Genomic DNA, 144,179 nt, shown 5'->3' with positions numbered 1-144,179 from the left:
CAGCTAGTTTTAAACACATCAGATGAAAATTAACCTTCTACTACATTTGTACTTCAAAACTGTTTTTAAATATTGTAGGAAAATGCCATGGAACTATGGCATGAAAAACTGACTGTGGCTCAGCAACCTACGAGGAACTGGAGAAAGAATTTGTTGAAGTCATGCATGACAAATCCATCTGAACAGTGGCAAAAGAGAGAAACATTGGCAGGTCCACCCTGCAGAGGTACATAAAAAAAAAAGCAGAAAAGAGAGAAAAGAGGGGGGGGGGTATTTGACATACTCAAATGTCAATGTGTGTTAAGGCTTTTTTTTCTTTTTCTACCCAGGTAGTGTGTATGTGCTTAGCTCTCAATTCAACTGTGTAGTTCAACGAATCCGTGTAGAGTCACAATGATTTCTCAAATCGTAGATCAGGGCTCTGGCTCGCCGTTTGAAGGGGGATCACACAAACAGAATCAGCATAAAAAAAACAAACGGTCAGAGTTCTCGTTAAAGAAAAACCAGTAATCAAAAGAATTGACCATTTTTTTCCCTCCGTGACAGAATTAATTGGCAAACTTGTGCTTGCATGTTCAGCTGCCATTTCGTCTGAATGATATAATCAACACACTCAACATACCGCAGAATTAACCGCCCTCTAGTGGTTAATCAATGCTGCACTAAAGATACAGGAGTTTCTTTGTGGTACTGTATATAAATCAAAAGGAGTTACAAAATAAGTTTACTATAATAAAAACATGTCAATGTACAATTCAAAGGGGTTACATCCTCCCGTACTGAACCTGCATGCATCTCTGCATGTGGTGTACCTATAAAATCATTGACCTATCAGGAGTCAGTATCCTAACCTAAGGGAATTCATCAGACTCAAGGGCTTGTGTGAATGCTTTGCTTAAACCACTTAGCAGGGATTGCATGACTAACACTAAGGGATTTCCTAATGATTTGTAGGTTAGCCTGTCAGGTTACCTACATATACGTTTACATAATCAGAATAGAGGCCCTCTGCCATTCTGTGTTTTGCCTGTGGTTTTCATTAAAATGACTGTGTAGCATATTTAAACTTTTTGAATTTGCAAGATGCTATACTAGAGCTGCTAAGTTCATTACTTCACTGCTTTTTTGCATATCATTATAGTTTTCTAGAACGTTACATTATTTGGATAATTGGAAAAATAAAATCTGTTAAATTTGAATGTTCAAGAACTGAATAAAGAATAATATATTTAATAATGTTTTAATATATTTTCTGTCCAATTTTGGTGCGTTACCTTCAATAAAAGTGGGACTGTAGTTTTTCAATTCAGATTAATTAAATTCATGACATTAATTAAAAAGTATAATATTAATACACTTTGAAATTTTGGTTTCTGCCCAGAATTTTCATTTCGGTGCATCACTAGTATTTTAATTTCTTCCAACATTCTCCTCAATCAATATTTCACTGATTCACTCATTGTCCTCTTCAATGCTCCATTCAATGTCAAGATTTTCCTCACCACCAAAAGACTAAAATGGTTGTGCATTTGGATTCAGTGTTGTCACACAGGAACTTCCTTCCACCCCCTGTGTAAGGCACGTCCTTTACAATCGTTATGGTAGGATATCGTCTATCCTCCATGATTTGGGGGAAGTAGAAATCTGGTTCTCCATCACCATCATACACAGGTTCATATACATCCTCCCTGATTGTTGGTGATTCCCTAGAACAAGTAGTTTTTTCCTTTCCCTTCACTCTGTTGTCTTCTTCACTGGAATGGGTGGGGGTTAAAAAACCACAGGGCAAGAGTAAATCTCGATGGAGGGTTCTTTCAGGTCCATCTGTAGTAAGAGGCTTTACAACATAAACTAGATAATCAGTTATTTGCTTGACTACTTGGTGGATGGTCTTGCTCCATCGGTCAGCTATCTTGTGCTTACCTCTTATGCCAACATTCTTGACAAGAACACAGTCTCCAACTTGCAAAGTGGATTCTCCCACCTTCAGATCATATCATATCTGCGAAGAGCAGTCTTCTTACTGTACTCCACAGCAAACTTGTAGCTATCTTGCAGACTGTCTTGAAGCTTTTTGATGTAATCTGCATGACTAACTCTCTTTTCCCCTTCAGGATTGATACCAAAGGCTACATCTATGGGAAGGCTTGGCTGTCTTCCAAACATTAACTGATAAGGAGAGAAACCGGTGGTGTCATTTTTCGTACAGTTATAGGCATGTAACAGTATCAGACTGTACATAATCACGCCATTTGATATTGTCTTCTTCTTGAAGCGTTCCGAGCATTTGGAGAAGAGTTTGGTTAAACTTCTCCACCGGATTTCCATGTGGGTGTTACGGAGTGGTCCTAGTCTTCTTTATACCAGTAGAAGTCAAGGTATTTGATTACGGCAGACTCAAAATCTCGACCCTGGTCGCTGTTCTGGAATGCCATAATGAATGAAGACGTTACTCCGAAGTGCCTTAGCCACTGTTCTTGCTTTTTGATCAGCTGTTGGAATTGCTACAGCATACTTTATAAAATGATCAGTGATGAATAAAATGTTCTTAGTACCCCTACCATCTGGCTCAAGAGAAAGGAAGTCCATGCAGACTAGTTCTAAAGGTCGGCTGGTCTTGATGTTAACAAGGGGAAACAACAGATTTTTTGAGAATTGCAGCTTTGTGCTTCGAAGTGTCATTGCGTTCTGTCCAACTTTGCTGCATGTCTGTCTTCCTCAGTTGTGAGCAGTAACAAAAGCTCTGCAAAGTCATGTGGCAGCTTTGCTTTAGATTCTAACTGAATGTAAGTATTAGCGAATGATCCCATCAGCCCCGTTGGAATTGTTTCAGCAATTAACGATTTGCAGGTGAGTGCTTTACACCATTTCTCCTAACAGCAGTAATAAGCAGTGTTTGCAATCTTTGTAAGTAATCAGATGCTTTCTCACCAGGATCTTGGTTTGTGTTTAGGAAACGGGCGAAGATTTCATCACCATCCTCAACTAAGCCATACGGAATCTAAGAGCTTCACATAGTCTCTAGGAGGTGCTGACGAACCAAGCTGTTTAACCACATCAGAAGCTGGTGGTAAGAGGATTTTTCATCGCTGGATATCTATGGGAAGAGAATCTTGCAACAGAAGGTCAACATGAAGACACCAGGTACAGTATCAAAGTCAGCTTCACCAGGGGGCTTAGGTACTTTTCCTGAGATATAACAGCCATTTGGAGTGTGTCTGTACAGCAAAAGCATCATTTTTGATGACATGCTCAACCACTATACGCTGTATCTCAGGAGGGTTTAAGTCTTCATTGGTAAGTGTGTTAGAGGTAGGCTTTGGCATTTTTTTCCTCATAACAGGAGTAGGCTTGATGTCTGAGCTAATGGCACGTGACTTTGATTTTGGCTTCTTATATACCTTTTTGGAATAAAGTCACTGTTGTCAGAAGATGCCTCTTCAGGATCAGCATCATCACTGTCATCACTGGACTCAATGGACAAACTTACAACATGGGGCTGCCTAGGGGGCTGTGCTAACACTTTGATGCTATCTACATACCAAGTAACTGCTGAGTTTCACACACTCTTAATTTCTAGGGGGAAATCAGACTCAAGAAGTGTGACAGGAGTGTGTGCATCAAATTCAACTAGAATGGTGGGCTGCCCTGTCTGCCCAGTAGAGGGGGCTACTCTCTCTACTTTCACAAGGACCCCATATTTCTCAAAGTTTGCAATAATGTCATCATCTGTGTGATTATCAGTAATACCTAACACACATAATGAACATCGTGCTTTGAAAATTATAAACAAAATCCTCCTGGCTGGCTCGCCACAAAAAGAGTTGAAATAATCTGGAAATAACATGAAAATAATCAAATAAGTATTCAGTGTATAATACTCAACAGTGTTTAAATAATGCCTAGGTTTGCTTTAGGAGGATTTAAAAAATAGATGTTTGGGCCAAATTATATTCAATCAATTAATATTTTATTACAATTACACAAAAAACTGTGAGTAAATAATTTCCACAATTTAAATGAATACACTATTTTCTGATTCCCACTCAACACCATGAACAATATTACTACAGAATTCATTGACAAAAGATTCTTCATACATGGAGGACGTCTTCTCTGATAAACAATATTATTATTTCTCAAATTAATCTTAAAGGCAGCACCAAACTACATCACTTACATATAAACATGTTACTTACACATCATGATAGCATGATGGTGCCGCAGATGGACGCCTCGGTGTGGAGCTCTCCAATTCTTTTGTTATTTTTGTTTGTTTGTCCAGTGTTTAGTTATCTTTTTCCAGTCAGTTTTACCAGGGACTGAACATTCAGCATTCGGCAGCACATACCAGATAATCTTTTCCCGGTTTTTGAATATTCGGACGTTTTCATAAACTGTTTTGCTGGACATTTAAGTCGGAGGCGCAGCTGCGTTGTTTAAACGTGCTACGTGACGTAGGTGAGGGAAATGAGCCGGTGCGCTGGTTAAACCCCGTCAGCGTGGCGTTCTCTTCCCAAAAAAACAGACAAACTACATCTCCTCACATGTACAAATAAGGACTTTTCAAACTCTGCTGCACTGTGCTTCACAGAAACCTGGCTGAGTGAAGCCATTCTGGACAGCGCATTACATCTGCCAGGCTTCCAGCTGTTCAGATCGCATCGCAGAGTTAAGGGGGAAATCGAGAGGCAGTGGAACATGCTTTTACATCAATGAAAGTTGGTGTACTGATGTAACAATGTTAAAGAGGATGTGCTGTCCTAATTTGGAAGGGCTCTTTATTAACTGCAAGCCGTTCTACTCGCTGCGGGAGTTTTCCTCATTTATTCTGGTGAGTGTGTATATTGCGCCAAACACGTCTGGGAACTTAGCGCTGCAACAGCTGGCTGATCAAATCACAGACACCGAACAACAATACCCGGACTCAGTTATTATTATTCTTGGGGATTTTAACTAATCAAATCTCACACGTGAACTGCCCAAATACAAACAGCACATTACATGCCCCACCAGAGACAGGAATATACTGGATCACTGCTACACAACCATAAAGGATGCATATGGCTCTGTCCCACGTGCAGCTTTGGGACTCTCTGATCACTGTCTGTTTCATCTTCTTCCGAAGTTCAGGCAGAAATTAAAATCAACAAAGGACAGTAAAGAGATGGACTAATGAAGCAGAGCTGGAACTACAAGCCTGCTTTGACTGCTCTGATTGGAGTGTTTTTGAAGCTGCATCTACAGACCTGGATGAGCTCACAGATACTGTTACATCACATGGCCAGTTTCAGGACATGTGCATCCCTACTAAAACTTATTTATCATTCAACAATGATAAACCATGGTTTACAGGAAAGCTCAGACAGCTTCGCCATGCCAAAGAGGACTCTTACAGGAGTGGGGATAAAGTCTTGTATAATCAGGCAAGGAACACACTGAACAGGGAAATCAGAGTTGCTAAAATAAGCTTCTCTGAGAAGCTGGAAAACAAGTTGTCAGCTAACGACCCTGCATCAGTGTGGAATGGCCTGAAACATTTTACTAATTACTGGACTCCTACCTCCAACCCTGTGGTGGACCAATGACTGGCTGATGACCTGAATGTGTTTTACTGTAGATTGAAACCCCACACCCGCTCTGACCTTCACTACACACAAACACCAACACCTCCTGCAATCCCCTTCACCCCCCTACTGCTACTCAACCTGCACTCAAGATCTGCGAAGATGATGTGTGGTGCGTCTTTCGGAAGCAAAAGATGAGGAAGGCTTCAGGCCCAAATGGCATCTCACCAGCGTGCCTCCGATCCTGTGCTAACCAACTGGCCCCCATCTTCACACTGATCTTCAATAGATCACTGGAGCAGTGTGAAGTCCCATGCTGCTTCAAATGCTCAGTTATTATCCCTGTCCTTTAGAAACCAAAAATGCATCATATTCTGCAACATCTGGACAGACCGGGGACACATGCAAGGATCCTTTTTGTGGACTTCAGTTCGGCTTTCAACACCATCATCCCAGCTATTCTCCGGAATAAGTTAAACCAACTCCCTGTTCCCTTGTCTATCAGTCAGTGGATCACCAGCATTCTGACTGACAGGCAGCAGCTTGTGAGACAGGGGAAATTCACTTCCAGCACCTGTACAATCAGCACTGGTGCCCTCCAGGGATGTGTGCTCTCCCCACTACTCTTCTCCCTCTACACTAATGACTGCACCACCAAGGACCCCTCTGTCAAGCTCCTGAAGTTTGCAGATGATACCACTGTCATAGGCCTCATCCAAGATGATGATGAGTCTGCATACAGAAAGGAGTTTGAACGGCTGGCTCACTGGTGCAGTCAAAGTAACCTAGAGCTGAACACACTCAAAACGGTGGAGATGATTGTGGACTTTAGGAGGAACACCCCAACGCTGATCCCCCTCACCATTCTAAACAGCACTGTGGCAGCAGAGTCATTTTGGTTCCTGGGCACTACCATCTCACAGGACCTGAAATGGGAGACCCACATTGACTGTGAAAAAGGCCCATCAGAGGATGTACTTCCTTCGCCACTTGAGGAAATTCAACCTGCCACAGGCGCTGTTGGTACAGTTCTACTCAGCAATCCTTGAGTCTGTCCTCTGCACTTCAATAACTGTCTGGTTTGGTGCAGCTACGAAATCAGACATCAGAAGACTACAAAGGACAGTTCAGACTGCTGAGCGGATTATTGGTTTCCATGAATGAAGGTGTGTTTGATAAAAACCAGCTGTATGTTTGTTAATGGGGCTGATCACAATGATGCAGTTATTATGGGTCACGGTTACAAATAGCACCACCGACTGGAAGTAGGAATTGGCACATTTAACAGACTTTGAAATGGCCCTCTTGTGTTTACATGAATTGCTTAAAAATTATTTAGAATAATGTCAAGACAGCTGATATCTTAAATACTGTTGCCATGGCAACACATTCATTGTTATTTTTCCTTCCTATATTTGGGTCTTTTTAAAGGCACTTGGCATTCTTAAAATGTCATAAAATTTTGCACACACATCAGAGTCGTTGGCTATTAGGACTGGGCAAATGTTCACACATGGGGCTCTGTCGCACCCCCTTTAATATGGGCATATAACTCTGTATCTCTGTAGCACCCCCATTTTCACTTAAAGTCACCAAACTTGGTACATATATTGTTATCATCAAGCAGAACAACTTTCATACTTGCAGTCATTAGCTCGCCCAACAGCAAGTCGGCGGTTAATTGCAAACAGATTTTTGATATTTTGAAAATTGTCGCCATGGCGAAACAAACTATTGGGAAACAGGAAGTGTCAAAATTGAGATGCAAGTTTAGTCTTAGGGGCTAATCACATGGATGTGACTATTTTGGGTCACAGTCATAGCACCACCACCTAGCAGCAGGAAGCGTGGCTCTTACAACAGACTTTAAAAAAGTCCTCTTACATTTACCTAAATTGCTTTAAAATTGTTATGAATAATGTAAAATACCAAATGCATGTGTCGACCGTGCATTGTTTTCCGAAAGCCTATTGTTATTTTGGGATGTTCTGTTTTCTCCATGTGTTTCTCTATACCTGCTTGTTTCTTTTCCATCTCATATCATGGCCCTGCCACCTTGTTTTTCTGATTTTCTGTTAACTTGCTTTACCTGCCCCTCTCGTTTGCCTGCCTGATATCTGCCTTTTTATATTTCCCTTGTGTGCTCTTCTGTGCTGGATTCTTCTTCTTGTTTCAGTCTGTTTTATTTCTAGTGTTTGGCCCTTGTTGGTTTTGCAGTTTTGCCCTCTCATGGGTAACTTTTGTTGATATTTTCTTTAATAAAGTATTTTTGAAGAGCTGACTGTCTGCAATTGGGTTCTTCCTGACACAAACCAGTCAAAAGTTTGGAAGTTTGGACGTTATTCACTATCTCCAAATCCAGAAAATAAATAATGTAAAAATGAACATTAACCAAGATAAGTGCTGAAAAAGTACTGTTCTTTGTGAGTTTATGTTAACTAATGTAATTAATTAATGTTAACCGATACTACATTATTGTTAAGTGTTACTTTTAGTGGGTTTATATTTTTTGAAACTTATTCTGAAATTATGGATCAAAAGCTTAAAGGTGTGCGTAATAATTTTTTCCAAATTATAAAGGTTTAACTCCTAAAGACATGAATTGTAATTTTGCAATATATGTAGGAAATGATGAGCACTCACATTAAAATGGAACCTTATAAAACTGTTTTATTTTACATGGAACGTGTCCACACATGGGGGCTGCCTTGTGAGAATCACATGCCTTGTGAGAATCACATGACCAGCCTAAGACTACAAGCTTAATATCAGTAACCGTCCTGTTATTTGGCACTTTCACTCATTGATTAAAGTAATCATGGCTGACTGTGATCACTACATTTCTACAATGTCATCTGAAACTGAAAACTATTGATTTTAAATTATGCTGCATCCAAGCCACTAGGTGTCAGAGTACAAGATGACACAAAGACAAATGTTACTGAGTGCACCTTTAAACATTTGTTTAAAATGTTATGCTAAAACCATTTAAAATTGATTTTTAATGTATATTCCCAAAACATTCATTGAAGTTCTGTGTGGGGTCTGAGAGACCCCAAGGCAGATTTAATATCTCAAAAAACATTCTCAACATTGAGTTGAGAATGAGAACTGAACGTAAGCAACATTTCAACATGATCAAACATGCATTAATTATTATTATTATTATTATTTGCATATGTTTATTGTTTCAACCATGTGAATTTGCTGGTGTCAGATTGATACTGGATTGATGTTGGAAACAACTGATAGTGTGTTAATATAATGACTAGCAGTCACCTTTCTGAAAAGAACATGTATGCTTATTGATACTACAGAGGGTGAAAGCTTCATTAACATGTCTACTAGGTTTTGATTAGGTCAGACTAAAAAAAGAATTAGACTGGGAAATAATCTGTTTAATTTCACCCATTAAAAATAGTAAATTTGAGCGTTCACCTACAGTATAGTTTAAACGAGAAGGACCTTTCTGCAGCCTGCAGAATGAGGAGGTGCTACATATAGGGCAGATCTACATGTGTCGCCCCACCCATAACATAGTCTCATTGGCTCAGTCATCTTTCATAGACATACATGATAGGGGATGTGGTCGTCATTGCTGGTGTGTTATCATTGTTTGAGAGATATTGAATAGTTGAGCTTATCCATTTGATTATGGTGCTTACTTGCATGTGATATTTAATCTTAAATTCCATGGATTTCATCCTATGTTAAAGTGAGGAACAAATCAGGATTTATAAAGGCTGAAATGAGCGAGGAGAGATAATCAATATCATCAGTTCATCAGCCGCTTAGCAGTGGTGGCTCAGTGGTTGAGGCTCAGGGTTACTGACCAGAAGGTTGGGGGTTCAAGCCCCAGCACCACCAAGATGCCACTGTTGGGCCCTTGAGCAAGGCCCTTAACCCTATCTGCTCCAGGGGCCCTGTATCATGGCTGACCCTGCACTCTGACCCCCAGCTTAGCTGGAATATGTGAAATCTAATACATTTCACTGTATATATGCAAAAATATAGGTATGTATAATGTGTGACCAAAATAAAGGTTTCTATTCTAATTGATGGCATAAATTAAAATGACTAAATTCCTAAAATTCGGAGTAATCAATAAATCGAGTAGATGCACATGGTGTGCTGTGGCAGGGTGGAGGGTGGGGCTGGGTCGTGATCATACACACCTGGTCCCTTATCAGGCTAATTAAGCATTGGAGAGGGATAAAGGCTAATGGCAGACGGTGGTGTGACGAGAGTGATAGTTCACGGACATGTCCGTCATGTGTGTGGTTGTGTCCTTGTTTTAAGTTTCTCATTAAAATATTATTTATATCGTCAAGCCGGTTCTCGCCTCCTCCTTTCCATTGATCACTTTACACATGTATAAACAAACTTGGTCAAAGAAAGAATCTATTATTAATCATGCAAAATAATCACTCATGATGATGAGCTGTTGGGCAGAAATCGGGAGACTAACATTGCGATTGGTAGCTGACCCACTCTACCACCTGAGCCACAGCTGATGATCTTTGCCATAGTAGGATTAGTTATTTTGCCCTCAACTTCCAACACTGATGAAACAACAACAGGCTGTTCACTCAGACTCCTACTACATCTGTTTGCAGATTGCATATCACTAAACGAGCCACAGCACTATAATAATCATTATCGGTCTCCACTATTTTAAAACGCATCTACTATCATGTAAGTACACCAACTTATTCCGTAAGCACACTGTAAGTAGACATTATTCATGCTAGCGCCATCTTTGATTTTTAATGGGAATGACAACGAGACTATGAGGGACAGACCATCTCTTCAATGGCACGAACGGCATAAAGCTGTGTAAAGCTCCTTGATCACATCTGAGTTTCCACAAATCATATTGTCAGGAGTTCATTGTATACTGTGTTCTTGTACATATATTTTATCAATGTTTTGTTCCTGGAATGATCCAAAAACTCTTTAAACTATGGTACAGCCCATTGAAGAGACTGTGTCTATCCCTCACAGCCTCGTTGTCATTCCCATTAAAAATCAAAGATGGCGCTAGCGTGAATAAGGCCAATTAGAGTAAGCTATGGGTGAGGCAACACGTGTGGCCACGCCCCCAAAGTGATGCCCGCCCCGTTCTGCAAGCTGCAGCCAAGGATACTTCGCTTTAACAGTAAATTAATGTTAGTTTTATTTTTGTAAACTGACCCACAGGCGGCGCTGTTTCGATTTTTTTTTGTCCACTAAACGCAGTGGGAGTGTTTCGTCTCAGCCGAGTGTTCTTCTCTAACACTGCCCCTTTACAAACGGAAAAAGACACAAAGAAGAAGATCATTTATGCTCACTGCATGTCAGTGCTGGATGCATATTGGTCTTCGTTGTGTGTGTGTTGGTGGAGCTCATCGGATCTCGAGCGCAGGTGGAGGATCATTTACCGCATTGTTCAGCTGAGCCGCGGAGTTCAGCATCAGCATCACATCGGTAAGACAACTGTTCATACAAATGATGCATATGAACATTTCACATGAATGCACTTCATATCTGAAACATCTCAATAGACCTTTATTTATTTATAAGCACCTGGGATGAAATCGCTTTATTCTGAACATGGGTTTTAATCCCATTTTTTTATTAAGAATAATGGTAACCGGTTTACAATTTGCAACACATTCTCTATAACCCTTGAAGAATTGGTGTTTTTGTCGTAAACACGTCATCTTGTGTTAATAATGATAACGTTTAACGTTGCTTGAATCACTCTGCAAGATGTGTAGTCAATACATGTACTATGCTGCCTATAGCACAGGGGTAAGTATCCCTGGAACATTGTGATCTACACACTGTAAATTGTGCTACAAGCCGCAGCCTGGAAAAAAAATGCTGTACAAACTGTTGAATACAAATGGGTGTATGGAAGCAGTTTAGAGGGTTGTTTTTTTCACTCACCTTTTTAGTAAAATCCGATGACGTATCTAATTGTTATTTTAACGTGGCAAATGTGAATTGAGTCGTCTAAAGTGTAAGTTGTCTAATTAAGGTGTTTAAAAATAGTGGAATTTCTTTTTTTCTTGATGACCAGTTACAGGACATGCACTCATACAGTCAATCATTTTAACCATGGATACATTATAGACTGATCACACTTAATTCTACAACTGGAGGTAGAAATATCTTTAGTTAAAACCGGTCTGTGCTTACCGAAATTCGAATCAGTGCCCCCAGTGGCCGAAGCTGGAAGTGTTGTTGCACGTGTGAGTCAAGAGTATCTGGCTGCATCCGAAAACTAGAAAATGCAGCCTACAGAGGCTGTAGGTTGAAAATAATGTGCTTATCTAACTCTTCTGAGACAGTTTCCTTAAAGGAATAGTTCACCCAAAAATGAAAATTCTCTCATTATTCACTTACCCTGGTGCCATCCCAGAAGTGTATGACTGTCTTTCTTCAGCAGGGGGCACAAATGAAGAATATAGAGCTCTGTCAGGTCCTTATAATGCAAGTACACGGGTGCCAGCACTTCGACAGCCCAAAAGTCACATTTAGGCAGCAAAAAAGTAATCCATGCAACTCCAGTTGATCAATGAATGTCTTTTGAAGTGAATCAATAGGTTTATGTAATAACAAGTAGATAATTAAAACATTTTTAACTTTAAATCATCACTTCCATCCAGGGCTCTGATGCTGTTTGAAATGGTCGAACTCTTGCGTGATATTCGTTCTACTATTTTAAATAAGCGGCTCTTCTGAATTCTCATGTGAACTCGCCGACATGCTTACGTCACATTTGACAGAAGCTTGATGCGTCAGCTGCTGGCAGGAATTTAATTATCGATTTATTTTTTTACACAAACTTGATTTGCTTCACAAGACATTCATTGATCAGCTGGAGTCGCATGGATTACTTTTATGCTGCCTAAATGTGACTTTTGAGTCGTCGAAGGGCTGGCACCCGTGTACATTCATTAAAAGGAACTTACAGAGCTCTATCTTCTTTTAAAAATCTTCATTTGAGTTCTGCTGAAGAAAAACAGTCATACACATCTGGGATGGCATCAGGGTAAGTGAATAATTAGAGAATTTCCATTTTGGGTGAACTATTCCTTTAAGAGTTCCGTTCATTCAAAAATGCTGTCAGTTAAGGCATTAACTGATGAGACAGCAAGTCAGCTGCCTATGTATTCGGATACCACGCAAGACGACAAGGAACACCCACTACACAACACGCCCACTCAAGTAACGCCCCCCTTGGATCTTAAATCGATTTTTTTGGCTAAAATATATTTTTAAATCCTATGCAATCACTGTATGATTGGCGTGATTTATTTCCCCAAACCACCTGAGCGCAAACTAAGCCATGTCATGACTAAATCCTCAGGAACATTTTCATTAGTCATCTCAATCACACATTCAACTGTGAATAGTTCAGATTCCAGAAAGATCGTGAATGGATCCGATGCCGACCAACAGTAAGGTAGTTTTCAAAAAGGGCGTGGTTTGGGGGAAAAAATCAGGCGTATTATTGATGTTGTTTTAACTTTGTAAATATAACAAAGAATAACGTTTAAAATATTTGTCACATATATTATTTAATCCAAAAATATAAATGGTGATATAAAACATTCTCTAGTCTGTTTTCTCCAGTTCGCTCACAAGCTTACCGGTTAGCATATTAGCTTAGCATATGCTAGATTCTTCTCCTCTTCATTTTCAATAATTATATAGGTAAGAATATGTCTGTATTTATGATGGCTTTGTGTTGTACTTTCTTTTAATCGTCTAATTTGTCAAATCTAACACAACAGTTTGCCGGCTTTCTGCCATTACTTACTGCGCATGCACTGAAATATTTGTAAACATTGGGATTGGTCAATGTGACATCCAACTGTTGCAAGACTTTAGCATTTCACCTGTTATTTGAAGGGGGTGTAATGTGTAGTAGGCGCGTCTTCTGTTGTAATGCAGGATGCAGACGGTCCCTTCTCGTGTGAGTTCCAGTTAAGGCGAAATGTTCAGAGTGGTGCCAAAAGCATATTTTTTTAGATGTCAATTGTGTAATACAGACAACAGGAATGCATATTTCTGGGTATGCATTGGGAATTTGGCATGCACAATTCCCAATGCGCTCTAAGTCCTCATGGTGGTGTAGTGACTCAACTCAATCAGGGGGGTGGAGGACGAATCTCAGTTGCCTCCATGTCTGAGACCGTCAATCTGCGCATTTTATCACGTGGCTTGTTGAGTGTGTTACCACGGAAACATAGCATGTGGCAGGCTCATGCTATTCTCTGCGGCATCCATGCACAACTCACCACATGCCCCACCGAGAGCGAGAACTACTTAATAGCGACTATGAGGAGGTTAACCCCGTGACTCTACCCACCCTAGGAACCGGGCCAATTGGTTGCTAAGGAAATATGACTGGAGTCACTCAACAAGCATTGGATTCGAACTTGCGACTACAGGTGCGGTAGTCAGCGTCTTTACTTTCTGAGCTACCCAGGCCCCCCAGAATGCATATTTCTTTAACCAGGCTCCCAAACCCCAACTCTAAACCTAACCATCAGTGAAGACAAATTTTGATTTTAGAGCTAAAATATAACCACTGGATTGGGCTTATCACTTTTTATGAGAATGTGATTACTTCCTGGTTTCCATGGGCAATATGCTATCAGTAGTGCCAGAGGGAAAGGGTATTCTAAAGTATTTGAGTCATAATACCTGTGTAAAGTTGCAGTATGTAAGCATACTCAGATTCTAGTATGTATCCAAACTCAGATTCCAGAATGTATGCATACTCAGTGGGATAGGGACAGGAGCAGTCACAAGGAGAGTCACACCAGAGAGAAGGAATGGCATCAGAGGTAGCAATCATAAAAACAAGGTTACCGAAAAAAAGGTCTAAAAACTAGGCCTGTTTTAGTTACTAACAGCATTACTCCCCTCCCTAAACAATGGAGTCTGGAGTATATTGTGCTCAAGCAGCGCTAGCAACCTTGTCCATGTGCTCCCAAACACTCATCGTCCATCTTGCCTTCCCTCTAGTGGTGGGTGGTTTAAAAATCAAACTTTTCCTACTTTTTCCAGGTGTAACATACCATTATTTTAAAATGAACCCTCCCCATTCTTGTACAAAATGTCACCTTAAATAAGAATTAGAGATAAAACGAGAGTTAAAACACCCATAGATACAGTAAGATACAATAAATAGGATGGATACAAATATTTGCACAACAAAAACCCAATAAATATTGAAAATGGGTGAGTAAAACAAGAAACATGTCCTATAGACACAGTAAAAACCTGTGATTGAGACTGACTCACATTCAGGTTGCAGCATCCTACTGTATATCTGCACACTCAGGCAGTGGTCTATGCTGTTGATATTGTGCCAAATTTGGGCCTGCTTCAGATTTAGCTGTCATTGGCATCATTTAAAATATACATTGAGAATGCTCTCCTATTTTTAGATCCAAAATCTTGATTAAAATGGATGACTATAATTCATTGGAAACGACAGTTTTTAGTAGGTACTGGTTGAAAAACAGAGTACATCAATTTCACTCAGACTCTCGTCTCATTGGATGGTTCAAGGTGTGTCTTTTGACTTCAGACTGGCATAGTATGGTGTTATAGATTGCTGAACATGTATTCTGTTATAATTTGGGAAAATAATAGCAGCTTTTCCACTATCGGGCCGTGCGAGCAAGGACTATCAACTGGCCAGCCTGGGCCAATAGCCTCGGACCTCAAGCCGGAAGACCAAAATCGGTCTGCGTTTCCCACCATTGGGCCAATAACCCTTGCAGCATTGCCCTACAGGGCTGTCAAATTAAAATGTGAATATTTGTCAAATTTAAGAAAATAACAAAATACTAAAACTGTGCATTCGATTTTTGGATGTATGCCAAGAACTGACAAAGTCTACAGATCGATCGCATTATTGCCCTAAAAAAGGCTAGACACAGCACAACAAATACAGTTTAACAGAAAGCAGGTGTCTCAAGATGCCGTTGCTTCTTGCTCTTTCATAAGTGTTTTTCAGACTAAGTAATTTTGTTTTTTAAGTGCTTTGTCAGGAAAGGCTTTCAACTTGGAAATGTGTGTCTCGAGATTCTCTCGTTTTGTTCCATTCTGTTGTGTTCCATCTGATTGAACAGCCCCTGGCCTGTGCTCATTGTCTGAGCCACTTCACCAGTCCAGCCGAATACCTCTGCTATCTAGGAATATTGCTACCCTACATACAACTGTAACGAATAAAAAACAATGTGCTATTTCGCTGTTATTATAGCTTGAGTCTGGGGTAGTATACTGTGGCATCAGTGCAAGTGAGAATATGGACTGACCGAAACCTTTTATTTATTTAATTTATGCACATTAGGTGAAAATGTAATGCTCCTTTTAACAGCCAGGAATGTTCTTAATAACTTAATGGTAATGTATGTTTATGTATTTATTGTGCCCACTATGTGGACTAAGAAAACAATGTCAATTTAAGAATCAGCTGACTTTAAAATTAGAATATTATGACAGCCCAATTGCCCTAAAACCCACCCATAATACGCTGCTCTGGTGCCAACTTTACACACCCCACCCATTTCACAAGCAAGAAGAAAGCTCAAGCTGAGGTATCATGTTATCTAGTAATAAGATAGATAAGTTAGACAACTCGCCAACTGTAACTGCCATGGTGTCCCGAGTGATCTCTCCACTAACATCAGGACAATGTCCCAGCACACCATATATGAAAGTTCACCAAACCATGGAAAGTAATGTCTGCATTTTTTTCCCCGAACTTGTATCGTTGTGTGCTGGATACATAACCTGGCAAATTCAGCAAAACTCCGCCTTTGACATTGAACCCGCCTCAATCCCCGGTTAGCCTTGTTTTGTCCAAGGGTAATTGGCAAGCCAAAGGCCATTGGCCCCAAGAAAACCCAGAGGATGCACAATGAAGCCCTCGAACGTGACAGTGGGAACGTAACTGGCTCTGGCACGAACTAGCACACCCTCGTTTGGCCCGATAGTGGAAACACGACTAATTATTTACTTCTCAGCGCTGACTGGAATGACTGGCAACACATAATGATGTAATTTGTCAATTTGTTCATGGAAATTACTTGGACATCCCATCACTATAGTTCACCTAAAATATAAAATGATTTCAGACAAAAATAAATCCTTTAAAGAATGTCCAGAGTTGTTTTCCCACATGCATGCTACGACTGTTATGAGACTATTTCTCTTCAGGAGTTTAGAACAGTAAAGATGCCTTTATATTCCTTTAGTCTCGAGTTCTACAAATGCAGGTATCTCCTGACACGTGCACTCTTGACTTGTACATCCACTATTGTTGTTTTTACCTTCATCACCTGATATTTAGCAGTGATTACATCCTTTTATAGCGTGACAGCATTATGGGTCAAAATGTATGTGTTGCCACTTGGTGAACCCCAAAATTAGTGCAAATAACTTAAAGCCCAAACGCATTCTGCTTGTTGAAAGATGCACGGTTAGAAAAATTGGGCTACGTGTTTTGTGCTTGCGTACTGTATGCAGACGCTCAGCGTTTGTGTCTCACCAAAGTATACTTTGGGCTTGAGGCTATCAAGCTACAAGAAGTTTTTAAAAAAGCACTCAAAGATAGCTTTGTATGAGGAACCAAAAGGTGTGAGGGACAGACCGAAATTTGACCGTAGTAGTTATTTGCTGAAAATCGTCCCCTGCACCGAACCTCTCAATTTTTTTATTCAATTAAAATATTGCGCATCATGACATGTCATGCCAGGAATAGCATAAATACAAGACACGCAAGAATTAATGCCATTTGACTTCATGATGTCAAAACTACCACCATACCTCTTGAAGCGCTATATTAGAATTGAACAAGATTCGCAAATGAGATTTGAGTACTAAGGCAGACAGGAAGACTTACAGCGAATAATGACTTAAATTTCATTCTGTTTCAGTCTATTTATTTATTTCCTTTTTGGAGCTTCATTGTATGGAAAAGAGCACTCTGAACATTCTGCATTATATCTTTTTTATATTCCATAGAAGAAAGAAAGTCATACGGTTATGGAAAATTAGACTTATGGTCTGGTCTCGTCTGGACTGCGATAAACTTCTGTATATCTGCCTGCCAATCAGATAAAAGTTATTTTCTTGCAGATTTGACAGTTCCGGAATTTACTTAATTTATGTCTTAAATTATGTCTTAATCAGCATGTTTGTGTATCACCAGTTTGCCTTGCATTCTATTAAAGAACATACAATTTGAATCATGTTGGAGTACATTTAATAGCTGAAATAATCTAATCGTGAATCGGCCATAAATTTGATAAAAATCAAGATTAAATGTTTTTGCCATATCGCTCAGCCCTAACCAAACATCCGCTGAATTCTGTGAAAATGAGCCAAGTTGCAGCATTGCTCGGCACTGTAACCAACTAAACTCTGCTTTTTGTTGTGCCAAGCAATATGTTTGTAGAATTACCCATTCTGTATTTTCGTATAACTAAGTTTCTTCGTATTCGTCTCATATAAATAAAATAAACCGGTCTTCAAACTAATTCGGTCCATCTCAAGGACTGCAAGCTTCTGATAGAGCTGTAGCTATTTTTTGGATAGCACCCAATTATGTGATCTAAGAGCAAAACAAATGATCTTTATGTTGTGATAAGCACAGGAATCTGGCTAAATTCTCAAATTCAAGACAAAACAAGAGGGTATTCCAGGACTGGTTTAATACCTAGATGGTGAGATAGCATTTTTTACTCAAGCCATCAAATTTTCTTGTAAGTATTTGACACGCTGTTAAGCCACGTGTTTGCAGTCATCACTGCAGAATGCTCCGGAGTGTCCTAATCTAATCTAGACTCCATATGATTCTCTTTAAGAGATCCTCCCATACTGAAGACCTCTCCTCTGTGCGATGGTCAGAAATTCCTTGAGTAATTGTACTTTGGCATTCGGCCTTGAGAGCTTGTGGCATTGCAGCTTTAATTCAATTTTGCCCTTTGCAGAAGAGCCGAACATACTTCAGTTTATAACATTATGCAGTATTCATTTGGGCTTGAATTTATGTGACTGATACTAAACAATGTACAATATTAAGTAGTGTTTTACCTTGGGGTATTTGGGTTACCCTAACAAACTTATCTGGCACCTTTCCTACATGGTGAGATTTATGATTTAAAAAGAATAGTTACAAGTAAGTTAAGTGAATGTGAGCTGAACCAGAAGGCTCTTTTCTGCATAATTTTCCTTCAACCTCTGAGAAAATGTGTAAAAGCACATCATTGATGTTATTTCAATCACTTTCATGAAGTGTACACTTTTTCCCTGCCTGTTCATTACAGCATGACATGTGTTTTTAAATCAGCTCCAGTGAGAGTATCTGGGAACAGGGTTAAGAGGAAGTAGTTTTTAACTTCAGACATTCATGTCTGGAGGCCGACACTATAAAAATACTCTGGAAATTAGATGAATTCAAACCTTGCCAATCAAATCAACTATAAACCGGACACCAGGCAAATTTGGTCTGCGTTGTCATGCTTTAGAAACTGTATTTCAGATCATAAGGGACATGCTAAATGGTTTACATGATTCGTATGTGCATCACGAAAATCATATCATGATTTTGAAGATGATTTTGAAGTTAAAATGGAAGACTGAAGCTTTGTTCCTAATCATAGATAGCTGCCTACATAGGCAGTATTTTAAGGCATCATAGGTCAGACTAATCTCACGGTGAAATCTGAAACAGTTTGTCTACTTCTCCTTAAATAAAATCGGTCTGTGCTAACCGAAATGAGAAACACTCCCCCAGTGGCCAAAGTGGTAAGTGTTGTAGGGCATATGGGCACTTGTGAGCTCTATATTCCAGGTGAAATGTCCACAGAGGGGTGCCAAAAGCAGTTGTGAAGCAAGTTGTTTTCAGCTGTACAGGCTGTAATACAGTGAAGAGAAAGCATATTTTATAAAACGTATCCCCCCCACCCAAACCTCAAACATAAACCTAACCAGCAGTGGAGTAAAATTTAGGGTTACAGAGGAAAATGAAACCTCAGAATGACTTTAGTCACTGATTATGCAAACGTAATTACTTCCTGGTTTCAATGCGAGATCCGAACCTGGGTCTCCCACTGATGCAATGCGCTTTTGGTTGCGACTCAGGGAAAGGTTAACCGACGCAAAAATATCTGATATCAGATGGTGCTTGTTAAGGAGTTGGCATAACGTGGCCGATCTACTGGAACTCTCAGAAACAACATGCCAACTTCTTGTGTGATCATGTTGTATAGGTGCAGTCTGCATGTGAAGTTTGTTTTAAATGATAGTCAGCATGATTATTGCCTTCTAAGAGACCTTTTTTATACCAAATTACAAGTCAACATTGTTTGAATCCTATAATGCATTGCAACAAGCTCAGTGAAAAAATCCATCCAATATGGCGGACAAAGAAATTTTGATTATAAATATAATTCATTTAATACTGAAAAGTAGCAAGTAGTGCTACAACTGAATAGTAGTTCAGACTAATGCTTTGTTTTTTGTTTGGGTGTGCTATGTATTTTTATGCATATTAGAGTATTGCATCATTAACTTAGCAACTTGCTAATACCAAACTCTGCTGAAATTAATTGTGCACTGAAATGAAAATTCTTGTCCGAAACCAAAATGTCTGGACACACTGGACTGGAAACCAAAATTATTATTTTAAAGTAGACATTGTTTGGAATAATTGAACAAATTCTTGGCAAATGTTATTATTAGGGATGCACCGAAACCACGTTTTCTATTACAAAATGTATTATAAAATAGAGTAAACAAAAAAGTTCGGTGTTCATGCCCAAAAGGGTTTTTGAGCAGGGGGATCACCAAACTAGATCGCAACCTTACAGCCCTTCTCACCTCCTGAAACACAGCAGACACCCACTTTTGAGGAAACATTTTGACCAGACATGTGTATTCGGTTTCGGTTATCAGCCCAATATGTCCAGACATTTCGGTTCCAGCCAAACATTTTCAGAAACGATGAGATCTGATGCTGTTCTCAATACATGATTTAAGTGAACTGAAAGATCAAGCATCTACATCTGAGATGGGATTAGTGTGGACGCTCACATATTGCAAACCACAGCACTGCAAACAGCAGCGTGACCAGATATTTTCTTTTTAAACGCATCCTTTGCAATTCACAAAACTACTCTATGGCTTCAAGAGACTTTGAATATAATGCATTGTCATATGGAGTACTTTAATGGTTTTGTATTTCTTTTATGTTGTAAAGGAGCTTGACAAGAATGACAATGACACACAATATCACACTTTATCGGAGCACTGGAAAACGCTCTTTATTAATGCGCTAATGACCAAGAGAACGATCACTTCACTTCTGGAGATGTGGGCTTTAATGTACAACATTCCCCCAGAATGTTTCGATTATCACATTTTAAGTGGAGTCAAATAAAATAATTCTAAATCATATAATGTTAACATTCCTTTTATTTATCACAAATATATAATAATTAAAATAATTATAAGTATAGTATACTTAATAGTTACTTGTGAGCAAATGATGGCAGAGTTATAGTGCTCTAATTGAAGAACAGTCCACCTGACCTGGAGGGCACAGTGGTTATGAAGATTGTGATGTCTTCACAAGATAAGTCTTCACAACCCAGAAATGGCAAATATTCAGGAATACCATTTATAAATATGCACAAACTGATGTTTTGAGTCATGTATGTGTTTCTGAATTCCTTTAAGAAATCACATTGTCATCATGCCTAGATCTTTGCGCAGACAGTAGTGGTTTTATTAAGCAACTGGTCAATAGTTGAAGTATCTAGGTATTTGATGTTGACTTTGCCAGTTGGCTGTAATGGCCGTGTAAGGCAGGGCTTTGTTACCTCTTTCTTTGCAGAGGGCAATAAACCCTCTACCATTGGTGCAGACATGCAAACATGTCATGCCAGACTTGGTGACATTTGTGGTCAAAGAACATCCTTTCATGCATGCTGCAAGGTGTGATGCATCAGATACATCATGCTGTATCTTTGCATTGAGTTGAAAATGCTTCTTAGATCTGCGATCTTCTGCAAACAACACAGATACCATATCACCACAGTTTTGCTAAACCTAACAGTTTTTCAAACGTGCAGTCTGTCTGTCTGTCTATCTGTCTGTTCGTCCGTCCGTCCGTCCGTCCGTCCGTCCGTCCGTCCGTCCGTCCATCCATCCATCCATCATCCATCCATCCATCCATCTACTGTGTCTATCATCCATCCATCCATCTGCTGTATCCATTCGTCCATCCATCCATCCATCTGCTCCATCCATCCATTGGGAAATAAACCCTCTACCATTGGTGCAGTAATGCAAACATGTCATGTCAGACTTGGTGACATTTGTAGTCAAAGAACAGCCTTTCATACATGCTGCTAGGTGTGATGCATCAGACACATCATGCTATATCTTTGCATCAAGTTGAGAATGCTTCTTAGATCGGCAATGCTCTGCAAACTACTCACACAGATACCATATCACTACATTTTTGCTAAACCTAACAGTTTATCAAAACGCTCCACCTGTGTTACATGTGGGTCAACTTGATGACATCACTGTTCCGCAAGCTTTGTGTGTAGCTGAAAATGGCAGGTGGAGAAAACGAAACGCTGATAGAGAAGCCCCCTGCATTTAATTTTCTATTTGCAGTCAGTTACAGCAGTGACGGTCAAAAGATGTTTACAAAACAGGCACTGTTTGCAGACATCGCTTGACATGAGTGCTGTATACTGGAAATATATGTAAATAATGCAGGTGAGGGTTTATGTAAAACATGCACGCAAGTTCTTTCTGTTTCCTTGCTCAGCTGTAATCTGTCACGAGTGTCAATAATGCGCTTTGATTCATGAGATTAAGATGCTGTTATAGTAATACATTGATACATGATTAATCATTTATGCCGACATCACCCAGGGAAAGAGACGCAGGTGAGCCGAAACTGCACACACTCCCTTCCATTTTTATGCAGGCACTCAGAAGACATGAAACAATAACTAAAGCACTTGGGGTGTTCATGTGGGATTTTCATGTATGATTAAAATACCCAAGCAGCATTACCACAACATCCCTTCTCGTATGCATTCTTATAGCAAGGTTAATCATTTTATAGTGATGTACAGCTTCCTAATGTCATGGTTTTGTAACAGTTACCGTGACCCTTAAACTGTGAAACAAACTGAACCATGAGAAATTTGAACCATTACACCCCTAGTGTCTGTCACATCCATCCATCCATCCATTTATCCATCCATCCATCTATCTGCTATATCCATCCATCCATCATCCTATCCATCCATCCATCCTGTATAATATACTGTATATCTTTCTATCTGGCTTTCTGCCAATTAATTAAATAATTTTATCCCCTTTTTCTCACCAATTTAGAATGCCCAATTCCCAATGCACTCTAAGTCCTCGTGGTGGCGTAGTGACTCACCTCAGTCTGGGTGGTGGAGGATGAATCTCAGTTGCCTTTGTGTCTGAGACCGTCAATCCTTACATCTTATCACGTGGCTTGCTGAGCGCATTACCACGGAGACATAAGCTTCACGCCATCCACTGCATCATCCACTGCATCATCCAGCACAACCGAGAGCAAACCACAGTTTAGCGACCACAAGGAGGTTACCCCATGTGACTCTACCCTCCCTAGCAACCAAGCGCCATTTTGGTTGCTTAGGAGACCTGGCTGGAGTCACTCAGCACACCCTGGGATTCAAACTCGTGACTCCAGGGGTGGTAGTCAGCATCTTTACTCACTGAGCAACCCAGGCCCCCTCTCTGCCAATTTATTAATTAATTTATTTTGCTTTCATAGTCAGGGTATAATGATTTATTAGCGATTAAAGAGGAGTAAGACAATGTAAAACGTACCCCCCGAAACAGACTTTATATAATAATTTCTCAATAATTTCTTAAAATTTCTCATGCCAAGACAGGATGCTAATGTGTATGTGCACACTGAAAATGACAGTTCAAACTTGCATGAAACTGTACTCGGTCTACCATATTATTATTATATAATTTCAATCTATCCTCATTATTTTAAAGGGAAAGCACAGCTCTGTTATGTATTTTTAAAAGCATAGGATCAGTCATGGAAGCCGGGAAATCTTATTTGTTGTTAATTTCATCTGTCTGGGAGACGTGAGATTAGCAATCAGTGGTTTTTAAAGGCTATCTGACAGTTAACGGAGACAGGCAATGAGTCTATAGAGGCCTGAAAGGATGTGATCTTGTGATCTGGATCACAAAAGAAGGTCTTGTCTAGCGGTTATCGAGAGAAAGCTTGATTACGTCAGAATGTGCTGCTGTCACAGTGGAGAGAATTTGTGTCAAGGTACTTAACTCTCTCCATAGGAAGAAGCGGGAGCCATATAACAATCCAACTTGAGTCTTTTTATTTTCACAAAAATGTGTTCCTTTTCAGCCAACACTCAAACACACACACATAGCTTTGTGCGTCTCTCTCTCTCTCTCTCTCTCCCCCGGCAGTCTAAACTGCCCTTTTAAATCCCTCTCCACTCTCACTGCAACACAAAACAGCTGTTAGAGGTGATTTCTCACAGATGTCAATCCTTACCGTACTCACTCTCTCTGCCTCGCTTTCCACAGCTGTCGCTCAGCCACACCCCTACTAGTCTGAACAGAGGGTGAAAGCACGTCCCAACAGATAGTACCGGAGGGTGATGACCACCAACTTGATGGTCAAACACTCCTTCTCGATTGTGCTGTACCTAGTTTCTCTCATTGAGAACTTGTGTATAATTTACAGCACAGGGCGCTCATCCCCTCCAAAATCTGGAACAGTACCACTCACAAACCCCTGTCTGATTAAATGGAGAGAGAAGTCAGGAGAGTGCAATAATGGCCCACTGCAATGTGCAGCTTTAACTTGTGTGAACGCCTGCTGACACGGCCTGGCCCACTGGACCGGATCTGTTGCCCCCTTTTTAGTTATATCAGTCAGCGGGCTGGTGACGGTCGAATAATTTAGCACAAACCGACGATAATAGCCAGCCAGCCCTAGGAAATGTCTCACCTCCTTTTTGGTCTTAGGTCTTGGGCAATTACTGTGGTCTTATCAATTTGGGGCCGCATCTGTCCATGACCCAAGTGAAAGCCCAGATACCGTGCTTCCACCCGTCCAATTGCACACTTCTTAGGGTTTGCCGGGAGACTTGCCCATCTCAACGACTTCAGGATAGCCCTCAAATGCTGCAGGTGCCGCGGCAAATCGTTACTGTAAATAATGATGTCATCCAGATCTGCGTCGTAAGTGGCGTGCTGTCTGAAGAATTCTGTCCATTAGCTGGTGAAATGTATCCTTGGCCCCGAGCAAGGGTGACAAATTGGTGTAAACCAAATGGTGTGGAAAATGCAGTTTTTTCACGGTACATGGGAGTTAAGGGGATCTGCCAATATCCCTTTGTTAAATCCAGTGTTGAATAAAAGTGAGCCGCACCTAGCCGATTGAGCAGTTCATCAATCTGAGGCATCGGGTACTTATCAAACCGCATTGACTTTTCTATAATCCACACAGAACCGGATCATCACTCTTCGGAACCAACACCACAGCTCACACCCAGTCTCCAAGTCACTGTGGGTTTCTTCTATTTCCCCCATGTCTATCATGACCTATAATTCTTTCCAAACTACTTTTGTTTTGTGCTCTTTGTAACCGATAGGGATGACTGCATACCACTACCCCTGGGGTCGTTTCAAAATGGAGGTCTATGAGAACATGTCAGAGAATTCTCCTTGCAACCGGGCAACCTCCCTGACTTGTGACGGTGAGAGGTGGTCTCTGCAAGTGACCAGGGGGACTCGAACGATGGCTTTTAAGTTCACCTCCAGTCCGAGTTCCTCTCCAGAACCACTGCCGCCAAAGTCACGGGGACCACTCTCTCCATAGTTTTAGGAGATTGAGGTGGAGCCCCTCATAATCAATTTCCCTGACTCGCCGTGTGACCTCAAAGCGGCCCTTGCCATTAGGCGAGTAATTTACAGCTAGATGTGGGGTGTAAGAACTTTATCTCCCAGTGCAAATTCCTGTACCCCTATTATATAGCCGTCTTTTGTTTTTGGCACCATTCTGACTGTTGTGCATAAAAATACCAGGAGATTAGCAGTTACAGAGATACTCAAACCAGCCCATCTGGCACCAACAATCATGCCATGATTGAAATCACTGAGATCAAATTTTTTCACCTGATGGTTAATGTGAATATTAACTGAAACTCCTGACCCATATATGCATGATTTTATGCATTGCACTACTGCTACATGATTAACTGATTAGATAATTGTATAAAAAAGTTGGTGTACAGGTGTTCCTAACAAAGTGCTCCATGAGTGTATATAGGTTGTGGATTCAATTGTGCACCCCCTGCCCCAACCGGCTACCATGGCAACAAACCCAATGATGGAGGAATTAAAATCCCCCTGCAACAATGGAAGCAATTGTGCTGCGTAGCGCTTTGACTATTGAGCTTCAAAAAGGGCAGCTGGATTTCAAGCTACCATTTTTACTGAGTTGCATTTCCTATGTTGTATATTGATCTCAAGTTCATGTGTTCATAGCCAGTATTCCAACATTAGCACTTTTGATTTTTTAAGACAAAAATCCAGGACTGAGAACACGAAGTCATGTCCTAATGCACTTATGTGGAACTGTGAACATGATGAGTAATTTAAAGTCTCTAGATCTCTAGATCGGTGGTTATCAGCTGGTCTGTTCTGATAGGGTCTTGGACCACATGGGAAAATAAACAATGCTAAATGCAAAAAATTAAATGCAACTAACCATATAATTATGTTTAGGGAACAACATATTTTATTGTTTATGTCAAAGGCTGTGTGTCAAATAAAAAATCTAGGGTTTTGGTGTTCAAATGTATCTGTCACATGGTAGAAGCTAACCAAATTAGGTTCTTGTCAACATGGACAGGTTGCTTGACAACCTCAAAAACAAATAAACAATTTTAGTACTGTTTTGGGTTGCAACTTTATGTCCAGTGTAAAATTGGGTCTTCAAATAAGAACCAGTTGAGAACCAAGGGGCCTATTTACACATTAGTTACTTCATGTGTTTTGATCGATCATGTTGCTGATCAGGTCTGATCGGGTATGCCCATGCCATTTAAACTTGGCCACATTAATGGGTCTCCCCAAAACAGATACAAATCTGATCTACTACTCCTGCGCTATACAGAATTATAACAAGGTTCACTTCTGTGACAATAATAATGCAGGGCAGCGAAAGTTTGCTGCACTTGATACAGCTTACAAAAACCGTACTTGGTTAGCATTACGATACGCCAAAAGCTGTAATGTGCTGCATTTTATTTGTCCTTTAGGGGCTCCCAAACTTCCATTAACGTATACTGATATAGATCCGTTGGGGAGGAGTAAAGTTTACGTATGTGTCCTTAGTTTGAGTTTTTGAGTCACATCTTATATACAGTTGAGTGATCGGATTGCTATCTGTCTCGAATGCATACTTGGTCTTCATGATTATATAGCTATTTAGTGACCAAGTGTAAATACTCATTTTCATTGGAGCTAGATTTGCAAGCATTTATCCTTCCCGGCGTTGCTTACGTAATCTGCACCAGTGTGGAAAACTCTTGTTTAGTTGGAGGATGGCGCTTACATAAATGCCTCCAGTGTGGTGGGTCCGTTGGGGTGGTTGGAGGTGGAGCTTAGATCAGGAGCGCACACGAGCCCTGGGTTGGGGCGGGAGTCAGTGATGCAATGAATGAATGCCACTTACCCACTGATCCGTAACTGAGTGAGAGACAAAGGCCTCCTGGAGAGCGGAGCACGGTCGGAGCTCAAGGCTCCTTAGTCCTGCTCACACTGGGTGGTAAATACACTAAGGCTGCATCTTGCCTCTCTGCTCAGTTCATCATTGGAGCAGCATGGTGAGTAAAGATTGGTTTGAATTCCTTTTAAAGATTGTAGTTAGTTGTTCACTTTGGGCATTGTTGCATTTGTACTGTATGTGATATGTATGTTGTATATGATTATATGAGATCAGTTATGTCTTTCTTGAAGTCACGGGCTGAATTATTTTAGGGTTTAGTGTTATTAATCTAACGAAGTTGCTAGTCTGTTTTAGTTGTTATTGGCGTGTTAATAGTCTCTAGTGTTGTGTTCAACTAGTGGGTCGTGACCCAAAAATGGTGCAGGTCTTTGCTGATAGACCCCTCGACTGTATGACAGCAGTGAAAAAAAGGCTAAATGTGAATATCAAGAAAAGTATAGTTAATACTCTAATTTCAGATTGAATGAGCAGCGTTTAGAAGCCATAGTAAAATAACAATAGCCTAAATGCACCTATAAACCTGTGACTGCACATTCTATGTAAATGCACCAAGCTGCTACGTTTAAAAAATTTCCCTTTTGAAATGTCAAACTCTTTGATATTCTGCCAAACTTTTTTTTTATTTTTTATTAATTAATTAAATTATATTATAGTATATGTGTCACAAATGTCCACATGTTTTTAGACTTCTTAAAAGCAAGAAATAATCTTTGAAATGAAAATGTAATGTACAGTTGAATGAAAATTGACAGTACAACTCAATTCTTGGTTCATTTCACCATCTTGAACATATTCTGGTGATTGGTCATGTTCAGCCACATTATTATAATCTAATTGTGGGCTGCAGTCTTGTGCCTTTAAAGGTGATTAATGGTCAAGCCCAGCATGTGGTGGATCCAGTTCATCTTGAAATAATCTCACATCCTGTCCACTCTTAGATCTTCTATTGATTAGTCCAAGATGAAGAGACTGTGTTGAAACCAGACACTGTCACATCAATGAAGAAATCAAAGGAGATAAAAATACATGGATAATTTTAGCAGCGGAAGACAGCACACAGAGAGCCGCTCTGTTCCAGTGCTCATTTCCATACAGATTTGGCTCACGCATTTTAGTTCTGATCGTCTGTTCTCAGCACAGGATGTACCTCTTAGCTGCATTTGTCTGCCACCTTTTCTACAGTCATATGAATAACACATTTTAAAATAGTTAGAATAGGACATCTTGTATTGAAATTCTCTTGAAATAATGTTCATTTCATTAAGATATGAAGTTTAAAGGGTCAGCTCTTCCAAAAATTACAGTTAATTCATCAATTACTCTCCTTTATATACATGGTATTGGCTAATACACTTCAACCCTTAAACTCGGATTTGCCTGCTGGCGAGCCCACGAGACGTAAAAATAATTGTCAAAATATTAATAACTACAGCCTTGACCAATGCAAAATAGGTATCATTTGAAGCTTAGAAGCTGTACTTTACAATGCAAGTAGGCATTATGACCAAGACTGAACAAGTTCTTCGAAATTTGCAGAGAAGTCAGAAGTGTTCCGTTTTGATAATTTATATTAAAAAAATTACACTGTACAAATTATTGCAATCGATAAAAACATCTAACTCATCAAATAGCAATGTGTCATATGTTGTTGAAAAGCTCTCAAAGAGTAGAATACATCCAGCCTATTTGTTTTACTCATGGAAAACAATATATTGAGGAATAGATAAGTAAATGTCTTTGACCATTATGTTGGTGATGCTTATATGCTGCGTTTTCACTTATAACTTCTCGAGAAATAAAGGGACATAAAATATACCCACACACATCGTAATCGGATGCATAGATCATTAGATAATAAACACAAAGCACAATGTTACATATGGCCACCAGGATCATCACTCAATGATGACTCAAATGGCACAGAATGATACTCATTCAGTGAAATCTCATGACTGAAATAATTTCTGTACGCTATGTATACCTTTAGTCATTGTTATGTTTGCATGTGAAATTAGTTCCTATGTACAATTATTATGTGTTATTTGTTTGGAGAGGCTTTTGGACACATGGAGACATTTTTGTAAACTAGGATAAATTATGTTTGTAATGTTAGAACTTTTGATTGCTTTGTCATATCAACACAAATTGTTGATCACATGCAGTTGACATGATTGGGAACAAAACAAAAGCAGTTTTTCAGAGCCACTTTATTTACACCCAGAGATATATTAATGTCACATCAGAAAAATAAGATGAAAAGTACATATTTGGCTAAATGTTTCTTAGGCTGTCTCAGAATTTATCATAAATTATATAATAATTTTTTTTCTATACAATGATAACAAACACTTGACCCTCCTTGTTTTTTCTCTCTCAAGTTATTAGACTTTAATTTTGGCATGCCACTAAAACAGGAAATCTCTAAAAACACCTTCAGAGCTTAAAGGGTTAATTACAGCAATTATATATGTACGTATATATGCTGAAATTGAATAAACACCTTTTTTTACATTATTAACGAAAATACTTGGAAACAAACAACTTAGAATTTGATCTGAGCACGAAAGTTACATTTCAAGCAGAATACTCATTGGGGTATCTGTATTAACTGAGCTTCAGATGTAAAATAAACAGATGCTGAGGTGCACTTTGGCGATCTATATAGTGACTAAGTGGTCATATTTCATTCCTTGAGAATGAGAACTTGTTGCATTTCCTTTCTAGGTTACATTTTAGTTAACCAATGCACCTCTTCAATAGAGATTTGCCATGCTGTGAGAAAATGCCAATGTTCCCCTAATTTTTATGTTTGTCAGGTGTTCACTGCACCTGCTTTTGATTGTAAGCATTTCAAGTGTGTTCTAGTTTATAAATGGATTGTTAATTGTGTAATAAGTGTTCAGCTTAAGGAAAGTGGCCTGTGTTTAGTGGTAAAATTATACCCAGCCGGCTCTTTAATGCTATGGAGCGATTTATTGGCTGGAGCCGGGGACTCTTGACACTAATTACTTTAACAAACCACCATTAGAGTTTCCAACCTTTGTACCCCCTCATCTAGATGTCAAACAGTAAACATACCTCTGGGATTGGAAACATTGTACAGCTGTTAGCATCAGTTTAAACTCATCACCAAGAACAAGCCACACACAGCCTCACTGGACATCCTGTCCTTAGTTTCCAGAAGGTGGAAAGCCATTTATGTCGGGATTTAGAAAATGGAGTGTTGTTTCCCGCTAATATGTGCATATGTGGGTCTCACAGGCAATTTCAGGTAAATTATCTGCAAAAGGATCTATCTATGTTGAAATGATCTAACAGAATCTTCCTGTGTCCTGCAGGTGTGAGTGTTTATTCAGTGTAGTGAGCCGTATAGAAGCTTCCTGTCTGGATCTCTGCCACCCCTCAACCCCCGCTGTTCTCTGCCACTGTTCAGCACCTCAGGCTGAATAACTCCACCATTATCACAGATTGCACCCTTGAGACCAGCCAGCTCAGATCAAGATCCTTCAGGAACTAAGACTCAGTGAGCACTTGTGCCCCGTCCAACCCCCCAGAGCGCCTCTGGGCACACTGGCACAGCCGAACTGTAGGACTGACTGCTAGTCATGAGTGAATTCTGGTTGTGCTTCAACTGCTGTATCGCCGAGCAGCCGCAGCCGGTAAGAACTATGATTGTGCTCATGACCTTCAGAGCTACATGAACCGGGGAAAAATTTTGGGGTCTGTTCTAAAACCTAGTGAGTTGCCTCCTTCCTGCATAGGCAGCTGTCTAAGACCACACCCACACAAATCCATTTTTGATTAGCAATTGATTTCTGTACGTTTACTCCTCTCGTCCTTCTTAGATCGGCAATTTCCTTCACCAAAAAAAAATGCCCTCCATTACCGCATACTTTGAAAAACAAAATGACATTAGGAAAGTCAAAAAAGGTATAAGTGTGGATTCAGGATCTTAAACAACAAGGAACCCCATAAGTGACTGATTTTGAATGCTCTACATAGATCAAATAGTTTCAACTCACATAAAGCGCTCAAGAGTTTCGACTCATAATTGATTTCAAGATACACAAATTTTGGGTATAATATTGAGTATTCTGTTGTTTTGAAATATTTTTATCAATGCCTTTGAGTGTTAAATGAATAATAAGTATATTTATAATCAAAAGTTCTCTTAATTTGTCTGCCATCTTGGATTTATTTTTAAACCAAGCCTTCTCTGTGATGTGATGCTGTCCCAAGTCGGCAATATATGTCTAGCGAAATCATAGAAAGGACGTCTGTGACATTTAGAACTAAATCTGTACATAAATAAGCCTTTTTTGAGTTTGTTTCAGTGGTTCGAAACAGCTAGCTAAATTTGTGCTTGTTGTTAAACACCTTCTTACTGCCATTGGCTCACTCAATGGCTGAGCATGACCCGGAGCTCCACATACTTTGACGCCAGCGTCTTGTGCCGGTTGATTTCTTCCACAGTGGAGTGCAGATTTGCAAACATTTACACCCATTTTTGCAGTAGTATTGATGTCTTTGTTAGAAAGCAATTATAAAAACCTTTTTCGTGATCTTACATGGATTATATTCACAAAATTAATAATAAAATACAATAACAAATTGTAATATTGCATATTATTAGCACATATCCCAAATTATAATTTGCAGCAAATTTGCCGCTCGTTATTTTCACATGCAAATAAGCATTTGATTCATGGCAGAACCAGTGGCAAACCTTTGGCATCAATGGACAATTTGCCGTAAGTTTTCTGAAAAGCTCATTTGCATGTGAAATGTATCAGTGCAGAATTAGCGGCAAGATTTTCGTAAGGGATAGCATATTAGCATTAGAATTTGTGCCATTTTAATCCAGAATGTAAACGTATTAAAATCTTCATAATTTGGCTTTATGTGAGGTATCTTATGAGGTTGCATAATTTAGTTATTAAACTTTTGGAACAAACTTTGCATTGGAAGTGCCTCTGATGCCTTAAAATGCTGCCTCCAGAGGCAGCTCACTAGGTTTTTGGAACAGAACCATTGTGTTGTTCTATCCTTGTTACCTGTCTGCTTATAATATTGGTTAAGGTTTTAAGCTTTCTCACTCTTAGGCCCAAAACATACTCAACATATGCAAGTATGTGAACTCAAATGCTTATATCTTACATAAGCTTGATTTTGTGAGTTGTTGCATTCTAAAATATGTCTGATCGCAGTTTAATACACAACGCAAGTACCCTTAATGAAAAAACTATAGAAATTCGAATGGTTTCCACTAGGGATGTCCTGATACCGATATTGGTATCAGAAATGGGGTCAGATACACGTACTGTACGTGTAAAAATGCTTAAATACCAAAAACCAATAACATCTGACGTACAAATGTCATTCCATAAACATTCAGCACATCAATTAAAATCGCATTATGTCCTAGTGTAATTATTAAACCGCAAAGGTTGTGATTTAATGAGATAAGTATATAGTTTGCATGTGCTGCACGCTTCAAAGTGAATATGTGGAGCTGGTGTTATGCTGACACCAACTGCTCATACCTTTTGGAGCTCTTTGGGTCATACGCAGAAAACACCATCTTGAGCACTGCATGCTCTGTTTGTAACAGATGACAGCAAGCAGAGCACTAATTCACATTGTAGCGCGAGGCACACTGGGTCACGCAGCGACTTGCTTTTCCGGAGGTGAGAAGCTACCCTCAAAAACACAGAAACAGAAAGGGCTTCACTCCACAACAAAAGCTTCTGCCAAAATGAAAGCTCAATTTAAATGGAAAAAAGTACGACAGAAATAAATCACTACTATGTAGTTATGTAATGTTCACTTTACTGCAACTACTACTAATAATAATAATACAAATAATCATCATAATAAATCAATACTAATTGTATTATATTTAAGCAATTTTGCACATCTATGATGCTCTTTATTTGACCAAATGTGACAGAATTTTGGGTTGTGATGTGAGGGTCCTGTATAAAATCACTTAATTGTAAATACATTATTATGTTGAAAATGATTGCTCTATGCCCTGCGATGGACTGGCGACCTGTCCAGGGTGTCCCCCGCCTTTCGCCCAATGTTAGCTGGGATAGGCTCCAGCCCCCCGCGACCCTGTACACAGGATAAGCGGTTGACGATGGATGGATGGATGGATGGATGATTGCTCTATTTTCTTTTGATTATATGACACCATTCATTTGATATTTAGAATATTGAATATTAATTTGATATTTAGACACCATTTTGATTAAAACGTGTAATGTTGATATGTAAATCACAAAAACGAATCAAAACGTATAGCTGCAAGCAACAATTACTGGGCCAAGCACCAGCATGGCAACCACTGCACATTCCAAAGACCACATTGTCCAACCCATGACTTTCCATTTCATAATTTACTGTGCACTGCACCACACACTGCATTCAGTAAGCTCAATACAAAAATCTCAAACACATTTCTAATGCATGATTACTTAGGTGAGTATCAAACCAGGAACCTTCCGTTTGACATTTTATGGTTATAAACACTGCTCCACTGGGCTGACAGCCACCAAAAGGAACATACTATTCAGCAAGCACATTACAAAAATCAATATAACTACAATACTTTTTACAGAATTACATTCAACTGTTTGGAGTTGAACCCACAACCCTTGAAACAATAAACCAGTGCTTCAACACTGAGCCACACACATGTCCACTGCATGGCAAAGAGACATCCTGAGGTTAGAGTCAGCACAAAACTGTAGGTTATCTTTTGAACTATAGGTGGTGCTATCTCCAAACTGCTTGTTCATCATCAGGACTTGATGATGCATACCAATTTTCTTTGAAATCCGACAATGTATTTAAAAGATATATCATTTTTATTAAGTGGTGGAGAGGCAGTATGGCCGATATGGAAAACTGGTATTGTTGAAATCTGCATGACCTAAGGAATGCACAGACACCAACCCCATGATTTTAGGACATACAGTTAAAAAGTTAAGGGCAAAAAAGCAATTTTTCACATTTCTTGACCCATAGGTGGCGCTGTCGAGAACAATCTGTATGTGCCTTCAGACCATGGCCCTCATGAAGCATACCAAGTTTAGTTTCAATTGGACAAAGCATTCCCAAGATACAGCCTCAAATCTGATTTCAGAGCCACCTTAACTATTTGTTTGCATAACTTTTCAACAATGACAAATATTAAACTTCTGTATAATTAATTCTATGTGGCTCAGTCTGGAGATTATTTTGAGCGATTTTGTACACAAACCAGGCAAAGTTTGAAGGAGCAGAAGTAAAAAAAATTATAAATAGCATAATCCAAGATGGAGGCCACTGTAATGGGTGTAGTTTTAATATAAGGGGTCCTTTGGAATCACCAAGGAAGGGTAATCAGACAAAAATACAATTTTGTCTCTTGGACAAACAGTAAAAAGATATGCACATAAGAATAGTAAAGATTTAACATGTTAGTGGTGCTACAGAGAATGTTCTAGAGACCCCAAATTTGTTATGGGGGCTATTCATGACCACCCCTATCAGTGTGCCAGATTTCATAATTTACCTATCTACGGTTCTATGGGCTGCCATAGACTCCCACTGGGAAGGAATAATAAAAATACTAACAGATAAAATAGGTGCCACAGCACCTTCTATGCTTGGCCCCTAAAACAGGTATTGGTATCAGCGATTAGTAAATTAGTAAACCGAAAATAAAGTATCTGTACTCATACTTGTTCTCAAAAACAAAATGGTATCAGGACATACCTAGTTACATTACAAATATCATTATGAGTGTAGTGTGTTTTGGCCATATTCCATAAGGATTTGGTTTGTATTGGTTTCCATTACTGAAATATATTGGTCTCTATCCACTAAACATAACATTCCACTGTAACAAAGTTTGTGATGGGGTGCAAGGAGGAAGCGGGTGTCAGCAAGATCCAACAGAAAAGGTATTTTGTTTTAACACAAAACTAGCTTTTTCAGCACTTCACTCTTTAAACAGGCACACAAGTCGCTCTCGGCACGTGGTAGCTCTCTCTCCCTCACTGGCGTCTGGTTTGCTTTTAAATCCGTCTCCCAACTCTCACTGCAATGACAAACAGCTTTTATAGACAATCATTGCCAGGTGATGATCCTTACCATTCTCATCTCCTGATCTCGCTCTCTATTCACAAGCAGACGCTCAACCATGCCCCGGCCAGGGAAACATCCAGCCACCCAGATATCAACGGGTGATCCACGTGGAGTGGGGCGTGATCCAAACAGGGTGAAAGCCCTTCCCAAGAGGTGATACCGAAGGATGAGGACCATCCACTTGATGGCCAAACACCTTCTCAACGGTGCTGTACCTCGCCTCTCTCACCAAAAGCTTTCGGCTGATTTTTGAGGTTTGTACGATTGGGAAGGGGCGAGAACACATCCATTAATTCTCTTTGCAACCGTCACGTCTGTTATTTGCAACGGTGAGAAGTAGCCTCCGCAAGTGCCCGGAGTGCCTTGATTAGCTTTTAAGTTCACCTCTGGCCTGAGCTCCTCCCTCTCCATTACCACTGTCGCCAAAGCCACAGCGACTACCTACATTCATGGTTTTATGTGGTTGAGGTGGTAAATTTGTTGTGCTTTTTCTCACCCTAATTGACCCGCCATCGGGTTATGATGAGCCGTCAGGGTTGTATCCTCTTTTGTCTAAGCATCCTGCATCACTTGATACAACCAATCATTTATAATAGAAAAATACGGATATGAAAGTGCGATGACGTTGATCATCAATCACTTTCACTTGGTTGAAGGGTTGCCCCATTGGTGAATCCTCTTAGGTTTGGGGAAGTCGAGACTCCATCTCCCCAGTCGAGACTCCATCTCCCCAGCCAGCACATAACAAATCTTATACGAGACGCTTTGTTACGGGACCCATCCGCACAAATTTCCGCAGTCTCCGAAGCCGGTTTGGGAGTGGGCACCCCCCTTTTCCTGGGAGGAGGAACAGGATGGAAAGAAGGGGAATGAGGAGAGACGGGAGAGAGCAAGAACAATCTCGGGGCTCGCCGGCATCCAAATACGCCACCTTGTGGTCCTCTGCCAGCTAGATGGCTGTTTGGAGCAATGCTGGGCGGTGGCACTGGACCCACTCCGCCGTTGTAAGTCAAGCAACAAAATGCTCCAGTACCACCTGGTCGATCACAGCCCCGACGTCAGGTTGATCAGCAACCACCTCCGGCAGGCATCCCGGAGCTGCTGAGAAAAGGCAAATGGGCAGCCATGCTCACCAATGGTCAGTGAGCGGAAGCATTGGCTCTACTGCTTTGGTGTCCGTCCAATCCATTGCAGGATGGCTTTCCTCAAGTTTGCATATACCAGGAGGTAAATGCTGCACGGTGAGTTGGGCTTCCCCGGACAACAGTGGTATTAAACGGACCTCCAACTGGGTGCTCGGCCATCTGCAGGACTTGACGTCCACTCAAAGAGCTTCAGTAAGCTCTCCGGAATGTCTTGGGGGCCCATCTTGACTCGCAGAACATGGGGTGGGGTGGTCTCAGGGTTCGGGGTCACAGCGGCAGCACACTTCTAGCAGTTCTGGAGCACCTGTCGGCCCTCCACTTGGGCCTGGAGGAGTGCAGTAAACGCTGCTCCTGTTTTGCACACAGCTCAAGGAGGACCTGATGCTGTGACTGGTGGATGCTGCACGGGTCTTGAAAACATTCTCCTGAGGTGAGGCATCCATGGCGGCGTTCTTCCTCCCTAATCCTGGGTTTCGGCACTAGTGTAACCAATGTCGTGATGGGGTGCAAGGAGGAAGTGGGATTCAGCAACTTCCAACACAAATTATATTTATTTTTAACACAAAACTTGCTTTTTTAGCACTTCACTCTTTAAACAGGCACATGAGCCTCTCTGGGTGCATGGTAGCTCACTCTCCCTCACTGGTGTCTGGCTCTCTCTTAAATCTGTCTCCAACTCCTACTGCAATGAAAAACAGCTGTTAGAGACAATTATTGCCTGGTGATGATCCTTACCATTCTCATCTCCTGATCTCGCTCTCCATTCACAAGCCACACTCAACCAAGCCCCCACCACCACAGCCACCACTAGAAGCCCACACATTACTTATTAAGACTCACAGTTTCCATTAAAACCAATTCAATTCCCATTATAACCATTAACAAATTAAAAGTTCTCTGATGATTTCAATTGATTTTTCGTTTCAATTTTGTTTTTAGACATGCTGCATTCATGATAAATGATAACACATCTTCTGTGACTTTTATTCTATGTTTGTTTGAGTTGAGATCATCTATATACAGATGATCCAAGATGGCGGCGCGGTAGCACGCAGCGGCCACTCCGGATCCACAATGGTGCTATTTTTGTTAAAAAAGCCCGACTTTTGCAGCACATGGACATCGGAGCAACCGGTGTTCCTGTCTACCATCGCCAGACACTACTAAAATATAAGACTCATGCAAAAACCATGCTGCATGATGACCTGCAGGAGGCGCTACGCATACTCGGCTTGCTGCTGAGACCAGGCCTCCAGTCCTCGGCATCGCCTGATGCCGGTGGCTGGGGGAGAGGACGTCGTAAGCGGTGTGCGAGAAAGCGGAAGCGCGGCAAGAGGGCGGGGGTTCATGCTAGGCTAAAAACAAACCCTAGCCGGCCGGCTCTCCCGTCTATCCTGCTCTCAAATGTTTGCTCCCTGGACAATAAACTGGACTATATCCGACTCCAGCAGGCTATGCAGTGTGAGTTTAGAGATTGCTGCGTCTTTGTTTTCACGGAGACTTGGCTCAGCGACAGAGTTCCGGATGCCGCCATTCAGCTAGACGGGCTCACCTCGTTTCGTGCCGACAGAAATACAGCTCTTTGCGGTAAGACTCGCGGTGGTGGCTTGTGTGTTTACATCAACACGGAATGGTGCAAGAACTCTATGCTAGTCTCTAGTTACTGTTCATCGCTGTTGGAGCTTGTGACTGTTAGATGCAGACCTTTTTATCTACCACGGGAATTCACCACTGTTTACATTACCGGAGTTTACATTCCCCCCAGCGCTAACGCTAAGGAAGCGCTCTGTGAACTGTATGGGGCTATAAGCGAACTGCAGAACTCTCACCCTGACGGACTGTTTATTGTCGCCGGAGATTTCAACCATGTGAATCTCGAGACAGTGCTCCCTAAATTCCATCAGTATGTGGACTTTGCAACGAGAGGGGAGAACGCGCTTGATCTTGTTTACACAAACAACCCAGACGCGTACCGGGCGGAGCCCCGCCCCCACCTCGGCTACTCAGACCACATCTCTGTTATGTTAATTAAAGCATACAGACCGCTCGTCAGACGCACAAAACCGCTTCAGAAGCAGGTGAAAACCTGGCCAGCAGGAGCCATCTCTGCTCTTCAGGACTGTTTTGAGTGTACTGACTGGCACATGTTCAGGGACGCTGCAACATATGGCGATTCTACCAACTTGGAGGAATACACAGCATCAGTGACCAGCTACATCAGCAAGTGCATTGATGATGTCACTTTCTCCAAGACCATCACCACACGCTCCAACCAGAAGCCGTGGATGACTGCGGAGGTGCGCACGCTGCTGAGGTCCCGAGACTCCGCCTTCAGAGCAGGCGATAAGGCAGCCCTAAGAATAGCTAGGGCCAAACTGTCACGGGCAATCAGAGAGGCAAAGCGCGCACACGCCCAGAGAATCCACAGTCACTTCCAGGACAGCGGTGACACGCGGCGCATGTGGCAGGGCATCCAGGCCATCACCAACTACAGGACAACATCAGTTGCCTGTGACAAAGATGCCTCCTTTCCGGATGCGCTGAACGACTTCTACGCTCGGTTTGAAGTGCAGAACGACGTGGTGCGAGGAAGACCACCCCTCCTCCCAACGACCAGTTGCTCTGTCTTACCACGGCAGATGTGAGGAAAACTCTACGTAGAGTCAACCCACGGAAGGCTGCTGGACCAGACAACATTCCTGGCAGAGTGCTCAGAGGATGTGCAGACCAGCTAGCAGATGTTCTTACCGACATCTTCAACATCTCTCTGAGCAGCGCCGTCGTTCCAACGTGCTTCAAGGCCACCACCATCATCCCCATGCCAAAGAAGTCTTCAGTGTCCTGCCTCAACGACTACCGTCCCGTCGCACTTACACCCATCATCATGAAGTGCTTCGAGAGGCTCGTCATGAGGCACATTAAGACCCAGCTGCCCCCTCACTAGACCCACTACAGTTTGCGTATCGTCCAAACCGTTCAACGGACGATGCCATCGCCACAACCCTCCATCTGGCCCTCACCCACCTAGACAATAAGGACTCATACATTCGAATGCTGTTCATAGATTTCAGCTCAGCATTCAACACAATCATTCCCCAGCACCTGATTGGAAAGCTGAACCTGCTGGGCCTGGACACCTCCCTCTGCAACTGGATCCTGGACTTCCTGACTGGGAGACCTCAGTCAGTCCGGATCGGGAACAGCATCTCCACCACCACCACACTGAGCACTGGGGTCCCCCAGGGCTGTGTGCTCAGTCCACTGCTGTTCACTCTGCTGACTCACGACTGTGCAGCAATGCACAGCTCGAACCACATCGGCAAGTTCGCCGATGACACGACCGTGGTGGGTCTCATCAGCAAGAACGACGAGTCAGCATACAGAGAGGAGGTGCAGCGGCTGGCGAACTGGTGTAGAGCCAACAACCTGTCCCTGAATGTCGACAAAACAAAAGAGATGGTTGTTGACTTTAGGAGAGCACAAGGTGAACACACTCCGCTGAACATCGACGGCTCCTCTGTGGAGATCGTCAAGAGCACCAAATTCATTGGTGTTCACCTGGCAGAGAACCTCACCTGGTCCCTCAACACCAGCTCTATCACCAAGAAAGCCCAGCAGCGTCTCTACTTTCTTCGAAGGCTGAGGAAAGCACATCTCCCACCCCCCATCCTCACTACATTCTATAGAGGGACTATTGAGAGCATCCTGAGCAGCTGCATCAGCTGCCTGGTTTGGGACTTGCATCTTCTCAGGACAGCTGAGAAGATCATTGGGGTCTCTCTTCCCTCCATCAAAGACATTTACAAAAAACACTGTATCCGCAAAGCAACCAGCATTGTGGATGACCCCACACACCCCTCACACAAACTCTTTACCCTCCTGCCGTCTGGCAAGAGGTACCGAAGCATTCGGGCCCTCACGGCCAGACTGTGTAACAGCTTCTTCCCCCAAGCCATCAGACTCCTCAATACTCAGAGACTGGTTTGACACACACACACACACGTGTCCTGAGTTGCACTTTAATTACTGTCACTTTATAACTGTCTGCTACCTCAATAACTGCTATGTGCATAGAACACTATCTCATAGTATGTTATGTTTACATTTTTAGAAACTGTCATCTTTTTGCACTACTGAGTACTGGTCGGCGCTGCACTATTGTCCTGTTCATTGTCAGTAATTTGTTGTTCTGTCCCGTACTTTGCACATGTTTGCACGTGCACTTTATATAGGTATATATAGGTATTTTATATAGGTATTTTATTTCGTTGTGTAGTCTCATGTGGTCCTGTGTTGGTCCTTTGTTGTTTTTATGTAGCACCATGGTCCTGGAGGAACGTTGTCTCGTTTTGCTGTGTACTGTACTAACTGTATATGGTTGAAACGACAATAAAAACCACTTGACTTGACTTGATATACTAAAGTACTCCTAAAAGTTGACAAAATGAACTGTTAGCAGATATATGCATTACAAATTTACGGACTTATCTTCTGGAAAAAAGGACCAAAAATATTCTTGCACTCAGGGGTGTGTGGCAATTGTATCCAATGAAATGCTCTCTAGAATGAGAATATAACACCTGCTATACAACTAACAAAAGAAATTAGCAAATCATGGTTCATGACTGTGATGTAAACTAAAGGCTATTGTTTTGTTTTTATAAAGTGTGCTGCCATACAGTATGTGCTGTCCAAACTTCCTTATTTAATAGGAAATACATAAACACAACGTCAAATAATTTTTTTTTGTAAGGGCATTTGATGCATGTACTTTTTTACATCGTGAAAATAGTTTGATAATGGAAAATTTCCATTATTGTCAGCAAGCTAACAGAGTAATATGTGTTATGCTTTCAAAATAAAAATTCTTCAAGAAATATGTACAGTATGAATGAGCCTGGCATAGTCCATGATTCCTGTTCTTTCTGACAACAAATCACTTGAACACGATGTCATTGTAATTACCACTTCAGAATTGGGAAGTAGGATAATTCTGATAGCACATGAAGGCAGCATGGGTAGCATTTTAAGTAGTTGTATGTGTTCAAGAACATAGTTGTAAATGCACATATGTTTGAACACACATCAGATGTATGCCTATCTAGAAATCATTGTGCGAGAGTGTGAGGGTATTATCCTTGGCTGAAAATCTGCTCTGTGTGGATGTGAATGCTTTTGCCCTTAAGTCATTTTTAATCATCACACATCCTGTGAGATATTACATGCCACAACACATTATGCCAGGATTTGTCTCCTTAGTCTCCTAAATGAAGAAAAATGTTTACTTTTTAGACAGTTGGGGAATTTAAAGTGGATACAGTTTGCGTGAAGGGTAAGCATTTTGGTATTTGGAAGTGTTAGACTTCAGTGCCTCTAAAATTAGTTCATTGGTGGTTAAAGAATGAATTGTGCCCTTGAGGTTAGTGTGTTTACAGTACATGTAGAACAATACGCTGATAACAATATAAAATCAGGATATTTAAAAAAAAAACAGACAATTCAAGTAAAACCACATTAACATAAGATTTGGAATTATATTTATTTTTTTTGTTTTGACAAGCATTAGCGGTTTAAGATGTAGCATGTTGCTAAGCTAATGCTTTGATGCAATAACCATAAAAACAAATACAGTATAAACAACCCTTACTAAAATTGAGAGTTCATGATAATTTTCACATGCAAATGAGATTTGTGGCAAAATGTTCCATGTTCAAAATGTTCCAAAGGTTTGCCGGAGGTTCACCACTACTGGCGAAGAGCTGCAAACATTTGCGACGAATCAAAAGGAAATAACGAGCAAATTTGAATCTAGTTACGATTTTTTTGTAAGGGAGCTCACTAAGTTAAGGAATTTGGGGATATTGTTATTCAAAGGTGTTTGTTGTTGGATGACTAATATTGGCTGACCAGTAGGAAATGGAGTAAGGAGGAATGTTTCAATAAATTCAGTAAGTTTCTACTGAAAGAAAAATAACTGGATGAGGAGAATTTTGTTACAATTCTAGCAGGTTTTTAGTTCTGCCCTGAAGCAGACTATATTTGATGAGATTCTTTATTTTGCACCATCTGAACGATTTGCTACTTTCAGCCTTTTGAGGCTAAAGCACACAATGAATTTGCCGCACTTTTTAGCTTTATTGTTATTGTTAAAACACTGAGGAGTTTTTGAAGTTTGACTGACCAGAGATTAAAATGAGTGGCAAATTTAGGTTCCCTGTGATTCTGAAAGAGGGACAGTTCAGGCTTTTGTAAAAATTGTAAGAATCTCTGATGCTGTTAACTGCTTTTACTAGCATCATAAAGCTGAGTGACTGGGTCAAGCAGTTGTTGTGTTCCCTCCCCTGTTCTCCCCTCCAATCTGCTTCTGACCACGCCCACTTTGGCTGGCATTTAAAAAAAATGTGTTGAGAATTCAACTGTGCTGAAACAGGGGGTTTCATGACCTTTTAATCATGTAGTTTTGAGAGTCACAGTCATTGTTTATAAGGGAGCATGTATGCTGGGTTGACAATCTCATACTTTGATAGTGGTATCTTCTTATTTACATCAGATGTTTCAAACAAGAAATATATCAATGCAACCGACGCAAGGTGGAAACTGCACTGCGCTGCGATATCAGCATGCAGTTGTGGGGGACTTCATAAAAATAAAATACTTCTCTCTCTCGTGTGCCAATGATGACCTCTCTCCATGCCAGTGGTGGCACATGTGCCATAGGTTGCTGACCCCAGTGATAGAGGGGTGCAATTGTGATTCAAAGGACAGGGGGTATGAGCACGCAAGTCGACATGTGAGCCGAAATTGTCATAGATGTTCCTCAAAATTACGTGGTTGCTTCAGTAATTGTGTTTCATTTCATATTGGCTTTTTTTATTTACACTATTGGTTAGGTTAGGATTAAGATTTAGTGTAGGGACGTCGATTTTGTTCATTTAAATCTCGAAACAGCATTAAACTTATAACCTTTAACTCACTTTTAGTGTCGCACAGTGGACATTTCACCTCGAAACTGCCACAAATTGTGTAATGAACAATGCAATATAATATTTTCGCCACCCTAAAACCTTAAAAGACACACTTTAAAATATATGAATTTATCAAATGTTTTGAGCAAATGTTATATATATATATATATTCTGTCTTCATTTTTAACAGCATATCTATTGTTTGATCATTTAAAACCTTTATATATATATATATATATATATATATATATATATATATATATATATATATATAAGGTTTTAAATGATCAAACAATAGATATGCTGTTAAAAATGAAGACAGAAAATATTGTGACCCTTATGGTTGCCAGATGTTAGTGGAACTCTGCTTGGACACCTGTGTGACCTTAAGGGCAGTGGTCGATACTTATGGGTCACTGACAAATAAGGTGTTCCAAGGTGTTAAAATGTGAAATCTTTAAAAAATCTAGTTTAAAACACTTGTCATGTTCTCAGAAATGTAATCTTTGTCTCCAAATTGGTTTCATAAATTTTTGAAAAACCTTTATAGCGTTTTCTACAAAAGATTTTAACTTTACAATTGTCATGTGGTGTAACCATCAAGTAAAACAGTATTAAAATACTTCATAGTATTTATTATATTATATTTAGTATTTATAATACTTGAATACATGAGAGTATTAACAACTTAATCATTCATTTCCAAAAAGTTTTCAAAAAGTTTTTCTTTTATATTTTTATAAATATTATGCATTTTTGAGTCAAAAATATCAAGAATGTTTCTCAGGGTTACATCACATGAACAAAATGTACCTTTTCATAAAAATGTGAGAATAAGGCCTAGTCCCCACTAATACGTTTTCATTTGAAAACACATTTTTTTCTCTCCGTTTTGGCCTTCAGTCCACACTGAGATGGAGCAGTGGTGGCTCAGTGGTTGAGGCTCAGGGTTACTGACCAGAAGGTTGGGGGTTCAAGCCCCAGCACCACCAAGATGCCACTGTTGGGCCCTTGAGCAAGGCCCTTAACTCCAGGTTGCTCCGGGGGGATTGTCCCTGTAATAAGTGCACTGTATGTCGCTTTGGATAAAAGCGTCTGCCAAATGCATAAATGTAAATGTAATGTATGAGATGGCGTTTTTGTCCATGAAAATGGAGCTTTTTGAAAACGCTGTTTTCACGTTGTAGTGTGGACTGTGAAAACGGATGCTTTGGAAAACGATGACGCGCTTTTATTCATGTGATCTATCCAACCAAAACAAGCAAGATACTCACTTTGATAGCGTTGTTAAAAAAGAAATGTCACTTTGTACAACCTTCACATTGCATTCCTTCAAAGGCGAAGGGAAGTTTACTCGGAATTGGTGTCCGGCGACTGAACACGAGGACAATTGCGTTTCAGACCGTACATGGATTTTCCGCATGAGCAGTGACACAATTTTAAAATTTTAATACGTTTCAGTGTGGACGAGCAACTTTTGGAAAACGCTTGAAAACGTTAGTGTGGACGGAGAGCGTTTTGAAATGAAAACGCAGTTTTCAAATGTATCCGGATTAATGAAGACGTATCCTAAATATCAGATGTTTTTTAAAAATATCAATATGACTTTATACTTTATATTAAATTAAAAACATTCAAGCAAATGGTTAGTGTGAATTGGATTTCTTTGTATTTTTAATTTAATATATCTGGACCAAAATGAGCATCACTACATTGACACTTCAGACACATAATCATAATATGCACCAGTTACCCTCTGTTATTGTATTTTGTGATGAATTTTGTGAAAAGAATCCACGTTATGATCATGAAAGTTTTTTTTCTAGATCGCTCCCCCAATATCACGGACACGCATTTTTTCTACTACAATAACTGAACTAGTAACGGAGGTTTGGGCTGTTTATATGGCTACTTTTACACTGCAAATCTTAATGCACAGATCCGATCTTTTGATCGTATTTTCAAAAGTAGGCAAAACTGCACGCGATTGCAATTAAATCGGCAAAAAAGGTGAAGAGACTTTTCACTGCTGCCATGTAAAGTAGTTATTACTGCAGACGTCTGTAATATTTACCATCAATTCACACGGGATAAGCGATGTCTGTAAAAATAGCAGACATGGGTGTGTCTATTGAATTTACACACTTAATTATCATGAAATATTAAACATGAGCATACATGCATATTAACTGTGATAACTGAATGAGCCTCAGATGACATTATAAGCTTCTAAGAGTCATTGTAGTATATATACTCTATCTGTGATTATTAGAAAAAATGTATTGGAATATCTGGTTAAATACAACAGAACTGGTGATAACCCTCCAACAACTCTGTAATCTGGTATTGCACTCTTAAATTAAAAATATGGACAATCCCTTCATATTATGTTCATTTATGTTATGAAACACAGGGCTCAATACAATTTCTCGCACTCACTCTGCTCAAATGATAATCAAAAACTGCTAGTTTCTCTTTACATGGGCAAATATTACAATTTTAAAGGGCTCAAGTGCTGGATAGTTCAGATATATGGACTTTTTATGAACATGTCAATTCGCACTGGATTCATATTACCAGGGGTTATTTTTACAGGCCATGATATAGTAGGTAAACACGCTGTAATATTTACTGAAAAAGTCTGGGAAAATGGCTGATATTACCAATTCGCACAGGATTAAAATTATTGAGAAGCTCTGGTAGGAAATAATTACAGTACCCCATGTCCCAAAATAGAACTAATCCCTTCCAAATAGGAGTCAGGAGTGGTGGGACCAAGTCCAAATGTTTGATGACAGAGAGTGGGTTCAAAATTTCAACCTCAACAAGAGAAGCTTTGAGTCTGCTTCATCAGGACATGCAGTTAAGAAAAGCCAGGGGGAATCGGATAAACGTGTTTAGATGTGGGTCAGGTGTCCAGATATCGGATATGTATCTGATTTAAAACCACATTTGGAAGTGGCTCAGAATGGATGAAATCAATTCTCCTGTGGTTTTTGCCATTTACACGTGTGCTACTATATCTGATCTGTGATTTTTTGTGATAATGTAAACAGCCATGAAGGATGCTTAAACAGTAGTGTAAAAAAGTTGTTCTACGCACAAAAGCATTTATGGGAGTTTAAAACATGTACATGTTCTGTACACTCGACATAGCATCTTACCTTCTGTTCTCTTCTCTTTAAAGAAAGACTAAATATTTTCTTGAACTGTTGTTCTTTGCAATTCTTCCCATAAGGCCTGCGCCCCTGAGTCTTCTCTTTACTGTTGTACATGAAACTGGTGTTTAGCAGGTAGAATTCAATGAAGCTGTCAGCTGAGGACATGTGAGGCGTCTATTTCTCAAACTAGAGACTCTGGTGTACTTAACCTCTTGCTTAGTTGTACATCTGACCTTCCACATCTCTTTCTGTCCTTGTTAGAGACAGTTGTCCTTTGTCCTTGAAGACTGTAGTGTAGTGAATATTTTGCAATTTCAGGCATTGTGTAGCCTTCATTCCTCAAAACAATGATCGACTGATGAATTTGTAGAGAAAGCGGTTTTGCCATTTTTGACCTAATATTGACCTTAAGACATGCCAAGTCAAGCTTAAATCTATTGCACACTGTGGCAACTCAAAAACAAACACAAAGACAATGTTAAGCTTCATTTAACAAACCAAATATCTTTTAGCTGTGTTTGATATAATAGCAAGTGGTTTTCTAGTACCAAATTAACAATTTAGCATGATTACTCAAGGATAAGGTGTTGGAGTGATGACTGCTGTCTAGATTTGATAAAAAATTTCTTTTTTCAAATAGATATGGTGCTGTTTTTTTACATCAGTAATGTCTATGTGATTACTTTGCGATCAGTTGAATGACACTTTGGTGAATTAAAGTACAAATTTCCTTCCGAAACAGCAAAATATGTGCATTATTACAAACTTTTGACCGCCAGTGTATTTATAAAGGCTTTTTTGACATTTCATGAAATGCCATCATATAATGCAAAGGTAGGTATTGTACATAAATGGATTTAAAAATATGTGATATATAACCTTGTAGCAACCATTACAACTGCTTCTACACACAGTAAGATTTCAGTACTTTCTTAGTACTGTGAATAATAGCATTAGTGCAAAACATTAGTTTCTGTTGAACTTGGGATGTTACAATAAAGGCAACTAAATTACTGATGCAAATTGATGCCTTGCTTCTTTGTGCATTGATATCCCCTGATCCTAAATCAGTGTGTTGTTTAGAAATATGGCTGTTTATTACATTAGGTCACATTTTCCCTAGAGCAAAGAGTGTGTGTGTCCCAATTACAAGCTGTCATCAATCCTGTGATGTGAATGTTGAAACCTTCTTACAGACTGAGAGAATCTACTAATCTGCTAATCCACACCTCACTAAACTGAGACCTTTGACTTTAAGCCTAAAAGCATGATGAACAAAACCTACATTAGAGAGCTGCCTTGCTGTCTGCGATCTACAAAGGAAGCTGCCTTTTAAGGGCTCCTTACGTGTAGCCCACATGAGACTCGACTCACAATTGATTTCATTAGAATTTGGTGTTAGTTTCTAAACTATCATTGTGAAACTCTGATAAGCTTTTAAATACATAACACACTAATATTGGGTAAAATAGATTGTTTTAATTACATAAAAAAAATGTTTACGATTTTTCCAAAATGTGTCGAACTATGATGTCGGAAACTGCTGCCTATGCTCAGAAAACACATTAATTTCGCTGCATTTTGTTCTTCCATCCACACAAACAGTGATTTTGTCCAGCAAAACAAAGATTTTCCCAAGTTAATACATTTGAAAGCAGCGTCTTTGTGTTGTATTGTGGACAGGAAGAACAGAGATATTCGAAAATGATCAAGATGGCAGCCCATGTTGAAGCGGCGTTGTTGTGCCTGCTATCAACTTTTTACAGATTAATCTGTGCCAATAGTTGCTTTTTGGAACAATCGGTTATCTGCAAAAATCTGTTGATAGTTGCAGATAGTTTTTTTTTATCATTTTGTAATTTAAAAATAAGAGGGAGGTGTTTCAGACACGTCCAGCTGGGAGGAGGCCTCGGGGACCCAGGATTAGGTGGAGAGATTGCATCTCCACACTGGCCTGGGAACGCCTCGGGGTCCCCCAGTCAGAGCTGGTTAATGTGGCTCGGGATAGGGAAGTTTGGGGCCCCCTGCTGGAGCAGCTGCCCCCGCGACCCGACTTCGGATAAGTGGTTGAAGATGGATGGATGGATGGATGGAGTCTCCAGTGTGTTTCAGGCTTTTTTTGGCTTAAAAGTCCCATGTTATGTACCAAATGTAAATGTTGTCAGTTGACATCTAGAGTTTTGCATAGACTTTTTGTCAATTATTTAAAGTCAACTTGGCAAACAATTTGTTGTTTTAGCTGAACTGTGTATGAGGAAGTGGTTCTTGCGCCTGAATTATTAATTATGTGGGCCCGGGTAAGGTATTTGGGCTAATGTGGAGTGTTAAGTGTGACCCATGCTGTTTTGTGTTCAATTATGGTGTTTTATTTAAAGTCTGGAGATGAGTGTTACATTCTAACTAAGGTCAACCTTGTTCCTAAACAATGTAACTGCGTAGCTCAGGGAGTGTTGACACTGACTACCACCACTGGAGTTGTGAGTTCGAATCTAGGGTGTGCTGAGTGACTCCAGCCAGGTCTCCTAAGCAACCAAATGGTAAATGGTCTGCACTTATATAGCGCTTTTTAACCGTAGCGGTTTTCAAAGTGCTTTACACTGAGACTCATTCACCCATTCACACACACCAATGATGGCAGAGCAGCCATGCAAGGCGCTGGCTTGCCGTTGGGAGCAACTTGGGTTTCAGTGTCTTGCCCAATGACACTTCGGCATGTGGAGTCATGTGGGCCAGGAATCGAACCGCCAACCCTGCGATTAGTAGCCAACCCACTCTACCACCTGAGCCACGGCCGCCCAGTTGCTAGGTAGGGTAGAGTCACATGGGGTAACCTGCTTGGGGTCGCTATAATGTGGTTCTCACTCTCGGTGGGACGCGTGGTGAGCTGTACGACCGCCGACCGCGAGGGGTCAGGGCCGCTGCCAAGGGCGGAGGAGAACCCTACCAGCCACTGAAACACGGCGGGGTCTGAGACCGCCATACTCAAGCAGGAAGGGGCTCACTGCCGACCGCCTGGTGTGGGAGAACCGCTGCCAGGGGCGGGGGAGACCCCTTCTGTTCTCCGAGAACGCACCGGGCTGTTCAGTCCGCATGGGGCTGGAGGACTGCCTCTGATCCAACCGGGAAGACACGGCTGACGTCCATGTGTATTTGGTGTATTTGAATGGCATCTTAGATGAGTAACCATGCTGATTATCGCATGGAACTGCCTTTGCATCAGGAATAAGACTATGATGCTTTTTAATGCTGTCCACAGGCAGCTCACTAGGCTCTGGAACAGACCCTTAATGTTTACAGTATATGGATTGTTAAATCTTCACTTTATTAATGAGTTCAAATGGTAAATAAAATGGTGTGTAAAACTCCAGTGGTTAAATGGCTGACCTTTCTCTGTCATGCTGTTCCTTACAGCTGACTGGCTGTTTAGAGCTGGGCTGTGAAATCGCAGTAATGAGGTTGTGTCCAGTGCATTGATTTCTGCTTACAGAACCAGAGGGCTACAAGCTGGCCTGACACCAACTAACATGATCAACACAAAACAATTAAAACAGTTAATACAACAACACAAGATTTAATACTTAATGATTTTCCTGTGAAAAAAAAGGTCTGGTCTGTAGAGATGGGAATTGGAAGGAATTCAATCCAATTCTGATTCCCAAGAATGATTCCAGTTTTTTAATGAGTCCATTATTCTTTTAGTAATTGAAGAGCCCTGGTTTAAGTATCACAAGCCTTTAATACACAACACAGTAACCTAAAAAATAAAAAAGAAAAAAGATTCACTCATTAAAAAGAACTGGTTTGAAAGAGTCATTTGTAAATCAGATTAAACCACCACGCCGGACAGTGTTGCCCCTATTCAGCAGCGGTGCTGTTGTGAGCATGTTCACGAGCCCACAACGCCGGACCCGTATGTACTCTTGTTGGTGGAGGAATAGCTTAAAACGACCTTAGAATCATTATATATGAGTTATTCATGTCTTGTCGGGCACTTCTCACATGCCTTACAGTCTAGGTGATCCCACAAAAGCTCAATGGGGTTAAGATCCATAATCCACTCTTTTCCAATTATCTGTTGTGCAGTGTCTGTTTCTTTGCCCAATCTAACCTTTTCGTTTTGTTTTTCTGTTTCAAAAGTGGCTTTTTCTTTGCAATTCTTCCCATAAGGCTGCACCCCTGAGTCTTCTCTTATGTATGATTTGTTCACTTGAAAGATTTGTTAAAAAAAACTGATTTGTTCACAAACCAAACAATCACACTGCGTGCAGTAAACGTATGAACCATGTGAAATGTCAGCAGCTCATAAGTGGCAGTTGTCAATTTATTGTCTTCGTATTACAACACAGTCTTTCTCATCAACATTAAAAAAATTGAACTACTGCTGAACGCATGTGCACACCTTCACGCGATGCACTGCACAAGTGCAAAAGAAGAACCCTAACCCTAACAGTACAGAGAATAAAACAGCCAAATGAACTGTCACGGCATGGTGGTGTTTGGCTGAAATTCAGCACACTGGGACTGAATTTGAATAAGAAGAATTTGAACAAACATGCTTCTGCAAGATCACGTTGTTTCATGTTTCAACCCTACTGTCAAGTCAAGCTCCAACATTTAACGACTGTTCTAAAGAAATCCCACACAGAATGCAATTATCATACATGGTCTCCTCAAGAATATAGCAGTAGATTTACCACATTACCACATGTCCCATTCCAGGATAAAGTATCCGGCCATCAACCAGTGGAAAATTTTTCCGCCGTATCATTATATCAATTGTGAATAGTTATGGAGAATCGAGCTATTGCTTCCTGACACTAAACTCAGAGCGCTCGTCCACAACATTGCTTTCACATTGGTTTCGATGCACTGGAATGTTCCAACATCAACATTTATTTTATACCATTTATTGTGTTCTGTGACTGTGTTCTAGACCTCAATTTGTTGCAAGATTGAGAATGTTGGAACAGAATGATCCCACCGTGAATTCGGCGACAGCAGGTCGAAAGTTCTTCAGCCGAAATTAGTCGGTGCCTACCGAAATGATAAGCACTGCCCGTGGCAGAGGCTCCCGTTTTTCAGGGTACTGGAACATTTGGTAGTAACATGCCGACTTCCTGTGTAATCATGTTGGCTGGATAAGGGGAAATATTTTTCGGAAGGGTTTGTGCTTGTTCACGTTGGCAATTAGCTCAGTTCTCTTCTCTGTAAACATGTACACCAGAACAATGCTTCACTGTACAATTCACATGTGCACATTTCCCAAAGAAGGCAAACACTGTTTTAATGATGAGCTCAAGCACAACTTTATGGCTTGACTAAAATAGGGATTTGGCAGTGCAGTAAATCCCCTGTTATTGAGGTAATGTTTGAGGCAGACTGTGCACTCAATTTGGTACCAAATCTGAGGTTAAAAAAATGGCTTGGAATGATTTTGGGACATCTGCCTGAGGTCATTACTTTGATTTATCAGTTCTTAAATCAACGTCATTAAAATGAAAGCGATACTCTGATGTTACAGAACATGCAGCATTTAGAGGAAATAAAACTGGAAGCATTTTCAACTGAGTAGTTCCCAATGTATTACACAAAGTCCTTTTGAGGCAATTCAGTTGGCTTGGCGTCCATCTTGGCAACGCGCTAGGTAGCTGTTTTTTTCAGCTATATGTGTACAGTAATATTTTAAATATGAATTACTAAAAATGGCAATTGTAACACTTTGCTCAAACAGACTGTTACTCTGAAGTGAACAGTGTTTTGTACAGATGAATATCTACAGGTTTCATCATTGCAGATGTAGTGAGCTGTGAAATGCCACCTACTTTATCACAGTCCAGTTGCCATAGCAACTGCCGTATGTAATGTCTGACTTGATACACAGTAACAGAAGGGTAAAGGTTTCATTGAGAGCAGTGATTGACTAGGAATCTGTTAAGCAAATGAGCCGAAGCCAAGCAGGCATTTTCCCTTTACTAGGCCTACATTTTGGCTATGATTAAATGATTTTATGAATCGTTAAATGTTTGGCTGTACAAAGCTAATTCATGTATTGCCAAAGTGTGTCTTTATAAAGTGAGTAAATGGAATACATTTGTTTTGACAGAGTTAACCCCCTCTGAAACTAATGTAAATATGAATGTTATTTTCAAAGGTGCTGACTTGCAGTCTACCTTTCTCATAATTAGCAAATAGCTCTTAGCTAGCTTATTTATTGTTAAAGGAATATTCCAGTTTCAATTCAAGCTCAATTGACATCATTTTTGGCATAAGGTTGATTAACACAAAATATAATTTTGACTCATCCCTGTTAAAGGCAGAAATGTGAAGCTTATAATTTTATAAAGTCACTTACATTCACTGTTCTGTTAAAATAATGTATTATTTCAGCTGTAAAGATGTTTAATTCGTAATTCTTACAGACATTTTAGGGTTTGTTGACATCACATCGTCATGGCAACAAAGTTGTAAAATTGCATATAACGTAACACAGAAAAGGTTAGTAAGTGATTTTATCACACTAAAATCATGTTAACATGCATATTGTTTATGTCTTGTGGCTATACTTTTGAAATAGTAAGTATTTTAATGTTTACAGATTGGCTCCATTCACTTCCAATGTAAGTGTTTCACTGTAACCCAGATTTGTCTTTTTAAAAAGAAAAGGAGGGGCAGGTCAACATATATTTTTGTGGTAATCAATATTATGGCAATTTTATTTAAATTGTATTTATACATTATATTAATACTCCCTCGGTAGGCTACTACCTTTCATTTTCATTCATTTTAAATTAAGATGAACAAATACTGTACTGTTATACAGTTTAAAAAATATTGTGTGTGAGAAAATAATGTGAGAATCATCATTGAAAACAATGGGAATAGTAAAAGTAAAACATGCAGACACATTACAGTAATGAGACCGGGCGGTAAAATATGTGTAACAGTCCTGAAAATAATCTTTATGGTCCTTAAATCTTTAATCTTTGAAGTTTTTTTTAAAGATTTCCTGTTTTAGTGGCATACCCAAAATTTGAACGATATAGATTATGATACATTCTGAGACTCTCAGCCTAAGAAACTGCTGGATAATCACCATTTTGAGCCAAATTTTTTCTTTTTTTCTTATTTTTCATTTGATATCTGTGGGGGTAAATAAGGTGGCTCAGAAAAACTGCTTTTGTTTTGTTCCCAATAATGACATCTTGATCTGAGAAACTTTTTGTGTTGATACAACAAAGCAATCAAAAGTTATATCATCACAAATATAATTTATCCTAGTGTACAAAAATGTCTCCATGTGTCCAAAAGCCTCCCCAAAGAAATAAAACATAATAATTGTACAGAAGAACCAATTATTTGTGTTGTTAGTCAAAAAATTGTTCATTGTGAGTAATCGTATAATATGCAGCAGTTAATCGTGATTAATTACAGATTTTTAAAGTGCTGAAATTTGACACTATATATACTTCTTTTCTTGTCAAATTTCATTTATTTCCATCTTAGGAAAGAAAACAAAAGTATATTGTGACAGGGTGGAGGGCGGGTCCCGGGCCGGTCCCTAATCAGGCTAATCAAGCCTCCGAGAGGGATAAAGGCCGACTGCGACAGAGAGAGAGAGTGTTTACGGGCAGCTGTCCTTCCTATGTGTGTGTTTGTCTCTTTTGGTTTTAGTTCTTTGTTAAACTATTATTTATATTGTCAAGCCGGTTCTCGCCTCCTCCTTTTGTTAGCGTTGATTTTAATGTACACAGGAAATGAATATATGAAAGAAAAGGGACAATTTGAATATTTCGTCAAAAGGTTTTGAATAATGACTTGTTTAGATGTGTCTTGAGTTATGATTGTGTTTCTCTGCAGAAGAGGCGGCGACGAATAGATCGGAGTATGATCGGCAAGCCCACCAATTTCGTCCATACGGCACACGTAGGGTCTGGAGATGTCTTCAGTGGCATGAACTCTGTAAGTACAGCTGATGCTGATTTGTTTGGTCCAGAATCATCTCATTCTAATTAAGTCCAAGGGTGTGAATCTTTAGACACCTCTTGATTTAGTTTGTTATTGATTCAGAGATTGAGCGTTCTGTGTACTGAATTGGATCCTGTGTTGACCTGCATATGGATCCTTTAACCAAAAATTGCAAAATGATTCATAATTCATTAAAATTTTTGTTATAATTGTTTTTGCATTGTTTTGCCATTAATAACTTGTTTTGAATTTTTGAAGTTTAATAATCAGTGTGGAGCCGACAACAATGTCTGTATAAGAGGTGGCGTTAATGTACTTTGATCTGATTTTGTTATAATCCTATGAACTGTGTCCAGGTGAACTCAATTCAGAATCAAATGCAGTCAAAGGGCGGGTATGGAGGAGAGGCCATGCCTGTTAATGTACAAATGCAGCTGGTGGATACAAAAGCAGGATAATATGTTCTTGGAAGGGGTGAGTTAATTGATCTTTACCATAAACTGTCTCTAGACTGCAATCATTTAAAAAGACATTATATTTTCTGTAATGTTCACTACCCTTTGTTTGTGGGTGGTGTGGTTTTGTAATTAAAGATCTTATCACGTGGCTTGTTGTGCATGACACAGCGGAGACTCACAGCATGTGGAGGCTCATGCTACTCGCCGCGATCCATGCACAACGCATTTTGGACTGCCATCACCTGTGCCACTTCAGCTCGTCATGTGTGTGCGTGTGCTTCAGTAAATGTTATATCACCCTCTTGTGGTCTCCCAATGCTATTACACTAGACTGTTAAACAGAGGCCAACTGAGTGAATTGGAAAGCACGCAAAATAAACTTCTAACTTTAATGTTGGCTAATTTTAATATATCAATGCCTCAAAAATCGTGCAGATCAATAATTGATATATCAATATGTTATGACATCACTAGTTATATGTATTATGGTATCAACATTTATTTAAAGTTCCTTAAGAAATATCCACAAATTAACATGTTGTCGTCCATGTTTCCTGTTCTTTCTGACAACAAAGCACTTGTAATTACCACTTCAGAAGTGGGATGTAGGGTAGTTCTGACTGCACATGAAGGCAGCAACTTTTAAAGCACATATTGGTCTTGGTTAAATGTTAATTTCAGCATATATTAATATATTTTTTAAATAAATGTTTGCATATGTTAACATTAGTTAATATGTTAGGAACTAACAATGAACAATCGTATTTTTATAGATTAACATTAACAAAGATTAATAAATGCTGAAAAAATATATTGTTCATTGTTTTTTTGTTGATACATAATAACAAACAAGAAAATTATATTAAATAACTTACTCTACAAAAATCAGCCAGTTAGTTTGTTCATTTCATTTCCACCAGTAAATATATTTCTAAAAGAAGCCAAAGCAACAAGTGCAAATCTCCTCACTGCATTCATAATGTTCATTTGTAAACAAACCAGTGTTTTTAACAAATCTTTTGAGTGAATGACTTATTCGCATTCATTATTTTGGTTTTGTGGTGAACAGTTCACTCGTAACATAAAACATGCTCATTTGTCGCCGTCTACTGGCGTGAAGATGCAAATGCGGAAACAGTCACTAAATATATCATGAAATAAATCGAAATAAATGACGAATCAGAATCCACGGCACTATTTGAAAAGCTGCGAAAACAGAGAAGCGAACAGACTGATCTCAAAGTGAAATCAGAAACAATAGGTTGGCTTTTCTTTAGCAAAAATCGGTCTTTGCTTACCGAAATTTAAAACACTGCCCCAAGTGGCCAAAGCAGCAAGTGTTGTTGAGTGTTTGGGCACGTGTGAGCTATTTTATGGGTGAAATGTCCAGAGGTCCAATGCGAGTTATGAAGCTAATTGTTTTGAGCTGTACAGGATGATACACCCCAAACCGATCCCCCAAACCTAACCATCTGTGGATTAGAAATGGTATATTATAGCGGGAAATGTAATCTCCGAATTACACTGATCGTCACTGATCATGCGAATGCGATTACTTCCTGGTTTCAATGCGGGACCCGAACCCAGGTCTCCCTCGCTGCTGATGCATTGCACTTTAGGTCATGCCACAGGGAAAGTAAACATTCTGGAGCAAATGCAAAAATGTCTGATAGGAGTTGGTGCTTGTCAGTGAGTTAGCATAATGTGGCCGATCCTAGGGTACCGGAACTCTCGGAAACAATAAGCCGACTTTCCTTGTGATCCTGTTGAAGCAGAGTGATACAAATAGTAAAGCGTCTCAGTGCTGTAGGGCCTTATATCAGCCCTATTGTAACGCCTTTCCAACCAGAACTAACTTGTACAAAATGTAACTGTGGCTATAACTGTCCAAATGCTTTTTTTATCTCAGGTTCTGTGATGCCACCAGTACCCCTCCAGCAGTATCTCTCCATATGCCCCCAATGGCGACTTCACACCTCATTCTTATGCAGCAAAAACATGGACAGTTGCACACAGTAAAGAGGTTGTCCTGACCTTCAAACAACAGGACCCCACAGCGCATCAACGTTGTCTCTGATACTGCTCCATAACAGACGCTCAAATACCCCTAAATATCCAACAGCCTACACGTGCAAATTGTGTTTCATCGCTTCCTCTGTGGTTAGCCGTCAACAGTTGCTGTTTCATTGTGCAAAGTTGTGGGTCTGGAACCAGTAAGAACAATTATTTTGGTTTGGTCCAGTTTTGTTTCCTCATTTCGCCATGAAAAGACTGCTTTGTAATTTCAGTTTAATAATCAGAGTGGAGCCGACAACAATGTTTGTATAGAAGTGGTTAGCTATGCTCATGTGGTGCCAAACTGCTCAGTGCAATGAAACAACAAGAAGTACTTTCTGTTTAAATGCAGACACAAAATATTTAATTTTTTGAAGGAAATGTGATTGTTATTTGGCTGTGATGTGATCTCATTAGTATTTGTAGATATTTGTATGAAAACTGTAGTTCTAGCTGGTATGTTTGTACATTTGGATAGATAATAAAATGATCAATATCAACCTATTGATGGCATCTAAAACATTAAAGGGATAGTTCACCCCAAAATGAAACTTCTCTCATCGTGTACTCACCCTCATGCCATCCCAGATGTGTATGACTTTTTTTCTTCTGCAGAACACAAATGAAGATTTTAAGAAAAATATCTCTGCTGTGTAGGCCCGTACAATACAAGTGAATGGTGGCCATATCTTTGAAGGTCCACAAAGCACATAAAGGCAGCATAAAAGTAATCCATATGACTCCAGTAGTTACATCCATATATTCAGAAGCAATATGATCGTTGTGGGTGAAAAAAACAATCAATATTTAAGTCTTTTTTCCCTATAAATCTCCACATCTTCACTTTTTCTTTTGTATTTGGCAACTCGCATTCTTTGCGCTTATTGCCACTTACTGGGAAGTGAGAATAATGTATAGTAAAAAAGGACTTAAATATACCCACACTTATCACATCGCGTCTAAAGATACGAGTTTAACAACTGGAGTCGTATAGATTACTTTTATGCTGCCTTTATGTGCTTTTTGGACCTTCAAAGTTCTGGCCACCATTCACTTGCTTTGTATGGACCTACAGAGCTGCGACATTCTTCTAAAGATCATTGTTTTTGTGTTCAGCAGAAGAAAGTCATTCATATCTGGGATGGCATGAGGGTGAATAAATGATATTTTTGAATAAATGAAATAACGATATTTTTGATAAATATCAGTCAGGTTTTCGTAAAAAACATTCTACGGAAACTGCACTGGTGAAAGTTTCAAGCGATATTTTGATGTCTGCTGATTCTGGGAAGCATACAGTGTTAGTTTTGCTGGATCTTACATCTGCCTTTGACACCATTGACCACAATATTATGCTTAATAGACTACAGGCACTATTAGGGATATCTGGATCAGCTCTGAAATGGTTTTCATCTTACCTTACTGGTAGAAGTTTTAGTGTTTATATAAATCAGAACATGTCAGACACTGCAGGTTTATTGAGTGGTGTTCCGCAGGGTTCTGTCCTGGGACCCGATTCTTTTCCTTCTATATATGCTTCCTTTAGGACAGATTATAAGCCAGTTTCAAGATGTCTCTTATCACCTGTATGCAGATGACATTCAGTTATATTGCTCCTTTAAGCCCACTGAGTTATTTAAATTATCATCTTTAATGAACTGTCTGAGTAGGATTAAGCAGTGGCTAAATGACAACTTTTTAATGTTGAATTCAGCTAAGACTGAAACTTTAATCATTGCCCCTGAGCAGAGCATCCCTCAGATAAAGAAACACATTTGTGACTTAGGTTCGTCTGTTCAGCCCAGTCTCAGGAGTTTGGGAGTTGTTTTTGATACGGCCATGTCTCTGGAGAAACATTCAAAACATCTTATTAAAAACTGTTTCTTTCAGTTAAGGAACATTTCGAAGATAAGAGCCTTAGTGTCAAAAGCCGAGCTAGAGATGATCATTCATGCTTTTATCTCATCTCGCTTGGACTATTGTAACAGTCTTTTTATCTGCCTTAATAAGAAGGATCTTGGTCGTCTTCAGACTGTCCAAAATTCTGCTGCTAGGCTTTTAACCCACACGAGTAAAAGGGCACATATTACTCCAGTTTTAGCTTCACTCCATTGGTTACCAGTGCTATTCAGAATGCACTTTAAAATTCTGGTCCTAACTTTTAGAGCCCTACAAGGACAGGCACCCTCATACATCTCTGACCTGATACAGCTGCGTACATCCTCACGTAGTCTGAGATCAACAGGTCAGAGACTATTAGTTGCCCCTTTGCACATTTTAAAACTAGGGGGACCGTTCATTCCAAGTTGTTGCACCCAGGTTGTGGAACGCTTTGCCTCCTTCAATACGCTGCTTGGATTGTGTGGAAAAATTTAAAAGTCAGCTAAAAACTTTGCTTTTTAAAGAGGCTTTTGATTAGTTTGGAGGATGGTTGACGCCGGTCTATTGTGTATGTGTTTGAGTGTTGCTTATTTTACTTATATTTTATTTTATTTTGTTTTGTGATTGAGATGTACTTATGAGAGCTGCTTATGCTTTCTTTTGTTGTGAAGCACTTTGTGATCTTCATCTGAGAAAAGTGCTGTACAAATAAATTTTACTTACTTACTTACTAAATGATGAGAGAATTTTTATTTTAAGTTTATGCACACAACTTCGAGACATACACATATTTGCAAATCTAGTTAGAGGATTTAAACGTCTCTTAAGTTGCTCATATGTTAAAGCGTGTACATATACTGTAAGATGCTGTCAGTATGTTGATATTGTAGTTTCATTGTCTATCCAAATGTACAAAAACGTGTAAGCATTTATGTATAAATGCCTACCTATACAAATGAGATTACCCTAGAATAATAACTGATGTTGAAATGCATGAGTGGCATTTCACCCCCTGCTCTGCTGTCTGTTGTGTCAATGTTCATCCGTTACTTGATGTAAAGGGACTCAAGCTATAGATACTGTACAGATCATTTGTAAAAAAGACAAATTAGTTCAGTCATTCTAATGCTCTTTAATGGTGTATCATCGATTACAAGGTGAATTGTAATAAATATGGTAACAAGACATGTTATTTAAGTAACCTATTTAACTATTTAATCAAAATATCCCACCATGTCTGATTAGGGAGAACGTTGCTTCCTATCATGGCCAACAGACAGCACCACCTATTGGCCATCAGGTCCACTTTCATGATGGTGTGGATTCAACATCATATATGGAATAAAATAGGCAGCCATGTTACCTTGTTTATAGCAAGGCCCTTATAGGGGCGTTCCACTCACGCTTGCGACAATTAATGTAAGTTGTTGTTGAACTGCTTCTTTCCCACAGAAAGCACCTCTCTGTGACTTCAACAATAAAAGTGCACAAAGTTTTCTCAAATGGAATAAAATCCACATTGAGGATTGCCAGTCCTCTGTCAAAATGCTAACTTTTTAGCGGTTTAAGACGAAAACCTTAGTATTGTACAGTATTACTGTCAGATAAAAAGTTTAATACTGTATATTTGGGTATATACTGTACGTTCTCTTATGTTTTGACCCAGTTATGCATTTTCATGATGTCCAATGGAGTTTTAGTTGTTCAGAATATAGTGCTATTCAAGGCCTACAACGCCATTGTGAATGTTAGCCAGATAAAATGTGGAATCTTCAAACACTGGCTTCCGTATTTGAGATAAATGCAAGTCAATTCCAATGTAGGATTTAAGATGGTATGCTAAATGTATATGTGCTTAGTCCCAATTGAATGTTTGCCTGTTTTTAAGTGCTTTATGTTTGTATATACTTGCTCTATGTTCGCCATGACCTACCCTTAAATTATTTGCCCCGTTTTGCAACTGTTGTGTTTTGTTATTTACCGCTGTCTCTGTCTAAAGGTGTGCTCACAATAGGTTTTGAACGTGTGAAATTACTGCGGACAATGAATATCAGCATATAATGTTAAGCACTAGGGATTCTGTTTTTAATAGATATAAAAAAAAACACTGTAACAACACTGCAAGCGATGCAACATTGACGTTTGTATTCTTTATAATGATCAAAGGGGTCTTTATTTCACACAACTGGAGTAAAAAATTTGTGTTCACATTTGTGTGTAATATATGTTGAAGAATAAAACACGAGAGCATCTTCAATGTATGTTAGCCATATAGCTACCTTATTTGACCTCATAAATTGAAAACCGCTTTTTTAAAACCCAATGGAAATTCCAAAGGGAAAATGGTGATCCTCTTCTGGGTTTTAAGACTCGCCAAACTTGAACTTTGGAATTTATAGTAGCTGGCCAAATTTGTGCTTTGGTTCGTAATGGGAGACGAAACTTCTTTGCAAGATCTAGCGTTTCTCCTCTTCTGCATTTACATGCATATAAATGAAAGTGAATGGAGTGCAAAGTTTAGTGTGAGCGCACCTTTCGCCTTCTGCCGTTTTGACACTTTTTCTTTGACACATGGTGTGTATTGAACTGAAATGGATCTTTAGTTATTTTTGGCAGAAATCAGAGCGGATCTGTAATGTTATGATGATGATGATAATTGAGAAGCACAATTTGATAGATTGGTAATTATTGTTTTATTGCAATATGATTTCAAGTGTGGCCAAAGTGTTTTAAACCAACACGCAATATATGACAATTAATGTACTGTCTGCCTTTGTTTACCATGAATGGATTTCAGCATCAGGGAAACAAACTCGTTGATATCAGATGTAAAAGCTCATTTGTGTGCATTATTTTACAGTGTATATCAGCTGATAGATACCAAATGTGTTCTGTTGAAATAAATATTTTTTACATGCTGCATGATCTAATTTGATCACATTTCTGATTTTTTTCCCAAATATTTGAAAATCCTCAGTTTTAGGGTTGCAGCGGTATAGCGGTTTCACGGTATATCGCGATATGAAAATTGACGGTTATCATACCATGTACGTTTGCTTATCTATGTTATTTAAAAAAAAAAAAAGCAACAGGACGGAGAATTTCACCTGCGCATGCGCATCTCCTTTCCTCCTCGTCTGCCTGTCAGACTCGTCAACTTGAGTTAAAGCAGTGTTTCTCAACTGATGGGTCGCAGGTCTGTTCGGACTGGGTCATGGACAGCAGGGAAAGAACAATACCATGGTTCTCTCATTGATGATATTTCAGCAGCCACCCAAGTGATTGCCTATTTAGGACTGCCGAGGCAGATTTAATGATAATCTCACAATCAGCTGAAGGCTTCTCATCTGCACTTTTGCACGAGTGTAACGGAACAAGCTCGTGATCATGATATAGCCTACTCTTCTCTCTGATGCGTGCATGCAATGACCGGGCTTCCCTCGATATTACGAAGCGCAGACCTCGAAAATTACGTGACCAATTTCAATTCTAGTGACACTTTTCTAGTTTAAAGCGTTACGGAGGAAGTCAAGTCAAACCCATCAAACAGTAGGCAGCCCCAACATGCCAAACAGCACTGAGGAGGAAAAGAGCAACACTGTGCTATGTGCCAAAAAAAAAATGATAAAACATTATACATCATAAACTTTACAAAATCGTTTCACGAATTTACATGAGTAAAAGTAACTGTTATATTTGGACAAAAATAGTTTCATATGAAATAATCTAAAGGTAGAATCTATTAGACCTCATTTTATATCAATGGTGGCAGTTGTAGTTAAAGTTTCAAAATGTGTTTCAGCTAGTACTTATTTTTTCATAAATACTATAATTAGTGGTGCTTGCGGAGCAAAGCATCACTATTATAATCTCACATAGTTATTATTTTTCTGTACAAAACTTTGGCACCTAACTCGTCTCGCAGCATTTGTAGTAGACCCATGAATTAGGTGTAAAATCGACTGACCTACTGATGACACTATTGAAGATTACTTTCTAATTGCTCCTACACATTACACGACTTTCAAAGACGTCGGATCGTGGTACCGTTCATATTACAAAACTGTCTGTCTTGTCATGGAAGTCGTAGCATTTTCAAATTACTGTTGTAATGCTGTTGTATTCAGTTAAAACATATTTCACACTGCACGATTTGGAATCGCAGACAGGTCCAGATATTTAACATTCTAAATATCTCGCTGACATCGCCGACACATCGGCGATTCTCTCAAATCGCATCTTTGATTGTTCATACATCGCATTCATTGCTCGCGGGAGCGAGCTCCTATTTGCCCACGAATTTAGGCTTTTGCCAGCAATCTCCACAAAACTGTCGGTGAGCAAAAATTGGGCTTAAAATCATATCATAGCAATCAGTCTTCAAGTATCATCATGGAAACTTCTTAGCCATGCCCTAGCAACCATTTGGTGCACCCTAGCAACCAAACTCCATTGACTTCCATTCTAAATCACTTAGATAGTATCTCAGGATCAGAATGTCGTAGAGACTTCATTGTTGGCTTGTATGACTCAGGACAACAAGCAGCCTTCATAGTATCACCCTGTCAACTGCCTAGTAACCACATGGGCTTACCCTAGCAACTTTGCTACTAAGTAGCAAAGCACATATCTCTGCACCAGAATATTGTAGAAATTTCCTGTTTGGCACATTTGACTCAGTGTCATGCTAGCAAAAGCTTGCAAAGGGCTAAAAACATGTTAGCAGCATGTTAACACATGTTAGCAACACATAGAGAAGTGTTAAAACATGCTAACTCACGCTAGCAACACCCAACAAAGTGCTAAATCATGTTAACACATATTTGCAATGCCTAATGAAGTGTTAAAACATGTTAGCAACATGTTAATATCATGCTAATACATGCTAGCAACATCTAGCGAAGTGTTAAAACATGCTAATACATGCTAGCATCAAGTTAACACATGATAACAATGCCTAGCTATGTGTTAATACATGCTAAAAATGTGCTAGCATCATGCTAACACATGCTAGCAACGCCTAGCGAAGTGTTCAAACATGGTAAAAACATGCTATCATCATGCAACACATGCTAGCAACGCCTAGCGAAGTGCAAAACATGCTAAAAACGTGCTTAACTCATGCTAGCAATATCTAGTGCAGTGCTAAAACATTCTAAAAATGTGCTAGCATCATGCTAACACATGTTATAGTTACATGCTATATTTATCATCTTTATTATTCCGTTTATTATTATAATTCTGTTAGATTTCTTATTTTTTCTATTTATTTCTTTCTTTTTCAAAAGGGGGGCTTTTTTACACATGCAGTAAAAAAAATGGTTTCAAGTTTCAATTATATTAAAAAGAAAGAAAATCTAAGTATGATGAAATACATTTATAATAATAAAAAAGTGTGACTTTTTAAACAACTTAACGTGAAGTATGGAGTGTACTTTGATATTACCTGATTTTATAAATGTTTTCATAAATACTGTACACTGATGAGCAGGGCTGGACTGGTAATCTGGCATACCGGGCATTTCCCCGGTGGGCTCATGAACTTTGGGGCCAATCAGGAGTAGAATGGCGACTGGAGAACGGAGTGGGCCAGTGGGTCAGCAGCAAAACGTGCTGAATGTGCCGCGATAAGTTAAAATACGGACCACAAAATGGCGCCACGACATGCAGAAAAGGACAGCGAACACCCACCTATTATACCATGAAAGGCTTTGTTAATAAAACTGTATTGTTACATATTGTTTTGTTTTCTTAAGAAAGAACTAAATGCATTTTGACAGGAAAGAAGGATCTACAGTATACAGTCAAATGTCAGCTTTTTTGTATTATGTATGGATTTGAATTGAACAGCAATGTGTTCATATTACAGTGTAAACCTTTCTAATTCTATTTTTTCAGATTCTTGTCTAATAGGGTCATTCCACATATCTGCAAAAGGGCAGTCAAGTGACTAATGAGGGTTTTACAGGCCCTGGATTTAGGGGGAACATTGATATTAATCAAAATATGGTATTATGTGCATGTTGCTCACAATCCTTATGGGTGGGTGGATGGGTGGCAGACAGACGATCTTTTCAGGTGGTACTCTTGCCCACCCGAAGACACTGAGAGCCCCTGCCTTAGACAGCATGGCCATGGAATGCCCACAATCCTTTTACAGACCATCTGTATTGTGCAAACAAAAGTGTAATTCATCAATCTATACCAGAGCATAATCTGCTATAATGATTTTGCAAGGGAAAAATAGCTCCTGCAATAATAATAGCTCCTGGAATGTGAAATATGTAATAGGAAAATTAAGAACTCGATTTGTGCCCTTAAAATTAACACTATCTATTTACCTTTTTTTTAGAAATGGCAGATTTTATTCGGGGCAGTGACGTCACTCTCCACCCAATGTAGTCCGAATCATTCCGAATCATTCCAAACCGGTGTCATTCATTTGTGCTCGATTTGTGCTGTTGAAAGAAACGATCTTAATTTCCTTACATAGTAATAACAAAATTATCTCCCGGATCTGTGACGTCAGTCATGCATTTACCTCATCTAGTCCAATGCACTCATTTTCTGACTTATTCATTTGTGCTCGCACGGTGCAGGTTTCTTACCATTACTGTCATTGTTTTTTTTGTTTTTGTTTTTTTTTTTCTTCATTTTGACAGTTTGATCATTGGCAGTGACTTCAAGCTTCAAATCCAAATCACTCACTGTAAAACACTCAGAATATTATTCTTTATATAGCACAAGACTTGTTTTTGGGAGTAAAATGTCTGTACTTTTTAATACAGATTCAATTATTTTGAGAACAGATGGGGATGAAGAAAGGGTAAGGGAGATCAGGAGGGCACATTTAACCTTTTTAAAATGCGCTAGATTGAATATGAGCCAAGGGACATGGTGATACACAGTCTTGTACATAGGTGGCGGTATGCACCTTTAAAAGTTGTTTGCGATCCGCCAAAAAACGTATAGAAGAAGAGCTTTGTAGCGTCATTCTTGTCATTTCAGTTCGACTCGTGACTCAATTTGAAAGAACCGACTCATTGATTCGCGAATGAATCACGACTAGGAAACAAACAGTCTGTCACACACAATCACACCGGTGAGGAGAATGAAATGAGGTGGGGAACCGGCATGTATTGTTTTATATCTCACTGTATGTGGGTTTTTATCGTTATCTATACGTTTATCAGGGCAGTACCGATTAATGGTTTAGTTTTCATTTTGAATGTTATGTTAGCTAATAAATGTAGTAATTTACCTCAAGCAGTGGATTAGCTGATGAGCTAGTTAGCAGCAAAGCTAAATGCTAATTTTTAAAGATATAAGCCTCGCCTGGAAATATATACCTTTAAATAGTGGTATGTTTAATTGTCATTATGTAAAGCATACGAAAGCAGTGCTTTTATTTTACATCTTTTATTGCACTGACTGTTAAATCTAATATCCTTATTTTATTTTTGTCACATTTCACTATATAAATGCAGGTGGTAATAATAATAATAAAATAAATAATAAAAGGCCATTATGTTCCTCACAACTGCCTAAATGCAGGTCTGTTTCTGTCAGTCTACATAAAACACAAAGCTACATTACTAATAGTTTTTACAAATGTCTGAAAATATGCCTTTATTGAAGAGGTCATGAAAACAAATGGACTGATTTCTGTTACCATGATTCACGTTTTCCGTGTGCTTTTCTATGAAAGACATTAAACACTGTACTGTACTGTACTGTAGAGATCATTGGGTAATAATGTACTGTTCCGAATGAAGCTCATTGTGTTCTGTATCATACTGGAGCAAATCAAGGATTTGAAAGAAAAGTCACACATGTGCAAAACCCTCATTTTTTGTTGGTTTAGTTTAATATGTGTATGTAAATGTTTGTTTTAGCAGATCAGGTTTTTGACCCCTCCATGGAAGAAGCCAGCGATGAGAGGCTTTTACTCGAAGCTGGACTCCTCATCTGTGGGCATGGCTATGCCCCTAAATCTGGCTGTGGAGACGGAGAAAGCTCAGGCCCTTCTCCAGACCTTCAGCACTGCTTCTCTGTTAGCCAGCACAGGCCTAGGAGCCTTTTGTTTCCTCGCCGACCACTTTCTGACCCTGCCTTTCATCCAACACCAACTGTGGCTCAGGGCTGTGCTGGATAACACGGTCCACTGTGTCATTGGACTCTGGTCCTGGGCAATCGTGATTGGGCTAAGGAAGAAAAGTGACTTCTATGAAGTTGTCTTGGCTGGGTTCCTGTCCTCCATCATTGACCTGGATCACTTCTACATGGCTGGATCATTGTCTATCAAAGTGAGATCTCTTTGTTCTCTTCATTTAAAGGCATAGCTCACACAAAAATGAAAATTATTTCATTATTTACTCAATTCACATGTCGTTGCAAACCCATATTACTCTCTTTATTCCGGTAACACAAGAAGAGAGACTAGTAAATGTGTGATTGAGGCTGTCACTCCCTAGAAAAAAAAGTATTTGAAACAACTTCAGGTTGAGTAAATGATGACCGAATTGTCATTTTTGGGTGAACTATCCCTTAAGTAATTAATTAGTGGTGTAGTTTACTGATTTGTCTGAAGTGTACTGAAAGTGTTTGAGAGTTATGTATTTATATGAAGTCATCTAGAAGACATTTACATTTAATCATTTAGTACCAATGAGGAACATAGCAAGCAATTTGTCATACAAAAGTCAATATCTGCTGTATTGCACTGCCACATTCTCAAAGTGGCTGGAGCATTAAAGAAGCTAGCGCAGAAGAAAGAGGCATACAGTAATTATATCCATTTCTTTTTTTTCGTTGTTTCTTTTCTCCCTAATTTGGAATTCCCAATGCGCTCTAAGTGGTCCTCGTGGTGTCTTAGTGACTCGCCTCTATCTGGGTGGCAGAGGACGAATCTCAGTTGCCAACCGTCAATCTGCGCATCTTATCCCGTGGCTTGTTGAGCGCATTACCACGGAGACATATCACGTGTGGAGGCTTCGCTATTCTCCACAGCATCCACACATAACTCACCACGTGCCCCACTGAAAGAGAACCACATATTAGCGACCACGAGGAGGTTACCCCATGTGACTCAACCCTCCCTAGCAACCAGGTCAATTTGGTTTCTTAGGAGACCTGGCTGGAGTCACTCAGCACGCCCTGGATTCAAACTCGCGTCTCCAGGGGTGGTAGTCAGTGTCTTTACTAGGGGTGCGATGGGTGGGTGATATGTCCTAATATCATATATTACGATATGTGTAATTTAATATCACGATATCGATATATATATCAAGATACAGTCATTTTTTGGGAAAAATATCGGAAAGCCTACTGGACTCGCACACACTTATGTGCTCAAGAGATGGCACACACACGAACCAATTTTGTTTATACAGCTGTTTACGGAAATATGAATATCTTTGCTCAGGATGGATCTCTAGAGCACATCACAAGGTACATATATAAACATTTTGCACATTCGTGTTACTTAGAACCTAAGTCCTAATGTAATGCTCAAGATTGCTCAAAGTTCTACTGTTAGGGTCAAATTATAATGGGAAGGTTTAGAGGCTTTTTAGGGGGTACCTAGTTAAGTATAGGTTAAGTATAGTGTGCATATAGATTTCAGGTTTGAGACTTCTCATATTTATTTATTTTTAATGGGGACGAGAAGTACAATTGTTTTTTTTTTAAAAAATGTTTTTATTCTCCTCACTCTCGGGTTGAATATCTCTGGTGGGGGACCAGATAGGAACTTGAAATTTTCGCAGAAAAAAGTCCTCTATAGTAGCATTCTGCTGTAAAAAAAAGTTTTTGTTTGAGATTCTACTGGTTAATAGAAATATGTGGAAAAGCCTACTTTATTCATGGATTTTGAAAAATTAACAGATGTAATATAAAGCATTATAAATATCTAAAATTAAGAGTAATTTACATGTTTTATGAGAATCTGTGAGATTTCCTCACTCAGTCTCTCTGAAATGTTGTGGGAGCGTCCAGCGACAGCAGTAGTCAATTCAGCAGGTGTCAGTTCTCTGAGAACATTGTTCATGGGAACCCACACTTTGTCCTCAGTAGGCATTTTAAATTATGTTCTTGGTCCAGGTGGGTGGAAGAATTTTACAAAAACATCAGTTTTCCACGCTGGTGTGTATTTAATGCCATTTCTCAGCTAGAGAAACAGAAAATTCATCCATAGAATTTACTGTTAATTTTTATAATTTTTATGCTTCTAGTACATATGTCCATTTATCAAAATGCATGAATAAAGTAACCTTTTCCCCAGATTTCTACTAGCCCTAACTTTGTAACTAGTGGAATCTCAAACTCAAAATTTAAAATGTGCAATCAAAGTGCGCCATGCATGTTGAAAAGTTACAAATATTTCGGTCAGTGTTCGTCTTAATCTACATAGAGTAAACAGATTATATTATTTGCTTCAATTATCCAACACACATTTGATCAATTAGTCTAATACAAGCACATAGCGATCATTTGATCCAAAAGGCCATATTACTTGTCGGCACAGTCACTCACCTGGAGAGCAAAAAAAAAGAAATAGAATTATAGAAAACATGACAAATTCATCATTCAGACCCTGTGGTTGAACCGTATCCAATTGGAAAATCCACTTGCACTCGAATTGTAACAATTTCTGTTCAACATTGTTACATTGATGCATGGGATGTACCATATAGATTCCACAAAATGACAGCTGATCTACTGAATTCTATCAGCTCTATTAATCACAATTCTGTGTTCATTAATGCAAAATCTGAGTTGACTTAGATTTTCCAACATACAGAAAGCCACAGGGGCAAGATAGTAAATATATAACATTGACTAAATGACAAAATAAACTGTCTAATTTCGAATCTTTCTTTGTAGAGGGATGATTAAGGATTTCTTAACCTTCTTAACATTCTGACATGCTAAACTGTGTCGGCATGAAACAACCGATCCCGTAAATTTCTCCCTCTGTAATGAACAAACATAGGCAACCCATTAAACAATTCTTTACATTTAGCATCTGTATTTAATAAATGCCAGTGTTTATTGATAATGTTCTTGATTTCCTTGCTAAAAAGGGTGTATGTAGTACAACATAACAATGATGATTAGATTTTTTTCAACTTCTTGATAGTTTGCTAATCTGATATGCATACTTCTCTCAGGGCCAAATCCAGCCATTCTTTTGGATATCCACGTTATAAAAATGTATCATATAGATTCATTACTTCCATTTGAAAATCTGAGCAAATGTTCTTAAGAATTTACTGTATGGCAACCCTCTTTTTATTGACTGTGCATGACTACAAGAGGCCTGAAGTAAGCTGATTTTGTCCGTGGGTTTACGATACAGTGTATTAGATAGAGATTAGTTAGTTTTTCTGACACGGGTGTCTAAAAATGGAAGTTCATTATTGTTATGTTCCATATTAAATTTAATAGAACTACAAAACATATTCATGTGCTCATAAAATGCACGTAGTTCCTCTTTTGAACCCCGGAAAATTTAAAAAATATTGTCAATATACCTTTGATATAATAGTAAATTTGATTTAAATGGATTATTAGAGAATACAAATGTACCCTCCAAGAAACTCATCATCAAGATCATGTGTGAAAGTGGACCCCATTGGAATTCCTTGTATTTGTAAATAGAAGTCATACTCGTATAGAAAATAATTATTTGATAGAACAATCTGTGCCATATCCAACAATAAATCTGTAGGGGGATTCAGATTGTCTCGAGCTTTCAAGTGGAAACTCAACCAAAGGGTCTGAATGATGAATTTAATTTGTCATGTTTTCTATTATTCCGTTTTGTTTTTGCTCTCTAGATGATGGTGGCTGTGCCGAAACGTGATATGGCCTTTTGGATCAAATGATCACTGTGTGTTTGTATTCGACTAATTGTTCACATGTGTGCTGGATAATTGAAGCATATAAATGTGTTTATTGTATGTAGATTAAGACGAACACTGAAGAAGGTCCAGTGGGACCAAAACATTTCTATCATTTTTGTTTTTGGTCCACAGAGCACTATGATTACATATTTTTGTATTGATGGAATAATAAAAGAAGAACTTTGGATATCTTGGCTAACAATCCATCTTTTTTGTGTCAAATGCATCATGGACACGTTCTTGCGCCCATCTGCACTTTTTTTATTATTGATGGTGTATATAAACTTAGGACGTCTTTGATGATGGACATATTTGACTGTTTCGGTGCGTTTCCGCAGATGTGCACCTTCAGTATGTTTGTGCGTTATTTCACCATTATTTGGACTGTATGCGTGTTTTTTTTCTTCTTTTTTTCAGTTTATAGCTGCATGGATTGCTTGTGAACAGACTAAGTACGATTCAAGCTTTGGAAAGGAACTGTTATTGACGAATGAGGCAGTTAAAAAACTTCATAATCATAAGTAAACCATTTCATTCATGAATATTAAAGATGTCATGACTGTTTGATAGTTTATGGTGCTGAATGTCAACAACTGTGCTTTAGGTGAACAGTTTATGATGTAAACCCTGCTATTTTGTTTTATAATGTCGAGGTTCAGTCTCTTCAGATTGAGTATGCTGAATTTGAGGGGCTGCATGTTGTTAGCCAGTCATAACAGTGGCTGTTTACGCTGAAGTTTTAAGGAGGCGCTTAGGCCAAAACCGAGTGTTTCAGACAGAGGGCCAAAAATAGGGTGAAAAATGTATTACTAAAATGTGACCCATTTGGTGCAAATTTTTTTTTATCATTGCACCTCAGGGAAGATAATAAAATGATTAAAAATCGACCACAACCAGGCTGTTATGGATGGTTTAAATGTAGTTGAACCAAGATGATAGTGAAGTTGTGGTCAACATACGGGTTGGATGGGATCACTAGGAGTTCTGTTTTGGCAAGGTTGAGGTGAAGGTGACGTTCCTGCATCCAGGCTGGGAACACGAGAGGCAGGCAGAGATACGAGCTGAGGCGGTGGGGTTGTCAGGCTGGAATGACAGGTAGAGCTGCATATCATCTGCATTGCAGTGGTTGGAAAAGCCATGTGCCTTAATGATCAGTCTGAGTGATGTGTAGATCTAAAAGAGGTGTGGTCCAAGCACTGATCCCTGAGGAACACCAAGGTAAGCTGGTGTGACTTGGACACCTCTCAACTCCAGGTGACCTTGAACGATCAGCCTGTGAAATATGACTCAAACCATCCTAGTGCATTTCCTGTAATGCCCAGGTTAGAGAGAGTGAATCTGGTGGTTCACTGTGTCGAAAGCAGCAGATAAGTCTAGGAGGACAGATGTATATTAGGTAAATTATTATTTTCAATGTATTTTTCAAATCTAGAGATGCACTTCAAAGGAATGTGGCTTTAGCCTATATATCAACATATCAGAAATCAACAGTAATAAGAGCTTTAAGAAAATCAGCTCATAGGCCTATTACTCCACACCAAAAGCAAGTTGTGTGGATATTTTTAATTTTAATCTTAATGGTTCTTGCAAAATGTGTTTTTTCCGTATCGGCGGAGCAATGTACATTTCAAGAAAAAAAGTCCAATTAAAGTAGATGGCACACACCTTAATTTCAGAACAATTTAAGCTAACAGTAACAAGCTTTCTGTATCTTTCTGTATCCAACAACTACAGTGCATCCGGAAAGTATTCACAGCGCTTCACTTTTTCCACATTTTGTTATGTTACAGCCTTATTCCAAAATTGATTAAATTCATTATTTTCCTCAAAATTCTACAAACAATACCCCTTAATGACAACGTGAAAGACGTTTGACATTTTTAAAAATAAAAATGAAAAAAATCACATGTACATAAGCATTCACAGCCTTTGCCATGTCACTCAAAATTGAGCTCAGGTGCATCCTGTTTCCACTGATCATCCTTGAGATGTTTCTACAACTTTGGAGCTGATTGGAGTCCACCTGTGGTAAATTCAGTTGATTGGACATGATTTGGAAAGGAACACACCAGTCTATATAAGGTCCCACAGTTAACAGTGCATGTCAGAGCACAAACCAAGCTATGAAGTCCAAGGAATTGTCTGTAGACCTCCGAGACAGGATTATATCGAGGCACAGATTTGGGGAAGGGTACAGAAACATTTCTGCAGCATTGAAGGTCCAATGAGCACAGTGCCATCCATCATCTGTAAATGGAAGAAGTTTGGAACCACCAGGACTCTTCCTAGAGCTGGCCTCCCGGCCAAACTTAGCAATCGGGGTAGAAGGGCCTTAGTCAGGGAGGTGACCAAGTACCTGATGGTCACTCTGACAGAGCTCCAGCGTTTCTCTGTGGAGAGAGGGGAACCTTCCAGAAGAACAACCATCTCTGCAGCACTCCAACAATCAGGCCTGTATGGTAGAGTGGCCAGGTGGAAGCCATTCCTCAGTAAAAGGCACATGACAGCCTGCCTGGAGTTTGCCAAAAGGCACCTGAAGGACTCTCAGACTATGAGAAACAAAATTCTCTGGTCTGAATGGCAAGCGTCATGTCTGGAGGAAACCAGGCACCGCTCATCACCTGGCCAATACCATCCCTACAATGAAGCATGGTGGTGGCAGCATCATGCTGTAGGGATGTTTTTCAGTGGCAGGAACTGGTAGACTAGTCAGGATCGAGGGAAAGATGAACGCAGCAATGTACAGAGAGATCCTTGATGAAAACCTGCTCCAGAGTGCACTGAACCTCAGACTGGGGCGAAGGTTCATCTTCCAACAGGACAATGACCCTAAGCACACAGCCAAGATAACAAAGGAGTAGCTACGGGACAACTCTGTGAATGTCCTTGAGTGGCCCAGCCAGTGACCAGACTTGAACCCGATTGAACATCTCTGGAGAGATCTGAAAATGGCTGTGCACCGATGGTCCCCATCCAACCTGATAGAGCTTGAGAGGTTCTGCAAAGAAGAATGGGAGAAACTGCCCAAAAATAGGTGTGCCAAGCTTGTAGCATCATACTCCAAAAGACTTGAGGCTGTAATTGGTGCCTAAGGTGCTTCAACAAAGTATTAAGCAAAGACTGTGAATATTATGTACATTTTTAGTTTTTAATAAATTTGCAAAGATTTCAAACAAACTCCTTTCATGTTGTCATTATGGGGTATTGTTTGTAGAATTTTGAGGAAAATAATGAATTTAATAAATTTTGGAATAAGGCTGTAACATAACAAAAGGTGGAAAAAGTGAAGCGCTGTGAATACTTTCCGGATGCACTGCATATTCTTACGTTTCTGAATGTCGTAAGAACATTTTCTCTTCTCGAATTGGGCATATTTTTGAATACCTTCAGTTGCTTTGCTTGAACGATTCTCTGACGATGTTTAGTCATCAAGCTCATTGACTATGAGATGGCTAAATATAGACAATTAATAGACCTGTTACTCATTTACTGAGAGGTCATCTATATTGCCCTACAAAAGCAAAATGTAACCACACAAAAAGTGAACACTGAAACACTGGCATCAGTGTTTCTGTTTTCAGTGGCAGTTAAGCCCATGCTTTTTCTGAGCTATCCAAGGACACTCAGAGATTTGTCCTGAAGCCACTCAAGTTTTGAGGTGGCTATTTGCTCATTTTTAATAATAAAATTTATTACATTTGTTTTATTTTACGGTCCACAATGTAGACATGATTGTGTACAATACAATCGTTTATTAATCAATGTGAACAATGTTAGGTAAATATTAGTTTAGAGAAACAGCAATACAGTTTAGTTTAAATTAAAAGTTTGACTTAGTTAGAAAGTCCCAGTTAAGTAAACTACTGACCTGGAAAACAAACAAGTGAACTGCTTTAAATAGATCCACTTGAAAGCATAATTATACACTAATTGAGCACTTTAGGAACTCTAGGAACACCTGTACACCTACTGTGAATTATCTAATCAGCCAGAAATGAGCCAGATTTCAGTAACTGCTGATCTCCTGGGATTTTCACACACAACAGTCTCTAGAGTTTACTCAGAATAATGCCAAAAACAAAAGAAACATCCAGTGAGCGGCAGTTCTGTGGATGGAAACGCCTTTGTTATTGAGAGGTCAACAGATAATGTCCAGCCTGGTTCGAACTGACACAGTAGGCTACGGTAACTCAGATAACCCCTCTGTACAATTGTGGTGAGCAGAATATCATCTCAGAATGCACAAAACGTCGAACCTTGAGGCAGATGGGCTACAACAGCTGAAGACAACGTCAGGCACTTTTTGACCATAGTGTTCCTAATAAAGTGCTTGGTGAATGTAGATTGTGTTTTAATGTTTTATAAAACATACAGCTCCAGCTCTAACATCTGATTGGATAAGCCACATTTTGGGGCATTATAAAATAGCTGATATACAGGCACATGTGACTGTACATCAGTTAAACTGTAGTAATGCTGCCTTCAAGTGCACTTGAAAAGCTCCTACGTCCAAGTCGGGCATTTGTTATTGGGACATTTCACTCATTCAGAACACTGAAGATGCTAAACCAAATAAAACACAATGAATGGACAGCAAAAGCTATTTTTTAAGAAGCAACTGTTTTTTAATGCATGGTATAAAAAAATTATTCATAAATCGAGTCCATTAGCTTAGCACATCTTGACTTGGGAATATTTTCCCACTATTCTTTGCATAAACGTTCCCGATCTGCCAAACTGCGAGGGCGTCTCCTGTGTACGGCCCTCTTCAGGTTCGGGCTCTGGCAGGGCCATTCCAAAACATTCATCTTTTTTTGCTGAAGCCATTCTTTTGTTGATTTGTATGTGTGCTTTAGATCATTGTCTTGCTGAAAAGTGAAAGATCTCTAAATTTTCAATTTTCTAGCAGACTCCAGAAGGTTCTGTGCCAAAATTGACTGGTACTTGGAGCTATTCATGATTCCCTCCACCTTCACTAAAGCCCCAGTTCCAGCTAAATAAGAGCAGCCCAAAGCCAAAAGTGAACTATATTACCTCTCTAGCAGAGGAATTGGTTACTGTAATTCCTGTTATTACTAAATGTAATCATTTATTGAATATTGGAGTATTTGATCATATTGTAATATGAAGGCAAAATTAAGTGACTTGAGAAGGTGTTCAGTAAGTCAAAAATGGAAATAGTGTCCGTCAACAGAACACGTGAAATATTGTAGAATGTTATGTTTAAGTGTAAACAGAGATTTCTTTTTTGAGGGCGTAATGTATAATTTTAAGCCAAACAACACTGTTATATTATTTATTGCAACGAACGTATCTGGCTGTTAACAAAAGTGCATTCAGTGTTGAACTAAAGTGCGTAAAATTATGAAATCAAAGCCAGTTCATATTCTGAAATCTTGAGTACAAAACATGGAAAAAAACCCCGCATCAAATAAAACAATTTTATTGAACTGTCAGACTCCACTTCACTGCGGTAATGACATGTATCTGAGCCCAATGCTGCAACAGAGCAGAACAGTCTGGTTCCGGAATTTAAAATCCCATTTATTTTTCCCACAGATGAATCGATTTTTAACAATAATTTATAAACCTTTAAAGATAGACCTACTGTGAGCTCTGAGGTTGTTACTCCAATGATATATGCTTCTGTTGAAGCCATTAATCAATTTCATGGCATTACATTACTCATTATTTCAACTTCATAAGAGGTCTGCAATGACCGCCCACTTTCACAAAGCACCGTTAATGATCCAGATGATTTAGTCTTCCTACACGCACAAACTACTTATACTTGCTTCAAAATCAAAGCTGCAGTATAGAACAGAACGTTCGGATCTTGAGACACGTTTTTCAAAATGAACTTTTTTCCTGCATAAACGCCCTGCTTATGCGCTAATAAGAGAGCCAATGACCTCCTTTTGAGTCATCGTCACTACACAGATTTGCACAAATTCAATAATTATTTGAATTTCAAATTTTTATTTGACTTCACAGGCACATTTTTTTTCTCTTTTCTCACTACCTTTGATGTGAAATAAGTTTTCTTCTAACAACATGTACTTTAACTCCTCCAGGCTGCAGTGAATCTGCCCCACCGGCCTCCCCTGCACTGCTCCACCCTGATCCCGGCACTGTGCTTCTCTCTGCGCATCCTCATGTGGGCGTGCCGGCTCAAAGACTCCTGGTGCTCTCTGCCCTGGATGCTTTTCATCTCGCTGGCCTCGCACCACATCCGCGACGGAGTTCGTCACGGCCTCTGGGTCTGTCCGTTTGGAAACACAACGCCCATCTCCTACTGGCTGTACGTCACCATCACAGCCACTCTCCCTCACCTGTGCTCTGTGCTCATGTATCTGACTGGCACTAGAGACATGATCTCCACCAAACACGGAGTCGCCATAGACGTCTGATACACTCAATTGTGGACATTTGTTTTTTCTTCCCAGCAAAGTTTTTTGGAAACATTTAAACTCTACTCTTCCTTGTCTAAAATACCATATAACTAGCTTGTCAGGAATAAGTCTGAAATCAGGTTGTATTGACTCTAACTGTGAATATGTAATTTATCATATGTACTACGGTGTATATTAAAGCTGGGCGATATAGCAAAATAGCTATTTGAACGATTCTCACGAAACCCATCAAGAAAATGTCCAGGTCATATTTTTTTATTATATGATCATAGTAGTTTATTTTCGAAACAATCCTCATGACCCTAATGTGTCTGGATGTTTTAAATGAGGATTCTCATTACTGCAACATGGTCATCTTATACTGTTTTGCAGTAAAAAAAAGATGCTGTTGTACAATGATTTTTAAAATGAAAATAAGCAAAATGAAGCAGTACAACTGTGATGATGGAATACTTAACAACTTAAAATATAACAAAAACTAAAATATAAAATAATGTTGTGGTTATGAGGGTATCGTAATGACTTCTGCATTTTTTCTCACATAATGCAAATTGGTGGGTAAAATGTGCACAACAATCATGAAAATATCACATTGTACAAAAACCTTAATGGCCCTAAAAAAAATAAAAAGCTTCATTTTCCATATGCAAAATAATTATTATTCGTTTCTTTTGATTTTGTAGAAAAATAGGATCGGGACATTATCTTGATGTGTTTCATAAGAATCATAAATATAGCTCAGAATATATATATATTTTCAGCATTTTTTCTTGATATTTGCTATGAAATTGTTATTTTTTTTTTTCAGTTAGATGTTAGAAAACTGTCATTGTTGGCAATTAAAATAAAAATATTTAACGTCAAAAATAGTGTAACATTTATGAGGCTTTCCACTGCAAGGTTCAACTCTGCTCACTTTTTGGGGGTTTTCCACTGTGGATAGTACCTGCTACCTGATACTTTTTTTTTTTTAGTACCACCTTGGTCGAGGTTACAAGCGAGCCGATACTAAATGTGACGGCAAAATCCTGCAGATCACTGATTGGTCAGGGAGAATCGTCACTACCACCGTCACTGGATTTCCAACACGCAACATCAACCCGCTAGTTTTAGTTAGCAACAGCGATAGCAGTATCATTTGTTCAAGCGACTTTCGAATTGTGAAAAAAGAAATGGCTGTGCGCTACACGAGGTGCAGACGTTCCTCTCGTTAGTGACAGATGAAATGAAAAAGTCTCTCAGGAAGTGTCTCAGCTGTTGGCCGCACACGGTTACCACCGGTGTAGGGAAAAGTAAAAAAAACATAAAAATGGAAGTGGTTCGATCAAATGGATGCTAAATCGGCGAGCAATGGGAGGGAGAGTGCCCTGGACTGGCGTTGATCCACGATGGAGGATGGTATGTTTTGTTACATTAACTCTATACTCTGCTTGAAATCTACACTTTATATAGTTGACCAGCTACTGGAAGCTTGCTTCTAAAACAACCAGGCCAATTTAACTGTTACACTTGTGTAAAATCACCATGCAACAACTGCTTTATGCAGCACAATGAGCTAGTAGCTAACAGCTAGCAGTCGTGTTATGTTTTGGTCAGTTTGTGTCATGTTTAAAATGATGTCACGGCAGTAGAGGTGGTGCAACTATGATGATCAGCCTATAATCCCAACCACTTTGAGGTGGCACTAAACTGCAGTGGAAATGCAAACTCAGAAAAGTAAAGCGAGTAGAGTTGAGGCGAGTCGAACCATAACATGCAGTGGAAAAGTGCCATAATAACCAGGCAATTTTCCAAAATGTTTTTCGCAAAATGCACATAAGGAAGAATTAGATTTCATCTTTTTCATTTAAATGCACCAATATAACCATACAAACTAATAAACAGCTGCATACAACAATGCAGTAATATGCATGATATGCTGATGATCATCCACGTGCCGCCAAGCCATGACTCTACAAGACCCCTGAAGGTGTCCTGTGGTATCTGGCACCAAGACATTAGCAGCAGATCCTTCAAGTCCTGTAAATTGTGAGGTGGAGCCACCTTGGATTAGACTTGTTGGTCCAGCACATCCCACAGATGCTCAATCGGATTGAGATTTGGAGGCCAGGGCAACACCGTGAACTCTTCATCATGCTCCTCAAATCATTCCAAGACAATGTGTGGCAGGGTACATTATCCTACTGAAAGAGGTCACTGCCATGAAGGGGTGTACCTGGCCTGCAACAATGTTTAGGTAGGTGGCACGTGTCAAATTGACGTCCACATGAATGGACAGACCCAGGGTTTCCCAGAAGAACATTGCCCAGAATATCACACTCCCTCTACCAGCTATTTGTCTTCACAAAGTGCATCCTGGTGCTATCACTTCCCCAGGTAAACGGTGCACATGTACATGGCCGTTCACATCATGTAAAAGAATGCAGGATTTATCAGACCAGGCGACCTTCCACTGCTCCAAGTTCCAGTTCCGACCCTTGTGTGCCCATTGTTGCCTCGATGCTTTTGACGGTGGACAGGGGTCATCATATGCACTGTGTGTTGTGACACATTCCTCCCATAACCATCATTAAAATTTTATGTGACTTGTGTCTGTAGTTTCGGACCAGACTGGATAGCCTTTCGTTGCCCTTGCGCATCGATGAGCTTTGGGCGCCCAACACTCTGTCGCTTACTTTGTCTCTCCTCAAACCACTGCTGACCAGGCGCACCCCACAAGCCTTGCCGTTTCAGAGATGGTCTGACCCAGTCATCTGGCCATTTTCAAAAAGTGCTTTGAAATCATTGCGAAATTCACATTGCTTAATTTTACATGGCCACCAAAATCTTAGAGAATGTTCTGTATCGCCCAGCCCTAGTGTAGATGGTCAGGAATCACCCTTCATATTCATCAATGTGTTGTCATATTTAGCTTGGTAGTATACGCTTGTCTACTCAAATCATGGCATTTTATTGCATAGAAACCATGTTAGATTTATACTATGATGTGTCATGATGTCCACGAATAGAAATGCAGAATGGATGGATATTGATGGCTTTTGTGCTTGTGAGAGGTGATGCTGTATTGTATATCTGCAGTATAAAATCAATGTGCACTTGAAGGATGTTGTTCTCACATTGGTGTCGTGGTGTTTTTATAGGCAGCAGAAGAAAACTAGTTGTTCTCCATAGAAAAGTCCTTTTGGATTCATATTACATTTTACAACACAAAGCTACTTTTTAATGTCACACTACTAAAGGTTTCTGCTGCTTTTTTAGCTGCAAGCTTTGGAATAATTGAATGTATGAATTAACCATTTATCTTTTATTTATGAACCACTTAGTAGAACTTTAAAATGGACAAATTACACTTCTCTTAAATGTCTTTGTATACACACTGCAGTATAACAGCTCATCATACTTTTTGCTCTTGACAGCATATAAAGCAACCAAGGGTTATTTGTATTTGTTTATTTTCCTTTACCTTTATTCTGTTGTGTTGTGTGCCGTCACAATTAGTCTAATACTTTAAGGGAAACTGATTATACTGGGACAGTAAGTACAAGCCATGCGGCTTGAAAGCAGCCCATAAACTCTTTTAAAAGACTGCAGTGTGGCTACAGTTCATGGAACAAATGTTTTTTTTAAGGTTGAATCAAATCTGACATTGTTAAATATTAGTTTTTACAGTACATGCATAGTAATGTGTGGGTGTTATATATATATATGTATTTTCAACAGTTGTTGTTGGGTCTGTAGTATTAGACAAGCTTAATTTATTAAACATGATCATGAAGCACATTATATAGCACCATCAAATGGGCAATATTGGCTCCAAAAACAGTGGAGACTTGTCTGAATGGCTGTAGATGCACAAAATGTGCTTATGTTGATTAGTATGCATTTATTCACCTTAAAGGTTTTTTTGGTTCCATAAAGAAAGAGTCTACTTGGTCTGAAAGGTTAATGCTTCAATTAGTTGTCATTACCTTTTCAGACCTGCAGGGGGAGCAGTAGACCACAGCTGATGTTTTCTTTTTATACAGTAAATTTTCATATATATATATTGTTAACTGTGTAATTGGTGTTCATATTTATTTATTATGCTTTTTTCTCATTCTAATTTAAAATTGTCAATATGTTAACGATGCATTGTCATGAGTTTTTTTTATTTCTGAAAATTGTCTCCAATTACATTAAAGTGCATATGGACCCTTCCCTGTTGGTTCTTTGTCTTCTGACTCTCTCCATTTATAACTTAAAATATTGAGTGGTTAATTATTAAAAATGAGTATTATGGATGGATGAATCAAAGTTTAAGGTGTTGAGCTGTTAAAAGCTTGGTTAGAAAATCTATGCAAAGTGCCAATAACATCTTTAAGAAGCGCTGTAGAAAGCAAAGGGCGAAGGTTTAAATGCAGCTCTAGATAAAGCAGAAAATATAATTTCTAGATGGAATAAGTTTGTGTGGACTTGAAAATCTTTAGTAAATTCTACATTTGTTCTCAACATGTAAAAATTAATGCTCTATGTGAGCATTACACATTATTTTTGGTTGTTTATTATCTTTACAATGTTTCATCTTGTATCAAACCTAAAGATGAAACCCTTGTCATATTTATTTTCTAATTAGAGTACATTTCACAGGTACATTTTCATAGCTGGGGTAATTATTAATAATAAAAAGAAAAAATGAAAATTCAGTCATTGTTTACTCACCCCTGTGTTGTTATAACCCTACATGTCTTTCTTTTTCTTAACACAAAGGGAAAAATGCTGTGCTGAGTGATGTCATACAATGGCAGTTTATGGTGACCACCTCTTCAAGCTTCAAAAGAATGCAAAAGTATAATTCAGAAGTCTAATAAATAATTTAATGAGACTCATGATTGTTATGAAATCATACGATAAGGTTTGGTGAGAAACAAACTAAAATCTAATTTATTATTTAGTGAAAATGTTTACTGACCGTTAATCTCCCGTACACATTCATGAAAGGGCACAAAAGCAGCAGTTCATGTTGCAAAATTGTTGTGTTCAAATTAAAAGTTTCATTTATCTAAAAGCAGGTCCATCACAGTGATAGCGGCAAGAGAACACAACACGGCTGCACACAAAATAGAACAGAACTTACTAAACATGCCTGAAGAGTTTGCAGTCAAAGAATTTATGCATTTCTATGCCCAGCCTTATTTTTTTTTAGTACTCAGAAATCAAACAGAAGCATATTGGAGGCTACAGGCAGCCGCAGTTTTCTATTTTCTATTTAACTCCATCTACTGTGAACTTGCACTGGTCCAAAAAATAAGGCTGGGCATAGAAATGAATAAATTCTTCGACTGCAATCTTTTCAGACATGTTTAGTAAGTTCTGTTCTCTCTTTTGTGCACTGCTGTGTCATGTTCTGTTTTCACCATTGCTGTGGCAGACCTGTTTTTAGATCAACAAGTTTTTGCTTGAATGCCCCAATGTTGCAAGGGCGTGACGTGAACTGTTGCTCTCGTGCCCTATCATGAACGCACCCGGGAGATTAACAGTCAGAGAACATTTTCACTTAATAATACATTAGATTTCAGTTTGTTTCTCACCAAACCTTATCCTATGCTTTCATAATAATTATGAGTCTCGTGGACTAATTTATAAGACTTCTGAATTAAAAACGTTGCATACTTTGAAAGTTTGCATACATAGTCACCATAAACTACCTTTTGGATGACATCACTTAGCACAAACTGTTTTTCACAAATTCTCGCAATGTGTTAAAAAAAAGAAAGAAAGTCCTATAAGGTTATACCAACACAGGGGCAGGTGACTAAACATTGATTGAATTTTCATTTTTGGGTGAACTGTCCCTTTAAAAAAAAAAAAAAGCTTTAAAGACTAGTAATTACACTCTTAAAGCATTACTCAATTCAGTGCTACATTCTCTCTTTCCTAGCATTTGTCCCACATAGGTGCAGGGTCCAATTTGTGATAGTCCACATATATATATATATATATATATATATATATATATATATATATATATATATACATATATTTGATTTGGCACAAGTTTTACACCAGTTGCCCTTCCTGACGCAACCCACAGTGGCTGGGGGACTCTCACTCACACACATACATACAGGCACACATACTTAATCTGCATGTTTTAGGACTTGTGGGGGAAACTGGAGCACCCGGAGGAAACCCACACAAACATGGGGAGAACATGCAAACTCTACTCTAAAAGTTAAAGTGGGATTTGAACCCAAGACCTTCTTGATGTGTGGTGACAGTGTTAACCACTGAGCCATCATAGAATAAATCCATTTAAGTTCAGTTTGTTGGTTGTTTGTTTTTTTTAAATAAACCTCACTCCAAATTGTTTTCAGTGTAGTGCAGGTTTCTTGGATGAACACTTGTGAATACTGCATTTATTTAAATAGAAATATAATGTTTTTAAATGTCTTTATTAATTCTTAATCACTGCACTTAATTGCACTCTAAGTCGCTTTAGATAAAAGCGTCTGCCAAATGCATGAATGTAAATGAATGTAATCAATTTACAGCATCCTCTTTGAATAAAATGATAATTTTCTGTCACAAATATAACAATTTCATAGTGTTTCCAAACTTTTGAAGGGTAGTGCAAATACACTTTCACCCTTTGCCTATTTAGGTAATCGCAATTAAAGAATTTCATTGATTTATTTAATTAACTAGCTTGCAGTAATTAAAGTAATAATTCAACTCTTCAGTAGAATTCAGGCTGGCCTCATTTGACCCAGTATAGTCATTGAAACAGGACAATCAGTGACTTGATCTGCTTTTTAAGTTACTCAGATGAGCATATTCAAATATTAGGATTATGTGATGAAAGTCAATATAACATGTAATCTCCACACTCAAACATTGGATGAATATTATTTTACCAAAACCTTGGACGAGTAACAGTGCTCTTGCTGTATTAATTCAATGTGCAAATAAATCCTTTGCCTGATTTTCATGATTAAATATTTGTCAATTGGTTTGACTGATTGCAAGCAAAGTGTGAAATTATATCAGTGAAATTATTCATGCCACTGGCCTGGCAATAATCAGTGCCATTCATCCGTTCACATTAAGACAATGACAAGTCAGTATATGCTGAGGCAAGGTAGGGGAGACTGGGCCTACAATCCTCAAACCATTCCTGAACAATATGTGCAGAGTACCAGGGGGCATTATCCTGCTGAAAGAGACCATTGCCATCAGGGAATACCGTTTGCCATGAAGGGGTGTACCTGGTTTGCATCAATCATTAGGTAGGTGGCACGGGTCAAAGTAACGTCCACATGAATGCCAGGACCCAAGTGTTCCCAGCAGAACATTGGCCAGAGCAGCAGAATGCCTCCACCATCGTCCCATAGAGCATCCTGCTGCCAGCTGTTCCCCAGGTAAACGACGCACATGCACCCAGCCGGCCACACGTCCACATGAAGAAAACGTGATTCAGTCCACCTTCTTCCATTGCTCCATGGTCCAGTTCTGATGCTCACATGCACATTGTAGGTGCTTTCGGGCAGTGGACAGGGGTCAGCATGCGCACTCTGACTGGTTTGTGGCTACGCAGCCCCATGCACAACAAGCTGCGATGCACCATGTGTTCTGACACCTTTCTGATGGCCAGCATTATGTTTCTCAGTAATTTGTGCCACAGTAGCTCTTCTGTGGGATCGGACCAGACGGTTACACCACCGTCGATGCATCATTTTTTTTTAAAGCATTTTTAAATATTTTAAAATAATTGAATTTTTTATATTATATTCAACATTATAAATTCTTCTACCAAATAGCTGCTAAAGGAAATGTACATTGTTTTAAATGAGTTTTCGATATTCATATTGGAAAACAAGCCAAAACAAAAACAAATCAAATATTTATTTTGTTGCAGTGTATAATGGGGCGAAGACTACCCTCTCTTACCTTTCTGTTCTCTTAAATCCATCTTTAACTCACAAAAAATAAACTCTCACTTATTAATAAAGCTGTGTATTGGCAATTTTCTTCATGATAAGAAATGCATAAATCACGAGCCATCACGTTACAATCTAGCTGCATTTAGTGTGCACGCTCAAGGGACAAGCGTCCCCGTGAAAGAGCCGTGTGCAGTTTCAATCTCCTCAGTTTGGGACACTTCGCACAACTCATAGAAGAGGCACTGACCGCACAGAGAGTTTGTAGTTATTTACATGATCTGCTTCCATATTATTTGAACTTTAATAAAGCTATAACACATTAAATATAACTGCATTAAATATGTAACGCCTGTGTGTTTCCTATAAAGACGCTCGACACGCAAGTTTTGCTTCAGCAGAGCGGCAGCTCCACTTGTTCCACAACGAGAGTGCTTCTGTATTTACTTATTTTGTATTTTTGCATTATAATTCCCTCACTCTTTCCGCTCTACATCACCTGAAGCTGTTTGGAAAGTTTAGAGTGCATGTGGACTGTGATCTGTATTTTCTTCCTCTGCTCAGTCAGTCGTGAACTGCAGTGATGATCTCACGCGTCATAAAAATTATTTTTTATTGTCGATAATGTCGACTAATCGTTTCAGCCCTAGCATAAAGCTAAAAATAGACACATTTAACTAAATTTGATATACTGAATTATAACAAAGTACAAAGTTTGGGAGATTGAATTTAAAAAGTATTCATGAAATCAGTACATGGAATAGACTTCTGATAAAATAACATTTATTTAACAAAATATGAACAGAAGAATAAAACAGCTTATGTTGTACAGAAAAAGAAGATATACTATGTACATTTACTGGACATCTTTGTGCTCAACTTTCCCTTTTAACTTGCAACAACAGTCCAATATTTTTTAAATCTCCCCAAATACATTTGGATTTCACATTATGCATGCAAATTTAAAGAAAAGGTAAAGAGCAAATGAATAATAATAATAATAATATATATATATATATATATATATATATATATATATATATATATATATATATATATACACACACATTTTTATCTAAGAAAGTGCCGTTTAAAGTATAGTCTCTCAACTTCTGATAATCATAGATGATTGGTTGTTTCCTTTGGCTCTGTGTTTTGGAATGACTATAGACTGGAGGGACTAGAACAGCATTTAAGGCCAAAACATCTTATTTAGTATACAGATAGCATAGTACAATACAGGTCTAAAAATAAGCAAATCAATGAAAGTGACAATTGTGAGCAGATATTTTAGTAACAATCTACAACACGGTTCTGTACGTTAACATTATTAATGCAATAGGTCTCATGAACTTATGAACAATTACAACATTTTGTAATCTTGGTAAATTTATAGATATATTGTTCATTGTTATTTCATAATGCATTAAATGACTAAAGTTCAGCCATGTAAATCTATGTTACGCAAGCTGATAGGTTCTTTGAACTTGTTAGCCAATCGGCTCGCTTAAATGTGACATGTTATGTCAATCGGCTCGCATGATCTAAGCTGATTGATCCTTTGGCATGCAACTGGGTAGCCAAATGCGGTTTTGCAGATAAGACATTTTCACAGCAGGGCACTACGTGATATTTTCTCTGAAACCCACCTCCACACCAGCTACACATGTCTAGATCTGTTACATGGAGATTGTATGCATATCTCTTGCAGCAATATCCTATGAATAGTCGATACACACATTAACATGCTAAATCTTTCCCAGAGTTGACACGATTTAATTGATAGTTTATGTCATGTTATTGGATTAACTAATGATAACATAGCTTTAGTAAATCTTCATGCTCGTGATTGAAAATTCAGTCACAAATACTATAGAAAAATAATGCTTTATCAAACAGTCTTAAAAACAAGAGCGTTTCATCTGTGACATCAGTTCTATTCACATGTAATATACAGTATTGCATGATTCAAAACTGGACCTTCTGCACAAGCAGAAACACATTTCAAACTCATAAACCGCCAACTACTATAGCACAAAGTCACCAATATTTAACCAACCCATAACTTTACATTGTGTTAAAATACAGATGTAATTATTGCCCACATGCACAACTTTACCCAAGCAGGGGACACATATGTAACCAACTAAACAAATATCACCAAGCAGTCAAGTGAAAAAGCTGACAAAACCATTTTCTTTTAATCTAATTGAAAGGGGAATATCATAAGAGCACAAATCTCATAGGCCAGTGTCAGTAGAAATACTCCAGTCTCATAAATACACTACTGCTGGTGGAACAGAAACAGGTAAAAAATGTTTAAGGCACACAAATAGCAGAAGTTATGAATCAATGGTGCAAATATGCATGACGAAACAAACAAAATGGATCTGGATGATATCTTCAGTCAATTTTGCATTTAATTATTACAGTAAAACCATAAAGGTGCACTCAGTAATTTTTTCCTCATTAAAAGAGTTGAACTCCTAAAGATATGAATTGTCATTTTGCTATATATGTACGTAATCATGACTACTCACACTAAAATGAAGATGCCAGTCATATCAGTAAACTTATAAAAGCTGTTTTATTCTACATGAGAGGGTCCGCACATGGGGGCTGCCATTTTGGAATCACATGACCAGCTGAATTCTCCTCGCTTAATCTCAGTAACCGTCCTGTTATTTGACACTTTCACTCAATGATTAAAATAATCATGGCTGACTGTGAATATTACATTTCTACAAAACATCTGAAACTGAAAATTATTGATTTGAAATGATGCTGCATCCAAGCCACTAGGTGTCAGTGTAAGTCTAAGATGACACAAAGACAGAAGTTACTGAGTGCACCTTTGATACAAAAGAAGGTAGATATTTTAGATGCTCTACTGGTCTTTGTACACGGTTGTTGACATCACCAGAAAATAACACTGACTTCATCAGGTTGACTTAAAACTTCCAGAAACATTTAGCAAAAATAATAAATTTTAGCAAGGAGCACAAAGAGAAATTGATGCTATTTGATACTATATCAAACAACAAAACGGGTCAGGAGCTTCCGTTAATGTTCACATCAACCATCAGAATGGGGAAAAAATTTGACCTCAGTGATTTGGAGCGTGGCATGATTGTTGGTGCCAGACAGGCTAGTTTGAGTATTTCTGTAACTGCTGATCTCCTGGGATTTTCACGCACAACAGTCTCTAGAATGTACTCTGAATGGTGCCAAAAAACAAAAAACGTCCAGTGAGGGGCAGTTCTGTGTATGGAAATGTCTTCTTGATGAGAGAGGTCAACAGAGAATGGCCAGACTGGTTTGAACTATCAAAGTCTATGGTAACTCAGATAACCACTCTGTACAATTGTGGTGAGAAGAATATCATCTCTGAATGCTACTTGAAAATACAGGTTGGTGCTGTTTTGGCGGCACCAGGGGGACCTACACAATATTAGACAGGAGGTTTTAATGTTGTGGCTGATCGGTGTATATCTCACTTTATAATATCAACACAGCACACTCGTGTCTCTGCATAAACAATGTTAACTTTTTAGTTTGAACCTAGAAAAGACAAATATGATGATTTATCATGTATAAAAGAATTACACAATGCATGCACTTGAGCTTTATATCACTGGGGAATCAATGTACAACAGAGCAATATGCTATATACAATATAACTGATAAATGTATAACAATATAACTTTATAGATGAGCTTCAATAGAATTCTAATATAATGAATATGCATTAGCTTTCACATATAAACAAAACAGCATTAAAATATAAACAAATCACCTTACAAATACGTATATATGACATTGTAAGTTTGAGCTACATTCATGTCTTGATTCAATGCACTGTGGATGCCAATTTTCCTTAGTTGAAAAATGAAGTGCATTCCAAGGAGGGAGAACCGAAATTACATGCATTTTTTGCACTAAAGGTCCACTTTTGTGTTGAACACCAGCTCACTGAAGTTTTAAACTCATCGCAGGCTGTCAATGAGGTTTCAGTATTGATAATCGTTACTTGTGTATACTTTCAAGACATGAAGGCTCATGTCAAGATGAACGGAGCAAAAATAATTTTCTTAATCAGTTTTTTGTCTTGTTTTCCAGTAAAAATATCTAATACATCCTTAAAACAAGATGCATTTACTTGAGAAGCAAGTAAAAAAAAAAAAAAAAGACTTTATAGAAATATATCTTGAATTAAGTCTAACAACATTTCGTGACGTTTATGCTTAATGGGACAGTTTACCCCAAAATGAAAATTCTCTCATCATTTATTCACCTTCATGCCATCCCAGATGTGTATGACTTTCTGTCTTCTGCAGAACACAAATGAAGTTTTTTAGAAGAATATTTCCGCTCTGTAGGTGCAAGTGGTGGCCAGAACTTTGAAGAAGTTTGAAAAAGCACATAAAGGCAGCATAACAGTAATCCATAAGACTCCAGTGGTTAAATCCATGTCTTCAGAAGTGATATGATAAGTGTAGGTGAGAAACAGTTCAATATTTAAGTCCTTTTTACTATAAATTCCCCTCCCTGCCCAGTAGGTGGCGATATGCAGGAAGAATGCGAATCACCAAAAAAAAAAAAGAAGAAGAATGTGAAAGTGAAAGTGGAGATTGTTAGTAAAAAAAGGACTTAAATATTGATCTGTTTCTCAGCCACACTTATCATATCACTTCTCAAGGCATGGATTTAACCACTGGAGTCTTATGGATTACTTTTAAGCCTTTTACCTCTGGGTACTATTCACTGGCATTGTAAGGACTTACAGAGCTGAGATATTCTACTAAACATCTCGGTTTGTTTTCAGCTCAAGATAGAAGGTCATGCACATCTGGGATGGCATCAATGTGAGTAAATGAGATAATTAGATTTTTGGGTGAATTATTCCTTCATTTCAAGATATATTCTCCAAAAACATGTCTTATCTTACACAATATTGCTTATAGTAAGTGTGTCTTGTTTTAAGGATGATTATTATTTTGACTAGAAAACAAGGGACTGAGCTATTTTTGGAAACACTACAATAATGTTCCATTGGTTAACATTAGTTAATGCACTATGAACTAACAATAACAGTTGTATTTTTATGAATTCACATTTACAAAGTTTAAATAATGCTGTCAAAATATATTGTTCATTGTTAGTCCATGACACCGTACTGCATTAACTTACAGTATGTTAACCAATGGAACCTTGTTGTAAAGTGTTACTGATTTGATTTATTTTTATTTATTTTGCAGTGAAATTCTATTAACAGGAATTTATTGCAGAGAACACGATACTGAAGATCTGGTTGAAAATGAACCGAATGACAAAAATCAATCACAGATGTGTCCACTTATTATGAAATTAGGTCTTTTTTGAGGTCTTTTCGGGAAAACAGCCAAAACCGCCATTGTATTTCCAAAGAAATAGAAAACAAAAACGTATCCATCAGTGGAGTGCCGAGACACTGGCAAATATTCTGTCCTCCACAGATAGCAGCTGTTTAAGGTTATCGAGTCCCATTTTTGCCAGACCAGTGAAATTTCCTGTACTGAAATGTAGAAAATGGCAGTTTTTTCCATAATGCCCCATGCGCTGACCACATCCAGCCAACTGCTAAGCTTTTTCACAGCATTCCAAGAGTCACAGATGGAGTATATGGGAGTATGGGGAGTAAAGGATGCCAAGAGTAATACAAAAATATTATATACAGAATATAATTTCTGATTGTCCAAGAAATCCTTGTGTTTTTCCATTGCATTGGGCTACATTGTAGGTTCATGTTCACAGTTCACGGGACTCAGAACTCAGCTAAATGGAGCCCGTCCCCTGAGCAGAGAGGAGAGGTGAATTGTGGGCAATGTAGTCTGACGCCGCATTGGTAGTGGTAGCGATTCCCTATCCTGATGCCCTATGAGGGCCAAACTGGAGACGGACAGCTTCTCAAATCTTAAAAAAAAACACAAAAAAAGGGGGAAAAAGGTCATTATTCAGGGATAGGTGTTCCTAACCTCTATGATGTTATTTGTTTCCCCAAAATTAAAATTATCACTCATTTCCTTGTGTCCCACGGAGTAAAAAATGCAACCTGGTCTCATAGACTCGTGTTACCATCCCTCTACTTTTGCAAAATGATTTTTACGTGGCTTGTTGAAAGTATTGCGGCAGTTTCCTGTAGTTTAAGCATTAACCTTAAAAACCTCGTTTTTTGGGAGTACATTTAACTAGCTTTTAGCACCACTCAGTGGACATTTCACCTGGGAACTGCCACGATACATGTACAGGTGAAACTCGAAAAATCAGAATATCGTGCAAAAGTTCATTAATTTCAGTAATTCAACTTAAAGGTGAAACTAATATATTATATAGACTCATTACAAGCAAAGTAAGATATTTCAAGCCTTTATTTGATATAATTTTGATGATTATGACTTACAGCTTATGAAAACCCCAAATTCAGAATCTCAGAAAATTTGAATATTGTGAAAAGGTTCAGTATTGTAGGCTCAAAGTGTCACACTCTAATCAGCTAATTAATCCAAAACACCTGCAAAGGGTTCCTGAGCCTTTAAATGGTCTCTCAGTCTGGTTCAGTTGAATTCACAATCATGGGGAAGACTGCTGACCTGACAGTTGTGCAGAAAACCATCATTGACACCCTCCACAAGGAGGGAAAGCCTCAAAAGGTAATTGGATGTTCTCAAAGTGCTGTATCAAAGCACATTAATAGAAAGTTAAGTGGAAGGGAAAAGTGTGGAAGAGCACAAGCAGCACAAGCAGCAGGGATGACCGTAGCCTGGAGAGGATTGTCAGGAAAAGGCCATTCAAATGTGTGGGGGAGCTTCACAAGGAGTGGACTGAGGCTGGAGTTACTGCATCAAGAGCCACCACACACAGACGGGTCCTGGACATGGGCTTCAAATGTCAAACGTCTTACCTGGGCTAAAGAAAAAAAGAACTGGTCTGTTGCTCAGTGGTCCAAAGTCCTCTTTTCTGATGAGAGCAAATTTTGCATCTCATTTGGAAACCAAGGTCCCAGAGTCTGGAGGAAGAATGGAGAGGCACACAATCCAAGATGCTTGAAGTCCAGTGTGAAGTTTCCACAGTCTGTGTTGGTTTGGGGAGCCATGTCATCGGCTGGTGTTGGTCCACTGTGCTTTATTAAGTCCAGAGTCAACGCAGCCGCCTACCGGGACATTTCAGAGCACTTCATGCTTCCTTCAGCAGACAAGCTTTATGGAGATGCTGACTTCATTTTCCAGCAGGACTTGGCACCTGCCCACACTGCCAAAAGTACCAAAACCTGGTTCAATTACCATGGTATTACTGTGCTTGATTGGCCAGCAAACTCGCTTGACCTGAACCCCATAGAGAATCTATGGGGCATTGCCAAGAGAAAGATGAGAGACATGAGACCAAACAATGCAGAAGAGCTGAAGGCCGCTATTGAAGCATCTTGGTCTTCCATAACACCTCAGCAGTGCCACAGGCTGATAGCATCCATGCCACGCCGCATTGAGGCAGTAATTAATGCAAAAGGGGCCCAAACCAAGTACTGAGTACATATGCATGATTATACTTTTCAGAGGGCCGACATTTCTGTATTTAAAATCCTTTTTTTATTGATTTCATGTAATATTCTAATTTTCTGAGATTCTGAATTTGGGGTTTTCATAAGCTGTAAACCATAATCATCAAAATTATATCAAATAAAGGCTTGAAATATCTTACTTTGCTTGTAATGAGTCTATATAATATATTAGTTTCACCTTTTAAGTTGAATTACTGAAATTAATGAACTTTTGCACGATATTCTAATTTTTCGAGTTTCACCTGTAATGAACCACATGTAATGTCACCACAGTCACATAATTTTCATGAGATCAGGCTGAAAGAAAGTCATATGGGCTGGAATGACATAAGGGTAAGTGTTTGACATCATTTATATTTTTTGGGTGATCCATTCCTTTAATTATTACACCATGTGAGAGACTTTGGAAGATTACAGGCTAAAAGACTACTAATATAGAACTGGCTTGTATAAATCATCATGTTAACATCTAGACATTTTTCCCATTTGAGTAACAAATTTAGATCTAAAGATGATGATCATAAAATGTCACATTGCAAAGTTCAAAGTAAACACATTCTGTTTATGTCTTTGCACTCATCTTTAGTACTTCTGATTTACAATGGATGTTTAGAGCTCATATTAAACTGTCCATATACAAGCTCTTACTGTCAGTGGATTATTCATCACCTGTGCTGTATGATATTAATAAGCACAGGTTTTGTTCTGTTCACTGATAGTAAATAGAGATTTGTTTCCATCCACAGAACGATGACTGTTGATTATCTTCTACGAATGGAGGGTAGGCAGTGATATATCAGTGGGTCCTTTAAACATCAACACTGACAGTAGCCCCTCCATAAATGGATCTTTCAGTACGCATTCTCTTCTTGATTGTATAACTAAGATGGGCCGCTGGCCAATAGGACAGATCCCTTGGATGTGAGAATGGTGACAGACGCCTGCTCTGACTTACTTCAGATCGGTATGGACTTCATCTTCACCATGGAGGTCAGTTCCTGATTCTTCCTATTGTCCCGTTTCTTCTGTCTCACCCTGTTAAGGGAAACATAAAACAGAGTAGATCACTAAGATTGACTATTTCACTGTTATAAGGTGCCACACCAACAGGTGTGTATATATATATATATATTGTGATGAGATGTAGATGCATATAAATAAAGCACAAAGTTTACCATAGAAGGGCTATGATGGACAACACGGCCACCATGACTGCAGCAAACAGTCCCAGCAAAACCAACAGGCCAAGGGTTCCATTTTGGTCTACCGATGAATCTAAAACATAACAAAAACACAAAACAAAATTAAAACAAAAAAACACAAAATAATAATATACACACAATAAAACAAAACACTAAATAAAACAAAACAAAATTCAAACAAAACACAAAATAAAACAAAACCAAACAAACACAAAATAAAAAACAAAATAAAACAAACAAAAAAACTAAATAAAACTAAAAAATAAATAAAACATTCACACAATAAAACAAAACACAAAATAAAACAAAACACAAAAAAATACAAAAAATAAAAAAAACAAAATTAAACAAAACAAAATTCAAACAAAACACAAAATAAAACAAAATAAAAAAACACAAAATAAAACAAAACACAAAATTCAAACAAAATCACAAAATAAAAACAAAACAAAAAATACACACAATAAAACAAAACAAAATTCAAACAAATTAAAACAAACTTAAAACAAAAAACTAAATAAAACAAAACAAAGTGAAAACAAAAATCCAAATAAGACATTTTTTATTGATTTGAAAAAATAAAAAAATAAAAAAAAAAATTACAGGGAACAACTCCCAGTATGTTCCAGTTATCTCCCTTACTTCGGCAAAGTGTAAACTAATCTTCTTAGAAGCAGATTTGTCTATGCAAACCAGCATACCACCAGTTAAACAGACCATTGTGCAACTTTTGACAGATGCAGACATGCATCATATTTTTGCCAAATAATCTAAAAATACTTTAAAAGCAGTATTTATAAAACATATACAGTCCAAACTGGGGAACCACTAAAGAAAATGTATCTATTTGACATTTTATTAAATTAAAACAAACTTATTTGCTGAAATATTATCAGTATAGTGAAAAGATTCAAAAGTCAATGACACAAATTTGCATACATTTGATTAATGACCAAGTAACAGTGCATTAATTATTACAAATATTTCTTCTTCATTTGACATCAATAATTTAACTTTGTTTTTTCATGTCTTAAAATCCTAAACTTTTAAGTTATTTCCAGGTTTAAAAGGTCTCAAATTTTCTAAATGGTCTCAGATGTTTTGGACAATGTATATCTATTTAAAACATACACCTGCATTTCAGATGATACGGAGATTATACCAAACAAAAATGGTACAAACCATTTCAGACACATTTTTTATAAACATTCTCTTTGTTAAAGCGCTTTATGACTCAAATACAATTCCTTCTTCCAGGTCTTGAGCTGATAATTATGACTCCGTACAGTGAGGACAAATGCTAGTTGAGTAACTTTAAATAAAAGGGCCTGGAAACATTAGCTAATTAAGAACAGAATGAGTCATGTTGGTGTCTGCCACATGACAGCACTATGCAGGGCTGTTTTGCTTTGATTGGTCAAAGCAATATGATGGAGAAAGCGTTGCCCACAACATACAAGTCCAAACCATCTGGATAATGTTTACAGGGGGAAAGAAACTGGATAAGATCTCAAACGCATCGGATACTTTGTGTTTAATCTGTGAACGTGTGTAATGTTCCCTGCCAAAACCTCTGGGAAGGAAAGATAAATCGTCAAACAGAAAAGAAAAGCAATCTCTTGCAGACTTTTCTTTGAATTACTTAAGTTTATGAAGTACCTGGAGACTTGTCTGTTTCACATACTGGAAATGAAAAGTTGAAAAAAGGAAAGCAAGAATCCATTGATTCCTCCGTTGGCTCTTCCCTAGGCTCTAAAATTGCAAAACAAATATAATTAAATATATTTATATTGCTTTTGAATTATTCATGTCCAGCTCCACTCTCAAATCATGTCAGAATAACAGCAACAATCGACACACATCCAAACACACTTTACACATTAACAACCCAAAGGGCAACAGTAGTGGTGCAGTTCCTCAAACTGAAGTAAAAGGGGAGCTTTGAAAATATTCTGCTTTACTTTATCACATTATGTTGTTTTAATCATAGGATCAAAATCCAACTAGCAGTATTTTTGTATGACAAATAGCAAGGCTATTGTTCAAAGCCAGAATTCAGTCTTTACAGAACAAGATGTGCCAATGTCTTTTAATGATATTAATTTTAACTATTTTCTCCCAAAGATCAGCAATGTAATTCCATATTAAAGTCAAGCTACTATATTAAACATCTTAAGGATTTTATAATCAGTTGATAAAAGTAATTGCAGACACAGCTAAGTTAGTTGTGAGACAAAGTCATTATTTGTCTGCACATGACACTTGGCTTGATTTTTATTGATTTTTAAATTATATATAATTATTAATGATTTCATCTGCTGCAATGAAATGAATATATTTTTAAGTGTTACACTGTAAGGGTCTGAATATTTTTGGGGCCGCTGTATCAGTAAATGGAGAGTGATTCTTGTTTTGAGTGATGAATTTGTTAGTAAGTCCAGAACATACTCTATGCCAACGCACTGCAAGCTCTCAGCCCCCCTTACACATACTTAAAGAGACAGTTACCCAAAAATGAACATAATGTCATCTACACTCACCTAAAGGATTATTAGGAACACCTGTTCAATTTCTCATTAATGCAATTATCTAATCAACCAATCACATGGCAGTTGCTTCAATGCATTTAGGGGTGTGGTCCTGGTCAAGACAATCTCCTGAACTCCAAACTGAATGTCAGAATGGGAAAGAAATGTGATTTAAGCAATTTTGAGCGTGGCATGGTTGTTGGTGCCAGACGGGCCGGTCTGAGTATTTCACAATCTGCTCAGTTACTGGGATTTTCATGCACAACCATTTCTAGGGTTTACAAAGAATGGTGTGAAAAGGGAAAAACATCCAGTATGCGGCAATCCTGTGGGCAAAAATGCCTTGTTGATGCTAGAGGTCAGAGAAGAATGGGCCGACTGATTCAAGCTGATAGAAGGGCAACTTTGCCTGAAATAACCACTCGTTACAACCGAGGTATGCAGCAAAGCATTTGTGAAGCCACAACACACACAACCTTGAGGCGGATGGGCTACAACAGCAGAAGACCCCACCGGGTACCACTCATCTCCACTACAAATAGGAAAAAGAGGCTACAATTTGCAAGAGCTCACCAAAATTGGACAGTTGAAGACTGGAAAAATGTTGCCTGGTCTGATGAGCCTCGATTTCTGTTGAGACATTCAGATGGTAGAGTCAGAATTTGGCGTAAACAGAATGAGAACATGGATCCATCATGCCTTGTTACCACTGTGCAGGCTGGTGGTGGTGGTGTAATGGTGTGGGGGATGTTTTCTTGGCACACTTTAGGCCCCTTAGTGGGCATCGTTTAAATGCCACGGACTACCTGAGCATTGTTTCTGACCATGTCCATCCCTTTATGGCCACCATGTACCCATCCTCTGATGGCTACTTCCAGCAGGATAATGCACCATGTCACAAAGCTCGAATCATTTCAAATTGGTTTCTTGAACATGACAATGAGTTCACTGTACTAAAATGGCCCCCACAGTCACCAGATCTCAACCCAATAGAGCATCTTTGGGATGTGGTAGAACGGGAGCTTCGTGCCCTGGATGTGCAACCCACAAATCTCCATCAACTGCAAGATGCTATCCTATCAATATGGGCCAACATTTCTAAAGAATGCTTTCAGCACCTTGTTGAATCAATGCCACGTAGAATTAAGGCAGTTCTGAAGGCGAAAGGGGGTCAAACACAGTATTAGTATGGTGTTCCTAATAATCCTTTAGGTGAGTGTACACATCCTATTGTCATTGCAAATCTTTTTGACTTTCTTTCTTATCCCTAATATGGTATTTGGACATTTTTGACCAAAATAAATATTCCTCATTTAATAAAAATAGTTTCCTTTATCTGGGCAGTATGAGACTTGGTGACTTTTCCTCCACATCTGAACATACAAAAGAAAAATTGGGCCTGATTCTATAAGTAGTCGTAAAAAAACAAAACTCTTTTGGTATTCCTGGTCAAAATTGACTGCCCATTGAAAATGAATGGGAAAGACCCAAAAACAGCAATTTTTACGTTCTTCATTTTTCAAACATTTGCTTATTTGTATATGAAAATTAATGGTAAAATAAAATCTAAATAGCATAAAATCCCAAAAGAAATGCATAATTTTATTGTTCTTCAGGGAAGAAGAAATGGTCTCATTATCATCAAAACAAAAGGGTTGTTCTGACCCTTCCGATCAAAAATAACACGGATACCAAAGGGAGGTGCCCTTTTCCAATATCTTAGGAGGGTTATGCTAAACCAATGAAGGAGAAAATCTGACAATTTTTTGAGTTGTCCAAATGTCCATGCTTCAAAATGCCGGCAAAAGCACCTTATTGAAATATATTCCAAGTCTCCTGAAGCCATGCGATAGCTTTGTGTAAAAAAACTGAGATTTAATTTGTTATTCACTTAAAATATTGACACCCACCCTAGCTCTCCTTGATGTGTTCATTAGAGAAGTAGTCATGTCTGAACAGATCTTTTCAATGAAACTATTAAAATTGTATAAATAAATCTTGTGATACTGTTCAGAGTGTCAGATACGGTTAATTGTAGTTCCCTTCCGAGGGAACTCGCACTGCGTCGTTGAAAACGACTCTTTGGGGAACGCTCCTTAGCGTGCGCCTCTGAAGTATGAATGAAACTATTCCAATCTTGATTGGTGTTGCGTCATGACGTAACATGTGACGGCATAACCGGATGCATAAAAGTGACGCCGGCACACACACACATTAGCTTTCGCTCTTCAGCAAGCGCTCTATGTATATTGTTTGTCTTATTTGGTGTTGTTTGTCCTATTTAAAAGAATTATGGCCACCGAACAGTTCAAGAAGTGCATGCACCCCTGCCCTCGTTTTATTACGGGTAGAGACACGCACGATTTGTGTGTGAACTGTTTGGGAGCGCAGCATGCACAGGCAGCTCTCGAGGGATCTGCCTGTGAAAGCTGTGAAGCACTACCCCTGAGAGTGCTGCGCTCCCGGTTGGCGTGCTTTGATGAGCACGGTCAGGCTCGCGTTCCCCACGGTTCTGGTCCCGCGTCTGTTGAGGCAGCGCAGCGATTGAGATCGTGGGGTTCGCAGCGGGATCTTGCAGATGAGAATGAGACTGCTCCGGCACTTTCTCATTCTTCGTTTGAGGATCCCGAGCCTACTGTGAGTGGTGCAGAAGCCCGCGTCGCGGCTTCTTCTGCCCACGATCAGGTCCCAATGCTCGAGCTCTCTGCTTCCAAGGAAGAGGAAATGCTCAGCATTGATGTGGACGACCGTGAGCCAAGCACGCCGGGTTTCGGCCAGGCTTATGAGGAACTGGTTCAGGTTGCGACGCGTGCTGTGGCCAGACTTAACATTAGCTGGCCACAAAATGAGCAGGGAACGCACGTCGGAAGCAAATTAGACTAGCGTTTCCTGCAGCACACGTCACAACCCCAGCGCCGGGGTTTGCCGTTTTTTCCCGATCTCCACAGAGATCTCGAGATCGTGGGATAAACCACATTCGTCCCGTGTCTCCACCCCCAGTGTGGTCGATTACAGCTATGTTTTAGGGGCACGGGATATGGGCTATGGGAAGATGCCTGGTGTGGAGGAGGCTTTAGCCGGTTACCTCTCTCCTGAGTCGGCATCTTCCCTTAAAACCCCGGCGCTGCCTAGTAAGCCCTGCAGAGATACATCTGCATTAATAAGCAGGGCTTACATGGCAGCAGGTCGGGCTGGTTCATGCCTGCACTCAATGGCGATTTTGCAGGCGTACCAGGCCGATCTCCTGAAAGATTTAGACGAGGGGGAGGGGCCAACTCCCGAAGATATCGCGGAGTTGCGCAGAGCCGCAGGTCTGTCTCTCCGGGCCACTAAAGAGACGGCCCGCGCTATTGGCCGCTCTATGGCAACTATGGTGACCACGGAGAGGCATCTGTGGCTAAATTTGTCGGGAATAAAAGAAAAAGACAGAGCTTTTTCGCTTGATGCCCCGCTCTCGCCCTCTGGCCTGTTCGGCGACGCCGTTACATCGGTCGTCGACAGGTTTCAGGAGGCGAGGAAACAATCTGTGGCGTTCAAGCAGTTTCTCCCCCGTAAATCCAAGTCTAAATCAAGTAGGGTGGGGCAAACAGATCAGCCCCAGCCTTCAGTCAGCTCCTCGCACCGCGCAGAGCAAAAGGAGATTGTTTCCTCTAGAGCCCCTCCTCCAGAAGCTTGGCAACAGAGGAAACGCTCCCAGCGGAAGCCCTCCAGCCAGGGGGCCGACCTGAGGGACGTCCTTAAGGCTAGGAGGGCTTCGGGGAAGAGGTCCTAACCGGGGTGGTAGAACCTCGGAGAGCTGCCCCCCGCTGCAGAGCAACCGAGGTTGTTCTCGCAGCGGAGCCCTCAGGAAATCGGTGTCGGTTTCCCGCCGTCTCTGACGCTTCGGGCCACACCAATTTCCAGTCAAAAGATAAAAAACAAATCAATTGTGGTCACAAGAACTGTATCGACCAAATCCTGCCGGTATCCCGCTTCAGGAGGTTGAGAACAGTGCGCGAAAAACACCCGAGACCAGCCTCGAGAGGCTGGTTCCCTTAGTAGATTTTGTAGAGGCATGGAATCATCTTCCCAACATATCTGCATGGGTCCTGCATATAATAAAATCAGGGTACAGACTGCAGTTCGGGCACCGCCCCCCCAAATTCTCTGGGGTGGTGCAGACTACAGTGGTTCCGGGGCAGGCTCAGGTGATGGAACAAGAAGTGCAATCTCTGCTGCTGAAGGAGGCCATAGAACGTGTTCCTCATTCAGACAGGGAGTCCGGTTTTTACAGCCGGTACTTTATAGTTCCAAAAAGGATGGGGGTTGAGGCCGATTTTAGATCTCAGAGTTTTGAACCGGTCTCTGAGGAGGTTCAGGTTCAAAATGCTTACTATTCCTGTCATCGTGAGTCAGATCAGATCCGAGGACTGGTTTGTCACGATAGATCTAAAAGACGCCTATTTTCATGTATCCATCCTTCCATGTCACAGGAGGTTCCTGAGGTTCGCTTCGGGGCTAAGCTTACCAATATCAGGTTCTTCCGTTCAGCCTAGCACTATCTCCCCGCACATTCACCAAATGTATGGATGCAGCTCTTGCTCCACTGAGACTTCAGGGCATCCGTATACTGAATTATATCGACGACTGGCTCATTCTGGCCCAGTCTCGAGAAATGGCGGTTCGGCATCGAGATGTCGTTCTTGGCCACATTCGAAGTTTGGGGTTGAGACTCAACACAAAAAGAGTGTGTTACAACCATCCCAGTGCACAACGTTTCTGGGCGTTGTGTGGAACTCGGTTACGATGCAGGCACGCATGTCTCCTGCACGTATCGAGTCCCTTATGGCGATGGTGGCCGGGTTAAAGCTAGGCCAGGCCATCACTGTAAAGCAATTTCAAAGACTGCTGGGCCTCATGGCAGCAGCATCCAACATTGTACCTTTGGGCCTTCTACACATGAGGCCCCTCCAGTGGTGGCTGAAAACCAAGGGGTTTTCCCCCAAGGGGAATCCATTTCGTATAATCAGAGTAACGCGCAGGTGCCTTCGTTCTCTGCTAATATGGAAGAAACCTTGGTTCCTGTCCCAAGGGCCAGTGTTGGGAGCGTCATGTTACCGGAAAACCGTTTCGACAGACGCCTCCCTCACTGGCTGGGCGCGGTCATGGACGGCCGCTTTGCCAGGGGTCTGTGGCAGGACCATCATCATTCTTGGCACATAAACTGTCTAGAGATGTTGGCTGTGTTCAGGGCTCTGAGGAGCTTCCTTCCAGACATCAAAGGTTACCATGTCCTAGTACGTTCGGACAATACATCAGTGGTAGCTTATCTGAACCGACAAGGAGGACTCAGATCGCGCCCTCTGTGCAGACTGGCGCATCAGATAATTCTTTGGTCCCAAGGGAAAATACTGTCTATCAGAGCAATATATATTCCGGGGGTTCAGAATCAGGGAGCAGACATCCTGTCGAGGCAGGGGCTGAGGCCCGGGGAATGGAGACTTCATCCAGAGGTGGTGAAGTTGATTTGGGACAAATCTGGACCATCGGAAGTGGATCTATTCGCGTCTCGAGAGACGTCCCACTGTCCACTTTGGTTCTCCCTCTCACATCCAGCCCCACTGGGGTTGGACGCCATGGTACAGGCTTGGCTGAGGCTTCGCCTGTACACATTTCCCCTGATCGCTCTGCTCCCGGGAGTCCTGGAAAGGGTCCGCCAAGAGGGCATCAGTCTTCTTCTGGTTGCCCCGATGTGGCCGGGCCGAGTATGGTTCTCAGACATAATTTCACTCCTGATAGCTCCGCCATGGCAGATTCCTCTGAGGAGGGATCTGTTGTCTCAAGCAGGGGGCACAGTCTTCCACCCTCGTCCAGAGCTGTGGAAACTGTGGGTCTGGCCCCTGAGGGGGTTCAGTACCTAAATGCTGGTCTATCAGCGGGGGTGGTTGAAACCATACTTAGCTCTAGGGCTCCGTCTACTAGGAGATTATATGGCCTCAAGTGGAATGTGTTCTCCACTTGGTGTAGAGAACATGAATTAGATCCAGTTAACTGCCCGGTGGCTTCAGTTCTGGAGTTTCTTCAAGATCGTTTCTCTGCGGGTCTCTCCCTTCCACACTTAAGGTGTACGTGGCTGCCATTTCGGCGTTCCATGCACCACTGAGTGATGGGCCTCTGGGGAGGCACCAGCTGGTCATTCGTTTTCTCCGTGGTACATGGAGGATGAGACCGGCAACCAGGTCCAGGGTTCCTGCCTGGGACCTGGCGGTGGTTCTCGAAGGGTTATCCCTGGCCCCCTTCGAACCCCTTCAGTCGGCTACGCCCAAGGACCTGATGTTCAAGATGGCTTTTCTCTTAGCTATTACCTCTCTAAAGAGGGTGGGTGATCTTCAAGCCCTGGCAGTGACGCCAGCTTGCTTGGAGTTTGCCCCTGGCGGAGTTAAAGCCATTTTGCACCCGAGACCTGGCTATGTGCCTAAGGTGCCGTCTAACACGGCACGGTCTACGGTCCTGCAGGCATTTCATCCTCCACCTCATGTGTCGGCAGAAGAAGAGAGGCTCCATTTGCTCTGCCCTGTCAGAGCTTTGAGCATTTACCTCGAGAGGTCCTCTTCCTGGAGGAGGTCGGACCAACTGTTAGTGTGTTTTGGGTCACCTAGGAAGGGGCTCCCTGCCTCGAAACAAACCATTAGTAATTGGATTGTTCAGGCTATTATCTCGGCCTACAAGGTGCGCAATTTGCCTTCACCTTTGGCCGTAAGGGCTCATTCAACTAGAGGCATAGCGTCCTCTAGGGCTCTCTTATCGGGAGTACCCCTCCAGGAGATCTGTGAGGCAGCCGGTTGGGCTACCCCGCACACTTTCATCAGGTTTTATAGTCTGCACCTCCCTAGTACGCCTGGCGCACGTGTGCTCTCGCCCTAGCTGAGTGCCTGAGTTCAGTTTCACCCTAGGGCAGGCCTTTTTCGGTGCGTGGCCTAGTGGGCATTCGTTCCCCAAAGAGTCGTTTTCAACGACGCAGTCGCGAGTTCCCTCGGAAGGGAACGTCTCGGGTTATGACTATAACCCTTGTTCCCTGAGAAGGGAACGAGACACTGCGTCGTCCTGCCACGCCCCTCAAGGCCTGAGAGCGGCTTGCTTCATCGCTAGGCTAATGTGTGTGTGTGCCGGCGTCACTTTTATGCATCCGGTTATGCCGTCACATGTTACGTCATGACGCAACACCAATCAAGATTGGAATAGTTTCATTCATACTTCAGAGGCGCACGCTAAGGAGCGTTCCCCAAAGAGTCGTTTTCAATGACGCAGTGTCTCGTTCCCTTCTCAGGGAACAAGGGTTATAGTCATAACCCGAGACGTTTTTACCATTAACATTTTTTTATCTTTTAATTGCTTTAAATATACATTGCAATTGTGCTATGCTGGGTCTCTGAGGGTTAAATAATGATATGTATATATAAAAAAAATCCCAAAAATGCATGAAACCAACATGAATGCAAAAACTACATATCTAAGAACTGAATGCATTTTAAACTAGATTACACATTTTTAAATTCATTTTAAAGTGATCCCTTGTATATGACTTTGTGAGGATCTGTTTGTGTTTGTTGAGTCACTTACCGATCCACGGTTGGGCCTCTACCACATGACTCCATTCACTCCACTGGCTATGATTGATCAGGGCGTCCTGAGCTCTGATCTGGATCTGATGTAGATAACCCACCAGAGCATCCATGATCCTCAGACTGGTGTTGTCCTCGGTTTCCAGCTGAGCAAACATCAATACATACATGAATTTAACAAGGACATCACTGTCAAAACCATTTCAGTCCTATACAAGTATTGATACAGGCAAATCCTTCACCTATGCTGGAATTGATCCCTACTTCAGGGATGTCAATGAACATCTTTATAATTGTATTAATAACCATCACATTTGAACAACAGTGTCCTGTTCTCAAGCTTTCAAATACAGACTTTTGGACTCCACTGTACCTTATTGATGGTAAAAAAACAAAATGCAAAAGCAGTTTTCCAATCAATTTTTCCTTACTTTTGCATATTTAAACACATAAACCGATAAAAAATGGTCGGATTGTTTTTTTACTTGTCGGCTAATGCATAAACAAAGCTAGTGGCAGTAGCGCACAACGGGCTGCAAACTCACACACACACACAAACACACACCCATACGCGCACACACAGATCTGGAGACATACAGCCAACATCTGGTTGTTTGATGAAAGGCCAAGCAGCCTGGCGAAAAGAGATAAGATCAGCTCATGTAGGGAAAACTGCAGAGCTCTGAGATAGGAAAGCAGTGTGTGTGTGCAGAACTGTTTATTGAAGACTCATAAAGTGAGGGTATATGAATCTTTATATCTCACAGAGATAAAAGGAAGGAGGGCTTATTATGGTGACATTGTGTGATGTGTTGTAAACAATTAATTTGGATAGTACATGAAAATGTTTTTGGAACATATAAGGTATAATATCTTGGATATGGTTAGTGATAGTGTTAGCACAATGACCATACATTTCGATCCTTCACTTCACCTGCGCTTGGGGGTGGGGGGGTGGGGGGGGTTCATATACCATCGATGAACTCACCTCTGTCTTTATAGGTTTACACATTATCGTTAAAAATCAATTTGCTATGCAGAAAATAAATGGGATTTTTACTTCTGGACCAAGACTGTTGCACTCTATAACCAGTCATTGATATTCATTTTTTGTAGAATGTTCTTACCATTGACCAGAAGTTGGAACCGATTGGCCGGTATCGCAGTGAGAATGTTATAGGAAAGGCCCCCATGATTTCATTAGGCCAGGACGCAGGAAATCTCCACTGCACCAGTAACTGGGTGGGCTGACCCTCCACCTGCTGAACTATAATGCCCTCTGGAGGATCTGGTTTCACTAAAACCACAGAATAAGGGATATAAAAGTTCATTATGTGAAGAAAAACAAAAGAAAAAAATCATCATGAATCCAAATGGTAAGAAAATTTTCTCACAAACAACTGAATTTCCCATTAAAGTTTCCAAAATTTGAAAATCAACTTACAACCCAACATATACACTCACCTAAAGGATTATTAGGAACACCATACTGTGTTTGACCCCCTTTCGCCTTCAGAACTGCCTTAATTCTACGTGGCATTGATTCAACAAGGTGCTGAAAGCATTCTTTAGAAATGTTGGCCCATATTGATAGGATAGCATCTTGCAGTTGATGGAGATTTGTGGGATGCACATCCAGGGCACGAAGCTCCCGTTCCACCACATCCCAAAGATGCTCTATTGGGTTGAGATCTGGTGACTGTGGGGGCCATTTTAGTACAGTGACAACTCATTGTCATGTTCAAGAAACCAATTTGAAATGATTCGAGCTTTGTGACATGGTGCATTATCCTGCTGGAAGTAGCCATCAGAGGATGGGTACATGGTGGCCATAAAGGGATGGACATGGTCAGAAACAATGCTCAGGTAGGCCGTGGCATTTAAGCGATGCCCAATTGGCACTAAGGGGCCTAAAGTGTGCCAAGAAAACATCCCCCACACCATTACACCACCACCACCAGCCTGCACAGTGGTAACAAGGCATGATGGATCCATGTTCTCATTCTGTTTATGCCAAATTCTGACTCTACCATCTGAATGTCTCAACAGAAATCGAGACTCATCAGACCAGGCAACATTTTTCCAGTCTTCAACTGTCCAATTTTGGTGAGCTCTTGCAAATTGTAGCGGAGATGAGTGGTACCAGGTGGGGTCTTCTGCTGTTGTAGCCCATCCGCCTCAAGGTTGTGCGTGTTGTGGCTTCACAAATGCTTTGCTGCATACCTCGGTTGTAACGAGTGGTTATTTCAGGCAAAGTTGCTCTTCTATCAGCTTGAATCAGTCGGCCCATTCTCCTCTGACCTCTAGCATCAACAAGGCATTTTCGCCCACAGGACTGCCGCATACTGGATGTTTTTCCCTTTTCACACCATTCTTTGTAAACCCTAGAAATGGTTGTGTGTGAAAATCCCAGTAACTGAGCAGATTGTGAAATACACAGACCGGCCCGTCTGGCATCAACAACCATGCCACGCTCAAAATTGCTTAAATCACATTTCTTTCCCATTCTGACATTCAGTTTGGAGTTCAGGAGATTGTCTTGACCAGGACCACACCCCTAAATGCATTGAAGCAACTGCCATGTGATTGGTTGATTAGATAATTGCATTAATGAGAAATTGAACAGGTGTTCCTAATAAACCTTTAGGTGAGTGTATTTTAGAAGTGAATGGAATAATGAGTTCTAGGCATGTAAACGTACAGAGTTCATGAACATCTACTTTTAGGATGGTGGAGATGGATCCCAGTGGGTTGATTTCTGTGATGTTCACCAGGAAGTTTGAGTTCCAGATTTGAGGGTTGGTAATGGTGCATTCATTCAACCCAATATTCTCCTGCTCGCAAGGTTCAACTTCGCCTCTAACACTGAACACAACAGCAGCAGAAATAAATAATGATTTAATATCTAAATATGAACTCGCATACTTTTCAACAATGACATTACTATACAGTAAAGGCAATTTCTTGTTGTGATGAAGATTTTGAATAAAAACAATGGATTCCATTGAAGCCATTTACACCTGTAGTGAACATTAATGCACTGAGTCTTTTTTACTCGTCTGGCAATGAAATGACCTGGCCTATATAATATGAGCTTTAGATCACGTGTCAGGAGATTCAACAGTAAAACACCGAAAGCAGTGTTGACAAATGACATTAAACTCTGCAGTAACTGGAGATAGTGGTGGGATTTTTATTCACCCCATTGACTCCCAGTGAAGTCTTTTGAATCCATTCACAAAACGTTTTGTTCAGATTCGTACATTGACCAATTTTGCAAATTACATGTAAATGCCTACAAATTAACTATTTTGTTTTAACATTTTGAATGAGAAATTGCATTGAACCAGTAGGACAGAGTCATTCACAACTGGAACAAGTCTAATTATCCTTTATTAAACTTTGCATGTCTACCATTCAACAAAGAGACTTCAGCACTGCAGTTTTTAAGCATCATAAGCATTTCCCCACAAATGACAACAAAGCATACTGTATCATATTGTGAAGGGTCAGCAGATCCTTGTTCATAAAAGAGATGACTGATTCATTAATTTTGTGTGTGAACGAATGTATCAGTAAATTCTGTTCGTTCATGAACGCGTTGTCTCATCACATTCAGACTTAAATGACCAGTGAAGGGTCATTACCGATGATACGCTCATTCACAGCAACCACTCGAATATATTTGGCACGCACAATTCTTTAAAAGCAGGACAAAGCAACACAAATGTAATCTGCTTGTCTACAAATATATGAAGACACTTTATAAATAGAGTTTAAGCACATTACCATTTTCGCCACAAATGATAAGAAAGCAGGTCTTATTTTTCCTATATTTTGTCAAATGCTGGGCTTCACTTTTACCAAGAAAGAAAAAGCTCAAGAAATGCCTAAATATATTACACTGCACCAAAGCACAACATTTCCACACTTAATTCAAGTAAATTTTTACAGTACATCTTTAGTCATTTTTACACATTAATAAATTGGAGATTATGTTTTTTGCATACCCATAAACCCGTCTTATGCAATTGATGAACTGAACAAACATGCCTCCTCCATTTAGGCTAGCTAGAGATCTCGGTTGTCTGTATTACTGTGTGTTTACTATTGAACTTTTCAATTGTTCTCCTCATCCGTGTTGCGCCACTTACTGTACAGGACTAAAATTGCTTGTCGATTAGCGGCACCTATTGTAAAGGTGTGGGTGTGCTGTTGGTCTGCAAATTTCTGGATTCTCAGTGGGATCGCGCCCTCTTGGAATTAAAATAGACATGTTCCGACCTCTCCAGGCTACAGGCGAACCAGTGCACAGAACACCTCTGGAAGCCCGCCTTCCCTTCCCAATGACGCTGTCACTTCATCTCAACTTCTGCCCGCATCAAACCCATGGGGAGTAAACCATCAGCAAACCCAGATCTTCATCCATATCTCATTCAATTAGGAGATCTCCCTCAATTGAGCCGCCGCATCCACCTCAATATGAATGCACGACATGACACGGAAGGAGTGCGCTCCTCGCCATGTCTTTCAAAATCATCGGCCAGGCAGCAGCTGATTTTAATAAGAAATAAGCTAAATTCTTAATCATATCCATTAAATGCATTCTTCTATACCTATGCTGTCTGTTCATCATAACACATCTGCATCAATATCAAAAGCCATTATTTCATGTCAACAGCACATTCACCCTCATAGTAACAGCAGGCAATCCCTCATTCACAGGGTGATCACATGGGGGTAACTCGGTCAAGGTTCACTCGCATGTCATTCACCGTGTTGCATGCCAGAGTGTTCCCCATCAGGGAATTAAGATCATTATTCGGGCCTGTCATTATGTACAGTGCTCATTGTATGGAGTCTCATCACTCCATTCAGTAAGATATCCCTGTTTTGTTGGTCGCTCTTCGCTCTAAACCACGTAGCGGGCTAATTCCAATACAAGGTATCATCCCTATGCCCTACTTACTACGAAAGACTCATGATGTGGGGACTCTGAAGGGAGCATGGCATCACAGTTTAAATGTAGCCTTCACTAAAGTTTTATATATTAATGCCACTTGGAAAATGCAGCGTTTTCTTACTCTATACATCTTCTACAACGATCTCATTGGAAGCACCACTGTCATGGCACGCTTCTGACACATAATGGTAGGCTTCGCACTGCATTCCCTTATTCATCAGATAATTTAATTGCCAGCGTAATGCATTTTGCGCCTTATATGATCAGGTCATCAGGGAGTGATTCCTGTTTTCACGGCATATTTTTTTATTAATTTTTATTACTCATTCAGGCATTATTTAAGTGCAGATATTTGCATCATATGAGTCTTCATAAATCATTCACTTTCATCTCTGTTCGGACCATGTTTCAATCTATGGGAATCTACAAGCATAGGGGCTTTATCAGTGTTCCAAATTTCAAAGCTCATGAGTTTAACATGTCAGCCTACTTAATACATTACATTTTATTTAAGTATCAACGCATTTCAGTATGATGCTGTTCACTTTTAATGCGCCATGGTCGAGGACATTACATTTAGTAGCAGGTAAGTACGTTTGGCAATCACTGGATAAAACCTGTGCTGAATCAAAGCTCATTATTTTCTATCTTGCTACTGATAATTTCTGTTCCTGCTGGTAAGTCATAGCTCCGTCCTATGCTTTTATGTTATTTCTTCAACTATGTTGCCAAATGCTTGATATGAGCGTGAAGCGATCGTCTGAGCGGGGGGATGAGCGCATCACTGTTCTGCAACTGCTTTCGGGTCCTTGAATAATGTATAACGTGCGAGTAAGGGCAGCCGGTGGGCTTTCTGGTGCCCTCTTAGGGTAAGATGGTGGCCCCCTAGGGAGATGATGCCCTACGCAGACTGCGTAGTCTGCTTATAGGGAGCGACGGTTCTGAGGCCAGCTCCACTTCATCCGCATCCTCGAAATCACCCCATCGTCATTGGCAGTGTATTATGGGGTCCCCCACTGGCATGCAAACGTATCGTCATTTTTGAGACTCCTAAACGTACCACCTGGGAAGCTGTTGAAGCATATAACCTCCAGCTAATCCTCCATCCCCATATTTGGAAAACTAGTTCACAATTCACATTTGATCCCTCAAATATTGCAGCCCCTCCCCTAGTCTCGATGCACACTATCATAAATGGTGCGACCACATCGGCTGCTCATCAAAGACTACCAGAACCCACAGTCAGATGCTCGGGAGCCGGTCTTCCTCATCCTCCAGAAATATAATTGACCAAACCCTCAAACATTACGGAAGCTCAAGCCTCCTCAGCCATAAGTTTTCATACCTATCTGGTAGCGGTCGGGGGCCTCACTGCCCATCCACATCTTCCACTCACTTATCAAATTTAAGCCCCCTATTGTCCTGCCAAGGACGCAGCATAACCACATTCACCCTACTCACCAAGGCTTTCACAATCCCAGCATGGCTTTCCTTTGCATAGGTACTGCACAAGCCTAGCTCGCCCTCTAAAGTAGGCTCATAACCAACATGGGATATCTTTCAATGAAGGGTATTGCACAACAACATCGCCATTATCGTATGGCTGTACGCATTCTGTTCGCCTTTTGGCAAAGATAACCATCAAACAATGCCTGCCCTTGTCAGAGGGGTCATAATCAAATGTTGTTTTCTTTCAATGAAAGGTATTGCACGCAACGTCGCCATTATCGTATGGCTTTACGCTGCATTGTTCATCTTTCGGCAAATATATCTCAAACAATGCTGCCCTCAAGGACAAAATCAAACAAAACAAAAAACTTCTCATAAAAGCATCCGTTAACGCAAGCACAGCTTTTCCTACTTCAATGGTATTGCACAACCATGCCAGGTACACAGAATTTCTAGATGTGTCAATTCTAGATCTTCACATCTCCTTTTTCTCTTCTCTAGATTGAATGCCAAACACAAGACCTGGTCCGTAACCTGACCGGATTTTCTCTTTTGGGGGTAGTATTTTATTTCTCTCTTTTGGGGTAGACTCCTCACCCCAGCCTCCTATCTCTGGAAGGATCTGATGGTTCCGAGTACAACAACTTCGGACTGCCAGATGGGGCTAATGACAAAGAGAGACATTACATTTCTGTTATATATTCATCAAATAAATGCAATCTAAAAATGTACTCAAATCTGCGAGTCTTCCTGATAGAACTAAGAAATATGAGAAAAAACCAATTTGATCATCACTACATTTTCAAAGCTTTAAATGGCCTAGCTCCTCAGTACTTAAGCAACCGTTTTATGCACTATAATCCATCACATTCACTACGATTGCAAAATTTAGGCTTGTCAACACTACCTAAAATATTGAAGTCCACAAAAGGAGGTAGATCCCTTATCCTATTTGGCTCCTAAACTATGGAATAGCCTTCCTAGCATTATACAGGACTCACTCTCTAGTCTAGACTTAAGACTCATCTCTTCATTCAGGCATACACCTAATTTATCCTTCAAGCCATAGTTATGCTGCATTAGTCAGGTCTGCCAGAAACACTTCTCATATTTTATAATTCTGCTTTAAAGTGAATAGCATCTACACTCATTTTATTCTATTTGTTTCATGTCTCATCCTCGGGATACATATTTCAAGGCAACCAGAGCCTGCCAGACCTAGCTCCGTTCCAGTCAAATTTCCCACTCTAGTACCTAAATAATTTAATTTATTGAATTGATGAAGCTGCTGCATCGGCTGCCTTTTCCGATAGTGATAACCATGCCTTTTCTTGAAATATTTCAAATGTATTCTCATATATTGCAACTTTAATACTGTAGTGCTACATAACTACTGTAATCTCAGAATGCTCAATGTTTTCATTATGCTACAACTTTATTGTCGTAATTTTGACTTTTTTCTCATATTATGACTTTAATCTTGTAAAGTCAATACTTTATTCTCAAATCTTTAGACTTTATTCTAGTAAAAACCCTATTATACCTCTATTCTCAACACATTACAGACTCAACACAACTTTATTCTTTAAATGTTATGATTTTAATCTTGGAAAGATAACACTTTAATCTCATGAAAGTATGACTTCTAATTTTTTTACTTTTTTACAATCTTTTTAACACACACACACACAAACACACACACACACACGTTGTGTTTCCATGTTTTATGGGGACTTTCCATAGACATAATGGTTTTTATACTGTACAAACTTTATATTCTATCCCCTAAACCTAACCCTACCCCTAAACCTAACCCTCGCAGAAAACTTTCTGCATTTTTACATTTTCAAAAAACATAATTTAGTATGATTTATAAGCTGTTTTCCTCATGGGGACCGACAAAATGTCCCCACAAGGTCAAACATTTCGGGTTTTACTATCCTTATGGGGACATTTGGTCCCCACAAAGTGATAAATACACGCTCACACACACACACACACACACACACACACACACACACACACACACACACACACACACACACACACACACACTCTGGTGGCCAAAAGTTTGGAATAACGTACAGATTTTGCTATTATGTACCTGTAAGAAGAGATATACAATGTGGGCAGGTGTGTTGTCTTAGTTTGTTCCCAGGAGCAGTAGATTTTTGTATGACTTGGCACACGACAAGTAACATTGACAAAATGAGGCAGATCTAAAAAAAGAAAACAATAATAAGACATTAGATAACCTCAGACAAAATACAGTACATCGACACACACAACCCAAACAACCAAAAGACAATGGAAATGTTTAGCTTATGCACTTCATTCAAGGGCATGAGGGTACTTGATATAATAGACTTAATTTATACACATATTAGATTCAGCAATCGCACCCTTCCTATCAGGAAATTGTGGATGTGTTGACTTCCTGTTAGAGGAAGTGACCGGAGTTAAACAGAAAGGGCTTACAACTGCACATTTACACATTTTTGTGACTCCCATTGCACAATGATCAAGCGCTTCCTTTTTATCTAGTAATTTCCTGCTTTCCAATAATCTGTCCTTGTAGAGGCTCCATTGAAGAAGCCTCAAGCAATTATGAGATGTTTACACTTAAGAGATGTGTGCTATAACATAGCACACTCAACTGGTGGGTCACAACCCAATAACGGGTCACAAAATGGACCCATAAAAAAATAAAAATACGACCCTGACAACATTAAACATGGATGTACTTGCAAATAGGATAAACATATTTTGTGCCGACCACAATGTTTTGTGAGATTAATTGCTGTCAAGAGCCTGAAACCATCGAAATTCAGAAAATGTTTAGAATACTAAATTGTCCATTTTCCTATTTAGTCTTTGTCATGTTTATAATTTTGCATATTGTTGAGGCTATGCAGTTTGTGGTAATAATAATATATTTCAATGTTTAATTTAAACCCCTAAAGCTCTGTTGCATATTTTGGCTGCTGCCTGCAGTTCTTCACACCTAAATTTAAAGGTTCACATTACACACATACATTGAATATACAGATCATAAATGGCACTCTAATGCAGCTGAACACTCAACATGCACTCGCACATAGGCATTCAGTCTATTTTGTGATCCCAAACACTTTCCCCACTGTTTCATTAAATATCTCGGCCTCTGAGTGGACTACAAACATAATCTATTTTGTTGTATGTTTTGTTTCTTTGGTAGTCAAAAATATATTTAGCCCATGATTTGTTTATAATGCTTTTCTGCTGGGTTGCATTTGTTGTTCTGGACATCTGAGGCATAACACTGGATTATTTACCAAAGCAAGCTCTCAGACAAATAGAAAATTGCTCATTTTGAAGAAAACAGCCTAAGGTAAGAGCTGATATAGATCTTGTGGCCACTTGGGGCTACAAACTCTAGAAGTAATGAATGAAGCAGACATAAAACATTTGTCTCTGTTGTCTTAAAGAGATCATATTTCACTTTGTGACTCTTTTTATAATCATTCGAACTTTGATGTGAAGTATGGCAACAAAGCAAATTACAGTCACGTTAGAATAAAAGCTTTCATTTAATATATGACTTGTAAATTTTTGTCCAATTTGAAAAAACGTTTATACTCATTGTCATGTTTCTACATAATTACCACAGGGTGGCGCTCATTAGCGAGTTTATAAGGGGAATTTTCGAAGTAGGTTAAATATCTTTGGTACTATGTTGGGTCGCTACTTGATGTCCAATGTCAAATTTGGGCCCTGAAGCAAAACCAGTTAAGTATCACTGTTCTGAGATGGAATTTCGTAATGAGTTATCAGTTAAAAGTGTATCACCGACCTGTTTTGATTATGTTGCTATGATACTTATTGTGTAAGCCTACAACACTTTAAAGATGACATCTTCAATCAAGACCAATTATCTTAAATGTTCACGCAATACTTCTAGCAGGTTTTCCTCATACATATTTTACGAGTGCTGTAACTGTCCGTAATTGTAACAAAGAAGAGAAGCTTCATTAAAAGCCTGAAACTGATCTGTCTTTGAGTCAAAAACAAAACAAGAGACTCTTGTATCACTGAAGTTGACTTACGGCCCAGGCGTAGTTTGACGGTCTGCAGTAAAGTCCCTTTTTCATCGTGGCAGCTATAGTTGCCCTCCATATAGTGTCTGGCGTTCAGGAGTGTAAGCGAGTCCTCGGAGATCTGTACTGAGCTTCCATTGAACCGCCATTCCACCAGAGGCCTGCCGACCCCATCCAAAACTCACAATCAATATTTCAGTCAAGAACATTCAACTTCTTCAATGCAAAACAGCTATAATTAAAGCAACACTTGATTCAGAAGTATGTGAACAACCCCTTCTAATCATCAGGTTTTCCAGTAATTCCAATGAAGAAAAATCTTAATGCTATGGCATACAATGGCATTCCAGAAAGCTGTGCGCTTATCTTTGCTGCATCAGTTTGGGAAGGGCCATTTTCTGTTCCAGATGACAATGCCCCTTTCCAGAAAGTGAGGCCCATAAAGAAATTATTCTTTAATTAAAAGTCTATAGTGAAAGAACTTGACTGGCCTGAACAAAGATCAAAGCTGAACCCCACTAAACACCTTTGGGATTTTTGAACCATATACATTTAACCAAATAGAGTATACATGCAACAAAACATCACTTTTCAATGCCAACTGGACTGAGTTGACTCCTGTATCGATTCATTAATTTGTCTTATTTTTGGAAGCCAGATTTTCTTGGATAGCATATTTATTGGCAAGTGATATATGATTTTCAATGAACCTTACACGAAACACAGACTTGCCAAAATCTGAGACTGGGGAATCAAACCTCTCTACACTCAGTAAATAGCCTCAATGTGTCCAAACCCTGTAAGGACTGGACTTGTGCCCCTACTGAGTCCAGTTAAGCACACTCATTTTCACATTAATTTTCCTTACAGGAAAGCTTAGCTCTGGAGTCCAATGGAGTTCAAGCAGAGCCTAATATAGACTGGAGTACGTACCCACTGTAAGAGCCTCTGCATGTGAGGTTGACCCTGGAGCCGAGTCTACCAAACTGGACATCTGAAACAGAAGGCAAGAGACATGTGAGCCATTCTATTTCAGTGCTCTTATCAGGCATTATCAAGTGATTATGTTCTCAACAAGCCAATAGCATTGGAATTTCGCAATCAGTGGTGTCACTTTTTTGTTTTGACAACTGTAAAGCTGTTACAGCAAGCGATTTTACTAGAATTGTACTTCATTCTCAAAACATACCCGATAAGAGAAAATACGCACTTCAAAATGCAAGCTAAAATGATCTCACCAGTGTTGGGGAGAAAATAAGTAAAAGTAGCCACATTACTAATGTTACTTTACTAATGTAATAACTTGCAGCATTGTTAGTAGCATGACAGTGATTCAGTTGACTTCAAATTACTGCAGTGATTCTAGTAACAAGCTACATTTTCAAACAAGTGGCAATGAGTGTAATAAAATGTCAAATCCTTATATTTATCACATTATATACAAATGCAGCTTTACAAGCTGACCTCTTTGTCACATGGCAAAAGCTGATCGATTTTAGCTAATTAGTTTGTCCAGTTCAAATAAATTATTCAATGATTTGTTTGTAGCATTGGGAAATCTTACAGATTTAAGCAAATCATTTCATTTGGATATACTGATTCAATGAATTGGTAAACTAACAAAAAAAGATTATCTTATTTAATCGTAGCATTGGAAAATCTTTAAAAGACTTTAGCAAATCAGTTTGTTCTGACATATTGCTTCTAGAATATAGTAGTGTTCACAAATGTCCCTGTGTGGCATTTTACGTTTTTTTTTGTTTAGAAAATCCATATTTAAATACTGCTATTTAGCACTATGTTTCAATCCAGTAACATAAATAGATTTCTGAGAGCTGGCTGAAATTGCCAGTACAGCACGTAAAGAAAAAAAAATGTGGTTGGTCACTTTACATGTCAATCAGACAGTCTAAGTGAAAGGTTCTTGGTAAGAATTATCTGGAAAATGGACCAGACTTTATGCCAATAGTCAAAAGTCTGGCAACACAAGACTATTTGTGTAGCTAACTACTTTTTAAAAGGGTAGATTGACTGTCTCTTAACTATTTTAAATTATGAGAAATTGTAGCTTGGCTTTCTACTGTTTTAAAGTAGCTTCCCCAACTCTGCATGTCACAGTACAAACAGCAATATATATTATAACCATTTATCATTATAATAGGCCCAATGGGATTCTATGGCAAAGAGACGCAAAATCAGGGTGTTTAAGTTCCTGTGCTTTTCTGCCTTGTCAGATTTCAGTATTTATATCAGGACAGAATAACAGGCATTTACTGCCAAATGTTAAACAAAGAGGGGCACACACACACACACACACACACACACACACACACACACACACACACACACACAGTCATATACATTGGGAGTGGCGCTCCTCCAGTGCCCAGGGTCTAACTGCACTCCAGAAATGGTCGTGCTCAATGTCTGCTTTCAGGAAATATTGGCAAAAGCATATTATTTGAAAACCCACCACATTTCTCAGATTTCTCCCTCTCCGGCTAGCAAAACTGCAGCCATAACACACACACACACACACGCACACACACATGCACACACGCACACACACCACACTGTACTTGCTTGCATTAATTGTACAATCAATATGCAGGGCTCAACATGAATTCTAAACAGAGATGTTTATTGTTCTACAAAAGAAGACCATGGCTACGTTCCTGGTTTGGATTAAAACAGCATTTTAAGCACAGTAAATCGTTTGGCTTTTTGGGGTAGTCCGTTAATGTGACACAAATTTGATAGAAAACGTGAGCAGTTAATTTGACATGCTTTGTCTAAACCAAGACATGCTACAGAGACTTTTGGGGAATTATATATGTTGGTCAGTGAACAACACAATGTAAACACTGGCAACAACAATATTGTTGACGTAAACATTTATTTTGCTTCCTAAAGTTCTAGAGCTCAAATAAAAGCGATCAAATACGAAATACGTTTGCGAACTTTATCTATGCTGTTGTTTTATCGCAAGCCCTTTTGACATTTAATCACATGCAGGATATGAATTAAAAAAATCTACAATTAGGCTATGTTCAGACCGCAGGCAAATCAGATCTTTTCTCAAATCAGATCTTTTCAGGCAGATTGTCCGCACTATTAATTGCAAGTGCTAAATCGGATTTGCGCATTCAGACATAACCGTACCCACGTGACGATGCTTTCAAAACAGATGCAGGAAAAATGGAGGTGCGTCATCTTGCTCTCCAAATAAGCGCAAAGTCCAGTCATGGTGCAGAACTTCTCTGTCGCACAAGAAAAACTGAGCAACGGAGGAGACGGGTAAATATTGTGATGTTCCGTGCTGCAGTCACCGAATTTTGACATAATCCTTGTATGTCGCTTTAAGAGTGATGCAAAAGACCATTTGAAATCAGATTTGAGCAGCCAGAGCCTCTGAAAAAATCAGATTTCAATCGCATTTGAATCCACCTCACGATGTGGTTTGAATCTGAGTCTGAAAAATCTTTTTCTGTCCAGATTATCAAAACTCATCTGGGTGCAATCTGGATATTAAAAACAAATCTGAACAAGGCCTTAAGCTGCGTTCACACTGCCAGCGACATGCAGCGTCAAAACAATCTCATCTCATTCAATTTCAATGAGAGCTGTCGACTTCCGGCAACACCAGCGACGGCGACCGTTGGAGACCGGATGTGGGCGTGTCCAGCGCCGCGACAAAGTTGAGAAATGTTTAACCATATGCAAATGAAGAGCGACTTTCAAGAGCGAAAGCCAATACGAGAGAAGACGATAGAGCTCACATGATCCTAATATTTTAATAATAATATTAATTGTAAAGAAACAGTGCTGTTTAGACTCTCCATACACACCACTAGCGACCTAACTGCCAGCCACTGGCGACATGCAGCGATAAAGTAGCTGGCAGTGTGAACGCAAGTTGAGATGTTCACTTTCAAATTTCAGATATCTATAATGTGATTATAATCTAAAATCTAAAAAACCTTTATAATGTAATATAACAAAGAAAAGCCTTTAACATCGTTAATTAATCTTCAATTCATCTAAAATCCTTTTCAGATTATCTGAAATTAACATTGTCACAATTCAAAACCATTGTCATGTCTAGGAAAAAGAACAGAGCTGATTTGTGTAGAAATTAAATAGGAGTATAGGAGTAAATGACAGATCATTGTGAAATTCTACTAGTCTAGTTACAGTTATCAAAAGTTATGTACGATACAATTTTTGATATCAATTTGATATTTTTACTTATGCAAACGTAATAACTGATGTATCTATTTAATTTCATTTTTAGATATCTATAATTTATTTCCTGTGCATGATTAAATGTTGAAAGGGCTTGATAGTTGTTAATTTTGTCATAGCAAAAAGTGCAAACTTAGTAATCAGTAAATCTTATAATGTATAATTATACTATAAAACTACTGCACATAACAAGATGTTACTTTTCGCAGAAGCAAAGATGGCAATATTCACTGCAAATTAAAAGTAATTTAAAACAACATATAAACAAGAAACAAATGTTATTAGCTAAACAGGATATTTAACCCTTTATGAGCACAAACCATGAAAATGACATAACTGAACTGAAATGGTTGTATTTACTGGACCCTTTGGAGTTTGATACTACAACACAGTTGTAGTATCTTTTGAAAGAAGACACTTTGGGCTTTATTTCCCAAGTTTCAGTATTAATATATGTTGTTATTTTTTAGTTAGAGAAGCTGAAGTTTATAGTAATGGAAATATTTTGTGCTGAACATGTTTTTATAATCTAAAAGAACAATAATAAATATGCCAAGACAACCCAGAAATACAATGTTCTCAAAGCCACAAGTCTAAAGAAGTTATGTTTCAAATTTGAAGATGATCTAACAAAAACTAAGGTTCCTGCAGCTTTAATCTCTGTAAAATCGCTGGTGGGAGTACAGAGTAAAATTAAGGCTCCGCCCTTTCAAGACGACACAAAATCTGACTGCACTGCTCGGCTATTATGAATAAAACTACGCCCCATTTGGAGAACGCTTGTCATGGACAACTGACCCAAGTGTGGCGAACTGGATTCATCTGGCAATCGTGTTTTCATAACAAAGGTATGAAGTCCTGTTTTGATTTGTTCTCATGGCACAAATAACTAAATGGATGTTTCTGGAGCATTGCTATCGTGAAACAGAGATCGGATATCAATGTTCAACCCTTAGACCTTTGAAAAGATGTATAATTTGTTAACATTAATTACATTTATAGATGGTAAATTATATATTAAATGTAAGCAGAGTGACGTCACTACTGCGTGCGGGGGGATTGTGTATCAACAGGTTAAACAAACAAATTAAAATTACTCTGTGTTACTGAGGACAAATATTCAAACAAATGATTCATATTGTAATTTTTCAACTTTCGCAACAATCATTTTAAACAGTGTACCTTCATCGGTCCATATCTCTGACTTGATGCAGACAGAGGAGAGAAAGATAATTCCAAAGACTAGTTGACTGGCAGGGCAGGACACTAAACCAGGCATCTGTAAGCACAAACAAAACAAAAATAACAGTTTAGATAAGTGATTCTAGATTGGTGGGTTGTGACGCGAAAATGGGTCGCAACTATGTTCTGATAGTAGTGCTGGGAACTGATTCGATTCAGCTTTCAATCAATCTGTCATCAATCATGTAAATAATTTGGAATATTGTTGTTGAATATAAATTAATGTCTTATAAAGCGATATGAGCACTTTTGGTGTGAAAAAATATAAATATTTAAGCACTTTTTAACAACAAATCATCGCGTCTGGTAAGCGGCAGTTTGTGCGTTCACGAGAGGGCTGAGGTCACACAGTCTTTCTTGTGACGTATTAGCATTGGCATGTTCATGGGCAATTAAAACAATATTTCTTTTGATTAAGTACATTTACTTTGACATTTAAGGGCAAACTGTGCTTTGTCCTACAATAATAATAATAAAAAACATTACTGATGTCTGCTATCTGAAATACGGTCTTGAAGAGCCTTGTATAAACACACTGTAAACATCGTCTGAGATCTGCCTGCAGGATACAATTTTGTTTTATGACAAACTGACGCTTCTGTAGCCTGAGGCACAGTGAGGTGAATGCAGGAAATATCTTTACATTCCTACAGTTGAAGTCAACAAACCTCACAGCAAGACTCGAGAGGGTTTCATTAATTAATTCATCCATGACAAGGAAGTATTCCCAAATGAAAGTGAAATTTTGGTCCATCTGTAAACAACTAAGTCACCAGAGTAAACTGAGGAAATTAGGCTTAGAAACTTTAAACGATGAATGGTTTTTTATAAAGTTACAGCACAAGCTATAAAAATCACTATAAATGATACACAAAATTATTATTTTGACTTAGGACATCACATTCCCAAATGTGAAGGTCTACTTTGGATAGAGCTCTAAAAAGAACAAACATTTGTTGATAAAACGATATACAGCAACCTGAAACCCATTGAGCTGATGACTCACATTGTAATATATTATCCACTGTCCGTTTGGCCATAGGACGTGTTCAAACCACAGTGTACCAGGACACCACCACATGCAGGTGATATCCACAGAAGCAAAACAAACCAACAAAAGACAACTTCTAACAGCTGGGGCGTGAGAACCAGGGACCGAAAATAACCCCTTTTCTGCTATGTATACTATTTTTGTCTAGTAAAGTAGTTGATGCTTTTATAAGTGACTAACAGTACATTTCAGGTACAGTTCAGGAGTAACCTGAGGTTTAAGACAACATAAATGGTGTTCACAACACATTTTACTTCTATAATATGAAGGAGGATTTCAATGACAAAAAACAATGTATTAGGCATATGTAAAACACATAGAACATAGAACAAAAGTTTACATCAGTGGTTCTAAACTGGTGAGTCATGACCCAAAAATAGGTTGCATTTCTGTTCTGATAGGGTCACAGAGAGCAGTGAAAAAGTAATAAAATGAAACCAACTATTTAATCATTCATAAGATGATAAAATAAAAAAGGACAACAAGGATGATCAAGTGTTTGGTATCATTGAAAAGAAAACTCTCAGCCTAAGAACTGCTGTAAAATAAAAAATAAAAACTTTTAAAATGTACTTTTTTCCTTATTTTTCTAATTTGACATAATGTCTCTGGGTGTAAACAAGGTGGCTCCAAAAATGCTTTTGTTTTGTTCCCAATCATGTCAACTTTAACTGAGTAAAATTTAGTGTTGACTCAACCATGCAATCAAAAGTTATAGCATTACAAATATAATTTATCCTAGTGTACAACATGTTATCCTAGTGTCCAAGAAGCCTCTCCAAACAAATAAAAACATATTAATTGAACAAAATAACTAATTTCACATGCAAAAACAACAATGACTAAATGTTTGCATAGCATGCAGACATGATTTTAGCAATGAGATTTCACAGAATGGGTTTCATTCTGTGTCATTTGAGTCATCATTGAGTCTGTGCGATGTACTTGGCACCATCTCCTGGTGGCCATATGTAACAGTGACCAATCACATGTCTCTGCCCAAATGTGGATGATTTCTGCACTGATCTGAACCCAATTCGATTGGTTTAGCATTCCATGACGCTGCATCATTTCCGATGACGTCATCTGATCCAGGAAAGCTTACAATGTTTTCAGCCAAATTTCAAGATACCAGATAATGAGATGCTGTGTGCACATTGTGCTTTGTGTCAATTATCTAATGATCTATGCATCCGATTATCCTCTAATTAACGTCTGTGAAATTATAATAAGTACAATTATGTTCTGTTTATTTTGTGAAGTTATGCGCTATTAAGCAACACCTGTTTACATGAAACATACATTTCAAAACACATACTTAACTATTACGCACTATGCTTTTGTCTGTGAGTAAAATATATAGGCTGGTTGTATTCTACTCTTTGAGAGCTTTCCAACAACATATCACACATATGCAATAATATGTACAGTGTAATATTTTCATATATTATCAAAAGTAGATCTTCTAAGCTTTCAAACGATACCAAATTTGTGTTGGTCAAGACTATAGTTCTTAATATTTATCAATTGTTTTTTCTCACGGGCTCACTGGAGGGAAGGGAATAATAATTTTTGAGTTTATGCGAGGAGTTTCGTTGCAAATGTGTTCATGCGTCAACTAGCATTGTTTTTAGCATTAAACAAGACCAGTTCTTACGTGAACATATGAGCCACTTTGAATGACCCTGTCCCATTGTGCTCATGAACGTGCAACAGGTTTGGAACAAGATCAAGGAAAAAATGGTCATGAATCAACCCTTGTGAAGTTTAAACCAACAGCCATTCGGTTATTCTACCTCAGTTGAGTTGCATTATGTTAATTCCAAAACAAATTTAAAAACAACAATTAAGATAATTTTTTTTCCCAAACCTTCTCTACAAAACTCTATGGAGAATCTCCTGAAGCATTTTAGTATATTTAAATCACCTATTACAATGACGAGTTGGGAATACTCAGCAGTTTGTCAACATTCTTGGGAACCTCAACCAGTAACTGAGTTTTTACAAAAGATTATGTATAATATTGCCGGGAGAAGCATATTTTTGCCAAAACGACACATATAATTACCAGTTTATCAATTTTCCACAGTATTTGTTTTTCTGGGGGGGAAAAAAATGTCTAAAACTAACAGAATGGTGAAAAACACCATTAATTTCCATGTGGTTTAGACATCATTATTTTCGGACAACTTTTGGGAATTGGTAATATGAGAATTTTTCTCACTCCATCAGAATATGTCTGAAGAGCTTGACTTCTCAAAACCACATATTGGAGTAGTAACACATTTTTACAGCAAAAGTTATAAAGCCTCACTATTAGTCTGAAAACGTCTAATAATCCTTTAAAAGTCACAATACTAATTTTACAGACACCAATGTGCGACATATGTATCCCCAGCCAGTAGTGGCCAGCTCTTACTTGATGTAGTTTGTTATCTGGATGACCTCCATATTCTCCACTCTCAAGAGACTGTCAAATTCATCAGAGAGGTGCAGGTCTCACATTCCATAAAGACCTTCTGCATGTTATCAACCAGCATCTACAAGAGTAACGGTCTCATTTTCACTAATTTGGAAGTCAGCTTTATCAGTATATAAGGGCCAGGCCTAGTGCACTTAAAAAAAAATGCAATCTTTTTGATTATAATAAAATTATTTGAACGTAAAGACCCAGAGATTACAAAATCATATGCTTGTTTCATTGAGACGTTTCGTTCGATACAGATATCACAACCCGATCTCATGAAAAGTCATACATAATTCACGAGGTGGCTATTTCATGTGATGTCGTACGATTTTGTTCGCATAAACTCGATTTGTACGATTTGACCACGTGCACATTCCCGGATGTCTAATGTGGAAGTAAGCGCGATTTTCGCGCATGAGGCGTTAAGGACATGCTCATTAATATTATGCCCTTGCCAGGGCTGCACTGGGAAGAGAAATCGCCTGGGATTTTACATAGCAACTGGCCCAAAAGTTGATGAGTGGGGCAGGGTGTTGTTCGCTGTCCTATTCTACATAACGCAGCGCAATTTTATGGTCCGTTCTGCATAACGTGGCGGTTAATTTTAGCTGATAAAATTATTATTTTTAGATGTCTATATTTAGATGATAAAGCAATATTAGACAAAGATTGGGCTTTAGGCACAAGGCTGCAGGTGATTATAACTGGTTAATATCAATGTAATAAAAGTTGCTGTAATGATAGTAAACAACAATAGATTTTTTTTAAAAGCGTTACCATTGGGATATGTCAAGATGGTCCTCATCCTGCATGTCCATTCAGGTCTGACTTCAATCTGGAATGCACAATCCTATTAATTCCCAATGGATAAAGTCCCACCCAATATCCAGTAATGGCTAGGGCAGCATGATTATAACAAAAATTATAATTGTTAATTATTTCCTTTGATATTGTAATTGTGATACATTTTGATTAGTCAAATAAAAAAAAAAAAAAGAATTTCAATTAAAATTCTCAGTTTGCAGCGAATGTGTAGGCAATGATTTATGAAACTGAATTGGACACAAAGATGACATTCCTACGAACTTGACGCGTTTTAAAGTAGATTTTTTAAATATTTCAATTTTTTTTCCACAACGGACAGCCTTATTTGTCAGTGATCCATATTGCCATTCTTTGTTTATTTTGTATAAATACTGTATGAAGATGTCTAAAATGGGTTTATGCATCTAGATACTGCATGACTTGTTTCCCCATAGTTATTCATATTGTATTGTAGATAGGGATCTTTCCAATATAGCAGTATTTCTTCTCCCACAATTTTTTTAACCTCTTACAAAGTGGATGCACCTGCGGTTTCTTGCGACAGAGCCAAGAGGGGCAAAGTTATAATTCCGGCTTCATCAACCCCCACCCAACGGAATGCTCCAACTTTATTTTAACCGCAAAAATGTCTCTCCACACAAGCCCTTTCTACCTTCAACATGTGAAACCACAGTGCAAAAAAACTAGGGCTAAATGTTGACCATAGGCCAGTTGTAAATTATATATCAGGGGAAAATATCTTTATATTTTATTTAGTGTGGTGTATATAGCCGTTTGGCTAGCTCGAACACTCCAGAACGACGGAGCATCTGGTAAAGATAAACATAGAGCAGTTAATCCATGTTAAAAACAGCCCCTCTTTACATAACACCCTTGAATGTTTCCCAACAATATGAGCTATAGAGCTCACAGACATTTAATTGCCTTTGAATGGAAGACACACACACACACACACACACACACACACACACACACACACACACACACACACAGTACATTACAATATTAATATTTTAAAACTAGTGACAAATTTACAGTAGTGACATAAATCATACATGTTTAGCACTTGGCACATATTTACTTTTATTTTTAACAATACATTTGCACTGCAATTTTCATTACAAGACACCATAGTGGTACCAAATGTTCCTAAGATGAGCGTATATGAAAATTTGATGGCTTTGGAGGACTTTTCTGACCACATGTTTTTATATTTGAATATTAAACGCCAAAACACACATAACTGCGGCACATATGCCAACCAGATGTTGAGTTTGCATATTCAAGTATAAGTAAAAATGAAAAATGATGACCGTAATGCATGGGCAAAAGTTAGGATTAATGGGAACTATAAGGTTCTGGAACACAAACACACGTGCACGGTAACCTTCCAAAACAATGACTAATTACAGAGCCCTCATGTCAGGGCTACAGACAAAAAAAAAAACTCATGTAGGATCCATTGGCTCCTAAAAGACAAAAAATAGGCACCAAAATTTTATGAAGTGCCAAATAATAAAACTTTATGCTTTCAAACACTTACTTTTTGTCTTACTGTCATCTGACCTCCTTTTTCAGCATCTGATTCTTTACAATGTCCAGGAAACTGATTTTCAATCATCAATGTTTACCACCAACAGTGGGAACCAAAACGCTTTTCCAACTCGAGAACAATATACAGTCATAAAGAAGTGTTCTTTACTCAGACTCTGAGCCAGAGTTACTGACTATTATTATTATGTCAGTGTCAGTTGGCCATCCAGTGTAAGTTTGGCCTTTTCCTATTTTTTGCAGTAAGCCAGCATTTCACACATGGTTCAGGATCAAACTGTTGAAAGCAATGGGCCCTCTGTGCTGATCCCGATTAAATCATCCAAGGTTGAGACATGGAGTGAATTGCAGACTTTGGACTTTATTCGGTTTTCGGCTGAAAAGCCACATTCACACTGTGCCACTGAAATTGGTAGAACAAGCATTATATCAACTAAATGCAAAATGTTCTTGAAATCTGAGCAGTAAGGCTCTTTTGTCAATAAGACTTCCCACAAACTGCTATAGGACTTGTCAGCAAACTGTCCTTTAATCAGAGTTTTCAGCAATCTCCATTCTGTCTGTACAGCATTTAAGTCACACTCATTCTTCAGCAAGAGGTCTTAATACCATTTTAACAGTAACTACATTTCCATCCAAGGATGTTTCGCGAAAAAAGTTTTAGCGCATTAAAATAAAGCTGATGGAAACACACATTCTATCAGGAAGACTTGTAGACTTGAGTGAGATTTAAGATGCCATTTATTTGAAGAATATAAAACTTAACCAAATAATGTCTCTCTTTGGCATCTCTGGCGGTCCGAAGAAGTTGTACTCGGAACCGTCATATCCTGCCGGAGATAGGAGGCAGGGGTGAAGAGCCTACCCCCGTGCAGGACGGGACTCAACTGGTGGTGGTGGGGTGGTGGAGGTTGCACACTGAAACAGCAATGTGATTGATTGTAAGCAGACTTATAAAGCAATGGCTTACATGTGATTGGCTGGGAATTACCCAGCTAATGGTGCGATGATGTACAGCTGCTAGTCTTCCCTCTACGCTGCACTTACATTTATCGCTATAACATCAGAAATGTCAACATAATATTCTTTAGTTTAACTCAAGCGCATAAACTCTATGTCGATACATCAAATGTCGTGAAAACATTTTTTGGAAACACTTTTTAGCGATAAAATTGGCATTAACGCAAACATGTAGTGTCACATGAAAGAGATTGCCCCAATCCTTAGCCTGTGTTAATCATGACGACAGTATTGAAAGCCAATTTATTGTACGTGATTATGGATTGATCTTTACGGCATATAGAGCCAATCTGCAAACCTGACACTTCCAGGAGTGCCAACACAAACATCTGTTTTACCAAAACTTCGGAGGAACAAAATTAGGGACATCTGGGAGGCAAATTAGCGATAAACACACATTTCTGAATGGAAACAGCTTCAGGGCAGATTTCTTTTGTGATATACTAAAACCTATGCGACAAAGTGTTTTTTCAGGCATGACGTCATCACGCACACCCTTTTTATCGATAAAAGGCCATTTGAATGGAAACGGGGAGAAGGCGGAAAATGAATTTTCACTTTGTCGATAACAAAATAGCGCGAATGGTGGTTGGAAACTAGGCTAGTATGTCAATCTAATTTTCTCTAAAAGTGGTAACATAATCAGGCCATGAATAATGAACAAAGACTGAGAAGCATCGAATTATCTCTTTCCCCTTTGTACTTGCTATATGTTTTCTCTCATCATTTCAAATAGCCTTTCAAGTTCCTTAACTACAATGTCTACAGTTTTTTCAATGTGGTGTTGTAGTTCATCTTTGAAGTTTGAAAGACTAGAGCACTTAAGTTGATTGTTTTGAAATGTTATGACCGTGTAGTCAGTAACTGCTGTCTTTTGCTCTCTTTTAGTTACTTGTCTCTCTGTCTCTTTATCTCTCTGTGCTGTAACCACATTTTCATGTTGAGCAGTTGAATACAGTCTTGTGTGGTGGATAAACTCCTCCAATTTTACATTTCTCAGTGGTTTATCCTTCATGATAGCTGCCACAGCATGAAGAATGAGAGAGTTCTTATGGAGCACAACACTCAACTGCGAGAGTTCTGCAAACAGGTCTTGTAGAAAGTGACAGAATGCCATGAAAGTCAAATTGTCCATTTTTTGTGCAACGTGTTTTGCTCTTCCTTTTATATCAATGTTTTTGGATGATGCAGCAAGGTGCTCCATGACGTGGAAGACCGAATGGGACTATGTTCTTGCTTACAGTTCTTGCTTATCTCCACTTTCCGCACAAACACTTAACCACTCTGGATGAATTTGAATTCACTGACCTGGTTCAAGTGCAGCGGGCTTGTTTTATTACATCAAAATGCAGAATGATGTGATGGCATACTTTTCATAATACAAGCAACCAAGCAAGCACAAAATATTTTTCTTTTTTGATATTATAAAATGTAAAAAAATATCTAGTCACCAGTGGCGACCTCTGCAAAAACATTACTCACAAATTAATATTTTTAGTTGCAAATGTGACCGTTTTGGTCACAGTCTGGAGCCCTGCATCTGCAACTCTAATGCTACTCTATCTGGCTGCATTTAGACTGCAAGGGATAAATTGCAAGGTTGACAAATATCTATCAATTGTTCAGCCTGTTTACATTCACCTAAAACATAACTGACTATGTTTACATTAAACAAAAGTACAAAACCCAGATGGACATTTTGATCAAGAAGTGTATCTGACCACTCATACACACAGCTGCATCACCACAAGCACCCTTCCCAGAGCACAAGTGCAAATACGGATGTTAATGTTCAAAAGCAGCCATCATAGTTTACAAGTTTCTGAGGCACAGTTCATGAAACTACACTGATGAGCCAAAACATTATGGCCATATGCTGTTGCCTAATATCCTGTTGGTCCTCCACTTGCCACCAAAACAATGCCGACCTGCCAAGGCGTGGACTCTACAAGACCCCTGAAGGTGTCCTTTGGTTTCTGGCATCAAGACATTAGCAGCAGAGCCTTAAAGTCCAGTAAGTTGGGAGGTGGAGCGACCATAGTTTGGACTTGTTGGTCCAACACATCACAAAGATACTAAATCTGATTGAGATCTGAAATTTGGAGGCCAGGGCAACACTTTGAACTCTTCATCATGTTCCTCAAACCATTCCCGAACAATGTGTGCAGTGTGGCAGGGCATAGTCTCCTACTGAAAGAGGCCACTTCCATCAGGGAATACAACTGCCATGAAGGGGTGTACTTGGTCTGTACTAGTTGTTCACTAGTAACCATCATTCAAATTTTCTGTGACTTGTGCCTTCTGTCAGTTTGGACCAGATGGAATAGACTTGGTTGCCCTCGTGCATCGGACCACTGTCGGTAGGTGCTCACCACTGCTGATTGGGAGCACCCCATAGCCCTTATGTAGCGCAGCTAACATTAATCAAAGCAGTTCAAATACTTACAACTAACTGCATTGCAAGAAGAGAATAATCAACCAGAAAAAAAATAGGAAAAAGAGAAGGGACAAAGGTTAGAGGGGCCTTGTGGGATGCAATCTGCCTCAAAGTTGGACAGCCAGCCAAAAAAGTTGTGAAGAATGTTCAAGTCTCGCCAGCATTTTATGATTCTTTCCATTGAATTCAGCGCGTGCTCTGTGGGGTAGCTGCGCTTGCCAACTCTTGAATGCACTTTGATAACACAAGATAAGGCCATCATAAATAGCTTTTTCTGATATAATATCATTTTCAAACTTCAGCTGAGCTGTAACAATTATATCTCTATACAATTCGCTAGCTTATCGCACATTGCCAATGTTTGTTTATGGAAAATTGAAAGGCACTGAAGATAAAGCAGTAGACATCAACATATCCTGTAGCAGGAGGTTTTTGTGAGGTATCGGCTAAAGAGAACAATGCTATTTACAAAAACACCTTCAACGACTTCAAACTGATTTTTTGGTATGCAAACAAAATTACCAGCAGCTGCTTTTAGCAGACTTTTTTGACTTTGGGAAACAAGGTCACCTATTTCAGAGGTTGTTTATAGTTTTTTTTTCAGAACCAATTATTAGAATCGTTTCCGAGCCAGGCAAGTCCAAGCAAACATCACGAAGTTGACTCATCAAGTAGTTTGCAGCCTTTTTTGCAAGGGAAAATGCATAGAGGAGGGTTGAAAATAGACAGTGTTCCCTCTTTGGCACATTCCAGCTCATATACGCTTCAGTGGAAAAGGACTACCAAATGGAAACGCTCACGTGAGGAATGTGATGCATATTTGCCTGGATTTTGACAAAACTTTTAGTGACAGTCGTTTCCTATTCCTCACACATACAACACCAGTCAAAAGTTTGGACATACTTAAATGCTTGAAATGAGTTTTGAAGACAAAGCCTAAATATTATAAACATCTGTTTAACATTTTGTCATTACATAATTCCCAAACCTTATATGTGTTATTTTTTTGTTTTGTTGACTTCACTTTTAATCAAAAATGTGGAAAATGGTAATAATAAAAAATGACTACAGTAGTTATGTCCAACGTTTTGCCTGAGAGTGTACGTGCATTTACAATGTTCCACCAAACATGTTTTCGACAATATAATAAATCAGCGCAAGTGACATTTCTAGCTACATTATTCCCTTCATAAAGGTCAGCAAGAGAAAACAACGATAAAGTCGATAGTGCTTTGGACAAAACTGACATTTATGTTATTCTCTTGTGGTTAATGAGCCCCGCCAACAGGAAAATTGAATATTTTTGAACTTTAACACTTCAGACATCAGAAGAGCATCTAATTTTGATGAGTTGGCAGAAGCTAACAATAGCATTACATAAACATAGTAAAGCTTAGTTTATTATATACTTTACTTGGTTTGGTAATTAACCTTAAAAACAACTCAATCGATGTTTAGCAATGATTAGCATCAAAACTGTAGAAGTGACATTTGTTATAGCAAGTTAAATTAAAAAAGCACTTAACTCGTCCCTCAGCTTTTTTCTCTCTGTAGGGTTAATTAAGTAAAAATCCCTTTAATTCTTTACAAAAACTAATTATTTTTTAATAATAAGTTCTTGTATGCTTCTGTTGAAGCCATCAGTCCGCCTTTTTTCCACTTTTTTTTTGGAAATTGGGTTTAAGAGTGGAAAGCCTAGGGAAGAACAACACTCTCCATGATACTGCAGAGAAAGACCCACCAATGGGAGATTTGTGGCAAACAAAGAATGCCAAAAGAGCTCTGCATCAACCGCTCACTGCCATGATGTACTGTGAATGACGCAATAGAGTCGTTCTCCATACATTGTCAAACCACATGTATATTTGCACATAGCATCATATTCTGCAATGCAATTAAAATATACTGTTTCTATACTTATAATCAACAACATTATATCAATACTATTGTATTGTACCTTTGTGTTTTTGTCCGATTTTCAAATACTCAAATCATAATTTGTCATGGTGTGATTCACCTCGGAGCTGGTTGGTATGGTTCATGGTATAGAAATATTTTATAAAGAATTTTATGAAAAACCTAGGGGAAAATAATTAATGGGAAAAATACTTGTAGATCTAAGATGGCTGAAAGCTTGGGTTGACATTTTTGTGCTCTTTTCTGGTTATGGAACTTACAATGGAACTAATCATAAATTAGTATTAGTAAATAATAATTATAATATATTATAATAGTAATATTCCTCAATCGTGCACCTTTTGACACAGATCCACCGGTCTCTCTCTCTTCCTCACTGCGGTCAGCTCTCACTCTCCCATGAGTTTTCATTACACACACCTTAAAATAATTAGTGGCTAATCAAGGACTGCATATATACCCCACATTCACACACACTCTTTGTCTGTTCTCATCGATAGTATCTCTGAAACTCAAGACCTTTTGACTATGTCAAACATACCCGTGTCGTCATTATTGCCTGCAAGTATCAGAAGACTGTTGTGAGTTATCTGTTCCTCGTGTCTATACCCTGTCTGGATATTACTCACCTGCTGTTTACCACTCTCAACTGGATTTACTCACAATGTTTGCATCACTGTTTCAATCATCTGCTCAATAAACCCTGCTACTGAGTTCATAAATCTGCCTCCTTTATACCTTTGACTTTTAAACCCTCATGCTTTTAATTCGCTTCTTATAAAATGCACATCCGGTGTCATTCTAAATGCATATTATAAGTGAACCGAACTATTGAGCATCTACATATGAGCTGTTGTTCATGAGTAATGCTCAAATGTTGTGCAAAGCTGTGTATATTTTGGTTTGTTCTCAACCAAAATCGATTAGATTGCTTAAGAAATGGATTAAAACACTTTTCTTTATTACATTTTTGGAGCTATAAAGTTTTGATTACCATTCACTTGCATTGTATGGATCTACAAAGTGGAGATATTCTACCAAAAATCTTTGTGTTCTGCAGAAGACACATTTGGGATGGCATGAGGGCAAGTAAATGATAAGAGAATATTAGTTATTGGGTGAACTTTTCCTTTAAATACGAGACAATGGCCGTCTGTTTGCAAGCTTATTAGCTACACAATTGACTTCCGTTGCACTTTGCGCAATGTTTCTTCCTAGATAATAATATAATTTAATCTTAAATACATATTTAGAAAGCAATTATGAATTTCTTTGGTAAGTAACCATGTAATGGGCATGACCCGCTCTGCGCTGGAGTCCTTATAATGGTTTATTTAGCAATACAAACAGCTCACTATCCAATTCCTTACATATCAAACACAGATGAAACATTAGAATAACATTTGTAGCTCACCGTGTCCAAAATAGTTGGCAATGCTCAGTCTTTCAATATAAGTTTCTTTACAAATTGATATTGGTTATAAAAAGAATCCATAGAGAAATGTGCCAAATAAACTTATTTTTATGTGCCAAATAAACTTATAGTCCCACATTGAAGCGTTCAGGAATTTAGTTTAAATAAATAAATGCAGAGAGGCAGTTTTTCCACAACCAGAAACACAACAATATTTGGGGATCTTACTTGACATTTTAATCTTTTGTAGGTTAAAAGCAAAATACAACAACAATAGTACCACTTTCAGTGTTTCGAGTAAATTAGCCGTGACGATTACGGATGTTGTGAAAGCAGGGCTATTTAAATGATATTAGCAATATAGCCGATTTCAAAATGAGTCATTATTGCAAAGGGGAAACAATAAAGGCTCTTTTTGGACTGGAGAGCAAGTTTTATATACCTCTTATGTGTCAAAATATAAATGATCCCTTTACTATTGTGCATTAATTGAGCTGTAAAGTTGTATAAATCATACTTTTATGTTAATTTAGTTATTTGTCACCAACATAATTCCTGTGTTAGTTTTATTTTGAAATTAGAGACGGTAAATGACTAATATATATACATTATAGCACAAGTGCTCTTAATAGAGCTTAATTTGTAATAAACCCATAAAATGCCTTTATTACTTGATGTGTTGTTCACTTGTGAGCACTAATGGTGAAAGCTGAAGTTGTCAATACATTGTGTAAAATTAACATATTTTTTTATTGGCTAAGCTAAGCTACTTGAAATGTAACTGATGAGGTAAAGATAATAGAAACCAAAGCAAATAAATAAATGAAACAAATAAAAACAAACACTGCTTTAATGTTCTGCTAGCCTAGGGTAACCACACCCTTCTTGGAAAGCCAGTTAACTCAATTCAGAAAAAAAAAAGATCAGATTTCCTACTCGTGTCCTTGTAAGTCCAAGATGATAAGATGTGTCTTTCCCAGAGTTGCCTGTGGTTCGGGGCCACTGCAGGTCTTCGGAAAAAGAAAGCGAGTGGCTCAGCACATCTTCAAAATGAGAGATGAGAGTTTCAAGGGATTCAAAGAAAATAAAGCTGCATGTAATCTTGCCTGTTGTTTGGATGGGCAGAGCTCGCTAAACAGTCCAGGATGTGAATACACAGGGGACCATGGCTTGTGCTCTCTTCGTAACTTGAACAAAGACCACCCAAGGGTCTTCAGATAAAGGTGTGGTTTATAGGTAATTGACTGGCAGAGCTTGCAGAACCTATGCCCAAATACACAGCATAGAAAAGTAGAGAAGGTTCCGAGGTCTATTGGGAAAGAGTAGGTTGCCCAGTTCAGAAATAATGGGTGGGATAGATTTTCATCTGAAGATATGGACTTAGTCCAGAAGTGAACACTGGATACAACACAAAGTGAAGTTGGGCAATGACTAGTGGTTTGAAATCTTCCAAAGACACATTGGAATTTTCGTTGTCATGGGGATGACACTCAAATTATGTGGTGCGCCATACACCCTTGCCTAAGGCAAAAACTTAATGGCTTCAACTTAAAGAGTTTCTGGAACAAAAGTTGATGTAGCTTTGAATGCACTATATCAGCAAATCAATCTCCTCTTAAATTCATTGTATTGAAAACAATGGTCCAGGTTAAACTGTTGTCAGAAAAGTCATGAAACATCCCTCCAATGCAACCTATTGAAGATGAAGGTAGTATAGATAAGACAGCAACAATTTTATGGTGACCAATCTAAAATACATCATCCGCATGCTCAAAAACATTAACCTTTTTGTAAGGCTCTAATGTCTCTAAGGAAGTGCAGAAGTAAATTTAGCCTGGGTAACAACACGGCAAAGCAAATAAATAAGAGAGATGATGCAAAGCTAGTTGGAGCTCCCCACCCAATGCCTCTACGATGCCCTTTCAAAAGAGGCAAGCTGATGACCCAATAAGTCAAAGAAAGAAGCATCTGTCCATGGTTCTCTTGCATGCAATGTTTGCTCAGTTTGACAGATAGAGTTAAAAGACTCTGCAAAAGGACAAATTACAAGAGCTTTGGTGCTCGCTTTGAACACAAACATCAGTTTGACATGAAACGGGGATAAGGCCATGGTGCACTATGCAAGAGGTATCATGGCCACTCAAGGCTGGAATTTCCTCAGGCAATCGCCAGAATGAGATGGCTACCAGATGCCAGCAATTCACTGTGCTTTTGGCTGGTTTCCCAGTAGAGTTGTAGCCTCAGCCAGTTCTCCTTGAAGGTAGACTGTGCACGAACACTTATCCTCGCTTTCCTCAACACAAGATTAAACAGAAAGGACAAAAGCATCACTGCTTGATTGATCGCCTTGCTCTATGGTTCCAAACATGGCCTGAAGACTTAACTACAACTTATTATGGTACAATATTTATCTTGGTAGCATCGCCTTTCATGGAAGTTACACTCAGCTCAGTCCCTTAAAACGAACAGCAGTAATTTACTTGGAACAAGAGGTTTCACTATACTACAGTGGTAGTGAGTCATGTTTACAACCAAACTTGGAAACTTTCATTGACCAAACAACATCTCCACCACGTGATCGCTGCAACCTGGTCTACGAAAGCAGACAATCACGACGCTCAAGGAATTATAGGATTTCTCCACAGTGAGGCCTCATGGACAGTGACAGCTCAGCTTGCTCCAGTCAACACCAGCTTCAGCTGCTTGGCATTTAAAATGGCGCCATGGTCCTGCTGCATGTAATTACAGAGACTGTACCGGCCAAAGCTTCAACAAGCTACCACATCATGACCTGCGCAAAAGTCCACAATGCCAACATGTAATTTCAACAAACTAGCGGATGCAAATCAATGTCAGACACCCCTAGTCCGCCTGGCAAATCTCAGAACAGCAGAGCAAGATTGAAATGCATATTACTTGAGTCCTGTTTTTTTCTTTAGGGAATAGTCACTGCATGGTCTTTTTTATCTTCGATCGGCCTGCCAAAGCTTAGATCTGTAGAAAAGAATGCTGCTTGAGACCTTGATCTTACATGAAGAATAGGGTATTGTTGCTAGACTAGTCATCAAACAGCCAACTAGTAAATTAATGAATTTTGCTAGATTTCTAAATGTTTTTATTTTTATTTTAGTGACGGTGACAGTGATGCTGACAACATGCTGTTCTTTAGCTGTTAGACAGTATGCATGGTAAAACTCTCTTTGAAAAGTTGCACGATCAAGCTAGATCCAGGGCCGATCTTTTTATAATTGCAGCATGCACAAAATCACACTGCTACTCTAATGAATGAGCACTTGCTCGGCCCTTGAAGTATGACATTGTGGCCACTGGAGGGTGAATTGTTGATTAAGCATTCTAACCAGAAAAGAAAACATATTTATTAACTGACACTTCGGTTTACCAGCCTATCAAGGTACCATTTTGTGTGTATATTTATGCCATTACTTGCACCTTAAATTAAAGGTATGTGTTTACTTTAGTGTCTTTTCATAAGCATTCTTACCATTCATGAATTTACACTTTCAGACATGGTGCAATTAAGATAAAAATGCTAGTTTGTTTTAAAAATGTATGTGAATATTATGGGTCTGAACCCAAGTTACAGTGGTAAACAGCTGTCACTTGTACTTTGATGATGCAATCAGACCGCGATAATTAAAGCACAAGCGGCAGCTGTTTACCACTGTAACTAGGTAACAACTCAAGAAGTCATCAGCTTCTCTGTGTTATTAAAGTATTCATCTCTTTGGATTTAGAACGACACTTCTGTTTGTCTGCCACGGAAGGTGCCATGACTTGACGAATGTAAGCATTTGCCCATGGATGCGTTGAAGAGATGTGAAGAATGTGAGCTGCTCTCTGAACGGGAATTTATTTGGAGAAAAGCAAGTATGAGAAATGCACAATACCATAAAATTGCGATCAAGAGCCTGCAAAGATGTAAATTATACATCATCACAACCAGTTCACTTTCGTGATTTGGTACAATTGTGTTCATATCAGCAGCGAACCATGGCAGAGTTCACATGAACCGTGATCACATCATCCAAATAGGGCCGGGCGATATGGCAAAAAATATTATCACAATATTCTTTTTCATATAATTCGATATCGATATTTATCACGATATTCAATCACATTTGCAAATTTTTTTACATTTGAAAAAAAAGAAGAGAAAACTAAATCCAATTCAGTCTAATTTGTCTTTACAAAACTGCATTGGGGCCCAGACACAGCCAATGCAGTGGTTTCTGAGGGATCTTCTATGAAAATATTACAATATTTTATAGAGTTTATCAATTGAGTGCAGTTGGATATGAATGTTCTATCAGGAAGACACGCAGGCTTGAGTGAAGATTAAGATGCCATTTATTTGATAAATGTAAAACAGAAAGTAATGGCTCTATCTTTGGCGTAGGCCCCGTCCGGCGGTCCGAGGGAGTTGTACCGTCATGTCCTGCCGGAGATAGGAGGCAGGGGCGAGGAGCCTACCCCCGTGTGGGACAGGGCTCAACTGGTGGTGGTGGGGTGGTGGAGGTTGCCGTGTTAGCACACTGAAACAGCAATGTGATAGATTGTGAGCAGACTGATAAAGCAATGGCTTACATGCGATTGGCTAGGAGTTACCCATCTAATGATGTGATGATGTACAGCTGCTAGTCTTCCCGCTAGAACTACGCTGCGCTTCCATTTATAAGATGATCTGTACACTTTGAATCATAATGACAGTATATATATATATTTTTTATTACTTATATATATGTATATTTCTTTACATATAGGTATCCAAGTATGGGGGCATAGAAGCCCTGTATGGGGGTTCAGGGGTATCTCCAGAGAGAAACATTTGAAACTGTAAAAGTCTGAATGGACTATTTTTCTATTTTCATTACAGTGAGAAAGACTAGGCTACAAACCAGTAATTGTTTAGTCTTTCATCCTTGTCAGAGATGATGACATCTGAATAATTTCACAAAATTGGAACAGAAATCTATTTGTTTATTATTAAAGTCTTGGAACATGCTGATTAATAAAACTACATTTAGAAAGAAAAAACGTTATGGTCTAAAGGCGCTCTGGAAACACGCACCTCATGTTTACTCACATGTGGGGAAAAGAGGATGCGGGTGCGGACCGGGCATCAGTGAAGCGTGTTTCAGTGCTAGAGAAACATATTCAAGAATACAGCGCAGAAAGATCAGATATGATGTAACAGCTACTGTTGTTTTGACGATGAGAGGGCGTAACCTTCATCATGATGTCTTGCAGTCAAGATGGAAACAATCTGGGATCCAGAATACGGTGACCAGTGTAGTGGGGGCAATAGCAACTTCATACAGTCTGAGGCTGCGTTTCCACTGACGCAGATGAAATCCGCACAAAGCCACTCCCAACACTAGGGAACCACTTGCCCTGTGCTGCTGTCAATTTTACAATCCACCTCGCAAGCTTGACGCTCAGCTTAAATCGGAAGGAATTGAAAGTGCTCACTCACATTTGCGCCAGTGGAAACATACGATAAGAAAGCCAAACTGCTAGCATTTATAGCAACATGCATGTCTAGATGTAGAACACAGACTAAATATCGAAAATTACTCAAAAGCTTATCGTCAATATCATGGAGTTTTTTTATCGTGATAAATATTGTTATCGTTTTATCGCCCAGCCCTACATACAAATAAACCAAACTTTGACATAATTGCGGGTGCGCACAAAAAGTTAATGAACCCTAAGGTGCCCATTTTCAAGAGTCATTAAGATAGTAATTCTGACTCAGAAATGGGGAAGACAAAGATACCGCAAATATAAATGTAAAATTGAATTAAACAACAAATACAGTTTTGTTGTACAAATACAGATCTGAGTATGATATCGGACAGTGACCAATCACAGTGTTAAAATATCGGTGAAAGCTATCAGCCACAAATCTCCTGATCGGCGCACCACTACTTTAGACCGATTTGTCGACCAGTTGTTCAGGCAATCTTTTCAAAATCAGGTATGTCGATTATGGTCTCTTAATGTATAATTGGAGCCAAGAGCTTCATGGGCAGTATAAACTCAGGACTGAAATGTGAAGAGCCCCAAATAGTTGAACGCTCTCCGGTGTTGTTTATCAAGCAGTTGACAGTCTCAATGCTGTGTGAAGGTTGACACAACTCCCTGTGGAGCTGATGCTAAGCATTTGACCTACTGTATACAATATGTGTCCAACGTGATAAAAAGGTCATTCAAACAACTAAAGATGATCCACCAGAAAGACAGCTTGAGTATCAGATTTTGCCTGCAGGTATATGTATTTGTATATGATTCCCAAACAGAGGGGAGCTCTTTGCAGAAGATAAAGTACTTTGTGCCTATGACTCACACCTGCTGGGAAACGGCACACATATTCTGTTACACTGTTACAACATGCATGTTTAGCTCCTAGAGTGCTAGTGGCAAGCATGAAAAAAGCGCCAACCAGAAACAAGTTAAGGAACACAATTAAACTCTTAGCAAACAGAACTTTGTTTGAGTGTTCTTACTGCAGTCCTGGACTTAGTATTGTGATGTGTACATAGTGTGGCCAATGGATTACAACCATTTTAAACACCTTGAAGCTGAAATCAAAGCCAGTTGCCATGACAGGCCTGAGCCAACAGAATTATTACTGCCTAAAATTAAACGGCCAATGCTTATGTACAGGTCCCAAGGAAAGTCAAATAATAAGTCTGCGAATTTAGAAGATATTTTATTGGGTATTTTATTCCAATTTGAATATGAGAGTGTATTGGTTAGTATGCTAAATCTGAGACCAGAAATGTTTGAAAGTAATAGTTCACCCCAAAATTAGAATATATCATGTGATGGCACAATTGTCTTTTTTGGGTGAACTATTGCTTTAAGTCAGTATTACGTTAGCTGATTGCCTCCAGATGCCATTTTTGAGAAGAAGAAAAAATCTGCTTCTCATTAAAAAACATTTAGACTTTATATAAAATGGAGAACGATGAATACTATAAATGTGTGGCTAGTGGACATCATTAATTAAATGGAGCGAGATGGGTCTATTTCAACCACAAAATGTTGTTTGCATTTGATGTCCCTGAATTCCAGCTAGCAAATTAAGTTTTTTTATCATTAAACCAAAACTTATACAAAGATGAACAAGATCTGCAAGAATAAACCAAATATTTAATGTATACCCATATTACCCATTTGGCCAAATCTACAAAATCCAAAGAATGGATCTTTGTCTACCCAAGTGAAATCTGTTTTTTAAAATTGTAATGCAACCGCAGAATTACCATCTGTGGTGTGTTTTGCATTATCCCATTTCAAAAAAGCATTTCATCAGCAGACACATTTTTAACCGCAGTGTGCTTTAACAAACCTCCTATGGCCTCATAAGTGTATCTTTCCAACTCCCTGTTATGGTGAAAATGCAAAAAATTAGTCCAAGGACTATTGAAATCAATTTGCCTATCACAGATTTACAATTTACATACAGTCCAATGTAAGAAAATGTCCCATCTTGATGCAGATCATGTTTTTATGAAGGTTAAACAAATTTCGATTACAGTTGATGAAAGCAATGCTATAAAGATATGGAATCGACTGTATTTACCTGTGAATGCTCTGGGAGGCTAACATTAAAAGAAAATCCACAGAAAAGACTACAAAAAGCTAAACTAAAGCTAAACAATTTTCTTTTTGGGTTTTGTGACAATGCAGACAGTTTTTGGACATTTTAGCCGCACTTATAAATATGAGTTTAAATATATGAGTATAAATATATTTAATTGCATAAGATAGCAAAATATCAAACCATATGATGAAGGGCTGTATCATTTCTGTGATTCGGAAAACACGGACAGAATTGTGGGATCCAGTCATAAAAGTGTAAATAAACAATAAAACGTTGAATGTCAAGGAATTTGAGATTTGATTTTTTTGGGATAAAAGAATGTGATATTGCACAAATAATAAAATAAAAATCATTATATGTCCTAGTGTCATTACTAAACCACAAAAGGCTGAGAATTAATTCAATAAATATCCTAAACTGTCTGCATGTGCTGCAAGCTTTTCTCACTTCTACAGTAGCACTGTTTTCTGAGCCACTTTTACAATGTCTTTTAAACAACTTACACCTTTAGACAAGGTGATTTTTAGTGGATGTATGAAATCAATTCCCCACAATGTCCTAGCAGAGTAATAGTGTCTTGAAATCCTCCTAGGAAGTTCATAAGTACTAGGTCGGAGATCGTAAATACGATTTAGCAATTTCATGTTTCTTTCTCTCTTTTTCACTAACTGGCAAAGGCAGGAATCTGTTTTTTTTTTTAGCACCAATGCATCTAAATAAAGAGCAAAGCTATGGTGTGAAATTGATGCTTAATTCATTTTATCATTCTTGTGTGGCTACGTATAATGAAGGGAAATTTTGTTATACTACACAAGCCTGTGAGAGTCTTCTTCTGGCAAGCTTTATTGTTATTCTTCATTATCAAACTAAACTGCACAGTCAAAATCCTCAAGTAAAACCAATTATTACCAATAACAATTCGTTTCCGCCATGATTCTTAAATAGACACGCTGCCAACTCGGAAAGCCGGGGCTTAAAGAAAATCCAGAGTTTCTCACTCATGACTTAATGACTCAAATATGATCATTCCGACTTGACTTAAACGAATCATAACCACAGGTGTAGATCATCATCAAGTTTGAGAGGTCAAAATGTGCATCCTGAGATTCAATGCACCTCACTTGCCAATAATTCATGAAGTAGGTGGACATCAAAGACAATCAGCATCTATTTTTGCATAATTACCTCATTTCTCAACTGCGGGGCTATATCAGACAGTTAATTGAGTCCATGGTTACCAAGCACCGAAAAGACCAATAAAAGTACTATAAATGACTTGTGCATTGCATTCTAAGTTTTCTTAGACAGAAAGACAGAAGTTGCATGTAGTCTATAAAAAAAGTCGAGAAATAAAGGGATCTTTGTAGCGGTTTGAGAGCAATGAATCTCACATAAAATTCCCATCTAAGGCCTTAAGCAATCTTGAAGCTGCAGAGCACACCAATGGTTTGCCAGTGAATGTCCCCTTCACTGGGGCCCTTTTCTCCCAACAGAGCAAAGAGCAATCAAGTTCAATTCGAAATTGATTACAGTTACTCATAATGCATGCTGAAGTATGAGCTGGAAATGAGTATGCTGCATAAAAATCAGAACTTGGCAATTACGAAAAACCATAGAGGATTCAGTTCTAGAGGGAAGAGAGCCACGGATTCCAACCACCAGACAAACTTCATTATAGTGATGCTATTTGCTTGCAGGCATATTGTTCTTCTTCGTTTTAAGATTTCTGAAGCACTTGAACATGTTTTGCTCATGTTTGCATTCCTCTTTCTAGTATTTAAAGCAATTAAACCATTCCAGACAAGAGGAATGCACATCTGGGCAGATGTTCGCTTTGTAGGGGTTCAGTGAATGCTGTTACAGAAAATGATGTTCTCAAAAGGATAATGCCAGCTGCCGATTCAAGTATAGCCAACTTTGATTGTGCCACCGGCATGCAAAGAAATCAAGGTTAATAGAAAGAAGGATTCAACAGAAATAACAGGAGACAAGAGATTTAAAGTATTTGATGTCCCGTTCTGTCTTGTGTCTAAAATGTATTACAAGTTTAAAACTAATAGGCAAAGTAACTACAAAATCTTGATTTGTAATCCCCAACAAAAACAACACCATCGTATAGACAAGTATAATGTAGCAGGGATTTAACATGTGATGCTGACTGGCACAGTTCACTTTTGGAAACAACAGACCCCACAAGTTCCTGTGTACACCCTACTATTATATAATGCTATAATACAGTTACTTCTTTCCTAAAAATCGAAATAGAACAATAAATAAAATGTCCCGTTTCAGCATGGTGATGATTACTTACTAATCTCATGTGTACAATAGACAGACACACACACACACACACACACACACACACACACACACACACACACACACATATAGCATTACATGGATTAATTAGTTCATTAGTAAAAACATCATAGTAATAATGCGCAAATAACGGAGATGTTTGTCTATTCCATAATACATAAACACATACTCAATAAGTATCTAAACTGCTCGTCCCATGCAAACTTATTTCAGCACCTTAAATGACAAATTTCCCAGCACCGCTCCGTGAGTTATATGACCTCGTTTGGGTCATAAAAACTTTCCACATAGTTTCTCAGTGCTGCCATTTCTAGTCCACTAGAACTATTCCCGAAGTTTAGTTCATAATATGTTTATTGTTAATCCTTACCTTCCTTTTCTTCAAACATTAAACGAGCATTTTGATTTGTTCCTCTCCATTGCCTTGGCTGCGCTTTACCTTCGTAGTAAAGTCGGAGGACTCAGTGTTGGGACTTCCCCTCCGGTGTTCCCATTGGAGAAGCGATCTGTCAATACACACACTCGCTCCAGGACTTCCTGTCACAGATGAAGTCCTGGGCGGTGTTTGAAATGGGTAACTAACATACTTCTCGTACGTGTATGCAGTATGGGTACTACGAGCATAGATAGATAGATAGATAGATAGATAGATAGATAGATAGATAGATAGATAGATAGATAGATAGATAGATAGATAGATAGATAGATAGATAGATAGATAGATAGATAGATGGATGGATGGATGGATGGATGGATGGATGGATGGATGGAGGGACGGACGGACTGATAACTACTACAAATAATAACTAATAATATATTGATGACAATTTAGACTTCCATTTGCCATTAACAAACATTTACTACTTAATTCTTAACTGATTATTAGCTAGTCCAACGTTTAAAACAAACTTTCATGACATTCATAACTACATTGATGTCATTTATGCAAAGCATTGCATAATACAATAATGCTTAATGGGTTATTCATGAAAGTTATACAATGTTAATATATTTTTTATGACATAAACTACCACAAAGAAGCAATTCTGCATCTGTATATGATTTTTTTTATTGTTGTTTTTCTATGAAAATATGCACCAGACCAGTGGTTCCCAACCTTTTTACTCTGAAGTCCCCTCCTTTTATATAAGTCTACACATACAGCATATCACCGCCATTGATGCACGCTCTCTATCCTCG

The 144,179-nt window shown here is 39.1% G+C and overlaps 3 protein-coding genes across 5 annotated transcripts; 2 read left to right on the top strand and 1 right to left on the bottom strand.

Moving 5' to 3' along the window:
* The first annotated feature begins 10,825 nt into the window (after window positions 1-10,825).
* Window positions 10,826-57,968, top strand: LOC127636826 (CDC42 small effector protein 2-like). 2 transcript variants are annotated; one of them, XM_052117578.1, is made up of 5 exons: window positions 10,826-11,033; window positions 30,786-31,106; window positions 54,712-54,813; window positions 55,176-55,293; window positions 57,187-57,968. In XM_052117578.1, the coding sequence occupies exons 2-4, from the start codon at window positions 31,053-31,055 to the stop codon at window positions 55,275-55,277; spliced, it is 258 nt and encodes an 85-aa protein (XP_051973538.1). In that variant the 5' UTR covers window positions 10,826-11,033; window positions 30,786-31,052; the 3' UTR covers window positions 55,278-55,293; window positions 57,187-57,968. The 2 variants fall into 2 exon arrangements, with proteins under 2 accessions (XP_051973538.1, XP_051973539.1); XM_052117579.1 differs by lacking the exon at window positions 10,826-11,033 and adding an exon at window positions 27,420-27,544.
* An 8,307-nt stretch (window positions 57,969-66,275) lies between these two features.
* LOC127636835 (transmembrane protein 267) lies at window positions 66,276-81,718 on the top strand. Of its 2 annotated transcripts, none has more exons than XM_052117594.1 (3): window positions 66,276-66,334; window positions 67,112-67,519; window positions 77,194-81,718. In XM_052117594.1, the coding sequence occupies exons 2-3, from the start codon at window positions 67,148-67,150 to the stop codon at window positions 77,527-77,529; spliced, it is 708 nt and encodes a 235-aa protein (XP_051973554.1). In that variant the 5' UTR covers window positions 66,276-66,334; window positions 67,112-67,147; the 3' UTR covers window positions 77,530-81,718. The 2 variants fall into 2 exon arrangements, with proteins under 2 accessions (XP_051973554.1, XP_051973555.1); XM_052117595.1 differs by having other exon boundaries at window positions 66,302-66,334; window positions 67,109-67,519.
* Window positions 81,719-86,241: 4,523 nt separating this feature from the next.
* Window positions 86,242-143,457, bottom strand: LOC127636772 (interleukin-11 receptor subunit alpha-like). The gene is made up of 12 exons (XM_052117492.1): window positions 143,350-143,457; window positions 120,289-120,385; window positions 115,795-115,855; window positions 114,871-115,022; window positions 112,890-113,004; window positions 107,075-107,238; window positions 105,501-105,670; window positions 104,372-104,519; window positions 95,904-95,996; window positions 94,218-94,317; window positions 93,998-94,077; window positions 86,242-91,400 (listed from the first exon to the last, which is right to left on the bottom strand). Exons 2-11 carry the CDS (start codon window positions 120,383-120,385, stop codon window positions 93,999-94,001), a joined length of 1,179 nt encoding a protein of 392 aa, XP_051973452.1. The 5' UTR covers window positions 143,350-143,457; the 3' UTR covers window positions 86,242-91,400; window position 93,998.
* Window positions 143,458-144,179: the final 722 nt, after the last annotated feature.

Source organism: Xyrauchen texanus, chromosome 44 (genome assembly GCF_025860055.1).
Source record: "Xyrauchen texanus isolate HMW12.3.18 chromosome 44, RBS_HiC_50CHRs, whole genome shotgun sequence".
Classification (NCBI taxonomy): domain Eukaryota; kingdom Metazoa; phylum Chordata; class Actinopteri; order Cypriniformes; family Catostomidae; genus Xyrauchen; species Xyrauchen texanus.
This window is presented reverse-complemented; position numbering and strand designations above follow the sequence as displayed.

Excerpts from the sequence above, each read along its gene's own strand:
- LOC127636826 (XM_052117578.1), top strand. The coding sequence starts at position 31,053 with ATGAGTGAATTCTGGTTGTGCTTCAACTGCTGTATCGCCGAGCAGCCG. Across the intron at positions 31,107-54,711 it reads TCGCCGAGCAGCCGCAGCCG|AAGAGGCGGCGACGAATAGA; the intron begins GTAAGAACTATG and ends GTTTCTCTGCAG. Across the intron at positions 54,814-55,175 it reads TCTTCAGTGGCATGAACTCT|GTGAACTCAATTCAGAATCA; the intron begins GTAAGTACAGCT and ends AACTGTGTCCAG.
- LOC127636772 (XM_052117492.1), bottom strand. The coding sequence starts at position 120,385 with ATGCCTGGTTTAGTGTCCTGCCCTGCCAGTCAACTAGTCTTTGGAATT. Across the intron at positions 115,856-120,288 it reads AGAGATATGGACCGATGAAG|ATGTCCAGTTTGGTAGACTC; the intron begins GTACACTGTTTA and ends CTTCTGTTTCAG. Across the intron at positions 104,520-105,500 it reads GTTCCAACTTCTGGTCAATG|CTGGAAACCGAGGACAACAC; the intron begins GTAAGAACATTC and ends ATGTTTGCTCAG.
- LOC127636835 (XM_052117594.1), top strand. The coding sequence starts at position 67,148 with ATGAGAGGCTTTTACTCGAAGCTGGACTCCTCATCTGTGGGCATGGCT. Across the intron at positions 67,520-77,193 it reads CTGGATCATTGTCTATCAAA|GCTGCAGTGAATCTGCCCCA; the intron begins GTGAGATCTCTT and ends TAACTCCTCCAG.